Genomic DNA, 144,179 nt, shown 5'->3' on the forward strand with positions numbered 1-144,179 from the left:
AAAACATAAAAATAAATTTAAAAATGAATAAAATAAAATCAGGTGGAAAGTAAAGATTAGGAATCTAGAAACCCCGACTTGTTTAACCAACCAATAATAACCAAAACTTTTGCATTAGACGTGTCAGCAGTGCTTCAGAGTCCGTTCACAGGAAAAACTATTTTCAAATCTCGGATTCAGATTACATTTTGGAGAAAAGAAACCGGGAGCACTCACGCTTGGATTATATTTGTTCCCCGACGCCCCAAATAGGCGTGTGTGCACACACACACATACACACACGCGCGCGACCTTAGTTTAATGTAAGCAAATAAAACAATTGAAACATATCTGTTTTATTTAAAACTGGGACGAAATCGCCTGTCGCTCAAAGACTGCCTGTCACAGTCCCCATTTAGGTATGTTTTAGGAAGAAATGCAAGCCTCCGGGACATACCTCAGCACCGCGTCAAATGCACACTACCTGCTCTTTTAAATGCTTGCATTTCCATTGCTAACCCATAAAACACGTTTTTAACGTTGCGCAAAGCACAGGACACTTGAGCTCCGATGCCAGCCTCAGAGCCCCTGGTCGAATCCAGCTTCTCTTTCTTTCTCTTTCTTTCATCACGATTTGGTAAAGTCGCATAAGTGATCAAAATTAACATAAATCATTATTAGTTATTAGGATTTGCTCTAAATTACACTGTGAATCTCGCACCAGCCCCATCTGCCGCCCCTGCTCTCGCAGCAATAGATTGCAGATAAAATAAATGTCCTTACCCCATTAGAAGGTTCCTGTCTCTGTAGCCAAAAGCCAAACAAAAGCAATAAATACAGGGCTTTTCCTCTCCACTATTCAGCTGTGACTCTTTTCATCAGCTCTTCCTCTAGAAAAGCTCAATAGCTGCCTGAAAATATTGCATTTTATATCACCAAAGGGCGATTAATATTGCATTAACTGTATTTAACATTTTTTAAGCGCGAGTAATCTACAATGAGTTAGTTTCTGTTAGTAAGTACAGGGGGTATCAAAACTACTCCAAACCACTTAAGATATCTAATGAACGTATTATTTGTCTCACACGTTGTATTTTTTTTTTTAAATAATGTTAGAGTGTACCGCGCGATGTTTGAATTGGAAGAAGTGGGAGAAGCCAAGCTAATGGTCTGCTTAAAGTATTCTGACACTGTCTGGAGACAGCCAGGTCTCTGCCTTCATTAAATGTTTATTGTCAACACTTGGCGGGGGCGGAGAGTGGGAGAAAGAGACTGGCGTAAGTGAATTTTCCACGGCTGGAAATTGTCAACACTTTGTTTTATTCTGATCCACGTCTACAGAAGTTTGTATACATTATGCTGCACTGAGGCCAGGCGTTAGAGTTATCAAACAAACTTTTGTTTGTAATTCGTTTTACTTACTCTGTGCAAGAAGTCTCTTCCCCCTCCATCCCTCTTTTTTGCCAAGTCTCCTTCCAAGCTCTCGGTTAACCCCTCCCGTTTCCCTTCACCTGTTCCTATCCGCTTCCTCTTCTAAAATCGGATAGAAGTGACCTGCCGCGAGTGCCGGTGGAAAAGCGAGCGATTTTCCGCCCCACCCTAGCGTTAGCGGAGGAAAGACACGGGTCTCCACACTTCTGCTGGCCGTCTTCTCTCAGACCCGAGATTTTCAACCTTTGCTTTGAGATTTAAAATTCCACTGAATTCCCTGGACGAAAACCTAGCAGCCAGCCAGCCAGCCATCCCTTCGCCCCCGATCTAAATCCTTTCCTGATAAATTCAAATCTGTAGCTGGGCTTTGGTGGTGTTGAATCTTAGCAACAAAACAAAACCAAGATTGTAATTCCTCTCAAATCTAAAACGGGTAAACCAGTTTGGAAAGTTTGACTGCGTTTAAGGTGACTGTTGATTTAGGCAACCTGGGGATGTGGGAACTATTTTTAAACTCTGTGATATTTCGATCTGTTCCCTTTTCTCTCAGAACGTCCTCAGAGGCACTTAGGAGTGGGAGGAGACCTCCGGCAGCGCCTAATTTTGAGCCGGGGAACTGCAACGCTCTCTCCTAAGGGACTTGGATCGCTCAACGCGCATGTGCAGACTGGGCGCGCTCCCCGCGCTCTGGGTGCGCGCCAAGCCCGTCGCAGCTCCTGGTGGTCGGCACCCGCGGACTACCCCTGCGCACGCGCGCGGGACGGCTCGGGCCATTAACCCACTTGGGTACTTCTGGACCTGGCCCAATCCTGATCAGGGCCAACAGGCCTGTGGCTATCCAGCCCTCTGAGCTAAGAAGCGACCTCAGGCAACTAGAAGCCATCGGGTTGCGAATTTCCCGACAGGCGGCAGAGGGGTGCCAACAGGGCACGCCACAGTGGCTTAGCCGCAGACCCAAGAGCCGCGCACACGGTGGCGCTGGGACCCACGGGTGGGTAGGTGTTTCGGTGGGAGAGCGAGAACCTTGCATGGGTGGTCCCTTCCTGGCTGCAAATTCGACCCAATCAGCTCTGCCAACCCAACCACCCCGAAGCCCAAAAGTTATGTGGGGGAGACCAGTTAGTTGCAGACAGCAGCTACTGAGGACTCAGCAGCCCAGCGAAGTCGCCTGCTAAATAACTCCGGAGGAGCGCTCGGCAGTGAACGTGCGGACCAGTGCCCCGCCCTACGGATCCACCAGTTTTCAGCGAGGGAATCTGGGAGGGCTGTCTGTCTCCCATCAAGCTGACTTGACAACAATTACGAAAGTTTTTAATTAGCTTCTTGTTATCATTCATTTTATTAATTTCCAGAACTCTCAGGCCATGAATTATTCAGAGGGCAAGCCAACCCTAGTGAGGCGGCCGCGCGTCCCCACCGCACGTGCCCGGCTGGACTCTGGTCGCGCGGCTCGCCAGCTGCCCTGTGAGTCAGCCCCGTACTTGAAGCGGTAGTGGCGTGAAGGTTTGATCAAATATTAAATAACGTAATTATTGCGACAAGGCTTATCTCGCAGGTGGAAAAGAGGTCCCCGTGAGAATTAGATTTCGGCTGCTATTTAAAAAAAAAAAATCAATTAAGCTTGTGGTCTCCTTTGAAACAGCCTGCAAGGATTGTTGGTTCTCACGGTGGGGCTGAGACTGCGGCTGCAAGAACACCAATGACAGAACCTTGTCAATAACAATCGTAATCATCATCTTTATTATCCCTCTGGCCACCAAAGTCCTTAGAATGGGATGAAGAACGCTGGTTTTAGGCAGAATCAGAAAGTCCAATTGCAACTTTAGGGATACTGAAAGCCCCTCAAATCTGAAAGATGTTTCACGCAGGTGAGACCAAGCGAGGCCCTGTCGGTGCAGCAAGGGCCAGGGCTGAAGGACGGACAAGTGAGTCTTCCCAGCTTAGAGTGCTCTGTCCTCTCCCGGTGAGTCCCCATGTAGGACCTGGACCCAAGTAGTCTTAATATCACAAGAAAGCAAAAATCGATACCATCACGGCAGTGGGTGCCTACGGTTTATTTATGAGTATAATCGAAATTGAGAGCAATTTCAGAACACGCATTAAACAAATATCTATTCAGAAGTTAGTGGATGGATCTTGAGGACATCATTTGTTAGACCGACAGAAGAAGCAGGACCCCGTGCTTGGACTGGGGAAAAGACACAATTTAAGATGCATGGATTGCATTAATGAGACAGATGGAATTAATGCTCCTGTTTCGTGTTTCTTTTGCCTTTCCTACTCTGCCGGCTGGATTTCCGGAGAAACTGAAACAAACGGAGCTCAGTTCTCCTACTCTCTTAAACTTATTTTGAAATTATTCTTTAAAAGAACTCAGCATCAAACATTTTATTTCCACCCACTGACAGGTGTGGAAACTACTTAAGGAGAAGTTCCTTTCTACCAGAACCAGAGAACTTTGAAAGGGCAACTATCTCTGAATGGCAAGCCTTTGCATTCTCATTAGGAGGATTTTTTGTTTGTTTGCTTCTTCATTGGTTAACTGTTAAATAATAGTCTTAGTATTTCTTCCAGTGGTACACAGGTTCATTCAACAGAAAATGAAACATATATATATTTTTTGCACAGTTTCCTACTGAATAAAATAGGAAACTCTGCAAAGCATGTGTTTTCATGATGTTTTATTAACATAATAGTCTTCTTTTTACTTTGTAAGGATTTTACTTTATACAAAACAAATGCTTAGATTCTTAATGCATACATTACCAATTATCATTTAATACAAATGTATTTGCCTGCAACATTTTCATTTGGGCAGATTAAAAAAAAAAACAAAAACTTGTAAATCTTTTGTTTGTTCATTCCTGGCTCTCCAACAATGAAATCTGGTCATACTTTTCTATAAAATAATGTGATTTTCTTTACAAATGCATTTTATTAGAAACTTTGATGATATTCACGTCAATAACAACAGAAACAAATGAATCTTGATGGAAGAGATCTATTTTTAAAAATATCTCTAGTGCTTTTTTTAAACATTAACAATTGTTTAAAATTACAGTTTTTAAAATGTACTATTCTGTTTTGAACATCACTTGTTTTGTTTCACAGATTTGCCGGTGAAATTAAAAGATTTAGCTAAAATAGAATGACTTCAGAAGATATAATCCCAGATATTAAGAAGCTTTGTACATTTGGCATCTGATCTTGTCCCAGATCACCAAGAAATAGATATATTTCTGGTCACTCTGGAGCAGTAGGTGGCACACTAAATTTTCCCAATGAACAGAAGCATTAAAAGGGTATTTGGACAGATCAGTGAATGGTTTTTAAATTTATTAACCTCCAAAGAAAAGTCACTCAGTTACAACAATTTTAGAAGTGTTTTTTAGGCAAGAACAACAAATACAAACTCCAAATGCGGCTGTTCCTGAGCCTCAATTTAAATGTTTTTGAGTGCCTGGTCATTTATTACCTTCCACCGCTCTGACAGAGTAATGTAGTTTAAGAGTTTCTTCAGTTCAAAGAAAAACTTTGATAAACACAGGCAATTAATATAGAATTCATTTTATTCAGAGCACCACTTTTCACATGAATTATCTGAAAGTGAATTCTCATTCCGGGGCAGGGTGGGAGGGAGAGAAAAAAGGGGGGGGGGGGAAGAAAGAAAAATGCAAACATCATTCTCACCCTTTCTCTTCTTTTGACCTCCCTTTTGATATCCTCCCCTTCACCCCACTTTTATTTCTTTATTTATTGTTGGTTGAATTTTTTGGTTGAATTATTTGTTGAACGACTGCCAGGACTTGGCTCAATATAAACACAAAAATGCACCCAAATCATAAAACTGCTCTTCTTTCAGTTATGTTTTATTTGTAAGTGTACTAGGACACATCCCCCTGTTGTATTTTGGCGCACAAAAATGGTTCTGATAGAAGTGGGGGAAGAGGCAGGTAGGAGGAGAGCAATGACATAACCAAGGAGAAAGCTCAGCAGACATACATGGACAGTTAGATCAATCCGTGAGACATTTCAGGATTAACACTGGCAGTTTGTAACCACTGTGTGTGTGTGTGTGTGTGTGTGTGTGTGTGCATTAAATAAAATATTTACAATAATCTTCCTTTTTTCCTTTTCCTCTAAATACAAGAATATGACAAGAATGTTGTGTTTTCAGTGGAAACAGGCAGTAGACTGTGAAATCACACTATCCACAAAACGGTCTACCAGAAAGCTAGCCCAGTTTAGTGCTCAGTTTCAAATGCATAGAATGTTTGCGCTGCAAACAATGATATACAACGTAATTAAATAAATAATGCCTAACCAGAGTGAGACCTAATTGTGTTTCTTTCTGCACCTTTCAGATCATGCATGATTTCAGTATTGTTAAATGGCAGGGGTTTTTTCTTCCTTTTCTCATTTGTTCTGTAATTTTTAGTTATGGTTTAAGGATGGTAATAAACCATCTCCACATGAGATGCAAAGAGTATTTTGTACACAAAGGCATTTTACCTAACCACCTTTAACTGTCTCATTCCCCCCCCCCCAATCCATCAGCAGCTTGGAAGGTACCTTGATTATTACTATGAAATACTATACATGATTTTCTATTTGAGCAACTAATAGTGCAAATTAAAGTTCTTGCTATCCAACATTTATCCCCAGTAATAAATGACTCTTGGTTAATAGTAACAAAAAGGAAACAGTTGTTCTGCTTTCCCCCAGGAGAACATGCAGACTTTTTGGAAACAAATGAGTTGGGGGAAGACCTTTAAATCTGTTTTCCTCTCTTCTGGGATTTAGGTGAATTTCTCACAGCCAAGTCCTGCCCCAAGTGAAAGCAGAAACTTCTCAACATTTCAACGACTTCAGGTTCTCCAAGAGAGGAAGAAAGGGGACCTAGAAGAGCAAGATGAGCCTTATTCAGTGACGAAAATGGAAAACCGAAAGTATCTTTCCTAATATTTTCCACCCCCACAGTCTATTTAAATAAATAGGAGGGGGACCTCCCCCCGCAAAAAAAGCAGATAGTTTGAAATAAAGCACACTCTGAAAAATAAAAGGGCAAGCTAAAGTATCCTAAGTGTGTGTGTTGGGGGAGCTTATTTTGAAATAGTCTGTTTTCTAGATTTTAGGAACAAAAATTTAAAGAGAAAAATCTTGCTATAATTGTTTTACTTTACTAGAATAAAATATTTACTTCAGAGACCCTAAATTCTGCCTTTTAGACAGCTCAAAGACAGTAATTCTCACTTTCTAAGACTTTCACCAGATTGGGATAGACCACACCAATGTAGCCACTGTGTGGAAACTTGGATTCCACCTAAACAGCCTCTGGACCTCAACCCTCTTTGAGCTGTGCTCCCACTCTCTTCCCTGGAGTGCAGCCTTTGGAGTCTCCTTCGAACAGGGAAAATAAAGAGGATATGGACAGGCTGGAGGTGAGACTTAAAGGGAAAAATTAAACACGCAGACAGAACAACTAGTTTCCCTACCCCAAATTTCACCTTTCCTTTCTTTTGGTTTTCTTTTTTTGACTCAGTTCACGTGTGTAGGGTTGGGGCGGTGGTAATATTGGTAGTGCTCTTTTTCTCTTCCTTGGGGGTAAATGAAGCTGCAGATTATGGCTCTCGGAGTTAAATTTTTAAAGCATTTTCTTTGCTTTTGTTTTTGTTTTCTTTTATTTGTCTAATTTTTGGTGGTTGGTAGGGTTTTTTTTGTTTGTTTTTAGTTTTTTTTTTTTTTCTTTTTTGTACATAGTTCCTTGGTCCCCAGGAGATTTTGATAAGTGTCTCTGGTCAAAAACAGTCCATTTCCCAACCCTTCCCGTGTCGCCCCCCCATCCCCCAGAACCATCCTGCTTCTTAAAACTCCCCTGCTCCAGCCTCACTTTTTTTTTTTTAAACCCCATTCCCTTGCTCATCTAAATGCTCCCTCCTCCCCTGTTGTCTTCTTTCTCTACACCCAGCCCTCTTGTTTTCTAGGCTGGGGGAAGGTAAGGGCAGGGAGAGTAGAGTGGGGCCCAGGAAAGAGCAGGGAGGGACTCCCCAATTGCAAGCAGGATAACGGACACTTCAAAAGTGATGGGAAGCAGGTCAGAGGAAAGCCCCCTGAAACGCCCCCTCAGCTTCTCGTTCTGTCCCACCCGGCACCACCCAACCCCCTCAGTAAGTGGCGGAGAATTTCATCCGCTTCTGCTTCTGTCTCTGGTTGCAAAACCACACCCGCACCACGTTCTTTTTGAGGTCCAGTTTCTCAGCGATGGCTGCAATCTTCTCCGACGAGGGCCGGGGTTGTACAGCGAAGTAGGCCTCGAGGGAGCGCTTCTCTGGCGCGGCGATGGAAGTCCGCTTGCGCTTCTTCTCCCCGCCGTTGAAGAGCTCAGGCTTGTTCATTTTCTCCCGCTGGGCACCCTCGGCTTCCTCTAGCCAAGCCTGAAGGATGGGCTTGAGCGCAATCATGTTGTTGTGCGAGAGCGTGAGCGACTCGAACCTGCAGATGGTGCTCTGGCTGAGCGATCCCACGCCCGGGATCTTGAGGTTGGCCAGCGCGGAGCCCACGTCGGCCTGCGTCACGCCCAGCTTGATGCGCCTCTGCTTGAAGCGTTCAGCAAACGCTTCGAGCTCGCGCGGGTCCGTGTCCGAGTCGCAGATCGACGCCAGGCCCGCTGCGCCCACCACTGCCGCCGCTGCGGACGCTGCAGCCACCTGCCCAGCCGCTGCCGCTGCCGCTGCTGCTGCAGCGCCGTGGTGCGCGGCCGCTGCCACCAGCCCGGGGTGAGGCAGCCCGGACGGCATGTTCATGGCAGCGGCGGCTGCCGGGTGCGACAGGTGGCCCAGGCCGTGCATGTGCGGATGAGGGTGTGCTGAGCCGCCTAGGAGCCCGCCACCCGGGCCGCCGCCACCGCCCCCTGGGCCACCACCGCCGCCGCCGCCCCCGGGGCCGCCGCCACCTGGGCCACCGCCGCCCCCGGGGCCGCCACCGCCCCCGGGGCCGTCGTGGGCGCCTCCACCACCACCCGCAGCGCCCGCGCCGCCAGCTCCAGCCATGAGCGCGAGCGAAGGGGACGAGATGTGGTCCAGCAGATCTCCTGGCTCTAATGCCTGGTGGTGGTGGTGATGGTGGTGGTGGTGCGCCAGCGGCACGGTGGATGTGGACGTGCATGGCACGCTGTTCATCGTGTGGTAGGTGGCGTCCGGCTTGAAAGGGTGGCTCTTGCCCTGGGACACCGCGATGTCCACGGCCGCCAGCGCCTCGGCCCGCGCCAGCAGTGTCTCGTCCAGGCTGGCGAAGAGGTTGCTCTGCAGCTGCAGGCGACACAAACCAAACCAAAAAAACCACAAAACCAAAAAAGCAAAAACAAGACACACACACATACACACACACACACAAGCCGGAAAGCACAACAAGCAAAAGGCAAACACAAAGCAACCAAAATAACGACGGGGGTGGGAAGAGTGGAGAACGGGAAAGACGGAATGGGGGACACAAGCAGGGGAACAGACGAGAAGGGAAAGGAGCGTAAAGAGGGGTACGGAAGCAGGGAGAAAGGGTGACACAGGAGCACATTCCGGGAACGGGCGTGGGAGACGAAAAAAGGAAGGGGGGAAAGAAGAAGAAGAAATGGAAATGTAACTCGCAGCTGGGGACCAGTGTCACACACCCGGGCACGCATAGAGACCGCCTTTCTGAGGCGTGAAATTAGCAGAGAAAGTGGAGGGAAGTCGAGAGTCACGGCCCCAGAACTCCCCACTGGTCGCAGGCGCTCGATACAGAGGCAGAGGCAGACCGGAACACAACCTTAAGCACCGCTGAACAAAACGTGCCTCACAGCGGGATTTCTCTAAAAACCCCTGCCCGCGATCGCCCGCACCCGGACCTGCACACACCAGCACCCGACATGCAGAGTCTCCGAGAGGGGGAGGGGGCGGGCGCGCGGGCCGGGGCCACGGGCGCGGGGCGCTTACCGGCGGCGTGGGCAGGCAGGCCCGCCGGATGGCCTCCGAGCTGGAGTGCAGCGACGGATACTTGTGCTCAGGGAGGGTGGGATGCATGGCAAAGTGTGGCTGCTTGCTGTTCATGGACATCATCTTGACGGCTGGGCATGTAATCCACAAACACTCCGAAAGTCCGCGGGAAAGTGTGCTCGCCGGCTCCCCCGGCCTCCTTTCAGAGGCTGCAGCCGCGGTGGTAGCGGCGGCTGGCGGCGGCCGCGCCGCAGGCTGCTGCTGCTCCTGCTGCCGCCCGGCGCTCCCCAGACCGCGCAGAGCGCCGCGCGCCGGCCTCGCGGTGCCGCTTCTCCTAGAGCTCTAGCCTGGCGCGCCGACGGGATGCACTCTTCTTACACCTGAGCCCCACTTCTCGCGACCGGCCCGGGGAGCTCTCGCGAGAGCTTGCGGCCCCGCCGCGTTGACAGGCATCAGCTGTCTGTCTAGCGCGCGCTCTCCCTTTCGGCGGCGCCGTGCGTCTGCACGAGCGCGCGCTCGTCGAACCGCTATCGACGCGTGGGAGCCGCTCTTATAGTGACCACCAGCAAGGACAGCGCAGGTGATGCACCTGTAGCTGCCGGGGCATGCGCACTGCACGCCTCACCTTTCCATCGCGGGTCTGGAAAGATCAGAAAGGCCAGCTATTGTCTAAGGATAGCCACCTTTTAGGAGGAAGAGGAGATGCACGCACGCCCCTCTGTGGGTTTTTCCTCTCCCCTTGCAAGTCCTGAATATATGCGCATTACTTAGGTACACCTCTCCAGGATGCCTAACAAGCTGTTATATAATGTATACAGCTGGGCATTTGTATGTTAAATTATGCCCGCGCATTCTTCTGTACACAGGGAAAAATAACAGCACAGAAATGTGGAAGGTGCTGTCTTTTGCTGCAAGAAACTGTTTCTTTCAAGGTTTATAAATAGGTTCCTGGAGAACAGTCGCGGTGACAGACATTTGTTTGAAGCAGTCAGACGCTATTGATTTTCACATAATTTAATTTCCTCCGCATACTTTGTTGTTGTTGTTGTTGTTGTGAATATAACTGTGTCAGGCACCACCAGTGACAGCCACTTAGCCACTAGGAGCATGTGCTTTCTACTCGGAAAGGCTGTTGAAATTGTGCGTTTCTCTTATTGTTTGTCTCCTTTAACCGTGTACAAACCTACGTTTCAAACGAGCTCCTAGTGATCTGAGGCTCCTAGTAATCAAAAGGAGAAAGTAGTTAACAGGGTGTACTTGGGATCTTTTCCTCTTCTCTTTCCCCCCTTCTCTCAATCTCTCTCTCTCTCTCTCTCTCTCTCTCTCTCTCTCTCTCTCTCTCTCTCTCTCTCTCTCTCACACACACACACACACACACACACACACACTCGCACACACTCATTCACTCACATTTTATGCTGGAAACTCCTGGAAAAGAAAAGTGCTTCAGAGAAAAGGGACTACAATGTGAAAAAAAGAACTTTCTTTTCCATCCTTTTGTTTCTTTGCCTCTTATATATTTTTCTTCAATAGGAGACAGAAGAAAGCTAACGTATAGGAAAGCATGATTCAAACTATTAATTCAAATCAATCTGAAAGAAAAGACGCAATCTCTGGTGTAGCTTTTCTTCTTCTTACTGCAAAATCAAGACCTAAGAAGAATAAATCAATTAGCCAAACTGTTATACGGCCCTCATGTGGCAGGCAGATCAAGAGGAGCTGCAGTTCAGGTGTCCAAGTCCCTAGGGACACAGCACTTGCCCGAGGTGATAATAACTGCCCAGATGTTATCATATCTGCCACAAGAGAACTGGAAGCAGCAAGGGGCTACTTATGGGAAACTAGATGAGATAAATAATCTTTCAAGTCTCTCACACACCAAGGAAGTCTGTATTTCCACCAAAGAGCAGATCTCATTTCTGTAGACCTAAATTAGCATTTCTGTGGATTTTCTTTCCTTGCATAAATGCATGTACATGCATTTAGCATACCCACTCACCTATTCAGAGTCCAAGAAGAGCCCACAGAAGTCACCATGGCTTTTTCTTTCTTTTCTTTTCCGTTCTCCCACCCCCTACCTTCCTTCTAGCCCGCAAGGGAAGTAAGAAGAATGTTCACTTGCTGGTGTGAGAAGGAGCCACTGCTCCATCCATTATGCAGTCCCCTAGGAGCGTTAAATGCAACTTTATCTCAACAGGGAATGGACGATGAGCAGACGTCGCTGGAGGGAAAAAGTGAGTCCAATGGTCATAGTCACTCCAGGTGTCCAGACTTTAACCTAATCCTTCCTGACATCCGTCCTGATAGATCCCAGTACTTTCCTGTGGTGGGTGAGAAAGGGCCCCTCCCTACCCCTGACTGGGGGCTGGTTCCTGCAGCATGTTTTCCACCCCACCCCACATTCATCCCCCCACTGCCCCAACCCCACCCCTCACCCCACCCCAGAAAAGTTGGCCTTTAGGGACCCCGAAGGATGCAGGGCAGACAGAAAAGCAATGGGTTTGTGGCCAGGTGGGTCCACAGAGAGGGAGTCCCTAAATACCCCCAGGTGAACCTTGATTTACCCCTCTGACCCTGGGAGGCCTTTAGTAAACCCAGCTGAAGTATAGTCTGCCTGATGAAATCAGGAGTTCACCATCCCACTACCACTCCTTTCCTAACTCACCTCCCTCTGGACAACTGGAGTACCTTCCCACCTTTGGGTGAGGCCAGACCTATCTCCTCTTTTTGAGGGGAAATATGAGGACTGGGTACAATCCATTCTTTTCCTTCTCCCATGGATGGGAAGCCCACCTGGCCACATGTGTTTTTCCACCAAGGCAGCTGTAAAAGAGTTCTATCAAGCAATGAACGTGTTTAGGAAGGAAGAGAGGTCAGTCGGGGAAAACAAGGAAGAAAAGGCAGGGAGAGTTCAACAAGCAAGGGCTGATTGGGGTTTGTGAGAAGCTCCTTGATTGGGTCTCTTTCAAAAGGAGTTGGAGCAGTGGCTCAGTGTCCTTGAGTTTAATCCCCAGTATGACCCACCAAAATAAAGGAGCTGGAGACTGGGCAGGAGAGGTGTGCCCCAGAGATGTAAATTTTTATTCCAGCCTGTTGTTTTTCTGAGACCAATTGTTTCACCTTCCCTCATTTACCTGCGACCTTATCTTCCTCAAATTCTTGCTGAACCTTAGTCTAGGCAAGACATTAGAGATAAGAGGTATAAATTAAGAGTACCCGTCCCCCAGGAGGTGACAGTCCATGAGCATGAGGAAGCTACAGAAGAAAGGCATTTAAGGTACAAGTTAATAGATGCAATGAGAGGGAGTTGAACAGAAATGCAAAGTGATGCTTGAAAAGTTATCTTGCATATTCCTGGACCTCAACTCCACTCTAAAGAGTGAGGCACACTGGTGGGTTTTTACTTATGATGGGTAAAAGGAAAGGGTTTCCGGCCTGGACTCAGCTCACCCATATGTCACTGCTTTGTTTTCCTGGCTTGGCAACTGCTGTAACTAGTTGGCCCCTGCCTGTGCTAATGATGCCCACATGGGGTCTAAGCCTTGGCATAGATTCCTGGGCAATTTCCCCCCACCTTCTTGTTTAATGACCCACACAGATCTCCCTCCTCCCCCACACACCATCTCATAGCTTTGCATTTTATCAAGAGAGGGATAATGAATGCACAGCTATTGATTTCCAAGGAATTTCCGCCCCCAGGGACAGGGTGTCTATCATCTGGATCAGAGACACATTTCTTTCCCTCATTAATTAATTTTCTCCTCCTCTTTTGGCAGGCCTCACTTCACATTTCCTCTAGTAGCTCCCCTATCCCAAGCTCAGGAAGTGAACTCATTGGCTGTAGTGAGGAAAAGTGGGAGAGGCTCTGTGAAAGAGCCGGCACTGTACCTGTCCTGGGTGTACCAGTCCCAGGCGAGGACGAGCCTGACAGCAGCTGCCCATTTGGGCTGCCTTTCTCCTTCCAGTGGGGCGCAGGGAAAAGTTAGTGTTTGATACGACAGTGGGCTACCTCCCGCCTCTGGTGGTGAACCCTAATTTCCGGGGTTTAGGGAATGGGGTTTCGTCCGGAAAATGTCGACGTAAGTGCACGGTGGTTGTATACATACAGGTGGAGGGAGTCGGACCCCACACTTGTCAGAACCTGAGGGTCTGATCCCACCTGTTGGCCCTGCTACCTGGGTCCTGGAGGCTGAAGCCTGGCCTTTGCTCTTGGCAGACTCAGAGGGTCACGTGTTTCTTAGATATTGGCAATTTTGAAACAAGGCACTTTTCACCACTCAAGCGAGCGCCCACCGTTCAGAGGAAGCCCCAGAGCCCAGATACTGAGGACTTCAGAAGCCGCCTAGCACTGTTGGGGCAAAGGGAGGAGCAGCCCGATGGAAGGGGTTTCCGATCAAAACATTGGCCGAACTTGGGCTGTCCCGGCGACCTCCTGCAGGGACACTCTCTCGAAGTGTGAAACAGAGGAGGAACAGGTGCGGTGCTTTCTCTTCGCTTCTGCACCGCCTTCCCAGGGTCAAGCCTGGGCTGCTTTGATCGTTCGTCTCCCTCATTGCAACTCTTTGCGCATCCTGGCCCGGTAGCTCCCCCGGTGATTGCCACTGAGTTCCTCGCGGATCTCTATAGTGGCCCTCTGATCACCTCTGGCAGCCCCCAAGGCCGCTGGCGCCTACCCCACCGGGTGCCCAGCGGTGGTCTTGCCCTTCGCAGCCAACATAGCCCCTAGCTATAGACTGGAGTCGCGCTCTCAGATTGCTACCGGCTCTGAGATTTCTTGGAGGCTACTGTCCCATTTCTTTACCCCGCTCTGCCTAGCACCCGCAGCCTCTCACCTCCCCGGTTTCCCAATCCCGGGTGGGTGAGGTCTTGGGCCTCTCCGGACCTTCTCTCCTAAAGACTCCCAACTCGGCTGGCAGACTAGGCTCCAGCTGGGACCCGCAGGCGACATTCTCAACTACAGCAGTGGAAAATCCATTGTTTTCTTTCCTCTGACTCTTTTGTTTTGTTTTTTTTTTTTTTGGGGGGGGGGAACTAGGGGTCGAACCCAGGGCTTTGTGAATGCAAGGCAGACGCTTTGCCACTGAGCTACATCCCAGCCCTCCTCTGGCTCTTAAACTCAAGTGTAATTTCCATTGGGGACATTTTCCTGGATGTGGAACACCCCATCCAGAGATGTCGCTGATGACCTTGCGACCCTGAGGATACCTCTGAGTCAAGTTCATTGCCATTCATTCTCTCTGCATTACATATATAGAGATCTATATTTATAAATCTCCACCTGGTCTCTCTGTGCATATAAAACCCACCTACCTTGTGGAGGCCCTACCAGTGATGCCTGACAACTACGTCTCTGTCCTATCAGGGATCGGCCTCCCCTGCCTGCCAGTTGCCGGAAACACTTTCGCAGCTCAAGTGAACAACGTTATATCGCTTAACAAGGCCACAGGCCCCTACGATTTAGGTCCCGCGAGGAGCAAGGGCTCCCCTGCCCCATCCGCGCCGGCCCTTTCAAAACTGGAAGTGCGCGCAGATCAGAAAAGCAGCTGCCAGCCACCGCCCACCCAGGTTAAAACAAGAAGCAAATCTCTAGAACAGCCAGCCGGCCCCGTGACCCCGCGGGATCAGATGTTGATTTCCTTCTCCGAGACAGCCGCCTGTGGGTCGCTCGGACCTGGACACTTGCACGCCTTGACTGTAGGGAGCTCTATTGGAGGAAATAGAAAGCAGAGGATCCCCACCCAGTCCCGCAGGAGTGAGGTTCCGAGGACCGAGAGGCGGGCGTCGGTCGCCCTCCGCAGGCTCTCTTCTGCCTGCAGAAAGATCCTCAAGAGGGTCTGGAAGCGGCGGAGGAAACCGCGAGGCAGCGAGTCCAAGCCCGAGAGTGCGGAGCTGAGTCCTGTCGCCCGGCTCTAACGCTGGCCGGTGCCGCCGCTTGCCGCCCCTCCTCCCCGCCGCCCGCACAAATCAAAGCCCCTTGCGAGGGACTGGGAAATAGTTGCCTTGTCATGTAACACATTGCCCTGATTTATTATAAAATTTTAACGAAATCATGCATATTTTAACAGCCTTTAATCACTGCATGAAAATTTAATTCATGGACTGTAGCGCGTTTAAATAAATGAAGTGTTAATTCATTAGGATTAATTAATTTGTTAAAGGATTGTGTGCAAGGTTAAGGTGGAAAGAAAACTCTTTGTTGGCTTCGCGTCTTAATCGTCAGGTTTCCAGAGTGATAATAAAATGAAAGGAAACCGCAGAACACTCGGAAGGAGTAGGGCTGGAAAGGCACCAGCTGAGAGCACCCTCAAAAGCGCGGGAAACTCCGGCTGGAGAAGCCAGGAACGGTTTGTGCTCAGAAGTGACTGGGGAGCAGGGGGCGGAGGTTGGGGTTGGGGGAGACCATAATGGTGACGGGAATCGGGGAAGGCCGAGTTCTTTAGGGTCCGAGGGAGAAAGGGAAGCTCAGAGATAAGCTGGCGGGACAGATCCCACCTTCTTACCAAGTTGACCCCATGGGTGAGGCAAGGTTGCCCCTTCCAGCCCTCAGAGGGCCAAGCCTGGACTTAATGGACAGTTGATGGACCAGCCCCGCCACCTGCTAAGATTTTTCAGCGCCAGGGGAGTCACTGTCTCGCCATCAGGCCGCCAGTCCTGGCGACTAGGGCAAGACCCAGAGCCTCGGGGGATTATGACTGGAGGAGGAGCAAAGCCCAATTTGCAAAGCTCAGGCAGTAGCAATATGGGAAACCTCATTCAGTCAGGAACCCAGACTTTAGGATGGGGTTCCTTCAGCGCTTCTGAAACCGCTGATAAAAAGGTGCCCCCTCCTGCATAAGACAAAAGTCTTATGTGCCCAATTCTTTACTCAACTTTCAGAGACCTAGTAAGAACAGCACCTCCATGAAGCCACCAGATTTCCTCACAGTTCAAGCTCTCTGCAACGTGAACACTCTTCTATTCAACAATGTTAAGAATCAAAATGGACTAGACTTACAGGTCCCCTTCTCATAAGTCTCAGTAAATGTCTAAGTCAGATCCTTACCCTTTGTGGAAAGCCCTTACACCCACAGATTATAAACACAAAAAGCCCACCTACACACTTGGCTTAACCCAACTAATATTATTAGAGACTGTCTCCTCCTTATTAACACAGCAAATCTAAGAATCTACCTTGTTTCAAAAAGTGGACTTGGCAACTCAAAGTATTCTAGACTGTTTCAGCCACATAAAACTGAAGATCACCCTAGCCTGTGCTCTAGATGGATTCTTAAATATGCATCTTAATAAATGCTTCCTCGCTATGAGTGGGGTTCCGAGAATTAGGCAATAAATGTTCACTATGCACTCTGAGATCATTGCTTAAAAGGTTTTCTCTCTGCCAAGTATTATTAAAGGGATCAGGTTACATTGTGATAGGCAAAGGCTGTATTGCAGGACTCCCACAAATAGGAAAGACAGACCTTCTTATGAGGTTTTGGAAACTCTTCTAACAGGCCACACACCATAAACTGTTAATTTGATGCTCTCTACAAATACCATCCACAGGCACAAAAGTGGAAAAAAAAAATCTCTCGTGCAGATTATTACTTTGAATAATTGCAAACCATTCAAGTATATGGAGACAAGTTCCTGAAACATATAGTTCAAGATCAGGTGCTCTTGTTTAGTGGTACCTTTGTTTCAAACTAATGTAGATACCAAAGAGATGACAGGAAAGCCAAGCAGGTTTGAAATTAAGAGACTTGAGTCTACCATTTTCAGTTATGTTTTTTTTTTTTTTGTCAGCTGACTAAACCAACAAAAAGGACATAATTTTTAGATGTTTTTAAAATTAAAAATACTAAAGGTCATGACAACAAAACCCTAGCATCTAGTTATATTGCTATTGTCAGCAATTTAGAAAAATTAGCCTCAAAAGCTATTTTTATAAAAAGATGAAGTGATATCACTAATATACTGTTTTTCTAGCATAACTTTAGTGATATTAGCCAATAGCAAAAGAAAATTTAAATTTATAAAAATGTTAGAGTCATTGTGAATCTTTAAAAGTATATAGTTTCTATATGGACGCCAAGCCAAACGTATAGTTTCTATATGGAAGCAGAGCCAAGACCAAGGAACACAGGCCAGGCAGGAAATAAATGTCACTTGTAAAGAATACATGAACACTCTCAAAATAATTTTAAAGGTACTCTTGGGAAATTCAAACCATTCATCCTTTGTTTCCAAATATGAACTCACACACAGGAATGGAAGAGCATAAGCTCTGGAACCAGAGACCCATTTTTAAAATATGGTTCTATCCAATTTCAGCTGTGGTAACTAATCCTCAAGGAGAACTACATCTCTGTCCTATCAGGGATCGGCCTCCTATGCCTGCCAGTTGTCTTCCAGGATTTAAGAAAAAGGATTAGATGAGATATAGGGGAGTAAATATTTGGTCTCAATGTTGGCTTATGTATATATAGAAGACATATTTGAAAATCTTCGAGACTTCCTTATTTGTCATGACATTAGATTATGGTAAAGACATAAAAAATATGCATATGTTACCAAATTCAAATTCTGTACAAACAGGAACAGCATGGGCTGATGTATGAAATATTGCTTTAGGAAGGATGAAGAGCCTCTTGAAGGTAAGCAACTGGGAAGCACTCTAGACCAACAGATTAGTAAATAAGGCTACACACTTAGATTTGCAAGACACACTATCAGTATTTGGACTAAATACACATTCTTGGTTATAGACAGAGTGAAGCCCCTTTTTCTTAGTTCATTTGAGCTGTTGTAATAAAATACCTTAGATCAGCTAATTTATTAATAGAAATTTATTTTTCACAGTTCTGAGGCAGGGTAGTCCAAAGATCAAGGCCACGTGGTAGAAAGGGGCAAAAAAGCTCTTTCAGGCCTGAGTATTAACCCCATTCACAAAGGCAGAGCCCTCATGACCTAATCGCTTCCCAAAGGCCCACCTCTTATTACACTACCTTGTAGGATAGTTTTCAATACATTAATTGGGGACGGGGTAGGGGGTGGGGTGGACATACACATACACTTAGACCATACCATCCCTACATTTACTGACAAAATTTTTAGATTTCTTCATTTGAGTTCCTAATGGATAACCATATTATCAAAGATGTTTAAACTGCTAATAGCTCTGAAAGTATCCATTAGTGTTAACCTATTATATATTAGCTTTTTCTGGTTGTTACTTCTGAAATTAGAAAGCATAATTCTCCAAATCATAGAAGTGATTTTGTTATATTTTTGTGATTTCATTGAATCTTGAGTCTATTACAACAAGGATCAGCATTTTTTTCTGTAAAACAATGCAGACTGTACATATTTCAAACTTTCTAATCTATATGGTCTCTGTTGTAGCTTCTCAACTCTACCACTGTATTGCAAAAGCAGCCATAGATAGTAGGTAATCAAGTGAATATAGCTGTGTTACAGTAAGACTTTATTTTAGAAACTTTGAAATGTGAATTTCATGTAATTTTCTTGTGTCATGAAATATTAATTCTTTGGATTAAAAAAAACACTTAAAAAATTAAAATTCATTTTTTGCTTATAAGCCTTTCTAAAATCTAGTATAGACCAGATTTAGTCCATGGGCCAGAGTTGAATGACCCTGTATTATAAAAAATAATTACAAATAAATTTCCCTGGTCTTTACAGGCTAATTCAATATCAGAGACATCAAGACATACAGTGCTTATGACATTCTTTATTCAATTCACATAGAAAAGCATGCAGTATTAATGTAAAACAATAAGGTATTAATGTAAAATGTTCAGTGCACATTAGATAAACAAGTCATTAGCATACAAACCCATTTTTAAAGACATTTATAGGCATACCAAACATGTTCAGAATAATATACTTTTTCAGAGCCTAAATTAAAACTTGTGCTTAGCGCTTACCTATCCTTACCCCCTCAACTCTTCATTTAGAAAAGTTGTCCTACATACTAGCCAACTGAAACTTCTTTTTTAAAAGAAGTTTAAAGAAATATTTTTTAAGAAAATAGAGCAAGCAAAAATGCTGCCATGCATTTCCACAAAGAACAGTAACATGCAAAGAAGAACATTATCACTATGAAAATCCCTCCCCTATGATATAAGTGGATCAAGGAACTTGGTAAAGAGTGCTTCTGTACCTATACATCTGGAACAATGAAGCTGTGATGTTGAAGCTTCTTCAAACTCAACCATGCCTTCCTTCCAAATTATGCTCAATTTCTAATTTTATATAGACACAAAAAGATGAGCATATATAAGTTACCGACATAGAATGAATACTTTCATAGAGAAAATATATTCTTTCACACTAGCAGAACATTTTCACAAAAACTGGACAAAGCACAATTGTAAAAAATGCAAACATATATGCAAAATTTAACAAAAAGTAAAAGAACATTGGACTGAAGTCAGAGTGCTATTTCTTCATTAAGGCCTTGCATAAAAGATAGGCCATCACAAAACATAAATAAAGAGGAACACACAAATAACCTACACCCTAGAAAAAGCTTTAAAGAAACACTTATGAGCTAAATACTAAAAGTTTCACTTAAGAATAGAGTATTGAAGACAACTGAGCCTCATTAATAAGATACTGTATCTAACAGTTAAATAAAATTCAAGGAAACAAAACCCACCCAACCCAGATACACATAATATTCACTAAAAAGAAAACAATCAAACAAAAACTTTCTCACTACTTTCTCAGGTCCAAAAGATATCTAAATAAAAATAAAAAGACCAAAGTCTTTTTCAAAATGAAATAAGTACAGTGGATACAGGTTAAGTTACCATTCTGACCTGGCATCTGATTAAAGATCATCAATTCAAAACCGTCTAGGACTTTTATAAAGGGAAAAAAGTAACTTTAAAAAATTTTTATGTTCCTTTCAGGATAAAACCATAAATAACACCTCCCTAATCAGTCAACTTTTGGTTGCTTTAGATGGACTGGCATTGGAAAGGCTGCTCTGGATTTTTCTTTTTGTTGACTGATTCACATTTTTATTCCTCTTTTCAGGCACAAAGGAAGTAGACCAAGGAGACTGAAGGTGGTTATGAAGACTGTGCATTTCTGAAGATGTCTTAAATAATGATGACCCAAACCTTTGATCTTCAAATAGTCGATGTGAACTACTTAACAAAACACCCTGGGAAAATTCTGTCTGAAACAAACAGCTTGGGGGTTTGATATCATTAGTTCCTGGATTAGAAGTAGAATGGAGTGAAAAATCTTCATTCATTTCTTGGTCTGATGGAGAGAGGAGAAAAAAGGAAGTAGGTTTCCATTCATTTCCATTTTCTAACTGATCAGTAGTTAGAGAACTTTTGGAAAGGTTTAGCTTAGTTCTTTCTTCCAGCTTTTCAGATTCTTCAAGAAATTCATTGCCTTGAGAAGACTTTGATAACCCATCCAAATCCACGGACTTAAAACCATTATTACAAGGGCTCTTGCTATTGTCTGACTCTGACATCATTGAGTCCAACTCAGAGATTTTGTCAAGGTAAGCAGCATCCATTGATGCTTCGCTGGATGTTCTTGTCCGGTTCATTTCAAAAGAGCGAATACAATTCAGCCTCTTGGATAAACATGAGCCTGACTTCTCACTCAATTTTAAAGATATTTCTCCAACAGAATTTGCTATTGTGTTCTCCTCTGAATTTTCAAAATCCAAGCTTTGGGCATAGCTTGTGGAGCAACAATCCCAAAATCCTGTCTTTGGGGAAGTAAAACATTCTGATTTTTTTTCATTTTCATTTCTACTTGTATCATCTTCTGAAGAATCTTTATTACAAACATTTTGAGAATCACAAAAATCATCAAACACCAATTTTCTGAGATGGTTTGAGTGCTTTTTAGAACTTCCTGCTTTGACCACAGAGCTTTCTCTATTTTCTGGTGTATTTAGCTGAAGGCAACTAAGGGACAAAGGAGTACAAGGGGCTGGAAGATCATAAAGCTCTTCATCTTTAAAGGGTACACAGTCATTTGGTTTATTACTCCACTCTCCTTCCAAATAAGTATCCATACTTGTATCTGTCACATCTAACATTATTTCTACTTGTTTTTGGTACATATCTTTGTTCTTAGGACAGTTTGATTCTGTTTTGCTAGTGTTTTCCTGTCGGGCAGAACTGGTGTCAGAGATTCGGCCACTGGAGGGCTTTGCCAGGTGGACAGTAATGGAGGCAGATGAGCCAGGTTGCTTTCTGGCACTATCACCTTGATTCTTTGATGCCACATCCTCCTCACTACTTTTGCTCCCATTGCCATCTGCAGAAAGTGCTCTCTGGCAAATGGAATCCATAGTTTCCTTCTCTTCACTTGAATTTTTTAGTTGTGCAACTTGAGATTCTAGTTCCTCTATATACTTATCACTCCGTTCCAGGGCTTTCTTGAGGCGATTGGTTTCACGTTCATACTGTTCTACTTTGGACTGCAGAGCAGCAACTGTAAACCTTCCAAACCTAGAAGGAATGGAAGGATAATTAATCTCATAGTTCAAGCTGTTTTCTTTTCAAAATTTAAAAGTGCAAATTGTCCCAGCACATTCTAATTTCACATAACAATGACATTTCAAGCCACTTAGTGAATATAACAAAGCTATACCAGATATTATATCTTCAAAAATCGTTTCCCCACCTATGTACTAATAACCATATGATTATAGCAAAGATCTAAAAGGACACTGTAGTGGTAGAATCAGATTACTGGTAAGCAAGAGGCAGAAACTCACTGATGATTTCCTTTCCAAGAACTAGTTCTATCAATTCAGTTCATATATGCATGAAGAGTTATCCCCTAAAACAATGGCAAAGATTTATGATAACATTTGAACAGTGGTCCACATCTTGAAATATTTACATTCAATCATTTTCCTATTGTAGAGCAGTGTTTTACGATACATTTCTTATACAATGTCACCTTGTCAAACATAAAACACCAATTTGAAATTCAGAAACTCAGAAGTCTGAGGAGGGGTGGTTTTAAATACTTATTTGGATCCTTTCAATTACAGCCACCCTCTGTATGAAGATTTTCTGTGGCCTTTCTGAACAGTAGGCTTTAATTCATTTCAGCTTTACTTATTTTTGGCATTTTACAATTTAGGATATCAATCTCATTTCTTCCAACTCTGAAATACAAAGTCAGTCCTTATGGTTCCAAAATAGTATGCATAAAAACATTTTTACATTTTCTGATCAGGAACATTGTGGACAAAGACTAGAAAGAACATATCAAAAATTTACTCTTTTTACCTGGTATTTTTTCCCATTGTTCTGTCAAGAACAGGTACTGAGTTCAGCTCAGAAAATAACTTTTGAGCACCTACTATAGGTTAAGAGGTATATTTAAGGCGGACACACACATGAATGAAACTATTCCAACTCCAAGGAAGAGAAAATATCCAGCTTAAATTCTATCTGACCACTAAGGAAAATTCTATCTTTCAGGAAACTGCAAGAAATGAGTAAAAAAACATAAGCCCATAAAAAGTATTTTTCCTCTACCAAGATTCTTGTCAAGAGCTTCAATCAACTTTTTGATGACCTATATTGATCCACCTCTAAGAATTCAGAGATGACCGGTTTGCCGGAAGATATTTGAAAAGGTAACTTCTAAATTTTGTTTTTATCTTTGGGTTTATCTTTGTATCCCCCCTGCATTATAAAAATAATTACAATTAAGAAAATTTATTAAGTATTAAAAAAAAACTATAAAGGAACTGCACCTCCTAGAATCAACCACATATTTTAGACAGTCCATCACCATCTATAACCCCTGGCCCAATTTACTCCCAGTTTAGCAACAACATGATCCTTGCTCTCTTGTTACTAAGGGGAAAAAAGCAGAGGCAAAAGTAAATATAGAATCATAAAATCTCAGGATTAGAAAGGGCTTTAAAAGACATGATTGCTTAATATTGATCTATTCACTACAATTAACTGTGAACTCCCAGGGAGAGTGTACTCCCTCCAACTTTTAAAACACAAAGCAAAACCACGGGCATAACTAAAACAAAAACAACTACTAAAACAAGTCTCTCCATCTTAAAAGACAAAGTTTACTACTATGAGTATCTGTTTAAGTAAATGACAGTTTTTCCTCTTTGTTTAAAATGTGTTAGCCTGTAAATGTACTTGACAGGTGTAGTTTTGTGAGAGAAGTATTAAAAAGTGGACAAAGATTAAGTGTATTTCACAAAAATGTTTGTCAGTTATTGACTTTTTCTGGCATAATCAAATAACCTACATGTTTTAAAATGGAAAAAACATGTAGCATGTTTATTTAATGCAAACAGCAAAAGTGACAGCCTTACATTTGCTTACCAATATCAAATTTGTTCTTTTTTTTCAAAGTGCAGTGTTTTAATAAAGGTATCCTCATATGAAAAAAAGAAAGAAATCAAATGATTTAAAATTAAATCAAGCTATTAGATAGTAAGTCAGATGTTACCAAAAGATATAGCTGGGAACTCACAGACCTACATAAGGAATGATAAATGACAAATAAGAATATTTTTCAATAGCAATGTCTTGTTCCAGGTTTTAGCTTGGAATGTCAAACGTATTAAAACACTATTTTCCCCTACATTGTTTCTTTTCTTCTCTCTCTCTCTTTTTTTCCCCCTATGGTGTTGGGAGTAAAACTCAGGACCTTGAGCATACTAGGCAGGTGCTCCATTACTGATCCACATCACCAGCCTTATTTGTGTTTTTAAGACATAACAAAGAATTCTGAGTTTGAAATTATTGATATCCCTAACCAAATTTTTTTTTGTTACTTCAGACAGAAAGCTAAAGTGCTATGAGAACTAACAACAAAGGCCAGCAATAAAATGAACTCAAGAGGGACAAGCAAGTAGGAGTCACTGATGAAGTTAGAAATGTTTTTTCAAAGCTCACTGTCCCTAATTCTCCGAAGCTCCACTTCAACACTTTACAAGTCTATGATCAGATCTTTTTACCATGCTAATAAGAGACCCAGGCTGGTAGTCAAACTGACAGAAATATGTAATGAAAGCAATGGAATCAATCAATTAATTAATCAGTCTATGTAATTTATCTGTTTTCTAGCTCCGTAAGAGTAGAAGTTTTAAGACAGCAGGGAGTTTGACTGTCTTACATTCACTGTTAGATCCCTAGAATAATTCCAGTTACACAGCTGTCCCTTATTAAATACTTCTTCAACAAATGTTGTTCTCTTACTTTCACATACATGAGTGCCTTACATGAAGATGGTCAACACCAAAGAATAAGTAAGCCTAAATAAAGGTCCTTGGTCCTCTTTTACATAAGTATTATGAGAGTCACTATATTACTAAACCACATGTGCTTCAGACATTTGACTGTTTACTTTCTTTTATTATTGACACCAAGGAAATCACCCCAGACTAACATATACACAGTATCTGCTTTTTAATTGTAGGCTTAACATTCTATAAAGGTCCATCCAAAAAACTTCTGTTTTTACCTTAATAAAAGAATACCAGATGAGACTATTTTTTAAATATATTTATTTTATTTTTTTAATGTGGTGCTGAGAATCAAACCTAGTGCCTTGCAAATGCTAGGCAAGCACTCTACCACTGATCCAGAACTCCAGCCCCTCTCACAGACTTTGTTTTTTTGACAGTGCTGGGGATTGAACCCAAGGCCTTGTGCATGCGAGGCAAGCAATCTACCAACTGAGCTACATCCTCAGTCCCCAGATGAGACTTTTGACAACACCTGTATTAAATTTGACAAAGGGAAATTTATCACATAGAAATAACATTTAGGGATACATACATGATGTTGTACCTCCATGGAATAAAACAGTTAGGATAAAAGCTTATCTTTGAAGAGCCAGGCATGGTCACTCACCTGTAATCCCAGAGGCTCAGGAGGCTGAGGCAGGAGGATCAAGAGTGCAAAACCAGCCTCAGCAACGGTGAGGCACTAAGCAACTCAGTGAGACCCTGTCTCTAAATAAAATAAAAAAATAGGGCTGGGGAATGTGGCTCAGTGGTTGAGTACCCCTGAATTCAATGCCCAGTACATCCTCTTTCCAAAAAAGATTATCTTTGAGTTTTAAAAAATACTCATTTATTCATGTTAATTCCAGATATTTCTAGAGTACATAATATTAAATGAAACAGTGCCAAAGCAAGCCAGAGGGATGGTGCTGGGGATCAAACCCAGGGCCTTGTGCATACAAGGCAAGCACTCTACTAACTGAGCTACAACCCCAACCCAGACAGAGGGTTTTCTAAGACCATTTACCATAATGCCTTTTCCTGAGCAAGTTTCAAAATGGGGTATTTTTATAAACATTTCATTAGAGATCCAAAGGCTTTGATTTTCAAAGTAGCATGACAGCCAAAGACTTCATTATGCCACAGAAACACCGTAGAGCAGTTTGGGGAAAGCAACTGATATTGGAAGCATATTCTGCCAGAATCTACAAGTATCAAGAATTTTTTCAGCTAGCAATGTTAATGGAGGCATACATTCTGGATGAGAAACAAAGGATGAGAGTTTGTCCTTGTCCAAACAACTACAGAGGCACAAGATTGTTCCTTCCCTGCTAGAAATAAAAGAAATTACAAGTCCTACTTATTTGAACTTTGAAACACTGTAACTACAGTAAGAGCATCTCTAAAAAAATATGCTTAAGACCACATTTTTTAATAGCTCATTACATAGAGGAACAAGATATGATTAAGAGGGGTTAGGGGCTGGGGATATGGCTCAAGCAGTAGCGCGCTCGCCTGGCATGCGTGCGGCCTGGGTTCGATCCTCAGCACCACATACAAACAAAGATGTTGTGTCCGCCGAAAACTAAAAAATAAATAAATATTAAAAAAATTCTCTCTCTCACTCTCTCTTAAAAAAAAAAAAAAGAGGGGTTAGAACAAATGAAATAAAAGAGTAAATGTCAGAACTGAGCAATTTATCTGCTTTTTGACTCCCCCATTTGAACTGAAGCTCCAGGAGTGAAGGAAGTTTGATTATCATATTCATTGCTAGATACCTAGAATAATTCCAAGTATACAGCAGTCCTTTGTAAATGTCTTGAATAAATATCATTCTCATACTTTAAAGATAGAATGCTGCTATTAACTAGTTGTGAAAGTGTTGCCTCTCTGATTCTTAACCCCAGTAAATTCATGAATCCCAGTGACTGCCCAAACTACCAAACTTCAGAAAGTAAATGGTAGCATAATATTCAAATAGTTCTGCACCTTGCTCTTTTCATGAAATTAGTATATCATGGTCATTTTCCGTATTAGTTCAAAAAGAACCCTAAAGAGTTTATTCATTTATTATTACTTATTACTATTTTAATTGGTCCATTATACTTACACATAATCACAGGATTCTCTCTGATATATTCATATGTTAACAATGCATAATTTGATCTGTTTCATTCTCCAAATCCCCTTCTCTCTGCCCTCCTCCCTAGGAATCCTTCTAGACTACTGGTTTCTCTTCTATTTTCATGTCATTTTCTTTCATTCTTTTTTTACTTCCACACATGAGAGCGAGAGGGAAAAAAAGTACAATTCTTGACTTTCTGAGTCTGGCTAATGCAATGGAGTTCCAGTCAGCTCTAAACAAGAACAAAATTAGGTCATTTGCAAAAAGACCTTCTTGAGGAACAAGAGGAACACAGGAGAAGTGAACCCACTTATTCAATTTCATATCTTTTCCTTACTTGTTAGCTGAGGTAATAGTAAAGCAAAGTAAAATCAATCTTTGGATCTGAAACAGCTTTTGTGATATGATCTACCTGACAGGTTTTCAGTGCTTATACCCTTGTTTAAAATGGTTATAAAATGCACAGATTTTATTCACCCTGGTTCAGTTAATAATACCAGTCACCAAACAACTTGGGTCAATTTTTAGTTGTTACATTATATTAACTGTGAGTATTATATTAGGTAAAATCTTCACTTCTGAATTTTCAGTTCATAAAAGAGTTCAGAAATAACAGATGTGGATCATGGTCAGTAACCAATCAAAGTCTAATAACAGTTTTGGTTACTGGCATCTACTATGCAGTTAACAGCAAATAATATAGTTGTCTTCTACTGAAAACCCATATGACATTAAAAATAGACAAGCAAAAGACAGAATTGGCCAACAAGATGAAAGTGTAGCAGAGAAAAAAAAGTGTTAAAGCTGGAAGTGAAATTAGAATTGAACATAAATGTAGTTATGAAGAAACTGCTGATGGTTGTAATGTTATGACAACGATAGCCCATTGTCTCCTTAACCCATTCAAGAGATTCTAGACATGCCAGAGAAACTTAAAAGAGGCAAACTTACTGACAGAGATGAGGAAAATAGTTGTGGTAAAAGGATAAAGATGTCTAGAGGAAATGCAGACAGACAAAAACTAAAAAAAATCATATTAAGCTTGAAGAGATATTTTACTACATTGAGAGCAGAGAGGATAAAATGTTGGAAGTTGAGGGCTGGGGTTGTGGCTCAGTGGCAGAGCGCTTGCCTTGCACATGTGAATCACTGGGTTCGATCCTCAGCACCACATAAAAATAAATAAACAAAATAAAGATGCTGTATTCATCTATAACTAAAAATATTTTTTAAAAATGTTGGAAGTTAGTGCAAATGTAGGAGTGAAAATTCATCAAAGAATCCAAAAAAATGCCATCATATCATAAGTTATATATATGATGACAAGGCAGATCCTACTGAAATATTCTCTGTAAGTTTTATACAAAGAAATAACATTTTAATTCTCAATGTTACAAATTGTACTACATAAATATTAGTGCCCTACATACTAATTTTACTGTATTTTCATGTCCATATACATTTATAATTGACAGTAAGAGCTGACAGATACTATTAAAGACCATCAAACAATTGTAATTTTACCCATTAAGATCTCTTTGCATGGTTTTAGCTTGCATTAATCATTTTGCATTAACCATGCAAAGTAACACTTACTTATAACAATTGTTAATATGAATGAAAACCAATTACATTTATGTGGGCCTCAAATTTTTTTTCTTTAAAGAGTTACCAAATTACTCTAAGAAAGAATGACCCATCCATAGAGTAGATGTTATAGTACAGTTGCCTGTCTTCATAACTATAATTGTGTATCTTTTTATCATCTGATTTTCAGAGTAAGTCAATCAAGTGTCTTATTTTAAACATACAGAGAAGTAAAATTTCAGAGAAAGGAGCTTTCCATTGTTCCTTTCCCTTTCCTAAGTTATCCTCTGGAAACACAATCTCCCAATTAAGGAGATTCAATGAGTTCACAAACTCCTCTTTTTGATTACAAATAACTTGGGTGAGTAGCCTATGCCATGAGCTCATTAAGAAATGATTGAAGTGGAAACAAAATGAGAAGTTCTGGTACTAGTCTCTGCCTTGTGTGTATGTGCATAGAGTGGAGGTAAGTAGGCACATTTTATGTAAAGGGAGAACTAGGATTGTATGAAACTCAAAACCATATTTGGTGGTCGGGGAGAGGGCTCAAATGCCCTGGCATCCTTTTTATCTCATCTGCTTCGTATGAGTTGTTTGCACATTACCCATATCTATTTCATGCTAGTATATGTGTTGGCAGGGCTGGGGAGAAGCACTATCTTTTAAACTACTAGTGAAGCTCTGGGAAGTATCCCATGTATTTTGATCTGCTGCTGAGTTTTATGACTAGACAATAATTCCTCAAGAGTTTTCTCTTATAAAAATTAAGCATTCAGTTACAAAAATATTACATTCCTAGAGAATTTATTGATCATATGTTGGTTCCACAAAAATGTTACATAATGAGGCATACTGAGAGAAAACAGAAAAACATATTTCCCTCCTGGAAATTCAAGACAGAAAATTTCTGTTCCTTGGCCCATCATTCAAAAAAACAAATGAAGGGCTGTGGCTGTGGCTCAGTGGTAAAGTGCTTGCCCCATGTATATGAGGTACTGAGTTCAATCCTCAGCACCACATATAAATAAATGAATAAAATAAAGGTCCATCAACAACTAAAAGATATATTTAATAAAAAAGTGAAATTTTAGCTGGAATTTACCAAGAATAATTATAACAAATCTTTAACAGTAATATAAAGACTACTATTGACAATGATATTGACACTAAGAATAGCAGCAGCTACAATTTATTGTATATATACTTGGGGTCAAATACATTGCTATAATCTTAATGCTTATTATCCCATTTAATCAACATGTCAACTTTATAAAGCAAAACCCATTATTATTTTAAATATAAGAAATGAGAAGCTTACAAAGGTTAAAGCTCTTGTTCAAAGTTATATAATAGGTCAAGTAGCAGGAATCCAAGTCTCTTACTCTAAATGCCACCTCCAAAACCATGTGACCTTGAAATCCCTTTTTAAGTAAAATCAGCACCTATTTACACCTGATTTAACTTTGTTATCACTCCGTATCAAAAGTATCACACTTTGTATCAAGTTTTATTGAGCATGAAGTCTACTACATGCACAGTCAATAAAATAACATGTTGTACTATTTATTGGTAAATACGTTTCTACTACAAACATAGAAAACAAATAAGAAAACTGTAGGAATACATACAGATAGGTGTGTATGAGATCAATAAACATCTATCTACTATTTATGTTCTAGGCACAAACTCAAGAATATTTTGAAACTTTCACAGATCATTTATTAAAGTGGCCTTTCAGGAAAGTATAGCATTGACAGATCTCCCTGGTACATACCAACCCATATATTTTAACCAGAGATATGAAGACAATGAAACAAAACCATGAACTAAAAACAGTGTACTTAAATGTGCTAAGTATAAGAACCTGCCTGCCTATCTCAGGGCTATGGTTATAGCTCAGTGGTAAAGTACTCGCCTTGCATTTGGAAAGCACTGGGTTCGATCCTCAGCACCACATAAAAATAAAATAAAGGTATTGTGTCAATCTACAACTATTTTTTTTAAAAGAACCTGCCTATCTCATAAATAATCAGTATGTATCATTAACTATAAGAAAAAGATACTTCTCATATGAAATGTACAAAATCACAAATAAAAATTGCAAGGCCTAAACACATCATAGGTTACTTGTCTCAGGATCTAATTTGGGAGAATAAAAAAGCACAAGCTATGTTATATTGCATGTTGGTTTTATCACCAAAAAAAAGAAAGCATTTCAATATTTGTAAGAATAACAAAATGCAATTTCTTCCTTAAAGACAAAGCTGACATAAACAAGGAAAATAGAGTCAGGCCCTTGAAGTATTTCTTCCCTCCACCCTCCAAAAGTCCTGTTTAAAAAGCAAGGTAGAGTCTGTTTTCAAATGGGAAGCAGCATTTAAAAATAACAGGTCATATTAATAATACAATTTTAAATGAAAATCTTTTGTTTATTTTATTAAGCAAACCATGCATTTGTAGTTAAGGATTTGGTGTTGAAACTAGCAATCCTTAAAATAAACCATCTGAATGGTGGGTGGCAAATGTGAACTGAAAAGGAACAGACTAGTCCCATTTGTGCTAAGTCTTTAAGAAGGACTGACCTGCACACAAGGGACTTAAGAAAGAGAACTAAACTGTTGTTTCATGCTAACTACTCCTCTTCCCTGCTTCTGGGTTGACTGAGACTTGGTCTCTGTCTCTTTGGAAACTGTAACTGGTTAGTCTCTATTTCCAAGGCTTCTTTCTTTTCTTCTCTCTGCCAGCACACTGGAGAAAGCTGCCAAAAATAGGATGCCTAAATCTAAGTACTATTTTCTTCACACTGCCTGTGAGAAAGACTACTATTCATTCTGTTTGGTAAATATATTTCATTTCTATTCCATGCAGATATATCCTAATTTTCTGTCTCTCCTCCAAAAAAAGATTGGCCTTGAAGTCTGTATGACATCAATGGTATCCTAATCTTTCAACAGGACAGAATATTAAAATATTCTATTTATTATTCTTTTACATCGCTACCAGGAGTAAAGGACGTATCTTTTCCCAAAATATAATAACAAAAAATCTCAATAGTGTAAAAGAGTTTGACTATTATTGAGTAACAAAATCACACACAAAAATCCTCTGGACTGTTTGTTTATGCATTTTCCACTATCTAAATATACACATTCTATCTCATATGATGAGCAATCTGAAATAAAATAAAACAAGAAAATTGTGATGCAGCTTTCCTGTATTTATTACTCAGGTGAGTTATAGAGGACTAATGTGTGCTGAGGGAGACTATAAGGAAGGAAAACAAAAGAAACAGAAGTCATCCCTATTCTCAAACAGTTCAAAATCTGACAATCATATGCTTCATTATTGGCATGCATTGTAGGTTCCTAAAATATTTTATCAATACAATAAAGACAAGTTGACAGAAAACTGTAGTAACTGTCTATCCCCAATTAGCTGAAAATCCAGAGAAGGGCCCCTCAGGTGGCTGGGGGGCCTGAGCACAACTGGCTGTCACAGTCTGGCCCCAGGGTATCATCAGATTCATGGACAATCTACAAGTTCCCCTTCCGGGAAAACCAAAGGGCATAGCTAAATCAGTCATCAGATCAGGCTGGGGTCAAATACCAGAAATCATCGTATTTGTCAAAGTAAAATCATGAGAAACAAAAAAAGGCCAGATAGGTCAAGAAGGGGCAATAGCCAAAGTCAGACCAGTAGTGCTGATGACAGAGAAGGCTGGAGAGGCACTGGCATGTCTTGAGACACAGTTTAGAGAGAACAGACCTGTGAACTAGAACTAGGCCACAGTTTAGAGTCAGCATAGAGATAGGTAGGCCAGAAAAATCTGGTAAAGAAAAGAGACTCACACAAGACCAGATGTGTGGAGCTCTTAAATTGCCTCCTCTGTTCCCTTTTCTACTTCACAATCTCTGGTACAATTTAGAAAGAAAAACTTCAGGAAATTTCTTGTCTTCTTTATTTGGAGAAAATGCTAGGAATCTCTGATTTTTTCCTCTCTTAAAACTTTTGTATTTTAAGCTTCAAGGAAACTCAAAATCTTAACAATCTGGTTAGTTCCCTGAAAGTGCTAATACAGGCCATTAGAGTATAAGGGTTTCTTCCTTCTGCCAGGCCCCAGAGAAGGAATACACACACATAGTATATATATACACATATGTATTTTGTGTAAAAAGAAACATATGTGCATTTAAAAAATATGCCTCAGTGGCAGTGAGCTGGCAGATTACCTCGGCATGACAGTCATAAAACTGATCAGTATACAACATAAATGTTAAGACAAAGGTTATGAGAATAATCAGAAGAATAAAGTGTTCCCTCTGGAAAAATCATAGAGGGTCTCACAGATAAATGACAACTGGGCTAGATTTTAAAGGATGTTTATGAATGAAACAGGAAGAATGAAAAAAGAAAGGCACTGGAGAACACCAAAGAAAGCAAGGGAAAGGCAAGAACAAAGATAGAAAAGTACAGCATGACATGGGAAATGTAGGCCCAGTAGAAATTCATCATGGCCAGAGCAGAGAACAGAAGGGGAAAGCTAAAGAGGCAAGAAGGTTAAGTTGAAAGTGATTTAGTCAAGAGCCTTGTTTATTATACTAAGAAATTGGGCTTTAATATGCAGTCAAAGGAGGGAATCACCAAAGGTTATTTAATAGATGAGGGAGATGACCAGATTCATATTATAGAATTCAGGCAACAATAAACTACATGCTCAAGGCTCACCATGAAAAAGAAGGGTAAGCAGTCAGAGGTTATTAAGAAACGCTAGGCATGAAATAATGTAAACCTAAATTAGTGAGAATAAGAAGAAATGGATGACAAAAGCTTTAAAAGAAGTACATTACAAAGAACAAACGAAACAACCAGCTGTGGGTGAGGGAAAATGGTGGAAAAACATAAGACTGAAGTTTTTATTTCTGGGGCTTGGCAGAAGGAAGGAGTCCTTATACTCTTTACTAGATGAGTAGTAAAGTCAATAAGCAGGAAAAATAAGCAAGAAACAAATATAAGCAAGATAATAAATAATCAATAAGCAAAAAAATAAATAATTTTTTTGGGGGGAATAATGAACACAATTATTTAGAGACAGACACACACACACACACACACACACAAAATTACCTCCTCCTACCTCCATCTCCTTTATTTTATAGATTTTCTTATATAGTATTTCCTCTCAAGAATATACTATCCACATTTAACATAAAGAAAATTATGGCTCTAAGAGGATAAGTAGTATATCCAAAGTCAAATGGCCCCCTTTCACAGAACTTAGATAAGAAAAGTTGAAATACTTTTCCCCCAAATGACAGAGATAGTAGGTAGACAGAGCAATGTTCAATCCTAGGGTGTCTGGCTCCAGAGTCAGTGTTCAAAATTAACACAATCATACTTATTAACCACACCATGATTTTATTATTTTGGCATAATAATAAGACAAAGTAAGTAAGTAGAAATCCTGAAGGATAGGCTGTTTTCAATTGAATGATTAGGAAAGGTTTCTCTCAACCTGGTAACTAAAGATCTAGAAGCAGAACATGCTAAAACAAAGTGTTCTTCCTCTGTTTAGTCCAGTATGTTTTAGACACAGAAGAAGGCCAGTAGAGCTGGACAGAGATAAGCCAGGTGGGTGAGAATGAGATGAAAAAGAAAAGGCAGATATAGATTAGCTTGTCAACAGTCTAGATTTCATTTTAGGAAAATGAGCAATTTTATGCAAGAAGTTTAAATAACTTGATTTAAATTTTCCTAAAATGTGGTGAAAAAATGAATTGGGTAGAGCTAAGACAGAGTGGAAGCAGCAAAATTTGAATCCAGGCAGTCTATTTCTAGAGCTAAGCTATTTACCACTATGCTTTGTGATGAATTTAAGGCACAGGATATCTGGTGACAGTACAAAATAGAAACATGTATCTGTAGTTCAGAAGAGAAGGTACAGCCAATGATTTAGTTTTATTTTACAATTCTGATATACAGATATACAGGTAGGTGAGCACTAAGGCCATGAGAGTAGCTGAGATAGTTCAAGAAACAAATACAGCAAAAAGGGAAGAAAGCTGGTGTCATAATCTATGAAGTCTAATCTTAAAACAAATAGTACTACTGTCTCAAGAGTATCTAGAACCTTTATTATTCCTTAAAAGAAGTTAGCCCACTGATTAAGACTGGTTTAAAATGACAAACCTTGGGACTGCTATGTAGTAAAATGAGCTGGAAGCATGAAGACATTATCAAATCCAAAGATCTCACTAAAGACAAAATAACAGAATGCATAGCATTCTTAAATATATATTAATAGAAATAGAAGCCTTTAATCCAATTAAAGTAATTTTGATAAAAATTACCTGTAGAGTTTTGTACATGAAGTTTTACATACCATACTATTAAGGTGACTTAGCAGCTGAGGGCAAAAACAGCTCCTCTGCTAAAGACTCACACCTGGTGACATGGGCCAATCCCTGCCTGGAGTGGCTAGTGAAAATATAAATAAATAAATGAATAAATAAAAATGGCATAACTAATAGGGAAACCTGGGAAATAAGGTACAACATTTTCAAATGCTTTCTAAATAAATTCCTTATACCTCTTTGACCTAAAAAAAAAAAAAATCACTAACAAATGCCTAACCCCATCAAGGACAGATATATATATCCATGTTTCCTGATTCAGTCTGGGGGGCAGTAACTGAAGTCTAGGGAATATAGGAATATGAGAAATTCAATACCAAACTGTTGTCCCTTCAGTTTCTTTTCATTATTGACATTTCCTACCATGAGAAGGTGTGATACTCTTTTGACATTCCCTACAATGTTTAGAGAAGATGATGGTGGATGTAGTGAGTCCTGCTAGCTGCCATATTAAGTGGGGCGATGACGGTCACAATGGAGAGAGATGAAAATTACAGCATTTCTTCTCTGATAAATTTGAGGAGGAAGCCTCTGTTTCCTGAGCAGTAACATGATGCATGTCTACTACTGAAGAGCTATAGAGACCACTTAGTACTCCTTTCAGGCAGAATCTTTCAGATTGCTTCTTCCTCACTGAAATCTCCATGCTTCAAAGCTAGTCTTAAGTCCTGCCTTTTTGATGAAAAAGGCATCCTATTTGCCATTTTCTAAAGTCATATCACTGTCTTCTATTTGGCTTAGTATTTGTTTCATGGCTTTTTTTTTTTTTTTTGAGGGCAGGGATTGAACTCAGGGGCACTCTACCACTAAGCCTATTTTGTATTTCATTTAGAGACTGTCTGAGTTACATAGTGCCTTACTTTTGCTAAGGCTGGCTTTGAACTCTCAATTCTCCTGCCTCAGCCTCCCAAGCCACTGGGATTATAGGCTTGTGCCACCATGCCTGGCTTATTGCATGTATTTTTTATCTCTTGCTTTCATTACACTACAAGTTTCCTGGACCATATTTTGGTGGTTTTAATTTTTAATTATAAAAATTTTTAAACATTCACAGAAGTAGAGAGAACAGTATAATTAACCACCATATACTCATCTCCAACATTCAACCATGATCAAGATTTTTGCCTCATTACCCTTATACATACATCTTTTTTTCTTTTGCTAAAAGTATTCTATTGTACATTTTTTTCCAATAGGCATTTCTAAAACAAAATATGGTGCCACAGACCGAATGTTTGTATCCCTCCTCCAAATCCTATGTTATATTACATCCCTAAGATGATGGTATGTGGAGTTACGGCTTTTGCGGGGAAGAGCCATTGGGGGCCTTCAGGTCATAAGAATGAATTCCTGAAGAATGGGATTAGTGCCCTTGAAAGAGGCTCCAGGTATGTGAAAACAAAGCCAAAATATAGCCATCTATGAACCAGGTTGCTGGTCCTTATAATACCTCAATTCTGCCAGCACTTTGATCTTAGACTTCCAGGACGCTGAAAGTGTAAGAAATAAATTTCTATTGTTATGAGCCACACAGTGTGTGAGTATTTTGTTATAGCAGCCCAAATGGACTAAGATCAAAGTATATTTTCTTAAGTAGTCATGTTAACTAAACCAAATTAACACTTAATTCCTTGATACCATTCAATATCTGTTCCATAGTCAAATTTACCCAATTGCCTCAAAAATGTTTGACAATCAGTTTGTTATTAATCAGTATCCTAATAAGATGGGTTAAGATGTCTCTTCACATTTTTGGGGGGGAGGTACTAACGATTGAATCCAGGAGCCCTTAACCACGAGATATATCCCCAGCCCCTTTTGAATTTTTATTTTGAGACAGTGTTTTGCTAAGTTGCTTAGGGCCTTACTAAATCAATGAGGTTGGCCCCAAGTCCCTACTGATTTAATGAAGAAATTTACTTATTTTTTTCTATTGGATGTACCACATTGGATTGATCTGTATGTTTCTTCATTGTCTTAGGAGCTATATTTTTCTTTCACTTAGCTAATATGTACTAGGTCCAGCTCATGAGCCACAACTGTATAAAATGCAGTAGATACAACAATGAATACAATAACTATAGTCCTGTTTCAAACAGTTCAAGAAAGTAATAAAAACAAATGTTAATTACTATCAGTTGTGATATGTGCTAAGAAGGGAAAGTATATAACAATAAGAGAAATTATAGCAAGAGAACCTAACCTACTTTAGATGTCAGGAGGAGTATTTATTTTATATAGTTTAAAGCCCCTTGTACACTGTTAAGTAAAAAACAATAAGGAAAACAGTATTTCTGGGTTTGCTGGTGAGTTTTCTTCATATTATTAGCTTTGTAAACTAAAAGATATATCACCAACCCTTGAGTTTTGAACATCAGACCCTATTTCCTAAGAGTCTACATCTTCAGCCCTTTTCATTTTTTATTTTGAGACATGGTCTTGCTAAGTTGCTGAGACTGGCTTTGAACTTCTAATCCTCCTGCCTCAGTCTCCCAAGATTACAGGTATGTGCCACTGTATCTGGTCAGACAATCAATTTCTAAGAAAGAACAGATGGATGTTATTGAAACCTAGAGGCATATGCTCATTAGGCTATCTACTACACTTTCCTAATAGGGTTTTTAATTTAAAGTTGAGGAAGGAAAAATACCCAGACACATTTTAAGATTTCATATAATGGAAGGAATAACACAGAAAAGACAGTAGCAGAGGAGTTAAATGACAATCCAGACCTTCATTTTAAAGGATTATAATACAGTTTTTTAAGATATTAAAAACAATACCATCTACTTAAGACCAATATACATGTTGAAGTCCCCCTTAATTTATACTAGATTTAAGTCTACCTGTTTGGGAAATAGCATCATAGTTGTTTGAGTGTCTTGAAAAAAAAATACATTCTGCTATGGACTGTGGACTGAAGTGAATACTTCCAAAATTCATACATTGAAGTCCTAAACCCCAAAATGACTGTACTTGGGAACAGTTAAGATCAGTGTCCTTATAGGAAGATAAGAGACTAGAGTGTTTTCATTCTTCTATCCCTACTGTAGAGCATTTTTTATCCCTGTGTAGGGTATTTTTTTTTAATGGAAGCCTAAGCTGACTAACATAACTTCCTAATTTTTTTCCCTCTCTCCAGTATCTAAGTCTTAAAGATCTCTCTTCTGTAATGATTTGTAGAATACATCTGTTCAACTTGTAGGATACATTAGAGACTAAGACCATGTGTATAAAAAGTATTCCTTTATATCTAACCAAGCAGACAAGAGAAAAAATAAGGAGTTAAAGCATTTTCTAACCTGAGGGAATGGAATGGAAGAGTGATTTTTGTTTGCATTTACTCTCAAATTCTTGAAATTTCATATTCTTTTCTGTAAAACTAGGAGCTCTCCTAAGGTGAACCATATCTGGATATTTTCAGCTGTGGTCAGCTTCTCTCTGAATCCCACTAGAGTTTGGTGATGCAAAGTAAACAAGGCTATAAATCAAATGCAATGCATTTAATACCTCAATGCATTTCAAATTGATCTGGAATAGGGGTCAGCTTAAATCATTTTTTGAGGGAAACTGTTCCTTCCCATGAAGGAAGTTAAAGATGGCAAATCCGAAAGTTATAGTGGATTCAGATGTGAGGCTGCTTATTTGAGAATGGAGGCAAGGTTGCCTCAGGTGAGATTCTTCGGTTATTTATCTGGTTGAAGACATGGATATTTAAAAACACATCCTTGTGGCTGGCATTACATCTGAAATCTGGTGGGCAAATTTTCAAGAAATAAAAGCTACAAACAAATAGCTTCTGTTCCATTCAGCATGCTGTGGGAAATGGCTAATGGACAAGCATTACTATGACTGGCAAGGCGAGCTGCCAATAAATGATAGGAGCAGAGATTCAAACCACTACATAGCAACAACACTTCCTACACTTATTTCACTAATTTGTCAAAGTAGGACATTATCTGAAGTGAAAAGTAAAATGGGATTGGCAAGCACAGGGAAAGGAATTATTTAAAAGTAAAAACCTCGCTTCTTTCTCTACTGGTTAGTGATCTCTGCTTTGCGTAATTATGATTTACTTCAACTATTTTCTGTTACCACATTAGACTTTACTGAGGGTAACTTTTCCTCCTATGTAAATAAAAAGCAAAGAGTTATTTCTTGTATGGTAAACGCCCATTGTTTCCTTATTCCTGTCTTGTCCTTTTCAGAAGAAATGAAGTTCAGTCTCACAATAGGCAGGGGGTGAGGGAAGTTAGAGGTATTGAGATTCCCCAGATTGGGCAGGGGAAATGGGGGAATGGGAAGAGGGATGGGAATAGGAAAGACAGTAGAATTTTCATATATGAATACACAACCAGTGTAACTTCACATCATGTATAACCCAACCACAAGAATGGGAAGTTATACTCCATGTATGTATGATATGTCAAAATATGTTCTACTGTCATGTATCATTAAAAAGAACGAATAAAACAACAACAACAAAATATATGAAGTTCAGTGGTTGGATGAGAAGAAAGGGCACAGTTATGAGAAGCTGCGTCAGAGAAACTGCCAGACCTTTCAGGCCTTATTGTTTTCTGATTTGCCATTTTTTTGCCCTAGAAAAGAACCACAAATACTATCTGCTATCTTTCTACTCAATCTTCAACTCTTAACTCCTCTAACTCCAATAATTTTAACAGACTGTTAAGCAGGTCAATATGTGCAATCTTATGTCTTCTAAAATGGGATAAAAACTATTCCATTATAAAGGAAAAATAAATTCACATTTATTAGCTTCAAATCAGTCCAAAATTTCAAGAAAAATGCCATATATTCTATTTCACATAAGCATTTTTGTGTAATGATCAAGAGTATAGACTCTGGGGATAGACCACTTGAGTTCAAATGCTCACTAGCTGCACAGATTTAAATTAATCTCTATATCTCTATTCTCTCATCTGTAAATACAAAATAATAATAGTTCTACATTATATTCTGTTGTACCTGGTAAGGAGAATATACTATATGAACACTTACTATTACTAGGATTATTTCAGAAAACAACTGAAGGGCATTACTTTAATCTCATTATTTATTAGTACTATTAAACAGTTATCTGTAAAATCAAGTGAAAGCTCAAATAAAATAAGTGTTCTATTATTAATCAGATAAGAATAAAAGGTAAGTATAAAATCCTTTCTTCAAAATTAGCCTTAACAAAATTAACCTTAACTTAGATTTTACTAACAAAAGCATGCACTTGAGTTTTGGAAGCAAGACATTCTTAAAGAGAGTAGAGTGAAAACCATGTACTATCATATAAGACTAGTCTGAAAGACTGACATAATCTGAAATATTGCTCTCTGAACAAAATACATACTTCTGGGGTGATCTGTTGTCAACTTCCGCCTTCAGTCGCAAATTCTCCCTCACCAGGCCACCGTTTTCCAACTTCAATTTTTTATTTGCCTTAAAAAAAAAAGAGTTGAAAATAACTATGCACAAGCTAAAACAAAAGTTTCTTGTAAAATTTATGACATGAGCCATCTGTATTTTTTAGAGCAATAATATCAGAAAACTGAATACTAGAACATGGTCTTTGGAAACTGAAAATTACCACTGAGAATAACATCTGAAATGGTGAACACAACTAAGCATTTTTAATACATATTCCCAAGCACTCTGCCCATCTACTATCCAGGAAAATAAACAAAACTATATTTTAGCTAGATTAAAGTCATTAAGGAACTATACTAATGGCAAAAATGTGTTTTTTTCTTTTTTGCATAACTGAACATTCTAAGCAAAGTAACATTGCAACACATGCAAGTTTTGCAAACAAATGCTGAAGAGTTAATTCTTGAGCTATGAGACTGATTTCTTCATTGCTACTTAAACACATTTTTCTAGGGATAAATAAAATATGATTGAACTATTTGCTTGCTTTCTTCAAAAAGGCTTTACCAATTCTCTGGCTGACAACTTCTGAGATCCTTTTTAAAAAATGGGTCAATATTTTCTGATTCCATGAATTCTAGACCTTGATTAAAAAGAAAAAAAAACCCTCCCAAGTATGATTTCTTTTCTTGAATTATAAAATACCTAAAAATTACCTAAGAAGACAATAATTACTAGAAAAATCTAGAGGTTCAATATTGACTATGAACAGCCTGAAAAATAGTGCTCTTAATTTCAGAATCTTCTTAAAGCCACTTCCTTTAAATTCCTTAGTCATTGCCTTTGTGTATTCCAAACAAAAATAAGATTGCCTAGACTAGCAACCAAACTCAAATTCACATGGCAAGGGAAATTCTCTGCCTAGAACATTTATATTCACAATTAATGGATCACAAGAACAAAATTAAATCAAGAAGTCTTAAAAACATATTTCAAAAATTTTACCTATGCTTTTGATTACTTTCCAAAACTTCTGTATTACCTACCCATCTATATACAAATGTGCATTTGAATGTGCATTCTCACGAAAGAAGTAGGGCAAAAGACATTTTGGGGGTATAAAACCTAATACCCTTACTTAAAGTCATCCAGGTTCCTTTTGAGATCTGAGCACTTGCTTATCTTCATGACTACACGCCAACCAGGACTGTGGAGGGTTAATTCTTTAAGTGACTGATAAACACCATTATTGCCCCTCTGAAGATATAAGAAAAGCCATTTACTTCCTCATACATATAGACAATGAATTAAGCTTTCAAGTATAGCACACCATAAGGGGAGGCACTTAGTGAATGCTTTCTGATGATGACTACAGCTTAAATTAGAAACTCATTTGATTTTCTTTCCTCATATCCAAATCCCCATACTGTATCACTATCATTGTTTCAAGGTCTCTCACCAATTCTGCAATTCTCTTAATATTTCTCATTATGGACAGGCTAGGATTTTCAATTATCAGAGAGTAATGAAGACTAATAATGCAGCTAACTATTCTGCATTATCAACACTGGTTGGGTAATGATACTGCTCTCATAATTCAAAACTTATGCAGTTCAGGAAACATCAAGAAAAAAGTCCACTTTGCTCATTCTATGTAGTATTTTATTTTGACTCTTTTATATTCCATATTTGATCTGTAGTATTTTATAATTTTACATTTTTGTCTCTGCACTCCATATTTTCTTATTCATTTTGCTCTGGAGATCCTCCTGCCTCAGTCTCCTGAGTTGCTGGAGCAGGCATGAACCACTGTGCCCAGATGATTTATGAATTTTTTAAAAACAACCCCCACACCATTCTGAGCTCAGAGTAGTTCCCAATCAGAGATTCATGCTCTAAGAAGCATTTGTTGCAAAATTTAAAAATTATGAAAGAGATCCTACAGATCACACTGATGGCTCAAGAAAAGGTATGGAAGCTAAAGGAAAAATTGCAGATTGAAATATATAATTTCTCAGCTTATAATTCCTCTTGTCTTTTTTTCTCTTTTTATTTTATTTTTTTTATGGCAGCTTGAATTGAACCCAGGAGCACTTAAACACTGAGCCATATCCATGGCCATTTTATTTTTTATTTTGAGACAGGGTCTCACTAAATTGCTTAGGTTCTTGCTAATTTGCCGAGGCTGGTTTTGAACTTGCAATCCTCCTGCCTCAGCCTACAGAGTCGCTGGGATTTCAGGCATGCACCACCACACCTGGCTTCCTCTTGTCTTCTAACAATCCAACATAACTAAGGTTGGCCAAAAACACACAAAGAAACTATATATATCCCCTAAACTTGCAAAAAAAAATCAGTGCAATTATATTTGTTGTTTATTTTTTTATCTGTAGCACTAAGTTTCCTTTTTCCTCTTATCTTGACCTTTTCTCAGCCCAAACAGCATTTATTTTATATGTGGAAGATGGCTTACACTTAGTTGCAGATGATTCTCTGCTAACAGGATATGCTAGTAATTCTTTAAAATATCATATAGCCTCCATCAATTACTGTACAGGTAGTACTCAGTAATTCAACACAACACTAGTATTTTAAGTGAATGCAGATAGCTGAATGGGTGGTTGGAGACCTGAGTATAACAAAATTTCCATTTAGCACAACCAGACTCCAGGGCAGATAAATCTTTTTTTTAAATATATATTTGTAGTTGTAGTTGGATACAATATCTTTATTTTATTTTTATGTGGTGCTGAGGATTGAACCCAGGGCCCCACACATGCTAGGCAAGTGCTCTACCGCTGAGCCACAATCCCAGCCCGGATAAATCTTAAGTGTAGTTAAAGGCTGGTCGTTGGTCAAGAAAGCACTACCACACCTGACTATCACAGATAGTGCTGATGACAGGGAGAGTCTCTCCCTTCCTAGATTGGAAAATCCTAGAAGTTTACCCTTTTCACTTATGTTCTCTCTACTTTGTTGAGTGGGTGGGAAAATAATTGAAAAAAGAATGAATCACAATCTTCTTTTTCATGGAGTACTCTAAAGGAGCTCCTCACAGGTCTCTTATAATTTATATTCATCCTTTAACCATCTATTGATAATCAGGGAATCATGGTGCTAGAAAAGAGATGGTCAAAACCTTTCCTTTTATGGGCAACAAATTGGGTATGCTTTTGTTTTCATGCACATAAGGCATAAGCTTAAGCAAACCACAAAGAGGGGAAAATAGAAATATATCCTTTAAATTGATGTTACTCTTCCAGAAGATGCAGTTTCATATAGAAGCATTACAGAGTCTCCACTTACAGTCACAAATGGAACCACCTGATATTTCTTGGCAACTAATGATATTTAATGAGAAAAAGTCTTCCTATTGCATATAAATGCTTATCCAGCGATTCTGTCTTGCTCAAGTCACCTAGTGATAAGTCAAGGTAATATTGCTATTTATACTTTTGAAGGCACTTAAAATATTAAAGAATTTTGAAAACCACCTAACTTACCTCTTTTAATTTATCCACATCATCTTTTACTTTTTCATAGATTTCATTAGCTGTTCTAAGTTTTTTCTTCCATTCTGCTACAGTTTCTGAATCAATTTTACTTGGATTATCTGCAACTGGATGTTTATCTTCATTTTGGCTGCCCTGCATCAAGGTTAAAGGATCCAGAATAGTCTTGATCTGTGATTCCAAGCTGAGATTTTTACTTTTAAGCTCTTCTACCTCTTTCTGCAAACAATCTATTTCATCCTGAAAAAGCAACACATAGTCGTTAGGCAGAAATAGGAACTAAACACGAAGAGATGCTAAACTAAAGCCAACATACTTCTGGATTTTATATTCAGATATCTGTAGATACGCAGATTCTTAAGATACATCATAATAGCTTTGTAGGAAGACGGTTACATATGGTTTAAATTCTCAAAATGTATCATGATTCAATACAATTTGACATTTATGTACTTGTACTTTAATTCAATAATAGTTCCGGTTTTAAAAAAGAAAAATGTTAACTTTTATTTAAGATGTTATGCAGAAAATAAGAAAAGACACATGAATTTAAATAGGGAAGCAGATTTCATTTCAGAAGAAAAATCCGAGGCATATTTAATTTGCTTTAATGAGGCTAATTAAGTATAGATCAAGGTGATTGATTAGGGGTTTTGTTTAATGTTTATATTTTTGCTTCTACATTTGAAGTAGGAATAATATCATATAGCCTTCCATTTTTCATTTCAGAATAATACCTGTAGTTAACTTTCAGCTTTTCTAGTTTTCTTCAATTACTACTATGACTATTGCCAAGAATTAGTTTTCTGACTCTGAAACTGCTTGGTATCTTAACTGCAGTCACTAAATATTTGGATTAGAAAACTTCTTTTCTGTGATGCCATTTATTCATCCATAATAAACATGTCACCTTAAAATGAGGTTGTTAAAAATTCTGTTGTTAGAAAATAAGTTCCAAGTTGCCCCATATGCTGCTGCTATAATTTGAATGTCCTCTCCCAAACTCATGCTGAGATTTAATTGATATTGTGACACTACTAAAAGGTGGGTTGTTAAAAGGTGGGTTGCTAAAAGGTGATTAGGCCATTAGACACTACTTTCATGAATGGAATAATGCTGTTATTATAGGAGTGGGTTAGTAATTGAGAGAGTAGATTCTGATAAAAAGGGATGAATTCAAGTACCCTTCCCACTCTTCCTCTTGTCCTCTCTTGCTCCTTCTGTTTTCCACTATGGGACCATGCACCACAAAGGCCCTCACCAGATGCTGATACTGTGCTCCAGGAATTCCCAGCCTTAAGAATCATGACCAAAGAAATTTCTGTTCATTATAAATTACTCAGTCTCAGGTAATATCAGCAAAACACAGACTAAGACAGTCAGCGATCTCTCAAAAGTTACTCTAGTTAGTATTTTCATATGATAAATATAAATTTGTAAAAATGTAAAGTGTGTAAGAATTAAGAGTTACCATAGTACTAGTTACTATTTTAAATTGTAATAAATTTCTTTGCCTAATTTAATGTTAATTAATAAACAAATATAAATATAGGCATTTATATGTTCATGTATGTGTAAAAACATGGAGTCAGGCATGCTCTCATTGCATCATGACAGCAATGGAAAATGAATATCTAAATAAATATTTATTTATGCCCCATTACTTAAAAAAAAAAAAATTGAGGCAGCTGTGATAGTTTAACTTAAAGATATTTTGTGTCAAGCCCAGCAGGAGCTTATAGCTATAATCCCAGTGACTCAGGAGGCTGAAGCAGGAGGATCTCAAGTTTGAGGCCAGCCTAGGCAAGCAAGTTAGTGAGATACTATTGCAAAATAAAAAATAAAAAGCACTGGGGATGCAGCTCCGTGGTCAAGCACCCCTAGGTTCAATCCCCAAACCCCAGTAACAAACCAAACCAAACCAAAACCAAAAAAAAAACTCAACAGGTATCAAAAGAGATTAATAATATCTCCCCCTCTTTAGTCAACATAAACAACAAGTTGACTTAATGCCTACTACTCAAAAGTATGTGTATTTCTGACTGGAGTGAGAGCAAATCTTAAAGTAGTTTTAATTTGCATTTCTCTACTTATTAGAAATGTTGAACATTTTTTCATATTTTTGTTAATTAATTATATATCTTCTTCTGAGAAGTGTCTGTCTGTTCAGTTCCTTAGTCTATTTATTGATTGGGTCATTTGTTTGTCTGGTATTAAGTATTTTGAGTTATTTATATATCCTAGAGATTAGTGCTCTATCTAATGTACATATGGTAAAAATTTGCTCCCATTCTGTAGCCTCTCTCTTCACCTCACTGATTGTTTATTTTGCTGAGAAGAAGCTTTTTAGTTTGAATCCACCTCATTTATTGATTCTTTATTTTATTTCTTGTGCTTTAGTAGTCTTGTTAAAGAAATCGGGGCCTAATCTGACATGACAAAGATTTGGGCCTACTTTTTCTTCTATTAGGTGCAGGGTCTCTGGTCTAATTACTAGGTCCTTGATCCACTTTGAGTTGAGTTTTGTGCGGGGGGAGAGATAGGAGCTTAATTTCATTTTGTTATATATGAATTTCAATTTTTCCCAGCATCATTTGTTAAAGAGGCTATCTTTTCACCAATATATGTTTTTGGCACCTTTGTCTAATAAGAGATAACTGTATTTATGTGGGTTTGTCTCTGTGTCCTCTATTCTCTGCCATTGATCTGTAAGTCTATTTTGGTGCCAATACCATGCCATTTTTGTTACTATTGCTCTACAGTATAGTTTAAGGTTTGGTAATAGCAGTTATCAAAAATACAAGCAACAATAAGTGTTGGCAAGGATGTGGGGGAAAAGGCACATTCTTACATTGCTGGTGGGACTGCAAATTGGTGTAACCAATATGAAAAGCAGTATGGGGATTCCTCAGAAAACTTGAAATGGAACCACCATTTGACCCAGCTATTCCACTCCTTAGTCTATACCCAAAGGACTTAAAAATAGCATACTACAGTGACACAGCCACATTAATGTTTATAGCAGCACAATTCACAATAGCTAAACTGTGGCATCAACCTAGATGCCCTTATATAGATGAATGGATAAAGAAACTGTGGTATATATACACAATGGAATAATACTCAGCATTAAAAGAGAATAAACAATGGCATTTGCAGATAAATGGATGGATTTGAAGAATATAATGCTAATGGAAACTAGCCATTCGCAAAAAAACAAAGGCCAAATGTTTTCTCTGATATGTGGATGATGATCACATAGGGGTTGGGGGAAAGAGAGGAACTTTGGATAGGGCAAAGGGGAGGAAGGGGAAGGGAGGGGGCAAGCGGGTAGGAAAGATGGTGGAATGAGGTAGACATCATTACCCTAAGTATGGATATGAAGACATGAATGTCTTCATGTACAACTTGAAGAATACTTCATGTACAACCAGAGAAATGAAAATTTGTGCTCCATTTGTGTAGTATGAATTGAAATGCATTCTGCTGTCATGTATAATTAGAACAAATAAATAAATATTTTAAAAAATCCAGGAAAAGCGACACTATATCTTCTATGCCCCTCCCCACCAACCACCACCTTCCGCTACACACACACCCCATATACTGTTTTAGTCCATTTGGAATGATGAATAAAATATAAAAATATCAGACTGGGTAGTTTATTAAAAAAATTATTTTCACTGTTTTGGAGGCTGAGAAGTTTAGGATCAAAGCACAGGCACATTCACTATTAAATGAGAGCCCATTTCCTTGTTCAAATATTATGGTTTGGATATGGGATGTCCCCCAAAAGCTCCTATGCAAATGCATGACATGAAATGATTAGATTATGTGTGTTGTGACAAAATTGGTTGATAGGCCTGTTTGATGGATTCATAATTTGAATGTATTACTGGGTGGTAACTGTGGTTGGCTGGAGGAAGTGAAGTGAATCATTGGGATGTGTTTTGAGGTTTTTCTATTTTGCTACTGCCTCCTCATGCTGGTTGTCTGTTTCGTGGCTGCCATGAGCCAAGGAGCTCTCCTTTCTAGGTGCTTCTGCCATATTTAGCCTCAACGTGGGCCCAGAGCAAGGGAGGCAGTCAACCATGAAATGAACCTGTGAAACCATGAGCCAAAATAACCTTTTCCTGCTCTTAAAAAAAAAAAAAAAAGACTACGTGTACTTTGTTAGCAAAGAATTTCTTTGGAAATTCTCCACTACTGTGGTAAATCAGAATGCTCATTCACCTTTACACAAGAATCAGAAAATAACATTTCACACTAAAATTTCTGTGCTAATAGTTGCCATAAAGCATGGTGATAAAAATTGGTTGAGCTTGTAATCATCAGTGAATTTATAGGCAAAAATAAATGTTAATTGTGGATTCAGGAGGACTTTCAAATGATGGTTTCTTTTTCTCCCAACTTCTTAAGGGAAACAGAGGTTTTAATTTTAACTTGTCTAAAGAGGTATAAATTTTAAATTAAAAAATGGTGGGGGAATGCTTTCTGCTTTCATATCTTCCTTTCCCCTGGAATCCTTTTCTTCTCCTTTCTTCCCTTACTTGGTACTTACATAAAAGTTAAAAAAATATTTTTTTATATCTTCCTTATTTAAAATAGAAAAGGGAAAAAGAAAAAGAATTTGCCAAACAAGTTATTATTACTATTATTTTTTCGGGATTGAACTCAGGACACTTAACCACTAAGCCCCATCCTTCACTCTTTTTATTTTTTTGAGACAGGGTCTCGCTAAATTGCTTAGGGCCTCACTAAGTTGCTGAGGCTGGTTTTAAATTTGCAATCTTCCTGCCTCAGCCTCCTAAGCCACTGAGATACAGGCGTGCACCACTTCGCCTGGCTAAATAAAATATATTTTTCTAACTGGAATTCAAAAGAACGGTTCACTGGATATTTATTCTAAGAAGTCTGAGGACTGAGGTAGTTCAATTTTACTTCAAATTCACTGCTGACATAATTTTAAAATCCAATTAATGTTTACCTCATATTCTTTATGGAGTAATTCAAGTCTAGTTTTCCGAAGGTGCTTCCTGACTGTATGAGTTAGCATAGGTTCACTTTCACTTGTTCCTCCTATAAGGGAAAAAAAAAAAAGAAAAAGTCCTTTTTTAAAAAATTCTGATTTTGGCAAAATGAAAATGAACCTTTTTCTTATTTTATATAGTTCACCAGTTTAATATCTACATTTTCTCTTTCACACCAATTTTGGGCTGCCATCTAGGCCTATTCTCTATCTTAATTCTGGGAAAAACAAATAATCAAATAACACCATAATAAATGCCTTCAGTAAAATATCATATTGTGTTTGTTTATCTATATGTCATACTAGAAAAAACTCAGTAGGGAAAAGGACCATGTGTTATTAATTTTCACATTTGGACTACTGAAAACCTGAAAGCTAGACAACTGTTAAATAATAATAAAACCAATTACTATACTTTGTCAACGATTAAATATATGTATGTATAAATAATTATAACCAAGGTATTCAAACATGCTTGGTTACTGGTAACACAACTGAAAAAATTAATGCATATTTTTCACTGATTCTAATAATGTACTTACAATGGATTATGAGTCATAGCATTAATTATATGCATGACTTGTTAGAAATATATACAATATGAATTCTCAAGAGTTTTTCATTTCTACTGTGGTTACCTTCCTTGCTTTTTAGTGTCATGATAGTGAAGGCATTTTACAGATGTTCTTTTTCAAGACATCTATCAAATCAATGATGGATCAACTATTTTACTTGAGAAAATTTACAGAATATCACTGAGATATGAATGAATGAAGGAAGGAGGAGGCCTGTGTAGAAAAGCTGAGAGTTAAAAACATTCAGATTATTTTAATTATCAAAACTCATATTCTGGGTCTGTAGTTCAGTGGCAGAGCACTTCCCTAGCATGTGTGAGGCACTGGATTGGATCCTTAGCACTACATAAAAATGAAAAAAATGAAGGCATTCTGTCTGTCTACAACTACAAAAAAATTTAAAAAACACAACTTATATTTTGTAAGAAAAGACCTGATTCCTCAGTGAAGTTCAGTAGGTAAATACATAGAGAAGGAAAAATTTAACCCCACAAAATGCAACACAGCATAGAATTAGTCATCTGCCATGTTTTATAAGGTAGGAAAGAAATCTTGGAGCCAACTTTGATTCTTTCTTTGGATCTTTATTGCCAAAGTCCTACCAGTTCTTCTTTTGCTGTCCAGCATATATATCTTCCTTTCCATTTTCACTGTAAAAATCTTATTTAAAGTCAATTTTCCCTAACTTAGGACTATTACAATGACTTAAGCTTTCTGAAAAATGCTTTCTATATGTGGATAATTATAGATTGACTTTAAATGTTTCCTAAAGCAAACAAAAATTATTTTAATTTTTATAATTTAAAAGAAATAACATATATGGGGGAAAAAACTACCAAACACCAAAAGGCCCTTTAAATTATTTCTTTCTCTTCTCTCTCACACTCTCTCTTTTTCTCTTTCTCTCTACCTTCTCCTTTCTTCCTATTTTAATGGGGACTGAACTCAGGGGTGTTTTGCCCTCTTCTCCCTTCTTCCCACCCATAGAGCAGGTCCCTGATTTAGCTGTCATTTGAGTTCCTCTACACTAGTCTCAATTTACCTTTTCAATCTTATTTCACTAGTCAGATCCAAACTAAATTACTGATCATTTCCCAAAACAGGCTTATTATTCTATATTGTTCATGTCACTGCATGAAATGCTCTCCTATGCCTCACTTAATTTTTACTAGTTGAAATTTTACACATCCTTTAATGTCCAACTACTTCATGAAGCCTTCTTCAATGTTGCTAACTGAATGTTCCTGCCAAAACTCTTCAGGCCTTATATTATTTTTTGGACCTTAGCATCTGCTTTGCTGCTTTAAATGATTAATATTTTGGTCCACATGCACAGTCTTTACTGATAAATCCCATGAAGCTCCAAGAGTTATTTCTCCTAGCATCTCTCATAGTGCTTTGTGCCCTTCAGTTGCTCCACATATACATTATACAAATTACTAATTAATCTAGTATGATGTTGGCTAAATAACACCATTGAAAACTATTCCAATATACATAACTATCCCAAATATACATAACTTGGAAAACATTTCAAATTTATTCCTCGGTGTATAAAATAGGTCCTTACCGATAATCTCCTTACAAGGATTTTCAGGAGTAATAGGGACTCGGCAAGCTGGACACTGGCTATTATTCTTCAACCACAAATCAATACAAATAGAACAAAACACATGGTTGTTGATGCAAATGACAGGCTGGCGTACCTTTGAAAAAAGAGACACTACTTTTAGTATAGGCAACAGTCATAACTAGATTCCTAATATAGTTTAGTGCAGAGCAAACAAATTGCTTCTTTAGAGTACAGAACAGTGAGTGTTTAGCAGGGAATATCTAGGACTTCAAAATGCTGATTATCTTGACCATATCATTTATTATATATGCATAACAGATGCTAGCTAAAATAGTTGGTTATAGCAGCTGAAATTCTTGACATATTTATGAGATGCATTATTCTATACTTAACCACATTCATGGTAAAACAAAAAAAAAAATTGAATATTTTTGTTTTTTGGTTCCACTAAGGTTAGGACATTTTTTCCTCAGACTATTTTATTTTACACGTGTATTTACACGAAATACTCAAAATTCTGAGTCCATTTAAATGTGGACAAATAACAATACCTTACATTTACATAGTCATATTTTATGAAGGGCTTCCACATGTACATTCTGTCTCTTACAAACCACAGCTGTATGAACTAAATATAGTAAATATATGTTACAAGTAAGGAAGACAAAGTATGAAGAAATTAGGTAGCTTGTGCTGAGTTACTGGAGTGTTTTGAATGTTGCAGTTTTGTCAAAGGAAAAAGAGAAAAGAAGAGTATATTCTTGCAATAGATGGCTGCTTTTTGTGTGCCACTTCCTTTTCTCTAGTAATGAACTGTATATAGCCTTATACACGATGGAGTAGGGCATTCTAAACCAACTCGGGTCCAGAATGCTACCTGTTCTAGAACCATTTTCTTACTCAAATAAACTTTGTTAACTCAAATAAACTTTTTTTTTTTTTTTTAAAAATCAGTGATCTTTGAGCATCATTTTGCTCACTTTTTTTTTAAGAGAGAGAGAGAAGAGAGAGAGAATTTTTTAATATTTATTTTTCAGTTTTCGGTGGACACAACATCTTTATTTTATGTGGTGCTGAGGATGGAACCCAGGGCCCCTGCGTTATCGCTTGAGCCAAATTCCTTTTTTAACTTTACTTATATCAGATTTTTCTTTACCAGTCTCATTCATCCCTAAATTGCTGGTACCTATAAGTTAGATAAGTACTTAGTAGGTACTAAATAAAGATTGGTTTAATTGATTTGTTTAATGAATTAATTACTATTAAGGCAGTAATTTTATTAGTTGATGAACTCACCACAAGGGAATCATGACTTAATATTTTTCAAATAGCATAATTTAACAATAAAAACAAAAACAGCACAGAAAGACTTAGGCTTTCATTTGATCAACATGATATTTCCACTACAGGATTCAAAATATTCTGCAGCCATTTTCAATATTTTCCTGTTCTAATAATTAGAATGCCAGTAATAAGGTCTTCTGCACCGGGGAGGAGACTAGAAGATCAAGGGAAAACAGAATTAGAGGGAGAATGAAGATAGAGTGTTACCACAAACCACTTTCCTTGTGCCGCTGTGTCTGCCCTAAAAGACTACTGAGTATTCATTTGGAATGGGTTTACACAGCCAAAACAAAATCACAGGCAGGCAGGTAATCATTTTAGACTCATTGCAAAGATCTGTCTGGTTTCAATCTGGCTTTCCAAACACTTTGCTACTCCCTTGATTATAAACACTAATCCAAGAAAACTAAATAGAGAAGATTATTAAAGATGAATTTAAACTTGCTCTTGGAGAAATCTAACTAATTCATTCAATTCAAAGGGTTTGACAAGATTCCTTTAAAAACAACAAACAAACAAACAAACCATGAAGTACCATGTCTAAAACTCTTGTTTGGAAAATGCTCCTAGCAGCAGCCACGCATAAAATCTGTGAGGCATTCTCTGGTTAATATGAAGTGTCTGGCAAATCTGAACTTTGGTTGCATTTTTTTTCCTTAAAAATTCAGGTGATTTTAAAGTCTAAATTATAATGTGTTCATGCATGTTTTAATTTCATTTGCATATCATGAAATTTTCTGGAAGTACAAAAGCCCAAACTAAATACCAGGAAGGTAATGTCATATCTACTCTGTCACCCTTCCTGGACCTATAATATTCCTAGTAGTACCTATAATATTCTTAGTAGTACCCTATAATATTCTTAGTAGTACCCTATAATATTCCTAGTAGTACCTTATTCCCCCCAAATTACGAAGCTCAGTTAAGGAAGAAAGAGTTATCTCCTTGAACTGGTAGCTACTTTTATAATGGTGACTTAATTTATTTTTATGTCATAAACTCATCTAAAAATGGATGAAATCCAATGTTTAAGATATAAAATTACACATTATAAAAAGGGCTTTAAAATGCTACTCCCTATGAGAAATATGTTTAAAAGCAATCAGTATTTTACATGTATTTGTTCCCCTCAAAAATTTCAGTGGCTCACCAATCTTAAAAATGGTTTTATGCTCCTCAGTGGTTGGTGTTATCATTTACTAAGGTTCCAAAGATGAAGGAGCAAATTTCACACATGGTAAAAATCAAGAATTTGGTTTCAGTCATGTGAAATTTGTGATGCCAACCCCATACATTAGTGCATAAGTCTCAGCTGGGTGTGATGATGCATGCCTGTAATCCCAGAAGCTCAGGAGGCTGAGGCAGGAGGATCAAGAGTTCAAAGCCACCTTAGCAATGGTGAGGCACTAAGTAACTCAGTGAGACCCTGTCTCTAAATAAAATACAAAATATGGCTGAGAATGTGGCTCAGTGGTCGAATGCCCCTGAGTTCAATCCCCTGTACACCCCCCACCCTGAAAAAAAAATTAAGTACATAAGTCTAGTCTTGCCTTGGTAAGTTTTGAGAGTCAATGGTATAAAAGATAATGGCATTTAAAGTCACTGGAGCAGGTGCCCAATATGGACAAAACAGCAGGGATGGGGGACATTTCACTAACTAGTGAAAAAAGAGGAATAAGGAGCAAAAGAAACTGGGAGAAGGGGGCCCTGTCATATCAGAAAACAGTATCATAAAAGTTAAGAGAAGAATGTGTTAAGAGGGAGACAGTGTCCAAATATGTAAAATGTTGATGAGATATTGAGTTTGATGTGAACTGAGATGAGACTATAGGATTTAACTGCATGGAAGTCACTGTGATCTGTTACTAAAAAGCCCTGTTTCAGCAACTGGTGGGGATGGAAATCTGGATGTTGAGAGACAATGATAAGATGAATATAGACAATTCTTTCATATTCTGATGCAAAGGAGAGAGCAAACTAATTCATTAGACCACAGCCAGGAAAGCCAAAGGGAATGATACAGTAAAAAGGGAATATCAGTAGTGAAGGGGAGGAGTCTTGCAGTGGAGACAGAAAAATTTCTGTGTAAAGGAGAATGGAATTCAAAGCACAAGAGGAGATTTTGTCTTTTTAGGAGTGAGCTACTGTCTTCCTTTTTAACAGAAGGGAAAGCAGGAAGTGTGAGAACAAATAGTAAGAGACTAAAGATCTGTTAATGGGAAAGACAAGGGAATTTATTCATATTCCAACTGTCCCAGTTGCTTATATTTTGTCATTAAATGTGAAGTGAGGATATCGGCTGAAAGTGAGAAGGGAGATGGGATATAGATTTGAAAAAAAAAAGAGAATAAAGCAGTTACTTTGAAAATGAGAAAGTTTATTAGAGACATGTAGCAGGACTTCTTTACATTGTTGAGTTCCTATTTAAGGTCTGTGGTTTTGAATGCAAAGTAAGACTAATTAGCACAGGTGTTTATTTTTCTTAGCAATATTTAGCTACTTAGTTCAGGCAGGAAATTAGATAATTAGTTCAGTTTACCCAGAGTTGAGATTTTGCCGAGGAGAAACGGAGAGAAAAAGGACTAATAATAATAGATGACCACAAATAATAAGTGAAATGAGTACTTAAGTGGTAATGATGATAGTGAAAAGTGATAGAGTCAATGGATACATTTCAATAAAGCTGGAGTAATGCTGGAGAGTATAATGGAAACAGAATCAGAGAGTAAAATGCATACAGTCAAGATACTGAGGTGGCACAATTACTTTTCCTAACATTTTTCCCAGGCCATCTTATCTGATATTCATGCATGCCTGCCCCTCCCCCTCCCTCCCCTCCCCCCCCTCTTGTTTTTCTTAATCTCATGTGCCACATGGCATTAATAACAGCTTTATGTAACAACTCAACTTCTCTATAACTGGACCTTGATAAGAAACAGAGCTTAGGCTTCTACAAACAAACCTGGAGACAACTCCAGCTCTCTCATTTACTGAGTTATGCTACCTTGGGTAAGCACTTTTATTATTCTGAGCATCAATTTTTGCCTCTGAAAATTAGGTACCCTTTTCATTTAGGTGTGGTTTAAAAATAAATAATGGATGGTAGCCCAGATACTTTCACATAGCAATCCCTCCTCCCTGAATACAGACAAAATAGCAAGTCTATTAACTATATAACTCAGGAGCCAAATCATTATGAGGATCCTACAGCTTCCTCCACCATTACATGTTCAAAATAAACCTTGATCTCCTCCACACACTCTTCTTCCTGCACCTGCACTACTTCCTAAGTTGATGGCATCACCACTTTTTTACTTGTGCTAAAAAAGAGCTGCCTTTTACTAACCTCTTTTCCCTATCCTCATTATCCAATTTGTCACCAAATTCTATATTATATATTAGGTGTAAGAAGTTATACATTCTTAAGTTTCATCAATATTTTATGTACCACTAAGAGAAAAGAATGAAAAACATTGCCGATTACAATTACAAGATACAATCACTCACTTGTAAGATGCAACTAGATTTCAGATATGTTAGAATAAGGGGAAAATGTACACCTCAGAATAGCCGTTGCATGGCAAATTTATACCCAAACGTTCTTCACCCCAATAATGAGTTTAGGTTCTCATTCTTTTATACTTGATCTATTACAATGATCTTCTCCCACAAATGTTCACATCTGTCCACTTTTCACACTGATTCCAGAGCTACCTTTCTAAGTATAAATCAATAGCTTTCACTGCTCTCTAGCAAGATAGCAATGAGTTTTCCCTACTTATAATATTAAGTATAGCATATGAAGAATATATCTAGTTCTTAAAAAGGCATTTCCCTTGATCTGCCATTTCAGTATTTGATACAAGGTACATTTCAACAACACAGATCTACTTGATGTTCACAAAAATAGACAGTAGAGGCGCCTATTTATGGAGCTCTCCTTTTTTAGCTTGTTATGTCTTATTGGCCTCTCCATCCTCCCGAGAAAACCAAAATAAAATCCCTCTCACTTTTTAAATATAAATCAAATGATAACTCCTCTGCAAAGCCTTCACTAATGATTTTTAGGATTAACCATAACTACAGTTTAGAAAAGTGTCCCCCAAAAGGTCTATATGTTAAAAGTTTGGTCACCAGTCTGGAAATATTGGAAGGTGCTAAAACCTTTAAGAAGTAGGCACTAGGGGGAATTAGAACACTTGAATGGGACCTGAAGGAGAAACTGGGACCCCAGACCCTTCTTCTCTCTCTGCTTCCCAGCTGTTATGAGGAGCGCAGCTTGCTCCACTAAGCACAACATACAATATGTTGCCTTGCCCAAGCAACACAGCCAACCAACCATGAACAGAAACTTCCATAACTATACACCAAAATAAACCCTCCCTCCTTTTAAGCAGATTATCTCACATATTTTTGTTACAGTAATGGAAAGCAGACTAACACATAAAGTCAGTACCAAATGTGGGTTCATTGCTGTGATTATATATGTTGATGATGTGGTTCAGAAATCTTTGGAACTGCTTTGTATAAGGAGTTTGGAAAAGTTTGAAGGAGCAGGCTAGAAAAAGCATAGAAAGCTGTAAGTGGAGCTTACTGTGAGATTCAGAAGACCAGAATGCTGATAGAAATGTACAAGAACTGTGATAGTAAAGGTTCTGCTTATGAGCTTTCAGAGAGAAATAAAAACTTTATTAGGAATTGGACTAAAGGCTACTTTTTTTTACTTTGTAGCAAAGAATTTGGCTATACTGTGTATGTACAGACTTTGTAGGAGGTGGAGTTTAAAGATGATGGTGTAGACGTGCTCAATGGTTCATGCCTGTAATCCCAGCGGCTTCAGAGGCTAAGGCAAGAGGATCACAACTTCAAAGCCAACCTCAATGTAATTCATCACATAACAGACTTAAAGATAAGACTCTCATGATCATCTCAATACATGCAGAAAAAGCATTCAACAAAATACAGCAGCCCTTCATGTTCAAAACACTAGAAAAACTAGGGATAACAGGAACATATCTCAACATTGTAAAAGCTATCTATGCTAGGCCCCACCACAACATCATTCTAAATGGAGAAAAAGTGAAAGCATTCCCTCTAAAAACTGGAACAAGACAGTGATGCCCTCTTTCACCACTTCTATTTAACATAGTTCTTGAAACTCTAGCCAGAGCAATTAGACAGATGAAAGAAATTAAAAGGATACAGATAGGAAAGAAGAGCTCAAACTATCACTATCTGCTGATGACATGATTCTACACCTAGAGGATCCCCCCCCAAAAAAAAAAAATGCCACCAAAAACTTCTAGAACTAATAAATAAATTCAGCAAAATAGCAGGATATAAAACCAATACCCATAAGTCAAAGGCATTTATGTACATCAGTGACAAATCCTCTGAAAGAGAAACTAGGAAAACCACCCCATTTACAATAGCCTCAAAAAAATGTAAATACTTTGGAGTCAATGCAAGAGTGAAAGACCTCTACAATAAAAAACTATAGAACGGTAAAGAAAGAAATTAAAGAAGATCTTAGAAGATAGAAAGATCTCCCTTGTTCTTTGATAGACAGAATTAATATTGTCAAAATGACCATACTACCAAAAGATTTTGATTTAATGCAATCCCAATGACATTCCTCATAGAAACAGAAAAAACAGTCATGAAATTCACCTGGAAAAATAAGAGACCCAGAATAGGCAAAGCAATCCTTAGCAGGAAGAGTGAAGTGGGTAGCATCACTATAACAGACCTTAAGCTATACTACAGAGCAATAGTAACAAAAACAGCATGGTATTAGCACCAAAATAGACCTATAGATCAATGGTACAGAATAGAGAACACAGAGACAAACCCACATAAATACAGTTATCTCATATTAGACAAAGGCGTCAAAAACATATATTGAAGAAAATATAGCCTCTTCAACAAATGGTGCTGGGAAAACTGGAAATCCATATATAGTAAAATGAAATTAAGTACCTATCTCTCCCCTGCACAAAACTCAACTCAATGTGGATCAAGGACCTAGGAATCAGACCCAGACCCTGCACCTAAGAGAAGAAAAAGTAGGCCCAAATCTTTATCATGTTACATTAGGCCCTAATTTCCTTAACAAGACTACTAAAGCGCAAGAAATAAAATAAAGAATCAAAAAACGAGGTGGGTTCAAACTAAAAGCTTCTTCTCAGCAAAAGGAACAATGGGTGAGGTGAATAGAGAGCCTACAGAATGGGAGCAAATTTTTACCACATGCATGTCAGAAAGAGCACTAATCTCTAGCATATATAAAGAACTCAAAAATCTTAACACCAAAAAAAAAAAAACCCAAATAACTCAATCAATAAACGGGCCAAGAAACTGAACAGACACTTCTCAGAAGTTGATATATAATCAATCGACAAACATATTAAAAAATAGTCAATCTCTAGCAATTAGAGAAATGCAAATCAAACTACTCTAAGATTTAATCTCACTCCAGTCAGAATGATAGCTATTAAGAGTACAAACAATAAGTGTTGGCGAGGATGTGAGGGGAAAGGCATACTCATACATTGCTGGTAGGACTGCAAACTAGTGCAGCCAATATGGAGAACAGTATGGGGATTCCTCAGAAAACTTTGAATGGAACCACCATTTGATCCAGCTATCCCACACCGTGGTCTAAACCCAAAGGACGTAAAAATACTATAGGGGCTGGGGTTGTGGCTCAGTGGCAGAGCACTTGCCTAGCAACGTGTGAGGCACTGGCTTCAATCCTCAGCACCACATATAAATAAATAAATAAATAATAAAGGTACATCAACATGTAAAAAATATTAAAAAAAAAAACACAGCATACTACAGTGACAGAGCCACATCAATGTTTATAGCAGCACAATTCACAGTAGCTAAGTTGTGGAACCAACCTAGATGCCTTTCAGTAGATGAATGGATAAAGAAACTGTGGTATATACACATAATGGAATATTACTCAGCACTAAAAAGGAATAAAATAATGGCATTTTCAGGTAAATGGACGGAGTTGGAGAATACTATGCTAAGTGAAGTATCCCTATCCCATAAAGCCAAAGGCCAAATGTTTTCTCTGATACGTGGATGCTAATCCATAATGGGGATGGAGGGGGGAGCATGAAAGGAATGGAGGAACTTTAGATAGGGCAAGGGGGGGAGAGAAAGGGAGGGGGCAAGGGAGTAGGAAAGATGGTGGAATGAGGTGGACATCATTAACTTAAGTATGGGTATGAAGACACAAATGGTGTGACTCTACTTTGTGAATAACCAGAGATGTGAAAAATTGTGTTCTATATGTGTACTATGTATTAAAATGCAATCTGCTGCCATGAATAACAAATTAGAATAAATACAATTTTTTTAAAAAGCCAGCATCAGCAAAAAAGCAAGATGCTAAGCAACTCAGTAAGACCCTGTCTCTAAGTAAAATACAAAATAGGGCTGAGGATGTGACTCAGTGGACGAATGCCCCTGAGTTCAAACCCCAGTAACCCCCACCCCCCAAAAGTTGATGGTCTAGTTTATTTGGCAGAGGAAATTTTTAAGGCAGTACAGCATTCAGGTGGCAGCATAGGTGTTACCATCTGCTTTTAGACAAATATCGTGAGAATCAAGAGGAAAGAACAGAACCGAAGAATTAGGAAGATGTAGTTTGCCAAGAAAAGGAGCACTTTTAAAAGTGCTGCCAAGTAAGGTACAGTTGCTAAAAGATAAGCACCATTAAAAAGTAGTCCAGTATTTCACACTGAGAATATGAAAGATACCATGAAGGCATCTCAGGCATCAGCAAGATGCCACCCATCCTGGGCTAAAAGGCATAAATGTGCAAACTTGTTTCAACGACTCTAAGAGGGTTAGGGTGCCCTGCTCACACAGAGCCACCTACAGAATTGTTTTACCAGAATTTGTTTCCCCCTTTTCAGCTGTCAAGGCACTCTGAGACTACTGCAGCTGTGTTTGAAGCAGTAACAGGTCCTAGCATCACCCAAATGATACTAATTTTTTAGGTATGCAGAATTTAAGAGTAAGCGTGTCTGTAGAGGCTTCCACAAAGATTTCAAAGGAAAGCCTAGGAAACCAGGCAGTGTTTTAGCCCCCTACATGTAGGACCTGAAAGGGAGATCTGTGAAGCTGCAATACCGATCCTGGAAAATTAAAGATGCCAGGAACAAGAAATACCTGCCCAGGAAAGCTACAGGCAGTGAGCAGAACCAGCCCAAGAGAATGATTATATGGGCTGCACCCAGCAAGGTCATAAGAACTGGGCTGCACAAGCCTTTTGGAGCTCATACTCTACCATAGTGTGCCAGAATGTCAGACGTGGACAATTAGGACTTAATGTGAAATATGGAGCATTAGAACTTAACTCTACTAGGTTTTGTGTCGCTTTAATCAAATCCTTCCTTTCTATGACCCTATTCCTTGCTTTTGGAATGGTAGTGTTCCCCATGCCATTGTATCTTGGAAGTATGCAATCTTTAATTTTTTTTTTTCTTTACAGGGGCTCATAGATGAGTCTGCCTTGAGCCTAGGAGGAGACTTTGGATTTGAAAGGTTTGGAACATTTAAGCAATGCTGTAACAGTTAAGATTCTAGAGACTCTTAGAGATAGGTTGAATGCATTTTACACTGAGGCAGACATGCACCTTGGGAACCAGGGGTGGAATGCTACAGTTTGGATCATGCATAGCTCCCAAATACCCACATATTAAAGGCTTAGTCCCAAGCCTATGGTGCTACTGGGAGGTAGCAGAACCTATAGGAGGTGAGATGCAGTGAAAGGAAGTTAGTTCAGTAAGATAATGCCCTTGAAAGGGATATTGGGACCCCAGCTCTTCCTCCTTCTCTCTTTGCTTACTGGATGCCATGGGGTTAGCAACTTCCTCTATCATAAGCTTCTCTCATGATGTACTGTGCTGCCTGCCATAGGTTCAAAGCAACGAGGCCAGTCATAGACTGAAATCTCTAGAACTGTAGGAGCAAAATAAGCTTTTCTTACTTATAAGTTTATTATTTCAGGTATTTTGTCACAGTAACAGAAAGAAGCTAATATAACTGTGTCTAATAGGGTACTCGCTAACTTACTTAATGTTTACTTCTTTCTGCATTGTGCCTTGCTTAGAAAATTGTTTATATTCTGCCTTCCCCACTAGATTTCAGACTCCTCGGGGACAGTGGCAATGTGCTACTCTATCTACATGGAGCATCTGGTACAATGCTTTGAAAACTGTAAGACTAATAAAAGTGAATTATGATGTACTAAAATGAAAAGCTAAGATAATATTCCCAAAAAGTATCCCAAGAAGCAAAAAAATCAATGGCCACTGATAAACTGTGCAAAGAGAAGGGAGTTTAATTTCTCCATTTAACATGCTAAAATGATACAGAACAACCACAGACAAGACTAGTTGGCTCTGTATACTATAGGCCATTAAAATGTCACTCATAAGATAATCATTTGCACTGTTGGATACCTAGTATTATCACTGTCATTGTGCTGGATTTTTGAAACAGTTTACTAGTTGATTTCCTTGCATGGGGTATTTATCATATGATGATTTCTAAACAATGGTATAAATTTAGCTTAGAACTGAAAAAAAGCATAATGAACTATTAAAACAAGTTACTAGTCATTTGTTTGACTGTAGCTTGCATAGCAAAATACAAAGAATGTATCCCTCCCTTAATTCTCCTCCAATAAAATACTCTCAATTGAAATAATCATTATATCCATTCAATTTACTCTTAAATGGTTTCTGTGGGAAAAAATGGCACTGTTAGGAAATAAAAATGCAAGATCACATTTCATTTTATTTATACCTGCATGCAAGTGACATATATAATCCCAAATTCATCTAGAGAAAGCATGTTGAAATGATATTTTAAGGTAATGTTTCATAAGACTGGTGAGAAAGAAGAAGAGGAAGAGTTAAAACAGCAAGGTATAAAACGTGGACTATTCACACGGAAGTGGACCAGAGGGTGCTGTCCTTGGTGCAAAAAAATAAATAAATAAATAAAAAATTAACCCTATAATCTGTTTTCTTATTATGTCATTTTATTTTTTATATGAATATTTTCCATCTTAAGAGAGATTATGACCAAAACCTTTCTTAGAACATCAAATATACTTGGAGAAGTCACAACTAAAGTTGTTGTCGATTAATATCCATGTCATCCTAGGCTCAGCTACTAGGAATTATACAGTTATTTAGGACAGGCTTTCTCATCTTGGGCACCACTGACTAAAAAATTTTTTGTTGTAGGAGGAAGTCCTGTATATATTGTAGGATGTTTAGATAGCAGAATCCCTGGGTTTCACCAAGTAGATACCAGTAGCAGCCTCCTATGAACAATAAGAAATGTCTTCAGACATTAACAAATGTCAGAGATAGGTCAAAATCTCCCTCCACCCTACTGAGAATTATTGGTCAAGGATATCCAAATCAATCTTCCTAACAAGTTAATGGGGTTGTAAACTGAGACTCAAAGAAATAATGATTCATGTTATGATGACAGATCCTGAATTTGCATTAAGCGTTATTCCATTTTAAAATCACATACTCTTTTTAGTTAAAAAACAGTTCTTCCTTCCTTGCAGCAAGGTTCACAAACAATAATCTGAGAATAAAAAATAGGGGATATGTGCCTGAAAGAAGAGACTGTGCACTAATAAGAGATGATAAGAGTAAAGGAATTGTAGATCAGCTTGATCAACTAGTCTGGCAATTATACTTAATATCAATTCCTCTGCCCCTTTGGCATCCTTGCTAGGGAGGAGAGTCAACCTAATCTCCCGAAATACTATTGTTCTTGTCACATCTTGTTTCCCTAACAAAGACCTAGAATGATAAGGCTGTGGTGTAGCAATGACTATGGTAGGGGCCCCACTACTTTAACCTTGAGAATTTGGAAACTTCAAAATAAAATTCCTGCATTGTTCTTGCTATGTTGTAAGAAACCTCTGGGTCTGAGCCAGAATTTATATTCTAGAACTTTAAAACCACATGAAATAAGTCAGTTAATAATATGTACTTATTGAGGTCCTCATTCCTACCTACCCTCTTTCCCCTTTCCTATCTTTATTCCTAACAGAAATGCTTCATAGATAAACTGGAATCCTATTAATAAATACATCAGCTGTTATATACCAACCCTGATAATTATTGGGCTCTATCAACACTTTTTGAGTTTATCTTTTTATTATACTATAAGTATCTAAAAACAATATTATCAAATGACTATATTCTTCAAACTTAATTTGGAAAAGAGAAAAAAGTGTAGAACTTGTATTCCAGATGGCAAATTACTTGTGACAATAATACACAAGGTTCATAAACCCACTCTTTGGAGCTTTGAGGTAATTAGGATTCAAACATGGGCTCAATGTACTAAGGTGGATGAATGACTTACTCGCCAATCAGCAATCCCCAGTGAACAATGATAAATGAATTTTTGCAACCCAAAGTGAAGACTCCAAGTTGCATTAGATTCTTGTCCCTAGTCCTATCTTTTAAAAAATTTAAATCAACAATATGGGTGAAGAGCAAAGCATGCAGTCCTTGATGAAACAGGATCCTTTTGATAGTATTCCTAGCAAAAAAGTCCACACTATTATTGGACACTGTGAGAAGCTGGAACCCCTTCATTGTAGGTAAGTCAGTTTCATTTCTGATTACTTCAGTCAAAAAATTTGCCCTTCACATTAAGCAGAACTTTTAATACTATGGAGCTAGACCAAAATAGATTTCTTTCCAAATGAAAAATTATTTATTTAGTACCCCAGAAATATTATATGTGTGGAAGAATGGGTAGCACAAACAGATTGGATTAGAATAGTCAACAGTCACATGGAACCAGTTAAAATCCCTGTATGTACTATGGCAATTTCCAGAAGTGCAATGGATTCAAAAAGCAACTGGAAGGAATAGTCACTGGAAAAGAATGATTTTTCTCAGTTTGAGGGCCTGTTTCAATGCCCAGAATAAAAGTTAATAGTTACTGAATATTACTATGAACCAGATTTTATAACAGCATTTATGTTTGATTTTATCCTTCCCAAAACATAAGGATGAGAGTTGATACTATTACCATTCCCATTTTAAAGATAAGGAAACTGAGGCCAGAGAGTAATTTTTACAAGACCATATAACCGTAAGTGGCAGAACCTAGATTAGAACCCAACTAGTCTGAAGAACTCAGTCACTCAGGCCCACACCTTTCTGCTTCCGTAACAGAAAATATGCCTGTTTACAAATTGCTAATCCTTTAATTTTTATTATCTGATTCTTATTTTAGAATAAAACTAACCACTACTGGGTGGGAGTGGGGGAAAACCCATCTAAAGTGTTTGGTGGCATGGATGAGGTCAGGTGTTTTTGTATTCTACTGAAGACATAAGTTCCACTACTAGAGATTCTAAGCTTTTGCTTCCTTATTAAAAAAAAAAAAAAAAAAAAGAGAGAGAGAGAGAGAGAAAACCAACCCTCATCTATCTCATAGCATTAGTGTGAGAAGTAAACAAAATAAATATATTCAAAAGCATTCCATAATCTGCAAAGTACTATTCTATTTGTTATCAATTTGGTTAAACACAAAAAGCATAGATTTGGTAAGTGTAAACCAGGCAATTCAATGTAATTTTAAAAGTCAGCTTACTAACAGAAACTAGGTATAGCATGTACAATGAAGACCAAAAGAAAGTCACCTCCCTATATTTTTCTGTCAGTTTTAAGACTACCATTGGAAATTCATTCAGAATTTAACAGGTACTTCTGGGAAATTTATCAGAAATCAAATATACAGCAAATAGAAAAATCACTTCCTCCTTTCACCAGCCTGGCAAGCTGGCAGTGGTGGCAAATGCCAGCTCAAACACCATCCGTGCCCAGGTCATCCTAGATTTCTCTAATCAGAATCGATCAAGCCATCCATTATGTCCTCTCACAGCACGTCTGCTGCTTCTCTGGCATTTCTTTTGGACCGGTATCAAGAGTTATCAGTTGCTTCCAATCCTGACTTCCTTCTACTTCCTGAACTCAGCACAGTGAACCTCAAACTAGTACTGGCTGGCACTCAAATCTTTGCTTCATTAAGTTTGCAGAGTCAATTCTAAGCCTGGGGGTGTAGTCTGTCTACACTGTGGGGAGAAATTCAACCCAGACACGCTACAGACATCAAAAACCATTCAGGGTGGGAAAAAAAAAAAAAACAAAAACAAAAAACTCATTGTATCAGTATCTTCCCCCTTCTTGATCCACGAGATTTAAAAAAAAAAAAAAAAAAAAAAAAAAAAAAAAAAGGTTCTTTAAAAATCCGAATGGGATGCAAAAACGAAAAAGAGAGGGGAGACCCAGGCCTGAGAACATTCAAAACTCCGTTTCTAATTCGTAAGTACCTTCTCCCACAGTTTCACAAATACATTAGGCACCTACTGCATGACAAAGAGAGAGGATTCTATCTGGCCAAGGATCCCCTAGAGGAGTTAAAGGCCATCCCTCTTATTTTAAATACCACCCAGGGACATCAACTATTTACTTTTCATATTCTGACCCCGGAGCAAAGACCAACCTGGAGGCCAGAATAAGAAAAGGACCTTAAAATGGACCACATTCTCCAAATAGCACAGCAGGCCCCGGAGCACAGACACTCCGGTTGTACAGGGGTCTCAGAAACCTGAGGTGAGGCTACGAGGAAATGTGCTTTCACGGGTCATTCTCCACTCGGGGTTGCAAAAGGGGCTAAAATGCCACAGCGGAGCAATTCCGCTGCGGCCCCTCCGAGGCCGGCGTCGGCCCCAGTGAGGCCTCCGGCGGTGGCCACAAGCGCGGTGCAGCCTCACTGCCTGGCCCCGGGACGCTGTCATCCCCTTTACAAGGCTTCCAGAGGAACCCACTCATCACCGCATGCTCCGCTGGGCCCCGGGACACGGCCTCCCGCCGCGTGAGGAGAACGCGGGTGAGCGTCTTCTCCCAGCGCGGCGCCTCACGCCCCATCCCCGCCCGGCATCGAGACCGCTCTCGGCGCCGGAGGGCACTTCATACCCAACCGCGTTTCGTAGCTGTGCCCGGAATCAACCTTTACCTTCCCCAAGCAAATGTGGCACGTGATGGGCAGAGTGAGAGACAATGTAACGTTCTGCACGGTCTGAGCCATGGCAGCGTTCAGAATCCCGCCAACACGGAAGTCCCGCCGACAGCGGCTCCTCACCACCACCAAGGACGCGCGAGGCCGGCTACGGCGGCCCGGCAGGGCCTGCCCGGGAGAGGAAACGAAAACGCGCTTTCGCCCGGGCTTTTTCCGTTTCATTAAAAGGTAAAGAAAAACTTCCCCCAGTTCAGGTGCTGCAAGATTCCTAAGAATGAGAAGAAAAAGTGTGTTTCTACACGTATCGACGATCTTGAAAGTTTAAGGGCAAGTGTAATAGTAGAAGGCAGTATGGATTAGCGATTTTAACTCCCCAGATTTTTTCCCCAGAGAGTTTTATGGGGATGGGGGAAATTGCTTGAAGATGAAACCCCTCACAATAAACTGGACGCAGTCGAGAGACTCGAATAAAAAAAAAGACGTTATCTATACATTTTAAGTTTCCCGAACAACTTTTCCACCCCTTTCAGTTCCTTTTCCATTCTGAAGTGATACCATGTGCTTGCTTCCAATTTGCTTTAAAAACAGTAATTTTTCTCCTTATCTTCTGTATCCAGAAATAATCTGGATACGTTAATCTCAGCTCTCCTTGAAGACAAGACTCTCACTGTTGACCCTTCTGTGATTTCTTTTTTTTTTTTTTTTTAAATATTTATTTATTTTTTTAGTTCTCAGCGGACACAACATCTTTGTTGGTATGTGGTGCTGAGGATCGAACCCGGGCCGCACGCATGCCAGGCCAGCGCGCTACTGCTTGAGCCACATCCCCAGCCCCCCCTTCTGTGATTTCTACCAAAAGTAGTTTTAAGGATTCCATCCAGGAGCCTCATTCACATCCATAAGTGAGAAAGCTGCAAATGGTGTGAGCTATGATCTTGTGCAATGCATTTTAACTCTTTCAAGTGCATCCTTGGATGTGAAGTGTACCACCTTCTTGTGGAACTCCATGGAAGAATTTCTGTGGTTATAAATTAGCATTTCCCAACTGTAAAAAAGAAAAAAAAACTTAAAAGTTTCTCAATGAATCTTAAATTTTAACATATTTGGAATTTAACTGTACCTGATTTAAGTGAAGAAGAGCTGATGTGATGTATTATGCAAACAAATATAATCTGTGAGTTGGGAGATTTAGAAACTTTTTTTTTTTTTACAGATGCCTTTATTTTATTTGTTTATTTGTATGTGGTGCTGAGGATCAAACTGAGTGCCTCACTCATGCTAGGCAAGTGCTCTGCCACTGAGCTACAGCCCCAGCCCTAGAAACAATATTAAAGGAACATATTTTATTAATCTTTCTGAAAAGGAGACAATACATAGCAAAAACCAGCCTCGGGGTTAAGAGTAAGGATTTATGGACCTAGACAACTGAAATAGAAATCTCTGCCCTCAACAACTTCCTGTGATCTTAGGCAACTTATTTAATCTTTGCCTCTTAGTGTTTTACGTGTGTGTGTGTGTGTGTGTGTGTGTGTGTGTGTGTTTTAAATGAGGGCAATTTATGCTTAGTATGATGTGTATAAAAAGGGCCAGGCAATAGTGCAATGGGAACAGATAGTAGTTCACTTGAAGAATCCCAAATCTATCTCAAAATGGCTTACAAGTGGCAGTGAGAGTTCTTTCAAATAGTTTAGCAACTTTATTCTCTAACAGTCAGAGACCATAATATGCTTGCAATTGGAGAGCTGAACAAAATAATCATACTGATTCTGTTTAATGTAAACTTTTTCAGAATGTCCGGCATAAGTCATCCAATTTGTTGATTTCCTTAAAAAGTCATATTTATATGAAGTCCAGAATTCTCCTGTTCTGCCAATTTATCTTTCAAGTCTCTGGCTATGAAGCTCCAGATCATCACCTACTGTCATTCTGGTTTCATCTTTTCCCATCTTAATGTTTTCTTTTGCCTAGGCTTGTTAACATGATATTTCAGGGCCTCCTTCTACAGCTTCTGAATGGGACATAGGAGTAAGAATGTTCAGCCTCTGACATCCATCCTTGGAAACAATATATCAGAAAGACACATTGAAGACACTTATTTTTAAAAAGACTTTTTCTTCACTTACCAGGCAAGTTAATTTCTTATATATTATCCCTGTGATTGGTGTCAATATCTAGTAACAAAGATCAATTTAACACATTATTGCTTCCATTTTAAGTAGAAAATTAAAACCTAGACTATTTCCAACATCTTCTTTCACATTTATTACTGTTATCATAGTTTATCATAGTGCTGTTTTAGTGCTCTGACCATACAACTATTTCTATGCTGATCACATTCTATTATAGTTGATTATGTGTTTACCACCACAACAGACTATGTTTCTCCAGGCTAGGGATTACATCTAATTTATCCAGTATCTAGTACTAAGTGAATATTCCACAAACAGCCTTAGCCATCGCCTACTTTTTTTATAAGCCCAAGCTGTTTTATGTTAAACATGTTTACTTGTTTTTACCTCAAAAGAGAAGACCATGTTACTCTTGAGAATTATAAAAATAATAGACTAATTTTTTAAAAAATTAAGATTTTAAAAATATATCAAATATTAAGCAAAATTTCCTTTATTCTTTTGCCACATCTCTCTAAATCTTTGTGGTGTTCACTATTAACATTCTAGCACATGTCCTGGCAAACATTTTAGTTAATATGTTACTATATGCATTAGCACAAACATAATCATACTGCAACATAGACACTTTGTATATTTATGCTTTGTGGATAGATACCAACACACACACACACACACACACACACACACACACACACATACACACACAAATAATATTGCTAGCAATACATGTTGATCAGGACTCTCTCAAGGTCCAGATTGATTCCAGGTTATTTTCTTTTTTTAATATTTATTTTTTAGTTGTAGTTGGACATAATACCTTTATTTATTCATTTTTATGTGGTGCTGAGGATCAAACCCAGTGCCTCACACGTGCTAGGCGAATGCTCTACCGCTGAGCCACAACCCCGGCCCCATTCCAAGTCATTTTCTGGGCTTTGCTTTTAATAATGCAAGTGAGTCAAGATCAAGAACTATCTCTTCTCTCTATTTTATGAAGGGGATTTCCTAGTTTTTTGATAAATCATGTTCTAAATAGACATTGTTTAGCTCAAATAGTGTGATGATGCTATAATTACTCTAAAAGGAAGGTAAAGATCACATGGCTCATTGACTTTCTGCTTGATTTCTATTTCCCCTTCTTAACAGCCTCATATGAGAAATCCTGTGACTGGAGGAATTCAGTTACCTATGACATCCAGAATAGGCTAAGGCCTCCTAAACTATTTTTTATACATCTGTAGATCTACAGAGGCTTTGGGGGGGTCATCATGAAGTCCCTCTTTTTATATATGAGGAAATTGAGGCAAGGATAAGGTAAACCACTGGATAATAGTTAGAAGTGAAGTTAAATCCTAGATCACACTTGATGGATTCTCTCAGATTGTTGGCCCAATGCCTTCATGTAAGTGCAAGATGTATTATTATTAATAAAGTAGTTCAGTAATAAAAAGTCAGTCATAATTGAATTTCTTTGCTAAGAAAACCATCAACTAGCTGTGGAACACCTTTTACCCCTTGTTTAAATCAGATTCATTTTAATGATAAATTATTTAAAAGCAAGTTTAAAAAAAATATAAAATCTTAAGTGCTATTAAAAATTGATTAGGAATGCATTATTCTTTCATTGACCCAGTTCAGATTGTTTTTTAATTTTTTTGGTCAAAGCTAATAAATTTGAGTAGATGTTTCAGACAGACGTTTTGTAATCATTTGGTCATCAGTCAATTAATCACAACTTCATAAATATTGATTTCAAATTACATTTATTTTTCATTCCTGAATGACAATTTTTTGTTTGTTTTAAATTTATACACCCCCCACATGGATTGTGGTTAAAACTGAGAAAACTCATAAAAATTGCATTAAAAATTTATGAGAGGTGCTAGCCCAGTTGCACAGACGTCAGGTGTGGTACCATCCTCTCAAAAACTTGGGAATCCTGAGTTAAAATATACCAAGATGGTGGTAGCAAAGATGTTTTACTACAGTAGAAAAACTTGGGTTTCTTGTGCATAGTAGCTTTTGTTTTTATTTATTTTTAGAATATATGTTACCTGTTATCCATGTTCATTGCAAAACAATTCACTCTTTTAATGCATGTTTATTAAGTGTTAAGAAACAACTCACTCAAAGTTCTACTTAATGGAGTTTACATTCCAATGGGTAAGTCACACTGCCCTAGCTTGAAACTAAACCTGTCTTCTCAAGTAGCAATAGAGAGTTTAATATTAAACCTGCACATCAAGTTGAAATGTAATCACAAGATAGTTATTGTGGAATAAATAAATGTAATTTGTTATTTATTTCTTCATCCCACAACATTTAAATACTTTTTATGTGCCACACATCACTCAAAGGGCTGGGTATATAGATGTGAATCAAACAAACAATATCCCTGCCTTAATTTATTCATTCTACAAATATTTTAATGACTAACAGTAATGTGCCAGCCACTCTACTATTAATGAGCCACTTTAGAAACGGAATAACAGAATCCAACTATTCTATTTCATCCAAAAATTGCCAATTTTTACAGTAATTTTTGTTCTGGATGCTCTTGTTATTGGTTCACCCCAGCCATTGTGACATAGCAAGTTATAATTTTAAATATATGAAAATGTTGCAAGTTGGGCAATAGTTTTAAATTAAGTCATCTTTAAGAGAATAGGTTAGTTCCACCCAAGGCTAAGTGTTACTTCACAAATGTTTGTTGAATACTAGAGAGTAAATGAAGAGGGCTGGGGATATAGTTCATTTGGTAGAGTGCTTCCCTTGCAGGCACAAGGCCTTGGGTTCAATCCCCAGCAACACACACACACACACACACACACACACACACACACACACGAATAAGTGAAGAAAATACTATCTCCAGAAAGATTGTAACACAACCACCAGGGCAGAGAGGTTATAGGACTTGACAAAATAACAGAACAGAGAATTCAACTTAAAGATTCTGACTGCTTTTGATTTTAAGTTGCCCATAGGAGAACATGTGTTTCCTTTTTGCACTCATTTTAGGTGTGAGCAAAATCTCCAAGGGATGCTCCTCCATAGGAACTCAAAGCCAGGGCCCTTTAAGTAAAACTAATGTTTCTATACTATTTACCAATGGTCCATAAATAATTGCATTTTGTTTGAGGGTACCTACCCCACAATGGCATCCTGAACTTGGTCATGGTGTCCTTATCAGCTGGCCAGGACTTGTCAGGATGTTTTTTCTGAAAATAGGGCCCAACACCTCTTTTACACACTCAGTGTTCTCAGTTATTGTTTAAGCAATCATTTATTTTAAGTGTTATTTATGATATGACTTCATTTTCCTAGATCAGAATCTCTTTCAACTCTGGCTTCACTTTCTTTGTCCCCTCCCACCATTCATTTTGGCCACTGCATATACATTTGATACGTGGTAATCTCAACAACAAATGCTTTGGACATCAAGGTAGATAGAAGATAATTCTGTGACTGCAGCTTACCTGCCTGTGTGATGGAGGGCAAACCACTGCACCTCTGTGGATATCAGACCTCTCATCTGCATGTTAGGAGGATCAGGCAAAATGACCTCAGAAGAGGTTGCTTAAATAATGTCTAAAATGTTATCTAATTATAGTATAAAATAGCTATCAAATACAGAACTTCCATATATGGTTCTAGGGCAGCATAAGTGGTTGCTGCATTCCCAGGGACCAGGGACCAGTTAGCCACCTAGGAGATCCATGAAATGGACAGAGGCACCTGGAGAAGCTGTGAACTGTGCCATAGAGCTTCACAGGTGGTATTATTTTGATGAACTTAGTTTGCTTTGGGTTTTGCTCCAAGCCTTAAAAGGCTAGAAAATGGAATGTACCAGGGAAATCAGTACTCATCAGATTCACTTGAATCAGACTCATCTATATGATAAACACGAAGAAGAATGCAAATTCATGAATTCACAAAGAGGGAATTTTGTGATTGTTATCTTTCACTGGGCAACCATTACTTTGAAGCAATGTAAAGTGGAGAGTCTGGAGGGTTGTGGCTCCTTGGCCATGTGAATGCTAGAGAGAGATCTCTGAAAAAGCTTCTCTCTGCTCTTCTTAGTCAGGATCTCTGTTGGAGAGAGTTTGTTGCATGTTTGCTGTGGGCTTCTGTGCCTAGGTGTCTCCCCATCTTCTCATTTTCCTCTTTTGGTGGCCTTTTTGCTTTTGAGATATGCCATTATTAACTAATAATATTGCCAATCTCTGCTCTTATGGGCCTCAGAAATTACCTATATTCATCCAGTAGATATGTTATATATATAAGTTTAACATGGTTTCTTTGTTGAAAGGCAATGAAGAGAAGTTTTTTTTTTGTTGTTGTTGTTTTGTTTTGTTTCATTTTGTTTTGTTTTTTCTTTTTTTTTTCAGCTTTGGGGATCCATCCCAGACCTCAAGCACATTAGGCCAGTACCTCTACCTCTGCACTACATCCTCAACTTGTAGGACAAACTCCTTCTCAGCTACAGCTATAAAAAGGAACTTTCATAGGTCAATAGGCTGGTACTCATTTTTCTTTATTTTTTAAAGATTCTCAATGTGTTTTTAAGAATAAAAGAAAATGCCAATAAGTATCGTTTGTTTTTTTGCTGATTGTAATGTACAACAGATTTCTTTTTCTTGCTCTACTGGGAATTGAATGCAGGGGCACTCTAGCTCAGCCTTTTAATTTAATTAAATTAATTAATTTATTTGAGACAAATTCTTGCTAAGTTCCCCAGGCTGGCTTCAAACTTGCAATCCTCCTGCCTCAGCCTCAAGAATAGCCACTATGCCGGGCTTACTATATAAGTTCAGATTGAATACTAGATTTTTCCTTTTCCTCTCATTGGTGTGTCTCTACACTGAAGTATTTATATTCTTTTTGAGATAGCAGTTAAAAGGAAAAATTTGGTTATTTTAATAAATATGATATTTGAGCCAAGTGAAATCTAGTATTCCCTTACCTATTCACTCTAAACAAGATGGTATTTTTACCAACCCAAAAGTCATTTGACCAACACTTGCCTTTCTTCAATTTTCTCCTCTCCTTAGCTTTCTATCAAAGCATAAGGTTAAACATACGTTTTCAAGAACTAGCCTGAACCTCATTATGCTAGCTTTGCAAAAACTGAGAGGAAGTAAAAATCTGACTCTTATTGTAATTTATTTCCTAGACACATTAACTCTGCCAAAGCTGCAAAAAGTAGTCCAGTGAAAATAGTGAGAGGTTCAGCCTGGCAGATATTTCTGCAATGCCTACTATGCTTCCCTTACAATGATCCTAATAAGGGGATGTCTTGCCATACTTTCTGTTTTATAATTCAGAAAACTGAGGTTCAGAGAGGAAGCAGAGAATGCATAGCTATAAGTGCCATTAATGGAATTTCTGACTTGTATTCCAGTGGCTGGTCAGTCAACAATCCTTTGTCAAAGATGCACTATGTTACAGAAATCATTTTTTACGCCTGGATATGACATGATGTCTGCCTTCCAGAACTTGAGTCACTCAATATAAAACTTAATGAAATATATTAGGATAGTATAGCCATAACAGCTACCACCTAGGGAGAAGTTACTTTGGGATAGGCATGAAATCTGCACAGTGGTATGGGGACACTAAGGATTAAGTCTCTTTCAGGGTAGGGATCAAGTAAGTTTTTCCATCTCTGGAAAAGGATGATCAGGATATTCAGTAGCAACCAAGGATAGCAAGGCTCTTAAAACCTAGAGAAACTGGCTGGGTGAAACAGTATCTTTTGTCCATCATCAAGATGCATTCAAAGGGAAAGAAATTTGGGACTATATCCAGACTTCTAGCAACAACAAAGGGGGCAGGTATGGAACATAGGCAATTACTGAATTTATGGATTCACTCAAGAGTCAGTATTGTGATGCATGATCTCACTTTCATGAAATCTAAAAATGTTAAATTCAAAGAGTAGAGAATAGAATGGTATTTACCATGGCTGGAGGTGAGGCAATGTTGGCTGAAGGGTGTATCACTTCAGATGGAAGGAATGAGTTTTTGTCATCTATTTCAAAGCATGGTGATTACAGTTAATAACAAGGTAATATGGTAATGTGCATTTTCAAATGTTTAAGAGAGTAGATTTTACACATTTACATTGTGACAAAACACATATGAGGTTATGGATATGTTAATTAGCTTGATTTAATCATTCCAGAGTGTATACATATATCAAACATAATATTGTTTCCCACCATATATACAATTATTTTTTGCCAACTTAAAAATTAATAATAAAAGATTCAGTATTGTGGCCTTCAGTTGAGTACTCATTGCCTGAAAGAATTAACATTTTCCATACTGTTAGGTTGATATTTATCATAAGTAACTAAGTTGTGGGAAAAGCTGATTGAATTAAATCCACTTCTTTTTGTTTTAAAAATTTATTTTAGGAAAACAGATCATGACATACATATTGAGTAATATGCAAATCTTTCAATAAAGGAGATTATTTTCTTTTGATTTAAACCTATACCAAAAGGATTAATGAGATAGGAAAGCTCAGTTTAAGAGTGTTTATGTGGATATGAGAACCTAATGAAGTAGATAAATAATAGGCAGGTAAACACCAGAAGATACATTCTAGTTGAATGATAACAGACTACAATTAAAAATAGTACTTTTCTGCAGTGCCGGAGATGAAATCCAGGTGTAAGGCATGCTGGGTAAGCTCCCTACCAATAAGTTAAACTCCACCCCCTAAATAAATTTTGAATTTGTTGATGTTTATATAGCTGCCATTATTTTGTCATCTTTATCATTATTTAATCATGGATCTTTAAGGAATAAAACATCATGTAAAAATAATTTTTTTAGAAGTAAAAAGAACAAGCTTCTAGGATTTAAATAAAGGATTGCTGAATAGAAAATTTGAAAATTTTAAACTGCCTAGAGCTTTGTTTTTTGGTGGGAAGTGGGGTAGTGGGAATTGAACTCAGGGGCACTCAACCACTGAGCCATATCCCCTAGACCCCTATTTTGTAATTTATTTAGAGACAGGGTCTCACTGAGTTGCTTAGTGCCTCACTTTTTCTGAGGCTGGCTTTGAACTCGCAATCCTCCTGCCTTAGCCTCCAGAGCCACTGGGATTAACCCTGTTTTAAACTGGTAAAAATGTCTTATTTAGGATTTGTTGTGTTCTTAGTGGCAGGGGGAGGAGACAATGTTTTAGAAAAGAAATACAAGGCAGGAGATGCCCCAGGATCAAAGACAATAGTATTGTTACTTATATTTTATTGTATTATTTGAATATTGGTTATCCCTCTGTGTTATACATTGCTGTTCTAACTTAAATATTTAAATACCTGTATCACAATTTTCAATGCATAAATATTAATTAAAAAATGACTTAACATGTACATTTGATTTCATAAGTGGTTTTCAGCTATGGATATAAATGTTACATTTATAGAGCATCCCTTCAATATAAAGGAACTGTTACCTAGATTCCTATGAATGCCTTATTAGTATGTTTGCTGCTATATTAAAATTTTTGTAGAAAAAATATGGTTTTAAAAAATGTGCATATGATATTGGTGTATGGCATCAGGGAGTTCTTTTTGTTTAGTCATTACATGTTCTAAACTTCAGTGGTAACTCTTGCTTTCACAGGTACCTTTGTGCAGTCAATGTTCATCAGAATGTACTTTTTAATTGTTTCTAAAGTTGCAGTTCCTACTAACCAAGATTAGGTGTTTAGGTTAGAGAATTCATCCTTTTGTGCCTTCTCTCCATTCAGTCCCAATTCAAAGAAATGACTATAGATTTGTTACAGTAATAATGGCCAGTTTACTGAAAATTACTTGCTGAATTCCAGTCTTTATAATGAACTCTAAGTGATACTTTTCTTAATTCACAGGACCTTCCTGTGAGATTGTTACCATTCATTCAACAAATATATTTGAACATATACTATGTGCCAAGCACTGATCTAACTTTGAGTAAACAGAAATGAACACAATAGATAAAAAATCCCCACCTTCTTAAACGTTACATTCTGGTGGAAACTCATAGAGGTTCTGAGCCATTGCCTAGGATAGTACAGATATTGTAGGACAGGGCATACAACATGTGCTCCTAATTACTGCTCTTCAAATGAGATTTTTTTTTCAGTCAGGCAGTTTCTAAATTATTTTGTACTTCCAGTCAAAATGTCATAGAATCCATTTGGGTCAGCAGGTATTTTTAGTGTCTATTATAAATTGTTTAATGGAAATTACACAAGACTAAGTCAGGCACTATATCTCCTACACTAGTGTTTAGAGACCATATATACCAGAAGATATACCTGGCCATTCCCAATCTTCTCTGGCCTGAAGGGTACTATACAAGTCACTGAGTATGACACAGACTATATCGATGTTTATAACAGTTCAACTCACAATAGCCAAGCTATGGAAACACCCTAGGTGTCCTTCAACAGATAAATGGATAAAGAAAATGTGGTGTATATATATACCCATGGAATATTACTCAGCTATAAAGAATGAAATAATGGCATTTGCTGGTAAATGGATGGAACTGGAGAATATCATGCTAAGTGAAATAAGCCAGTCTCTACCCACCCCCTGAAAAAAAAAAGCGGAATATTTTCTCTAATTTGTGGATGCTAACCCAAAACAAGGGAGGTAGTAGAAGAGAATAATAAAAGTCCATTGGATTAGACAAAGGGAAATGAAGGGAAAGGAGGGGGGAGGGGAGAATTAATTGGACATAACTTTACTAGCTTTCTATTTGAATACATGACTAGGGTAACTCCACATCATGTACAACCCCAAGAGTGGAATCTTAACTAGAATAAGCTATGTTCTATGTATGTATAATTCACCAAACTACGTTCTACTGTTATGTATAACTAAAAAGAAAAAAAATAGAACAAATTTTAAAAAAAGAGTCACTGAGCTACTTTAACTTCATGTGGTTTTATGTACCTAACATCATTAGTTGCAATGTATAAAATATATGTGGTTATGAAAGTATGTGCAGATACTGACTTTACCTTGTGTGAGACATGGTGGTTGTTAAGGCATTTTCAACACACTGTCTGAAAGTGTCATTGGCTAATCAATGACTCTATGAATAGATTGGGAAGATCAAGAGGATGCTCTCATGTCAGTTTTACATGTGAGGAGACTAAGGCTAAGCATGATACAGAACTAACAAATATTAGGACAAAAACTGTAGTTCTTCCATTCACTCAAATTCTAGTCCAGCTGCCTCTGTTCAGAGAATACTACTGAGCTTGAAAGAACTGTTAAGTTTTTACTATATTTAAGACACTATGAGGGAAGATGATTGAATATGGACTTCACCTTACCCTTATAGTTCTTATAGCACTGCCAGGGCAAGGGATACTTACTTATACATAAATAACTCCTTAAAAAGGAATAAGGCAATTAAGAGTCTTAAGAGAATTAAAATATGTGGCAATGGGAATTGGAAAGTGGGAAGGTTAAGGGTGCGTTAAAAAAGACTATAGAGAAAACATCATTTGAGCTGGTCAGATATAGACATATGGGGGGGCAAAGGTGTTATTGGTGGAGGTAATAGCATTTGCTAAATTATGAAAATAGCAAAGCATTAAAAAGACAATCCATGGTTCATTTTAGTCAGAGCATAAACTGGAAAAAGGCCCACAGTAGAAAGACCGAGGAAAGAGGTGGATGTTAGCAGTGGAGGTCTCCTACTTTGTTTTTAGACTTTGCTTTGTGAGCTCTTGGGAGCCAATGAAAATTTCTGATCAAGGGAGTATTAGTGTCAAAAAAAAAAAAAAAACAAAACAAAACCCAAAACTAACTTATTGGTAGTTGGTGGTGTATAAAATAGATGGGACTATGGAATAAAAAGGCAGATTACTATATGTGATATATTTAATAAAATCAAATGAAGGTGTATAGCGGTAAGTGTGATGATAAGTCAGGCATAAAAGAGATGGACCTTGTAGGCTAGAATACTGAAAATTTTCCTGGAGCAGGAATGATGGTCTAGGCTTAGAAGAATGGTCAGATTAACTGAGAGGAGGTCTTCTTGGATGAAGATAAGGGTAAAGATGAGTGAGATGATATCACTCATTTCTATCAGGACTCTAGCCATTTTAGAAATAAAAAAAGAGATATGCCTTTTAAATAGCAAAGTGAGAAAACAGGAGAGTCCACTGAGTGAGTACACAAGTTCACAAAGCTCTGGAATCAGCCCAGGAGATAGAGAGAATGGCCAGATATATCTTCTGGTATTACCTAATCTGAGGGTGAGTTCAGGTCAAGGGGAAGGCCTTGGACCATTCTGGGGTTTATAAAAGTATAACTCCAATCCAATGAGACGAACAGACTCTGTGGTACTTCCAACAGCACTTAAGCCATCATCAGTAGATTTGTAGAGGATGGATGGAAGAAAACAGACCAGGTGGCTGGACAAACCACATACTCTCAGCCTGAAGCAATGTAGCTCTGCTATAAACAGCTGGGAAACAGCTTCACCTGACAACCCCTGCTGGCATACTGCTCTAGGTGACAGACACACTCAGTGCCTGGAGAAGTGATACAGAATCTTCAAGGCTCCACACTGGAATATTGGGCCTTACATACCAGACTTTAGACAGACATGAGAAAACAGGCCCCTTTCAGCTAGTTGATTGATAGTAATTCAGTCTCCCACCCAGGAAAAACCACCAACAGATAGGTTATCCTTCTTAGTTCCCAAAGGAGATTAGGAGGCTCCATTTCTAATTTCTTCAGTCTTATGCCCCATTGTTATCTACACAGCAAATCTCCCATAATTGGCAGACTTTATTAGTGTGTTTATGTTTTAAGAAAAATCATCAAAGTGTCGTCAAGAGTGGTTTATCATTTTGCATTTCCACTAGCAGTGTATGGGAATTCCATATGCCCCATATTCTTATTAATAATTGGTAAAGTCAGCCTTTCATGTATTTAGCCATTATAATAGATACATAATGGTATCTATTATTATATTAATTTGAATTTCCCTAAAGGATCTTTTCATATGCTCTTTGCCATCTATATATCTTCTTTGGTGAAGTGTTTTAAATCTTGCTTGCCTATTTGAAGTTGATTGTCTTCTTTTTCACTTATAAGGGTTGTTTATACATTCTCAACACAAGTCCTTTGCTATAGATATGTTTTGTGAATATTTTCTCTTAGTTTTTTGTCTATCTTTTCATTTTTATAATCATTTATTTTGAAGAGTAAAAATATTTAATTTTGATGAAGTTGTTTCTTTCTTCTTCTTATCTCTTTGATGTTTCAAGCCTAGGAGTCAGCCCCACCTTAGCTAATGTTAGATTAGAGCCACATCACATTGTTTCCCAGTTTAATTCAGGCATTCCCCTCTCTATGTGTTTGCTTCTATGACAAAGAATTGAGACCCAAGGTGAAGCATCAAGTAAACTAGAGGTTTTATGGCTGTTATCATCAGGTCTTAAGTTCACCCAAGAAATGACATTCAGCCTATGACAATGGATTTTGAGACAGTTTCTCTTTTGTTTAATGGATGGAGATTCCTTGAAATGAATATCTTCGAATCCCTGTATTCCTTATAAAATATGAGTTATGAAAGAAGCCAGGCAATATTTGAGTTTGAGCCATGTGAAATGAGATAGGAGATTCCCTTTGAGAACTCCTGAGAGGATATTGAAGTATTGAATATGCCTGATCCTTTTTGGGTCATCACCCAAATTTTCATAGTTCACAAGTTTGTGCTTTGATTAATCATTTCATCCATTCATTTGCAGAAAAAGTAAAGGCAAGTCTAATCTTCAGCCAGATGTTTAAAATATTCTCTAAAAATTGTATCTTGTGTTCCTCTAAAATTTGTTTCTAAAAATGTGTCCCTATGTAAGAATCATCTAAATAAAAGTAGAGATTTGTTTCCAACTCGGTATGTGCTAAATTTCTAGACTGAAGATATTCATATGATTCTTATGTAAACCCCAATTTGAGAACCATAGGCAGAAATTTCTTTCCATATATATATATATATATATTTTTTTTTTTTTTCAGTTTTATAATATAGTTTCTGATCTCTTTCCTGGAGGAAGGGGTAATAGGAAGGCAAAGTGTATATTCAGTGCAATGCCTTTTATAATGAAAATTTTGTTCTTCTAAAGAAAATGCAAGAAAAAAGGAAGAGATTACTGCACTTGCCTCTGGAAAAGAAAGAGTTAACTTGCAGGATGCTAACTAGCTGGACTGGATTATTACCTGCTCTAGGCAGGAATGTACCTAAGTCTATTGGCTGCAGGCAACAGAGTCCCTAAGGGGTGTGGGGCAGAAACATCTGTGGTCAGAGGCATTATTTACTGCCTGCTCATTTTTTTGAAGTCAGGAATGGAGGAGAATGGCACAAGTCATTTCCTAGAGGTTTGACATTTGCACAGGTATAATATATGATAAAAAATGGCTTTTAAATTTTTTCCAACAAAATAAAATCCTTCCAATAATTGTTTATGGTGAGAATTATGTAAGAACAATGCTAAAATATGTGGTGTTTATCATAAAATGCAAAATATTCCAGGAAAATGCAATATTTCAATATTTCCTTCATTTACTATTAAGACCATCTAAAAACCATCATAATTTCATTTGCTATTAAGACCAACTAAAACCAACAGAATTTCTGGCCATGTTAGGAATCTGCTGTCTTTTCCCACTTCCTTATCACTGTAGAAGTATTTACCCCTATTATAAGATTCTATTCAATTATTTAAGATAGACTTAAATACTGAACACTGACTGACCACACCAAACCACTTCACTCTCATCCTCCAGCTTAATGGTTTTTCGCATCTTGCTACTATCTTCTTTCTTTCACTGATTTCATCAAGATTGTCTCCTGATCTCTCTCACAATGACAGGCAAAGTAGAATAGATGCATTGGTCCTCAATGCAGTAATGTTCAGAGGTGGGGATTTGAGGAAATGATTGGCTCATCATGGCTCTAACCTCATCAGTGGGTCAATCCATTGATGGATTCATAATTGAATAAACTGTTGGGAAACTGCAAGACGGTAGGGCATGGTTAGAGGAAGTAAGTCGGGGGTTTGTGCCCTGAGAGGATATATCTTGTTCCCAGCCCCATCTTCTTCCTCTCTTTGTCTGTCTCTCTCTCTCTCTTTCTCCTTTCTGGCTGCCATGAGGTAAGTATCTTTCTTCTCTCATGCCCCTCTGTTATAATGTTCTGCCTCACCACAGGCCCAGGAACAACAGAGACAAGTAACCATGGACTGAAACCTCTGAAACCATGAACCAAAATTAATCTTTCCCTCTTTAAGTTGAGTTTCTCTGATATTTGTTAGAGGGATGAAAAGCTGTCTACCACAGTGAGCATCTACATGGCCAGGACACAGCTCTTTGTATTCCTATTTCATAATCAGTATTTGTAGAACTAATGTTTAGGAAGAACTTTCTTATAAAATAACATACTCCACTCCTAACTCATAGCGTTTTGTTTTTCTTGTTTTCAAAAATTTTATGTGCTTTAAAAAACTCTAGTGTCAGTAGAGTGAACCACTTAGAACTGGATGCATACCTCATGTTGTAAATCTCCAAATTTTTGCCTAAGCTGTTTCCTCTGTCTGCAATGTGCTTTCCATCTTTCTTTAGTTGGTCAATTTCAACTCATTTTTCAAGTTCCAACTCAGAGTTACCTCCTCCAGGAGTTGTCATCCCACTTCTATATGTCCAAAGCATCCTGCGCACGTCTCTATTTTAGCCCTTATCATACAGTGTCGATGTGTATGTATGTGTCTCCCTTGTTAAATTACACACTCATCCAGGTCAGAACTGTGTCATGGTTTGACTGTTATTTCTCAATCTATTGCTTACTCATTCTCTATCTTGCAGAGTCTGATATAATATCACAGAAATTCAATAAGTGTGGTTCTAAACTGGCAGTGATTTTGTTCCCCAGGGTCATTTGGTAATGCCTGGAAATATTTTTGGTTGTTACAACTGGGAAAGAGCAGAGATTGTTACTGACATTTGAAGAGTAGAGGTGAGGGATGTTGCATTTTATAATGTTCAGGACCATGCTCCTGTCATTCCCTGGGTACACAGTCCAAACTATCAGTGATGTTAAGCTGAGAAATCCTGGATTCAATTGTGATGTATAAAAGCTTTATTTTCAATAGGCTGGAAATTTTAGAGGCACTTTTCCTATCTCTATATTATTTGTTTTTCAGAAAGACTTTTAGATAGACCTTAAAGTTGGGAATGAACTTGTAATAACAGCTACTTCAGATATGCTGGTGAAACAGCTTGGTTTCTAAGTGTGATCAATGTTGGAAATTAGAAGTTAAAAGCTTTTGTTCATGCAGGGTTCTGTAGGTTTACTAAAAACCTCTCTCCACAACTCTATGAATTACTTTCAGGTGAATTTAAAAAGAGCAGATCTTTGTATGTGAAAGATCAATCCCACAGGGATTTGGAATAGCTTCTCCTGGTCATTTATGAACTGAACTGGGGAACTTTGTGAATTTTATGTACTAAATGTAGCCATACTCCCACATAAAACTGCAGGGGGAACTGTACTTACACAGGAGAGACTCTGGTATGTAACTGCACGAAAACACAGCTTTCAAATGACTTCAACTCACCTACTTAGACCAAAGAGGCTGTCAGTTAATTTAACAAACTATCCCTGTTCCCTGATCTTTGGGCCATAAAAATTGTTCATCTGCTCAGTCACAGGCCATTTAATTTTGGATGCATCGTTGCCAGTTGGTTACAGTAATTAGCATTCCCTGTATTGTGGCAGCTTCCCCGAAGCTATGCTAAGTAGGGTTGCACTTTTGTGTAGAAACATAAGCTGGGTTGTGCAAATGAGCCTGGCCACCCATCTTAGAGACAGAAGCCCTAACTGCCGTCTTCTTGGCTCGGGGTGCCTTCCAGGCCCACCTGCAGATCTTATTTACTGATTATTAATGACAGAAACTGTAGGCAGCTGTGAAAGGCACAGCATGGCAACTCAAAGCTGCAACTCAAAACTGTCCTCTGTGGGACTGTAATTTTCTTGAATGACACCTGACTTCATTTTAATTTCTTTCTTTGCTCCAAATGCACTTGTGCTGGAGAAATGCAATAGAAATTCAATGAGCTCCATGTTTAATAGGCAGACTTGCAACATTTGTTGGTGCATCTGTTAGTTTCCTGGCAGAAGTGGTGCATTTGGAGAGGAAATATACGTTTGTGTTTGTTCCAGAGTTGGCACAGGACTTGTAAGGCGATGATTCAGCAGAGCCCCTGGAGAGATACCAAAGAACAAGGTTACCTGGTGGTTCACTAGTTGCCAGTCTTTGGAGAACATATAGTATATGGGTTTAAAAATCAAATTTAATTGAAAAAATGTTCATCCTCACACAGCACTCATGTTTATGCTTGGGAGATCAGATTTTAATTTCAATTTAGAAGAATATGGCATTCTGTATAAAAGTCTGGAAATGAATTGGTCTCATTCGGAATGAAAAGTGGTTTTGGTTATTTGAAATACCCACATCTGCATTTTAGTTTGTACATCTGCAGTTTTGGTTTCCTGGGAAACCACCATGCAAGTTTGTAAGACGGGTTTACCACATTTTGCTTTATCTCCAGGGTAGTTTTATTTCTTTTTCCAATACACAGAGAGTATTATTTCATCAATGGAATCTATTTTTGCATGGGTAATTTTCAGATTAATAGGACAAACACCTTGAATGTAATTAAAATAGGTTATGTTGTTTTCTTTTATTTGACTGATGCTAATGCAAATATGGGGCTTTAGCTCACATTAGTTGCCTTCCTGTCTTTTACTGCAAGGCTGAACTGTTCCAATGACTAAAAGCATCTTAAGTTGAAATTTTTTGAGGTGAGGAACTTATAAATTTTATGATGGATTAGCCATTTTGCTGTCCTATTTAATCATCATATTCTCTAAGCACAGTGAACTCTGTTAATTAAAAAATGATCTACAAAGTCTGGGTACAATTAATCTTTATTTGCATATGTTTTGAGGTAAAATAAAGTAAACATTACAAATAAGGAGAAGAGCCACTTTCAATATTTGGTGAATGTGCAAGCAGCAGGTGATTATGATTGACAAGATGAAGAAAAGGAACAAGCTCATTACTGTTGTTGCTTTACTATTTTACTTTATATTTATTAATAGACATCTACAAAGAATCATTTTCATAAGAACCCAATAAGAACAGTGAATGTTAGGGAAGGAGGGAAAAAAGGGAGAAAAATGGGCTCAAGTCTAGTAATTTCTCATATCATTTGTTACCAAACAAGAAGAATAAAAGTAGGGGAAAAAGTGGCAATGTGTAACAGAATAGTCACAGCAGGAGAAGCAGGGAGCAAAAAGACTTCAGGACCCCATTTGAGAAATTCCTTTACACCACATCACAAGAGCTAAAGCCAGAGAAGAGTGGGACAAGCTCTCATTGTCTGTGATTTGTTTTGTTACAGTAGGTACCTTTTAAAACCATATCAGGGTAGAAAAGCTAAGGTCTGTTTTCAGCTGCCTGCTACTACTATTCATTTTTTTTAAGGTAACAAAAAATAGTCTTGCTGTTGATAGGGGAGGAGAAAAGAATGTAAATACTTGTCTAAGAGTACTGTGGTGAATGGCCTTTGGAAGGCTTTATTGACAAGCTCAACCTCAATTATAAATGAAGGGAAAGGCAAAGTGTTTGTTAAGGTGGCCTCTTTATTGGGGTCTCCCAGCAGGTTGTTCTGGTCAATGTCCAGAATGAATCAAGAAAGTGAGGAATTCAGAGTCACTAAATCCTGTGCTCCATTTTACCCTCCTCAATGGCTGCAGAAGGTGGGGGATAAGACTCTCCGGAGAGTTGGTGATTTCTTAGATGATTGCAAGAAACTCTTATTTTGGTCAAGAAGATTTTTTTTTCCTAGGGGAATCAGTGGGATAGGAAGAAATAAAACTCTTAAGTTTTCTTTGAATGGAACAAATACACTAATTTTGTTCAGCTTCATTTGTTGTCTGTAACAATTCACACCTCCAATAGTGTCTCAGCGAACTGTATCAAAAGTGGGGAGAAAAATAAAATGATGGTAATAATCATAAAATCATATTATGTAAGAATTGAAAGGAATATTTAACATCATCTAACACAGAAAGTAAATTAATAAGAAATGAGTTTCTTCACAGGAAACATATTGGACAGGGGGAGAAAGAGGAGATGAGAATAGGAAAAACAGTAGAATGAATCAAACAAACTTTCCTATGTTTATATGTAAATATATGACCAGTGTAACTTCATATCTTGTACAACCACAAAAATGGCCTCCATGTATATATGATAGGTCAAAATACAGTCTACTGTCATATATAAATAAAAAAACAATTTTTTTAAATTTTAAAAATTAAAAAATAGAAATCCTCCCCAAAAGAAGCCATCTTAGCCTTTGTTCTATTCATGTTTCAGACGTAATGTTGTATTGTGTTATTTGTGAAGAGCCCTGCCTTACCTGAGATAAGGCTCTATTTCTCACCTTATTCCATGTTAGAATGGCTCTAAAATAGACCTGACTTAAGCTCATTTAAAGTTGTATTCAAAAGACCAATTTTTGTTGTAAAGATTACTGTGATCTCAAAATAAACAGGGGATATAATACATAACTAAATAAAGGTCTAACATTAAAAAAAATAAAAAAAGAAACGACTAAGAGTATCCAGGCTGCCTTTCAATTCCTTGTATGATTCTTGTTCTGTATTGCTATTGACTCCAAAGAAATGAAGAAATGATTGTAAGATCACTGGATCTGGTTTAAAGAATTCTCTGAAGTTAATATCTAACACTGTAATTCAGATGGGGCCAGAGTGGGATCTAAATCTGTGCCATCTTCTCATGAAGATGATATTCGATTCTGAAAGTTATCATTGAGAAGTCAATCAATTTTCTAATCATTCTGGATATAGTAAACCCCTTATCTGTGGTTATGATTTCTGCTACCTGCAGAAAATATGACCATATGTCTTAAGAAAGATAGAGACTGCAGTTACACAACTTTTATTACAGTGCATCATTATAATTGTTCTACTTTCTTATTGTTGTTAATCTTTTAGGGTGCTTAATTTATAAATTAAACTTTATCATATGTATGTATGTGTAGGAAGAACATTGTGTGTGTGTGTATATATATATATATATATATATATATATATATATATATATATATAATGGATTGATACTTAGTTTCAGACTTAGTTTCCGGCATCCACTAGGGGCTTGGAATATATTCCCCATAAATAAGGTGGGACTAGTCTTTATTCATATCTAGTACACAGTAGATTTGGAGTGGAGGTGGAGAGGTGTTTATTATTATTGAATACATTTGCATGCTCCTAGTAGTACTTTGATGCAAATTTAAGGGAGTAGTTAGCCAAAGGAAAAGGAAGGAAGGAAGGAAGGAAGGAAGGAAGGAAGGAAGGAAGGAAGGAAGGAAGGAAGGAAGGAAGGAAGGAAGGAAGGAAGGATTAATTCTGCGACAGTTCTGTTTTGCTGACTGGATTAAAATACACCGTTTTTTTTTTGTTGTTGTTGTTGGTTGTTTGTTTTTGGTCAGCTCTAGTGATGCCAACAGATCAAGAGATAACTACCAAGAAGGAAAACTTTCTACTGATAATTTCTTAGAATCAGGAAATGCCACAAACAGGACCACGTGAGCAGCACTCTGTCAGCAAGGAGGCCGAAAGAGGGGAAGACATGATCATAAACTTCTATTGTGGTTTCTGGGAGAAAGGTAAAGTTGGATAAGCTAAACACCTTGGAATTCCTAGGTTGAATAATTTGGGGGCCATAGTTTGTTGGTTAGTTTCAGGGCCATAGTTTCTTGGTTAGTTTTACAGTACCTGCCCCTCAGGTAATTAAGGGCAGGAGGAATACAGGTTTAATGTGTGAGAATGAACTAAAGAAAATGGATGGGAGTATGCTCTTTGGATTTGTTGGATTGAGTATAAAAGATGTGTTAGTCGGTGAATTGTCTGCCATTTCTAGGAGTTAGCTAACCCTGGGAGAGCCAATCTCTTGCCTGATCTTTAAGGCCTTCAAGATATCAGAGCATCATGAAATATGAAAAATGAGAAACACAGCTAATATACTGCTTGAATCATGCAGTGCTCACTGGTGGGGCTGAACTACAATTAAAGGTGAGGTTTTGACATTGAAAGGATGTTGATCTTTCACTCAGAGAAAGTGGTACCTTGATAACAGATGGGAGCTTATTTTAAATGTTTAGCCAAATAACACTAGAGGGACCATGATAATCATCACAATTATTTATTGATTCATTGCTCTGTGCCAGGTACTCTGCTATGCACTTTGCATATATTTTCTGACAACTTCATAATGTAGGTACTATTACTCCATTGTAATATGAAAGAACAAAAGCCTAGAGAGGTTTAACAACTTATCTATGTATGGGTACTTCACACACACACACACACACACACACACACACACACACACACGAATACCAAGGATTTCAATCCATTCCTGACCACAGAGGTAAAGGTGTGTGCTCTTAACCTTCATATCCAGACTTTGAGATTTCTGAGAGCAGTAAAGAAGAAATAAAAACAAAGATAAAGACACTAATGGAGGGCTGTTGCATTTTAGTTTTGCTAAGATTCTTTAATAAAGGAGCAATATTAATATCCTATTCCAATGAAAGAAAGAACATTTAAAAAATAGGAAAGAGTAAGAAAGATGTCAGAAAACAAGACAACATGTTCTATGGAAATAAAGACAGTTTTATGAAAATTTATTACAGTGCCCTTAGTTTTCATCTTGCACTGGGAATGGTCTCAGACAGACATGGCTTTAGAATTGGTGTTATACAGCACAGAAGTACTGAATGGTGTTGAAGAGACCTGTGGCCTGTATCAGACTGTACAGAAGCCCATCTCACTGTGTGAAGTTAGACATGAGGTTAGAACAGCAGATGAGAGCTATACAGCTATTTCTAGAAACACCATTTTCAGAAGCCCAGAGGGGGAAAAAGAGCCCCAACAGGGAGTTAAAGGAAAATAGGAGGAGAAAGGGATGAATTTGGTATCTCATCTGAGTGAAAAGCAACAAGAAAAATGGTTTGTTCATAAGATAAAATTTAGCAAAGCTGATGAGGAAAAAGGTGAGGGATGATAGAATAAGGACGTGAGAATATGACTGGTGACCAATGTTCTATATCCTCATTAAGGACAAAAAGGGGACATTGGCTAAAATAGCAGCAGGAAGGTAATAAATCAGACATAAAGAGCGCATGATGACGATTAGGCCTCTGAAATATTGGAGTTAAGAGTAAGAAGGCCATTCTGACTCCTTAGCTCCATTAATTCTTTGCTGTTGACCAATATGAATGATGGAATTCATTTTTCTGTTCCTTTCCTTGCTATTTAGAGCTGAAGTCAAGTTCTAGGACAGTTTTTTTCCCCCTACTTGACACCTTGCATTTTTACTCCGATAAACTATTTTTTAAATTTCGCTTTTAGAGCTATCTACAAGATTGAAACAAGGAACTTTCTTTTTTAAATTTGAAAAGACAAATATTGGAGAGGGAGATATCATACCTAGGTCTCAATTTGGCCTTTAAAATGACAAAAGTACACATAGACTAATTCTAATCTACCTATGGTTGTAATATTATGTCAGGAAATGAATAACTCAGCAATTCAGGGAATGTCTTTGGGATGAGGTGAATTTGAGCTTTATGACAAGAGCCCAGCCAACTCAAACATGGTGTGTCTGGCACTCAGGAGGCCTGAGTTCTTGTTTTTGCTTTTCCTCTATTAATACTTTTAGGAATGTTTTTTTATATATATGTTTACACTTATTATCCATGGCAAATTGTCATTATTGTAAGTGTTAGGCTTCTTGGATAAAAACTTTACTAACACCCTAGCACATTTGGTAGCATGGAACTATCAGATACTTAATCTTTATCCTTATGGCAACCTGGCAAGGGAGACACCATCTCCCCCGTTTTTACAGATGAGGAATCTAAAATCCAGAGAGGTTAAATGACTTGCCCATTGCCGCATTATGGGAAGATGAGATTAAAATCCAAAGGTGTCTAGTTTTAAATCCTGTGCTGATCTTCAATACAAATACTTCTCCAAATGGTATATGTATATGGACTACCAGTGTGTTAAGCTACATGCACTGGTTTGGTAGGCCAGGAGATGGTCTCATATTCTGAACTTCTAATGTGCTCCTAGATATGCCCAGGCTGTTGATCTCTGGAATACACTTGAGTAGCAAGGTCAGTGACTCTTATTAATATCTATGGTAGGAGTCCTAAATTGCTTTCTTCTTGAATATAGGGGAAAGTGTTTGGTTTTTCACATGAAGTATGTTTTTGTAAAATCCCTTTCTCAGGTTATAGAAGTTCTATTCATAGTCTGTTGAGAATTTTTATCATGAAGAGATGTTGAATTTTGTTAAATACTTTTTCTTCATTAATAAATATAAGCATGTGTTTTTAATTGTTAGCACAGAAATTAGTTGATTTTCAGACATTGAACTAACTTGAGTAATAATTTTAACACTAAGATTTATTTTGTGTTTAATTTCTATACATGTTGTGTGTGTTTTTGTAGGACATTCAGAAAATTTAAAAAAATGTAAATAAAAAATCACCCCAAATGTTATACCCAGTGGTATTGCCAATATGTTGATCAATTTCCACATAGTTTTTTCTTTCTTTCTTTCTTTCTTTCTTTCTTTCTTTCTTTCTTTCTTTCTTTCTTTCTTTCTTTCTTTCTTTCTTCCTTCCTTCCTTCCTTCCTTCCTTCCTTCCTTCCTTCCTTCCTTTCTATCTGTACTCAGCATTGAATTGCTGAGGCTCTATCCTGAGCTATATCCATAGCCCCACCCCCACCTTTTAAAATAAAAGTTTGAGATAGGTCTTGCTAAACTAATGAGGCTGGCCTTGAACTTGTGGTCTTCCTATCTTAGCCTCCCTAATAGCTGGGATTATAGCATACACCTATAATAATATTTACAATCAGAGTACTTTCCAACTTTCTTTCATACAAAGGATTTGCTGTCTTTTTTGAAGGGCATTATGATGAAGTGGGTGAAAACAAAGATCTGAAAATCTTTGCTTAGCATGGGGTATCAACAGTGAAGAAGGCTATACATATATAGAGATAAGAGGCATATGAGAACCTTCTGTACTTTCTGCTCAATTTTTCTATAAACTTAAATATGGGCTAAAAACTTAAGTTCTCTAGTCAAAAATTAACAAAGAATCCTGAAAATATGGGTTTGACTCCTGGCTACAACACTTTTTAAATCTTTGATCTTGTATAAGTTTCCTAAACTTTCTGTATCACGGGTTTTGTTTCAAATGAAGGTGGGCTTGTAAAGTTACCCACCTAATAGAGTATTTTGGAGAGTTAAATACCCATTATATTTTTATTGTATACATAATGTTTTTATGTAAATATATAAATACTTTTATGAATATATATTGTGTATGTACAGTATTTCAAACAGGTACATGGCACATAATAAATCATCATCATTGACATGAAACATGATTGCTCTCTCCTTATTGTTCTTAACCCAACTTCTTTGGAAATTTCCCCCAGTTACCAGCATAAACTGTCACTCAAGAGTAGTATGAATTTTTGTTCTAAAAATACTTTCTATATTTTAATACAGATTAAATACTGGATAGATATTTTAGTATTAAATTAAGAGAGGCTATCCTGGTCTGATAAGCAAATGTCACTTAAAAACCTGCCTCTAATCTTGTAATTTGGGGAAAAGGAATATGTTCATATATTGGTACAATAATAATTCAAAAAGTACTCTGATTGACGTGTCAGCACCTAATTCATACCTTTCCATTTATGATTACTCTCAGTAGCATTTTATTAGGTTCTACATAAAGTTTTGATGTAATAGATCTATGAGGTTAAACGTCTATCTAATATCAAAATAAGTATTTGTGTATTTTATGTATAGAAGTACAGAATCAATGATACACCAGTGCCAGATTTAGTGGCTACCAGTTATAATTCAGTGTCTTCTTTAACTTCATGCAAATGTACATTTACATCATTTGCATACCTCATTATAGATCCTTCTGCAAAGGTTCTACTGAGATTAGAAGTAGTGACTTAGGTTATTGACAAAGGGGATTTAATATCTCATGGCCTGAATTACCATTTGGTCTAAAGCCTTGATGCATAAAATTGGGTCTGAACATCAGCAGCATGAGTATCACCAGGCAGCTTGTCATAACTGAACAGTTTCAGAACTCTACTAAGACCTACTGAATCAAATCTGCATTTTTGACAAGAACTGGGATGATTCATATACACATTTCATTTTGAGAATCACTGGCCTAGTGCAAAGAGGCTCTTGAACTTTTTTATAAAATTGAATCATCCAGTAAGTGTTTACCCAGACTGTGCCCCATAGCAAGGAAACTCCAATCTCTGAAGGCAGAAACCAAGGCCTCAACATTTTTGAGAAGTCTCCAAATGATGCCAAACATGCAGCCAACACTGAGAACCAATGACTTGTTGAACCAATGGCCAACCAAGAGATCATCAAAAAGGGCTTCTTCTGTTTTAAACCTTCAGTTTCAAGTTGGGGTTTGTGAGCCAGAGCAATGTGTCTATTTTACCTGGAAGCCAGCAAGGCTAGAGAAAGTTCTTTATAGAAGGTAAAAACCAGCTCCCACAGAAGTTCATGCATCAGGTGGGTGCTCTACTGGGGGACTCTCCACTTAATGCATGATTATAGCTTTCATTTAACAAAAGATAAATGTAGATAACATGAGTTAACCTGAGTTAGCCCTGGTCCAAGGAGACTCTTTGAAGAGGACATTACAAGCACCTTTCTCTTTTTTTTTTTTTTTTGCATTTATTTTATTTTTTTTATTGTTGGTCATTCAAAACATTACATAGTTCTTAATATATCATATTTCACAGTTTGATTCAAGTGGGTTATGAACTCCCAATTTTACCCCGTATACAGATTGCTGTATCACATCAGTTACCCTTCCATTGATTGACATATTGCCTTTCTAGTGTCTGATGTATTCTGCTGTCTGTCCTATTCTCTACTATCCCCCCTCCCCTCCCCTCCCCTCCCCTCCTCTTTTCTCTCTCTACCCCTTCTACTGTAAATCATTTCTTCCATTTGTATTATCTTGTCTTATCCCTCCTTTCCTCTTACATGTCATTTTGTATAACCCTGAGGATCGCCTTCCATTACCATGCGATTTCCCTTCTCACTTCCTTTCCCTCCCACCTCTCAACCCTGTTAATGTAAATCTTCGTCTCAAGCTCTTCGTCCCTACCCTGTCCTTGTTTACTCCCCTTATATCAAAGGAGTCATTTGGTATTTGTTTTTTAAAGATTGACTAGCTTCACTTAGCATAATCTGCTCTAATGCCATCCACTTCCCTCCAAATTCTATGATTTTGTCATTTTTTAATGCAGAGTAATACTCCATTGTGTATAAATGCCACATTTTTTTATCCATTCATCTATTGAAGGGCATCTAGGCTGATTCCACAATCTTGCTATCGTGAATTGTGCTGCTATGAACATCGATGTAGCAGTGTCCCTGTAGCATGCTCTTATTAGGTCTTTGGGGAATAGACCGAGAAGGGGAATAGCTGGGTCAAATGGTGGTTCCATTCCCAGCTTTCCAAGAAATCTCCATACTGCTTTCCAAATTGGCTGCACCAATTTGCAGTCCCACCAGCAATGAACAAGAGTGCCCTTTTCCCCGCATCCTCTCCAGCACTTATTGTTGTTTGACTTCCTAATGGCTGCCAATCTTACTGGAGTGAGATGGTATCTTAGGGTGGTTTTGATTTGCATTTCTCTGACTGCTAGCGATGGTGAGCATTTTTTCATGTACTTATTGATTGATTGTATGTCCTCCTCTGAGAAGTGTCTGTTCAGGTCCTTGGCCCATTTATTGATTGGGTTATTTGTTATCTTATTGTCTAATTTTTTGAGTTCTTTATATATTCTGGTTATTAGGGCTCTATCTGAAGTGTGTGGAGTAAAGATTTGTTCCCAGGATGTAGGCTCCCTGTTTATCTCTCTTATTGTTTCTTTTGCTGAGAAAAAACTTTTTAGTTTGAGTAAGTCCCATTTGTTGATTCTAGTTGTTAACTCTTGCGCTATGGGTGTCCTATTGAGGAATTTGGAGCCTGATCCCACAGTATGTAGATCATAGCCAACTTTTTCTTCTATCAGATGCCGTGTCTCTGATTTAATATCAAGCTCCTTGATCCATTTTGAGTTAACTTTTGTGCATGGCAAGAGATAGGGATTCAGATTCATTTTGATGCAGATGGATTTCCAGTTTTCCCAGCACCATTTGTTGAAGATGCTATCCTTCCTCCATTGCATGCTTTTAGCCCCTTTATCAAATATAAGATAGTTGTAGTTTTGTGGATTGGTTACTGTGTCCTCTATTCTGTACCATTGGTCCACCCGCCTGTTTTGGTACCAGTACCATGCTGTTTTTGTTACTATTGCTCTGTAGTATAGTTTGAAGTCTGGTATTGCTATACCGCCTGATTCACACTTCCTGCTTAGTATTGTTTTTGCTATTCTGGGTCTTTTATTATTCCATATGAATTTCATGATTCTTTTATCTATTTCTACAAGAAATGCTGTTGGGATTTTGATTGGCATTGCATTGAACTTATAGAGAACTTTTGGTAATATCGCCATTTTGATGATGTTAGTTCTGCCTATCCATGAGCAGGGTATATTTTTCCATCTTCTAAGGTCTTCTTCTATATCTTTCTTTAAGGTTCTGTAATTTTCATTGTATAAATCTTTCACCTCTTTTGTTAGGTTGATTCCCAAGTATTTTATTTTTTTGGGGGATATTGTGAATGGAGTAGTTGTCCTCATTTCCGTTTCAGAGGGTTTGTCACTGATATACAGGAATGCCTTTGATTTATGCGTGTTGATCTTATATCCTGCCACTTTGGTGAATTCATTTATTAGCTCTAATAGCTTCTTTGTAGACCCTTTTGGGTCTGCTAGGTATAGAATCATATCATCTGCAAATAGTGATAATTTAAGTTCTTCTTTTCCTATTTTTATGCCTTTAATTTCTTTCGTCTGTCTAATTGCTCTGGCCAGTGTTTCGAGGACTATGTTGAACAGAAGTGGTGAGAGACGGCATCCCTGTCTTGTACCAGATCTTAGAGGGAATGCCTTCAATTTTTCTCCATTCAGAATGATGCTGGCCTGTGGCTTATCATAGATTGCTTTTACAATGTTGAGGTATGATCCTGTTATCCCTAATTTTTCTAGAGTTTTGAACATAAAGGGATGCTGTACTTTGTCGAATGCTTGTTCTGCATCTATTGAGATGATCATGTGGTTCTTATTTTTAAGTCTATAGATGTGGTGAATAACATTAATTGATTTCCGTATATTGAACCAGCCTTGCATCCCATGGATGAATCCTACTTGATCATGGTGTATAATTTTTTTGATATGTATTTGAATCCGATTTGCCAGAATTTTATTGAGGATTTTTGCATCAAGGTTCATTAGAGATATTGGTCTGTAGTTTTCTTTCTTTGAAGTGTCTTTGTCTGGTTTCGGAATCAGGGTGATGTTGGCTTCGTAGAATGAATTTGGAAGTTCTCCCTCTTTTTCTATTTCCTGAAATAGCTTGAAAAGTATTGGTGTTAGTTCATCTTTAAAGGTTTTATAAAACTCTGCTGTATACCCATCCGGTCCTGGGCTTTTCTTAGTTGGTAATCTCTTGATGGTTTCTTCTATTTCCTCTATTGTTATTGGTCTGTTTAGGTTGTCTATATCCTCCTGACTCAATCTGGGCAGATCATAAGACTTAAGGAATTTATCTATGCCTTCACTATCTTCTATTTTATTGGAGTATAAGGATTCAAAATAATTTCTAATTATCTTCTGTATTTCTGAAGTGTCTGTTGTGATATTGCCTTTTTCATCCCGTATGCTAGTAATTTGGGTTCTCTCTCTTCTTCTCTTCGTTAGCATGGCTAAGGGTCTGTCAATTTTATTTATTTTTTCAAAGAACCAACTTTTAGTTTTGTCGATTTTTTCAATTGTTTCTTTTGTTTCAATTTCATTAATTTCAGCTCTAATTTTAATTATTTCTTGCCTTCTACTTCTTTTGCTATTGTTTTGCTCTTCTTTTTCTAGGATTTTGAGATGAAGTATGAGATCATTTATTTGTTGGTTTTTTCTTTTTTTGAGGAATGAACTCCAAGCAATGAATTTTCCTCTTAGAACTGCTTTCAATCTGTCCCATAGATTCTGATATGTTGTGTCTGTGTTTTCATTTGACTCTAGGAAGTTTTTAATTTCCTCCTTGATGTCTTCTAAAACCCATTGATCATTCAGCAACCTATTGTTCATTCTCCGAGTGATGCTTGATTTTTCCTTCCTTCTTTTATCATTGATTTTCAGTTTTATTCCATTATGATCAGATAAGATGCATGGTATTATCTCTACCCCTTTATATTGTCTAAGAGTTGCCCTGTGACATAATATATGGTCTATTTTTGAGAAGGTTCCATGTGCTGCTGAGAAAAAAGTGTAACTACTTGATGTTGGGTGGTATAGTCTATATATGTCAATTAAGTCTAGGTTGTTGATTGTGTTGTTGAGTTCTATAGTTTCCTTATTTAACTTTTGTTTGGTAGATCTGTCGAGTGGTGAGAGAGGTGAGTTGAAGTCTCCCATGATTATTGTAGTGGTGGTCTATTAGACTCTTGAACTTGAGAAGAGTTTGCTTGATGAACACAGCTACACCATTATTTGGGGCATATATATTTATGATTGTTATGTCTTGTTGGTGTATGGTTCCCTTGAGCAGTATGAAGTGTCCTTCTTTATCCCTTTTGATTAACTTTGGCTTGAAATCTATTTTATTGGATATGAGTATGGACACTCCTGCTTGTTTCCACAGTCCATATGAGTGGTATGATTTTTCCCAACCTTTCACCTTCAGTCTATGAATATCTTTTCCTATCAGATGCATCTCCTGTAGGCAGCATATTGTTGGGTCTTGTTTTGTGATCCATTCTACTAGCCTGTGTCTCTTAATTGGTGAGTTTAAGCCATTAACATTTAGGGTTATTATTGAGATATGGTTTGTTCTTCTATCCATATTTGTTTATTGATGTTACTAAACCTGATTTGTTATCCTCTTTGACTACTTTCCCCCCTTTACTGTCCTACCTCTCATTGTTGGTTTTCAATGTTATTTTCCATTTCCTCTTCCTGTAATGTTGTGCCAAGGATTTTTTGAAGAGATGGTTTTCTAGCTGCGAATTCTTTTTAACTTTTGTTTATCGTGGAAGGTTTTAATTTCATCTTCTATCCTGAAGCTTAATTTCGCCGGATACACGATTCTTGGTTGGAACCCATTTTCTTTCAGTGTTTGAAATATGTTATTCCAGGATCTTCTAGCTTTCAGAGTCTGTGTTGAGAGATCAGCTGTTATCCTGATTGGTTTACCCCTAAATGTAATCTGCTTTCTTTCTCTTGCAGCTTTTAAAATTCTCTCCTTATTCTGTATGTTGGACATCTTCATTATAATGTGTCTAGGTGTGGATCTCTTATGATTTTGCACATTCAGCGTCCTGTAGGCTTCTAGGATTTGGGATTCTGTCTCATTCTTCAAGTCTGGGAAGTTTTCTCCTATTATTTCACTGAATAGACTGTTTATTCCTTTGGTATGGAGCTCTGTGCCTTCCTGTATCCCAATGACTCTTAAATTTGGTCTTTTGATATTGTCCCATAATTCTTGGATGTTCTGCTCATGGTTTCTTAGCAGACTTGCTGAGCTGTCTATGTTCTTTTCCAGTTGAAATACTTTGTCTTCATTGTCTGATGTTCTCTCTTCTAGGTGATCTACTCTGCTGGTAGTATTCTCAATTGAGTTTTTAAGTTGGTTTATTGTTTCCTGCATTTCTAGGATTTCTATTTTTTTGTTTTTTATTACCTCTATCTCCCTGTGAAATTGATCTTTTACTTCCTGGATTTGTTTGTCAATGTGGTCTTTCATAATCTGATTTTGCTGTCTCATGTCTTCCTTGAGACTCCAGATCATCTGAAGCATGTATATCCTGACCTCTCTATCTGACATTCCATCTGTTGCACCTATTACCTCTTCTAAAGTTGAGTTGACCTGCATTGCCTGTGGTCCTTTCTTTCCTTGTCTTTTCATACTGCTGGCGTTTCTTTCTGCTTGGTGAAACTGTTGTGTTTTTGAAATTTTCCCTCTATTTATTTATATTGCTCTTGTATGGTTGAAAGATCACCTTGCAGGGCAGGTAGTGGCTGTGATCCTCCTCCAATTTGTGTGATCCGTCTGTTACGCTGGCAGGCCCTAGGTCTGCTCTGCTGGTTGGTCAAAGGTCCGCCTACCCAGCAGGCACAAGGGGCACCTCTGTCACTCCGCAGGTTGCTGGACAAGCACCTTTCTTAAATGTTGTTATCATTTCCCTCCTCTACCTGATAGCATTACTGCTCTGTTTCTTGGTTCTTCTGCCTGGTAGAATCTTCATGCTAGTTTACTAACAAAGCTCAAGGTCTGTGGGTCTTGGATCAGCACTAGGTTGTGGGGCCACATCCCAAAGACCATCAGTGGCACTGTTTTGAGAAAGACTATGCTCACAAAGTTCCCTAAGTTAATTTTGTTTTTACTGCTGGAGATCTTTCCTCATTTGCATTGACTCTCAATGACCTACCTTCAGACAAATACCAGCCTGCAGTCAGAGGTCGGATCTAAAATAAAATTGTCCACAATTTTACAAATGACATGAGTTTTGTAGATATATAACAGCATCTCCAGGCTTGTGTACCTGAATCAACCAGGCTGCAGGTGGGAGACTGGCCTAAGTTAACAGGTAGAAGAGGTTACATTAATGATAACAGAGCTACTATTCAAAGCCTTGTAGACTTTCTGTCTAAAATTTCGCTTGTTCATTTCATTAGTGTGATTATAGCCTTTTCATTTTTTTCTTTCATATACTCACTCGTGACTTAGTTTATTAACACATGCCCTTTGCAACAGGGGTGGCTGACTTGAGGTGAGAGAGAAACAGCAGGAGAATATGAACTTGCAAAGGTTCAGCTTTCATGGCAGCCTTACAGCTTGAAAACAGACATGGAAAAAATAGAGTATCACAAATAAGCAAAGTTATTGTTGATTTGAGTTTTTGCAAATAATTGCCTGAATGCAGGCAATGCCTAATGTAGAAAAATGTTCTTGAGAGTTTTGGGAATGAAGGAGAGATACCTGAGAAACATACATTTAAGAAAAATAACTGTTTAGCATGCATATTGTCTACTTTTTCTTCTGTATTTCAATGTATGCAAATGTAGTTTATATTATAACAGTAATCTAATGGCAGGTCTGAAGGAAGCCAAATATAGGTAGCACTTCTATGCTCTTTTGATTTGAAGTTATGGTTAGAATACCATGAGTGTATCATATGGTGGCAGTGTACAAATAGTGCAGGGAAAGAATATTGATTTTTTTACACCCATTTTAAAGTAGAGGAAAGGGTTGTATTCCAAATGATGTGATTAGACAAACTATTAACATCATAAAGCTCTCTATAAGATTTGCTTTTTATGTGTTTCAGACAAAAAATCAATATTGAATTCCATTGTTAGTCTAACTGTATGCTTGTATGTTTGGGCATTAAGACATAAAGGCAAGAGGGAGAACTCTTGATCTATAAAACCAACTCAAAATTGTTTTTTCTAGAATCATTAAAATTTATTTCAACAGAAGCCATAAAAATCTGCTTCCCCTTAAATTTATCATCAATCCTTTTTTGTAGATCTACAGTTGTAATTGTAGGGTAGAAATTCAGCTTACTTGGAGATAGTGATTAAAATTCATATATTAACAATTTTGTTAAGATATTTCAATGTAGTCATTCAAAATTATTGAGTGTTCATTGTATTTAGAATTCTTTGAGTTGTGGAATTTTATGATTCTTTAAGGAATCATAAAAGTTATAGAAATCTTGATCCCTACCCTGAACTGAAAAGAGATGGCCCTCCTATCTTTGGTCTTTTCTCTCCACCAAATATTTGATTATTTGCATATTATCTCAAATAATTTGTACAAAAAGTTCCATAGCCAGATATCACTATCCCTGTTTACAAATAGGCAAACTGAACATCACAAATGACAGTCATTCAGTATCATGTAGCTTATTGGAAGCTAAATCAGGCTTCAAACTCATATCAAAACCTTGCCTTTTCCATTAAAAACAAATAAACAAAAAACTACATTTAGAATTTTTGCATGATTATAGCTTTTACAGAACAAAAGATAAATGTAGATAACATGAGTTAACCTGAGTTAGCACTGGTCCAAGGAGACTCTTTGAAGAGGGCAATACAAAGCACCTTTCTTAAATGTTATTATCATTTCCCTCCTCTCCCCAATAGCATTACTGCTCTGTTGCTTGGGTCTTCTGCCTGGTAGAATCTTCATGCTAATTTACTAACAAAGCTCAAGGATAGCCATTTTCCTGAAATTATAAATATGAAAAATCAGTTTGTATTTCTGGCAGTCCCTAGGTATCCACGTTTTCAAATTTCTATTATAATTATAAAAATGTAGACTTTAAAAGCAGAAAATATCTAATAAGAAATAGATTATTCACTTTTAAGGGGAAATGGTTTATCACTGAACTAACTCACACCTATAACAGTGATACCCTGGTATAGTCCATTCCTTTCTTCCTAAGATACATCAACAACTTTGATGGGTCTTGGTTGCTATTATGTGGATTTTTTGAAAATATCAGCAAATCAAATTTTGGGTGATAATTCTTAATAGTGACTGCATTTACAGACAAGAAAGAAAAGCAAGAACCCCCAGGGACTGATGAAATTCACTTGGGTAAGAAATTCCCAGGGAGTGACTTCTTCCATGGCATGCATATTTGTTTCAAAATGCCACTGCTGTTTCAGACTGGCTATTTGCAGTGGACCAGAATTTTGTTTACTAATGTTAGTGGTAATGTTAGTGGTAATGTTGTCAGCATGAATGCTGTGCTACTTTCCTGTATTCTTGTAGTATTTGTTTCCTGTTAAATTAAGTAATCCCATCTTTGGCTTATATGAAATATTGAGTTTATTAAGGCAAGCTTTCTGTCCCTATTTAGGGCATGGTCTCCTGCTGGGCAGGAACGAGTGGATTCTGAAGAAACTGACAGTTCGCCTCCTATAGAATGATTTGGGGGTCTCTAAGCTCTTTGGCTGATTATCTACAACAACTAATCCATAAATCAATACTGATATGATGATCTCAGAATGGCTTTATTGTATTTTACATATTAAAACATAACTTTCTGATTTTTTTCTTTGAAAAATAATATGCACATTTGTCCTTTTTGAATTTATGGCATGGATCCTAAGAGCAAAAATTATTTAAAAAATTCAATATTGTGTGATCACCTTTGAGTCAAATGAGAAATAAGTAATAAAGATTAAGCATATATTGCTTAGAAGGATGCTAGTTTGATGTGGTACAATAGAAAGCACTATGTTAGCTGCTTTTAGTGAAAAGTGGCCCGTGAAACAGAGAAATCTTAAATATCAAAGTGTACTTCTTAAAGAAAAGGTGTATTTCTTTGGAGCCAGACCACTAAAACAAGAGCTGGAGAATATAGATTCCCCATTTGTGATTCAGTTACTGTCTAATCATCAAACAAGTCATTAAGACCTTGAGCCATGTTCAATGGGAATGCTTACTTCATAAGTGTGGGATTAAGCCAAGTTTAAGAAATTCCAGCTTATAATAATGTCCTGGCATGTTTAATTTCCCAAGGTTTAATTATATCTGATAGATAGATTTCACATCTACCTTTGAAATTACTGGTAACATTAGACCTGTGGTTTGATTGACAGCTTTTTTGTTGTTTGCTTTTAAGACTTCAATTTTTTTTTTTAGACCATGGAAATGTATCATTTTTACTACCTGCTTACAGTTTGCAATGGTATTAATGGTGATACTCCTTTTAGCTTCTCATTTTAAATTTTGGCAGAAGGCTACCATATCTCCTCATCTGAACTTTCTCTGATTTATTGTTCAAATTTTGTGCTTTATGCTTTCTTTTCATGTTGGGGCATTCCCTATACTATTATACTCATTGAGAAAATATATTTCTTTGTCAGTGTTTTCTTTTAGAGGACTAAGTCCCTGTAAAGGACATATATAACTTAAATAGCTTTTATTTTATATTTAAAATATTTCTAATATCAGACTGAAAATGAGAAACTGGAAGCAAACCTGTTTCAGAAAGGACAAGAAAACAATAAATGGAAAACACAGGAGGAGAGAGGAGATAAGGTAAAGAAACTTTTGAAGTCTTTATCCTCTCTTTATACATCAGGACCTGGTATCTTTGAGGTCACTCTCCAGTCCAGGTGAACCATGAAGAATCTCTGCTGTTTGTTTTTTTTTTGTTGTTTTTTTTTTAATAGTCCACACGGTAAGTGGATGTACTCAGCAGCTGCACGTGTGACAAAGGTGGCATTCAACAACATGTGTCCATGAGGCATGTCATGTCTGGCTGGCCTCTGTTCTGCTATTTGGGCATCTACAGTCTTCCTTTTCAGGTTTTGGAGAATGATAGGAACAGGACAGATGGAAAACTATTTCTGAACAAGTTCTTTCTCTGGGTTTCACCAATCTTGGAATATTGAGGAAGGGAAGAGTGTATCTACAACAGTGCTTGGCACAAGAAATGTTTTTTTGAGTGAGTGAATAAATAACTGCTGTGAGATGAACATGGAGTGATCCAAATCCAATTGGAGTTATTGAGAAGAAGCAGTCCTAAATCTTCTTGTAAATGGATCCATAGACTGACCCTGGAAATCCTAGAGTCCTATAGCATTTCATGGCCTGATGCAGGGGGTCATATACAGATTTCTTTCAATCTTGCCTCACAATCACATTTAAAAAAAATAGTTTTGAATGAACATGCTATAAATATGAGCAGATGTTAAGTGCTCATTTCTCATTGAGATTTTAATTTGTACTTCCCTATGGAAAAAAATTAAAATTCAATCATGTTGAAACTATTTTTATATGTTTATTTGCCATCTATATTTTTGTTGTTGTTTTTAATATGTTTGTTCATGTCTTTTGCCCATTTTATAGTCGGATTGCTTGATTTTCTGTTGTTGAGTTTTTGAGAGTTCCTTATATATTCTTGATATTAGTTCTTTCAGGATTTCTTTTGGTTTACAAATACCTTCTTCCAGTTTGCTGCTTATCTTATATCCTCTTAACAGGATCTTTCACAGAGCAAAAGCTTTAAGTTTTGATGAGGTGCAATTTACTTTTTAGGAATTTGGTTTGTTGTCAAGTTGCTTAACCCTAGACTCTAAGGATATATATATATATGTAGTTATAGTTATATAAGGTTTTATAGTATTTTCTCTAAAGTTTTGTAGTTTTGCATTTATTTTTGTGTTAGAGGGCTAGGTCTGGTTGAGAGTTTTGGGTGGGGTTTCCATGTCTTGTTCTAATATCATTTGTTGAAAAGGCTATCATTCATTGAGTTGCTTTTACATCTTATACTAAAGTCAGTTAGGCATGTTTGTGGTCATATATTTCTAAGTTCTTTATTCTGTTTCATCAACCAATACATCTATCCCTCCATCAATACTCATCTTGATTCTGGTGTCTGTATGCCATAATATTAAACAGAGTGATTGCTTCCATTTTATTTTTAGTTTCCAAGAATGTATTGGATATTTTAACATCTGTGCCTTTTCATATGTTTTATAATAAGTTTCTCAATGTCTATAAAAACATACACAAAATCTCTTTGCTGGGATTTTGAAAGGAATTTCATTAAACTTATGGATCAGTTTGGGGAGAATCGACATCTTTCTTATGCTGAGTCTTTCAATCCATGGACATCTGTTTCTATATTTAAATCTCCTTTGGTTCTGTTAGCATTTGGGAATTTTCAGCATATACATTGTGCCTATGTTTTGCTAAGTTTAAACTTATACATTTTCTTTTTTGGAATGATTATATGAATGAGAACTTTAAAAAATGTTTTTATTAGTGCATTAAACATAATAGTTGGGTTCATTTTGACATAATCATAAATGCATGAAGTTTAATTTGCTCCATTTCAGTTCCCAGTGTCTCCCTGCTACTTTCCTTTCCCATTCTTCCTATTCCCCCTTCTCTACTTTACTGGTCTTCCCTCTATTTATTTTATTATTTAAAAATTTTTTTTTGTAGTTATAGATGGACAGAATGCCTTTATTTGGTTTACTTTTATATGGTGCTAAGGATCGAAGCCAATCCTTCACACGTGCTAGGCAAGCACTCTGCAACTGAGCTACATACGGCCCCAGCTCTTTTCTTATTTTTTAAGTCAATGCTTTATAGGTATATAGGTAGAATTCACAGTGGTATATTTATTCATGTACATAGCATAATTCTGTCAAATTCATTCTGCATTTCCTCCTTTTTCTCTGTTTCTCCTAGTTCCTCATCAATTTCCTTTTCTACTTCACTAATGTTTTCCTCTATATTTATGAAAAACTTTTTCCTCCCTTACTTTCTTCTAGTTTTCTCATGTAAGAGAAAACTGAATTTGGCTTATTTCACTTAGCATAATGCTATCCAGTTTCATCCATTTACTGACAATTGCCATAATTTCATTCTTATTTATGGCTGAGTAAAACTCCATTGTGTATACCACATTTTCCTAATCTGACAAATAAGAAGAACTTTTAATGAAGTTAGCTTGTTTTTACCTAACCATTGTATTTTGTGTTTGTTGGGTGGGTAAGACAGATAGCTTGTGTTTTGATTTGTAGGATGTCAGACTAAGAGGAACAATTTCTCAGTCTGATGAAGAGGACTGGACATCTTCCAGAATTCTTGGACAATAAGATAAATTTAATACCTGAATGAATTTTTTGGATGGTGTCTCTTGAGTGCATATGATTTCTATATGTGAAGGTACACGTGGATCTCTGGGTGGCCAAAGACGTGAATTAGGGTAGACATTGTCTTCTACCATTCTATCATTCCTTTTTTTACACAATAATAGAAATTTTAGTCACAAGATCACGCAATTAATTAATGTTTCGTTTTCCAGCCTAGGTGTGGACCTGTGGTTAAGCTCTGGTGAATAGGATAAAAATGAATATGATGTATGAAATTTTGGAATAGTATCCTTAAGGAAAGAAGTATTTTCTTCATGTGCCTCCTTCCTTTTTTCCTGTTGTCTGGATTGTGAATGCAAGGATGAGCCTTGATTCATGGAAATGAAAGCAACCCTCTAGGATTTTGGCATGACAAAATAGAAGGAGCTGGGGCCCCTTTGTAAGTCAGCTTTGCATTGCTGTGACCAAAATTCTTGACAAGAACAACTGAGAGGAATTTTGTTTTGTTTTGTTTTGTTTTTGCTCATGGTTTCAGAGATTTAGTCCACAGTTGATTGACTGCATTGCTCTGGACTCAAAGTAAGGAAGAACCTCATAGTGGAAGGGTGTGGTGGAGGAAGGTTGGTCGTTAACATTTGAGCAAGAGTACAAGGTTCTTAAAACTGACAAATTGCTTCTAGAAAGTTTTACTAATGTATATGTTCACAAACACTGTTGGAAAATGTATATTTTCTGCTCCCATTACCAAGATAATTAACATTTTAAAAAGTTTTTGCTATTCAGATATGTGAAAATAAAATTTTATTTTAATTTCAATTTGTATTTTTGAATGACTAATAAGATTGAATCTTTTTTCTCATATTTATAGATGCATGAAATTCCAGTTATATGAATTGGCTATTAATATTCATTTTTCATATTACTGTTGATTCTTAGATAATATTTTCATTTTTCCAATTTGTATAAACTCTTTATATCTTGATAATATTCATTCTTTATAAAATTGGGGGGCTGGGGATGTGGCTCAAGCGGTAGCGTGCTCACCTGGCATGCGTGTGGCCCCGGATTCGATCCTCAGCCCCACATACAAACAAAGATGTTGTGTCCGCCGAAAAACTAAAAAATAAATATTAATATTCTCTCTCTCTCTCTCTCTCTCTCTTTAAAAAAAATTGGAGCATGCTTCTCTAACTTGTACTATGCCTTTTAACATAATGTTATTTTTGATAAAGAGAAGTTCTAAACATAAAATTATTCAACATATACCTGTTTTTTTCTAAGTTCTTTCATTACTCTAGGGATCAGAGAGTATTTCTTCCTTCAGAAATAAAATAATCCTTTACATTTTTTATATTTCAAAATGGCTTTATTTTTGACATTGTTTCCTGAAAGAAACTTAAAATGTATTTCTGTATATGGCTTAAGGACTTAAAGGAATTGATTCTTTCTAAATACACATTTAGTTTTCTCAGTGACATAACTGGAATATTTTATTCTGTACTGTTTGAGGGTTCTTGCTTTATCACATCTTGAATACATTTGGGCCCCTACTACTGTAGGTTGGGTGGCTTCAACAACACATATCTATTTTTTACAGTTCTAGAGACTAGAAGTCCAGGCTCAGGGTGCCAGCATGGTCAGGTTCTAGTGAGGGACCTCTTCCAGTTTGTAGACTGCTGACTTCTCATCATGTCCTCATGGGGCACAAAGAGGGAGCAAGGAAGCAAACTCCTATGATTCCTATAAGGACACCAATCCCTTCATAAGGGTTCTACCCTTATGACCTCCTCTTAGGGATCTCCCAATGACCCCACCTCCTAATAGTATCATTTTGAGGATAATTTTTCAACATACAAATTATGGAGAGACATAAACATTCAGCCTATAACACCACATACTAAATTTTATGTGATTTATCTATATTGATTAATTCATTATTCCTAACTGGTGGCTATAATTTTTACTGGTCCCTTAAAATAAAAAACAAAAAATCTGTGTAAATATAAAAGGGCTAATGGATGACAGAATAATCCTCTATATTTCCATTGCTCTACTTTTCCATAACTCTGTTAATAATGATTAAAATTTTCTGTATTTGTATTCATGTAAAGTAATTTTAGCTTTATAATATTTTATCATAACTGGTAGAGCAGCTTTCACAACAACTTTTTTTCTGATAGTTCCTTGCCTATTTTTACTTATTTATTATTTAAATGAATTTTAAGACCATTTCATGAAATTTTTCAAAAATTTACTGAGAATCTTCTTAAAATTTTTCCGACTCATAAAATAATTTGCAAAGATTCAATATTTCCAACCAGGAAAACACATCTTCTCTCATTTTCATAATTTTCTTAACATTTCTCCATAGACTCTCATTGTTTTTCATTCACAAGGATTTCCAACATTTTGAGTTGGGTTATGTTTTGGTATTTAGTGATTATTTAAAGTTTTGATATCATTTCTTCTCCAAAGTGATCATTGTCAATGTACTTTTGCATGTTTATTCTTACATTAAATTTGAACTACTTAGTTTGGAATATCTTACATTAAATTTGAACTACTTAGTTTGGAATAACTAGACACTCTACCCAAATTATACAATGAGGTAGAAAACTGAGATTAGCACCCATGTCTTTTTACTGAAGGTATATTTTATACTGAAGGTAATCTCTATATTACATTCTGTCATTTGGCAAAGGGCTTAAAATCCACTGATAAGACCCAGAATACAAAGCGTAGTGCCAAATGCTATTTTTTTTTTTTTGCATTCAAGGCATAACAAAAAAAAATCAAGTCTAAGACACATACTCTTCATTAAGAAACAATACAAGATCAGCTCAATTATTTTGTAATAATTGCTTGGAGGACCTCTGCGAGCTGAACGACTGAATGCAGGGGGAGTTTTCACTAGATTTCCGTTTTGTGTTTGCCCAGTCAGCCTCTTTTTTTGGCTGCTGCAGTTTTTACTGCTCATGCTTATTTTTGTTCTGGCTTCGAGATGCCTGTGGCTGTGTATTCACCAATGTTAAATAAACAGTCTACATCCTCCAGCTGGATGCCCTGCTTTTTGAGAAATGTCTGTGGTTTTATTGCAACAAGTACTAATGAAACTTGGTCCAATTACATAAACTTATTAAATATTATATGAATAACGTTGCCACCACCACTGATGGATGTTGTGATTCACTCCTGATTCAACTGACAATAAATAGTCATTCCCCCAGACAGATAAGCTTTTGCAGATGGCTACCTCTGCTCCTCAGCTGGCTGCTGTTCCCTCAGAAAGCTGACTTGGCTCCACAGCCGTGGAAACTACAGTATAACCAGGATGCTGATGAAGAGCAAGCCTGAAGCAGGGCAGAAAGGGAATCATTTGTCACAGGATAAAATGTCTTTCCATCTGCAGGTGTAGGGAGGAGATGCAGGATAATATCAGGAGCAAAGTTCATATGTCAGTTTTATTATTTTTTTTTAAACAAATGCACTAGAACTTATATAGCCAAGAGTTGTATTCTTGGAAGATCATCAGTCATCTTAGTAGCATCTACATGATTTTTTTTTTAACTTTCTTGATGAATTTCTTTCAGAACACACTTTGATTATGTAATGTCACATCTTTTCCATGGAGCCTCATCTTGGTTCCTTTTAGAGCAAATTTGATTTCTAGAAATTTGAAATTAAATCTACTGGGTTGAATAAGACCATTTTATGAAATTTTTCTAAAATTTACTGAGAATCTTCTTAAACAAAAAGAGATACCTGCATTTTTGACGATGATGGTGATGTGATTCCAAAGTGATAAAATTAATTTTTATTTAGATTCTGAACTGGCTTTCATGACTGAGGCATTAAGCACAATGGAAACCCCATTGGTTTAGAGGTTTAAAATTCCTGATAACTTGTTTTTTTTAAGGTCAAAACTCAATTGTAAAAATATATTCAAGGTTGCCTAGTTAAATGCCAATCGTATTATTTGAATTTGTCTTTCATGTCTTGTCAGGAAATTGTGGGATTATCCAGGGCCTCACTATGTCCCTCTACTGCCAAATTCAGATTGCCTCTCATGTAATTTGTTCCCTGTCCAAGGGTCCTGACAAAACCCATTAATAACATGGCCTTGCTCAGTCCCTGATGGAAGAGACAATCTCAGAATATTAGAATGATTGATAAATTGCTTGGCCAGCTAGGCATTTGAGTGTTTTTCTTTTTTGGAAATTTCAGCCATTTTATTTCTTACTTTGTGATAGTTTGATGAAATCCAAATTTAAATTTAGTCTCTTTGTTTTCATCACAAAGCACTTGGAACTTTCAAAGTGAATTTGATACAATGTTAAAACGTTTACTCAGCTCCACATTTTTTTTTAAGCAGTCTGGATGCTTAGATTATGAAACAATTATTCATTAATGATGATGGTAGAAACAAGAGCAGCCTTAAAAAGAGGAAGAAGAGGTAGACTCAAGGAAGGTAAAGAAAAAGAATTGTGAAAGAACCAGCAGAAAAGAAGTTGTGACCTCATGCTGAAGGTTTGCTACATGCCATATGCTGAACTTTGTACATTTCCTGGATTGTCTCATTTGATTCTTCTAATTACTGTACTAGCTATTTTCCACCCCTCTTCATGGATTAGGAAACCAAAGCATCATGTTCAAAATCACATAGTAAGAAGGAATAGAACTTAGCTTTAAACCCATGATTTTCTAACTACAAAGCCCATATTCTTTTTCTTAGGCTCTACTTAATCCATACATTGACCAAGGACAGTAAAAGATAGGTTGGACATTATGGCAAAGGAAAAAAAAACCAGTCTTTTTATTTTCTTTCCTTAAACTCTTAGAGCTAATTTAAAACTTGGCTAAAGATATAGAAGTGATATGAAACAACAATATAATAATAGCTGGGTTTGGGCCTCTGAAAAAGTCAATTAATGGAAAAAAAAATGATGGAATTGGCCTGCCTCCTACTCTCATGGAGTGAGTACCCTTATTAAAGAATAACAACATTTTAAGTTATCATTTCGTGTAATCCAGAATTGTGAGGGGAGGTTATCTTTATGCAACATTACAATACTTTGATGTTTCCTTTCACTATGCCATTTTGGCTTCCTGTTATCAATATTTGCTATATTGTCTATCTCCCTCTGAGAGCTTCCTTCCAGATCAAAAAGAGATAGAGTAGCATGGATTATTACAGTATGTGCATCGCCCCTTCTCTGAGGCAGAAATATTTGCTTTTCTACTGTGAGGTCACTGGGAGACTAGCTCTGCACATAGAATTTCAAATATAGCCTTTGTACTCCATTTCTCCTGGCTCATTTACATATTCTCGCTGTATCACCTGTTTGCTTTGAGAGAACATATATTCAAGTATAACAGAAGTTTGCTGTTGCCCAGTGATGGTGCCTGAGGTATTTACAGTAGATGGAGAAGGATTTCTTATAAAATGTGTTCCTTTTCTTTTTTTACTGAAACGGATTTTGTAAACCAAGAGAAATTCTTGTTTGTTTGCTTTGCTTCACTTGATTCTTTGTTTTGCATCATCTCTTGTAATAATATTGTTTCTCTTTTTCTGTTCTTCCCACCCTTTGGGGGGGAAGCTTATTTTGTACTGTCTTGTCATACTTTATTGTTAAATTGCTTGTTTAATTGTGGATCTCCCCAACCAGACTGTAAACTCTGTCTTGTTCAGTACTGTCCGTTCAGCACAGAGTCAAGGGCTTGACACTCATCAACTAGCTGTAGAATGAATGTTAATTGAGTGGTTGGCTTGCTTCAGTGATTTCTTTACAGGATTACTAATAATTTCTCCTCAATGTTTCTTATGAACATGTGATATTTTTGCAATATAATAATCTAACTACTTAAAAACATTTTGCAAAGAATTTGCAAGAATAATAAGATACGTAATAAGATACATGAAGAATTTGGGGCAGGAAAGGAGCTCGCACATACACAAACATAGTCATTGGCTTCTCTTTTTTATTTTCCCCTGGTCTCAGAGAGTTTGAATCGTCTCCAGCTTGAATTTCCCTCTGCAGCTGCTCGCCCATGGGGACTCTGCAAGCTTCCAAAGCTGCATCCACGAAGGCTGCAGAGAGATTTTTGCCCACAGGGAAACCGAGGGGTAGTGCTGAATTTGGCTGCCAGGACCACTAGAACTTATTTAGATTTTAGCATTATAAACCAGACACTGCATGCAAACACAGAAAAATGAGAATTTAAGAGAAAGGATCAGTATAAAAGAAAACCTACTTTTCTCCTTTTGAACAAAGATGGATCATATTGAAGCTAAGTTTCTTTGTATGTTCAACTTTATTAACTTTTTATTTAGTTTTCTCTTTATATATTTCTATCTTTATTACAAGTCCCTCCTCCCTCATTTTTTGGTGGAAAAGTTTGCAGAAAACATAAAAATATGATTTGTTATAATTTTTTCTTCTTGCTCAGAAGTAATTATCTATCTATCTACCTACCTACTTATAATAAAAGACTTATATAGATGAGTTAGCATAATTTAAATCAAGTCCATTCTTCAAAGAACTATAATATGGGTCCAGAATTATAATATGGACCTTTTAAATTCAATTCAACACATTTATTGACCACTTTTTCTATGGGTAATGAAACATGAATATGTGATCCATATAAATACAATAAATATTTAAATGAAACTAAAAATGAGAGCATTTGTTCAAGCTGTACACACACAAAAATGAACACAACAAAATTGTAATCAGTGTATCTTTAAAACATTTTAAATAGAAAATTGAAACTATTTCACGGGAATCTCCCTTTTCTTTTTCTTCTTCTCTTATTTAGTGCTTATTAATTGTTATCTTCCTTTCAAAGTTTCTGGGCTGAGTCCATGAGTTGCCAACCCTGTGGGCCTGAAATACTTGGAAAGCAACTAGGATCTTAAAATTTCAAATAGAGTTTGGACCATTCATTTCCTTAGGCAAATGATTGCTCTTTTGTTGCCAAATCCACTTGTGATCTTTTGCATCTAGGATTATTCATATAAGAAGTCCTCAGGATTTTTTTTAATTAAAAAAAATTCCTGATGTATTATGATATTAACTTCCTGAAGATTTCTTGGGAGAGCCATCAGAAATAAAAGTAATAAGAAAGGTTAGACTTTCTCCATCTAAAAGACAACAAAGCAAACATTTGTTATTCTGAGAAAATGGAAGAAAGCTACAAATAGGAAAACTTTTGCTAATTATTATTACTTAGCATTTATGATTTCCATTTATTTGAGATATTTCAGGGGTAAAATAATCCAAAAGTTTAATAAGTGGAAAGTAGTGTCTTTGTAGAGATGCACAAATGGCTATCACGAGTTTCCAGGAATGTATCCATAATATGGTTCAATTAGTTGGCCTGTGCTTTAAGATTGTCTTATTCTATGCTTTTGTCTATCATTGCTAGGTTTACTTGGGTCAGATCAAACAGAAATATAAATTCTTGGCTCTGTTAGGACAGGACCATCCCTGGCTAAATAGAGTGGGAACTCAACAGACAAAGAAGTAACACTGGCCACACAATGATGCCTTTGTGGCTGAACTGAGAATAAATTGGTTGGAAGAGAATAACTGTAGTAATAAGATGTAAGAGCAAAGCTAGTTTAATGTGAAGAAATTAACCAGGGAAGAAGGAACTGCTTCTTCTATATTGTAATTGGAAGTCCATTGGATTTTTATTAGAAAACATTAGTTGAAAAATTCTTTAGTTTGTGGTTCAGAATCAGTCTGAGACATGAAGCACAGGGCTGAAAAGTTTTGATGGTGAGACCAAGATCTGAATTCCAGACCTGGATGGGGCATCATTGCAAAAGGCAGTTGGCAGCACTTGAGCATAAGGGCCTACTAGGCAGATTTCCAAAAACTTAGGGAGTGCTGCAAGAGATTTGGGAGGCTGAGGTAAATGCCTTGTTTAGAAACTATTGACTTAGACAAGCAATTTTTGTTGTGCATTTTAGACTCTGCAAACTTTAGAACGTATCCCAATTTTAACACATGTATTATATGCTCCTCTGATTGAATAAGTAACATTTTAATTTGGCTTAGGCTTTTAAAAAATTGGTTTGGCAATATATGTGATCATAGGCTAAAACTGAATCATTCTTTTAAAATAGCACCTTGAAAACATGTCATGTAAAACTAAAACAAAATCAGGTAGTTCTAACAACTGAATGTTGACTTTTAGAGATGGTTTTGACACCCAGTTCTATTTCTTTTTTTAATATTTTTGTTGCACTTAAAGATTTGCTTACTTTAGAATTCTAAGCAGCCCTAGCCCCAAGCAAACTTCACCTTCTAGATCTCTTCCTAACCATCTTGTTTTGTGCAGGAGACTTCTGGAGCATGTAAACAAATGTCCCTCCTTCATAGTTCCTAACCAATAGGCTTAGGGCTAGGTACACAGGAAATTCCAGTTTTCTTACCTTTTCTAACATACTGTTTTTAATGTAGAAATTGAAGTTATATTTTCCTTCTGCTAATCCAGAGTTATCCCTGGAAACTCATTTTTTATTCATATGCTAAACACACATTGATTGATCATGTGCAATGAGAGAAGCAATTTGATTGGCACAGGGTATACAAATATGAAACATCCTTTCTGTGCTCCTGGAACTCATTGTCAAGTGGGGGATGTAGACAATAAGTCAGGAGTCATAGTTCAATATGGTAAGTACTAGGCCAGATGTGTGCATTATGAACAGAAGAAAGAGTTCTATAATTTAGCCGAGGGAGGGAGATTAGACAAGAAGTCATGATGAAACCAGCTCTTAAAGGATAAGGAAATTAAAGGAAGGTGGAAAAGCCTGGGAAGGTATCTTAGGTCAGTAGTAGAGCACTGGCAAAGGAGCAGAGGTGAAGGGCTGGAGGGAGACTCTCTACACAGGGAAGCACAGTGGGGCAGGTGGTGCCTGAGATAGGTAAGAAAGTAGTCATCATTGTCATTCCAGTGTGGACTTTAAATGCTAAGGGGATTTGTAGGTGAGCACTGTAGCATTTTAAGCACATGAGTGAGGAGATATTTGCATTTTTAAAAGGATATTCAGTTAACTTTGTTTAGTATGTGTTGGTTGGAGCAGGGAAAGTTCTTTGAGAAGATTAGCAAGGAGATAAGCAGTAATTCAGCTGAGAGAGCCAAAGTACTTTCAATGAGCTGGAAATAAAGAGGTAGGTACAAGCATTTTTTAGAAAGAAGATGTCATTGGATTTGGTGGCTGATGCTACTATGGCAAGAGGATTTGAGATATGATAGTATTAAGATTTGTTTTGAGGTTTCTGGTTTGAGTAATTCAGCCACTAAGATAAGAATATATATATATATATATATATATATATATATATATATATGTAAAGACTTGGAGAACAAAATTGTGAAAATGCTGGATTTGAAGTTCAGGAGTTGTCCAGGAGGCAATTTACATAGAACATAGAAAAGACATGTGAGCTGGAAAAAGATGGGAGTCCTCAACAGAGAGGAGCCAGTCATAGAACCTTGAAAGGCTGAGGAAACTTAAGAGCAGGAAATACCATGTGGCTACTGGGGTACCTATTATATGATAATTCACTAGGAATGCAGCTTAAATTGCTAACCCCCTCAGAATAACAATCAAACAAACCAAAACTTTTAGCTGGTATTTAAATTTATTCTATTGTTAATTATGTTTACATGTCTTTACTCTATTTTTTGTTATTCTCACAATGAGGTGTCAGCTGATCTGTACTTTCCTGTTAATAATAGAACTATATCACTGAATTAGCTTAATGGCTCTCTTCATTGCTAACCAACATTGACTTTTAAAATTTACTTATGTTTAAAAATTATCATTGTGTCTTTTATTCATTGTCTGATGTAAGTTTTTTTTCTGCCCCTGTTAAAATGTGAGCATTTGCCACTGTTTATTGCAGCATTTTTCATATTAATAACAAACTCAAAGTCCATCAACTGGTAAATGGAGAAAGAAAATGTGGGAGATATGCACATTTATATATACACATACAGATGTATGTATATACATTATGGTTTAGATATGAAGTGTCCCTCAAAAGTTCATATATGAGACAATGAAAAAAAGTTTTTGGAAGTGAAATAATTGGGTTATGAGAGCATTAACCTAATCAGTGCATTAATCGAGTTGAATGGATTAACTGTATATAACTGTAAGCAGGTAGGGTGTAGCTGGAGGAGATGGGTCACAGGAGGCATGCAAATGTATATGTTTTGTCCCTGGTGAGCACAGCTCTCTCTGCTTTCTGATTGTCATGTCCTAAGCTGTTTTCCTCTGCCATGCCCTTCCACCTTGATGTTCTGCCTTACCTTAAGCTGAGACCAATGGAATTCACCTTTTGTCAATGGAGGCCTCTGAAACTTTAAGTGCCAAGTAAACTTTTCCTCCTCTACTTTGTTTGTGACAGGTCTTTTGATCACAGCAGTGAAAAAAACCAACTAAAACAATATATAATGGAAATATATATGTATATAATGAAAATATGTGTAGTTACAAATATATATGTATGTACATACATATATATGTATATAGAAACATATATATAATTAAGATATGTACATACAAATATATATAACAGAAATGCATATATAAATGGAAATATATATATATATATATATATATATATATATATATATATATGTATATATATGATAGAAAATTGTTCTGCCTCAAAAAGAAAGAATGTTATCATTTGCTTACATGGAAGAATCTGGATGATATTATGGTAAGTGAAGCATGTTAGACACAGAAAGTTAAAATTTTATGTTCTCAACATGTGGAATCTAAAGTAGTAAAACTTACAGAAGGGGCTGGGGTTGTGGCTCAGAGGTAGAGCGCTCGCCTAGCATGTGTGAGGCGCTGGGTTTGATCCTCAGCACCACATAAATATAAAATAAAGATCTTGTGTCCACCTATAACTAAAAAATAAATATTTTAAAAAACTTATAGAAGCAGAAAAGTAGAATGGTGGTGTTTGGGGGCCAGAGAAAATGGGAGATATTTGTTAAAGTTTACAAAGTTAAAGGGTTCCAAGTTTCAGTGACATAGGGTGAATGAATTCTGGGGATCTAATGTACAACACTGACAGTAGTTAATTCTGTATTGTACTGAAAATTATGAAGATATAGATCCTAAGTGTTCTCACCACACACAAAGAAGAAAATGGTGGCCATTTCACAATGTGTACACAATATATATCTCAAAACATCAAATTGTCACTTTAAATACCCACCATTTTTGACAGTTATATCTCAGTAAAGCTGATAAAAAAAAAAAAAAGAAATGTGAGCATTGGAATGTAACAAAGATCCAGGTTGATGCTCAAGGTAATTGATGACTTTGTTTCCAGCAAGAAATGTCGGATGAGTGCTTGTATTTTTCATTTCCTTCTTACATTTGCAGGATCCAGGGATTCAATGGTATAGGCCTTTGAAGCACTGGAGAATGCCAGGACCTTCAATTGTACCAGAAAGGAGAGGAGACAATGAGAGCACATGGAATAGTTTTGGGGTGAGAAGAGCCCTTGCATTCAGCTGGAGGTGAAGGCAGAACATGAGACTACAACTTTCTCCCATTGTGCTGTTTTTTTTTTTTGTTTGTTTGTTTTTTTTGCTTTGCTTTCTTTACATTCTTCTACAACTTTAGACAGTACTTGGGTCAACCACTTTTGATGCCAGTGCTTTGCTTCTGTTTCTTATTGTTACTTGCTTTTTTTTTTTCCCTACAGAGCCCCCATCCTGTCTCTAGTGACACATTTTCCTGGTTCTGTGAAATATGCTGTGTCCCTTTGACTCACGCAGCATTATGCTGCAGGGTTTCACCTCTCCAGGCCGTGTCTACATAAGTGCCACATCTGAATTGCTATTGGCGGGTGGCCCACTCCAAAAATTAAAGATGCAGACCAAAGGGCCTTGAGCTTCCTTCAAGATCACTTTCAGAAGAATGGTATTTGTTTGCTTTCTTAGATGAAAATGATCCAGCGCAAGTCTCCATTTAGTAAGGCAAAGGCTTTGGTTAAATTTCTCTACTTATAATAAATGGTTTGCATGAGCAGTTGTCTCTAGAAACTTGCCTTGTTTTCTCATAGGATCAAAGGTGGTCATCTCCAGGAATGAGAAGTTTAGGAAGTATCAACCCAGATGCTGCCAGATGGTGTATGCCTAACCTAATTGCACTGCTTTTCAGCCATGCAAAGGGTACTGGGTTGTCTCTTTCATTCTTGGCTACTTTGCTCCCAGGGAAGAGAGAAGATTTTTTTTTTCCTAATCTTGTCTTTTGATCCTAATATTTATCTGAGTCAATTCAACATAATAGGTGGAGCATCTAGTGTGTTTAAGATACTATGCCATGTGCCAGAGATAATAACCAAAAAGGATGGCTTTTCCTGTTTTAGAGGGGCTTACCATTTCATGAAGGATGTAGCTATTTATATATATGTTGAAAGGGTGAACATTTTGAGTCTTTGCTTTGCCTTTTTATTGGATTCATTCTGGGAGCCTGTTCAGTGTTACCCAGTGGAAAGTACTAGTTCATTTCACATTTTCATTGCAGGGAGACCTCTCTGGTCACTTTTTCTAAAATTGCATCCTCCTGTCCCTTTTCCCAGCTAAACTTGTCTTTTTATAATTTATCATTGTCTAACACAGCATATATTGTAGTTATTGTACTATTATTTGTCTTTTCCTATGGTTTGAAGTCAAGCTTTGCTCATCCCTATATCCCTAGAGTCTCAGTAAATATTTGTTGAATGAATGAATGATTACATGCATGCACTCATTCTTTCTGCAAATACCTTGCACTTGGTATGAGATGGTGAATAGAATTCCCTAAATTACTAAACAAAACTAAATAAGGTGATACTGACCTCATGTAGTTTATATTTGCTGGGAGAAATTGACATTAATTAGTCACATAAACATACAATTACAAATCCTATTTATATATTCTGTCAACATCTAAGTAGTCAACATATAAGTAGTCAACATCTACCCATGACTCACCATGACACTGTGACCTTCAACTTGTCTAAATCTGTCTTTTAACCTGCAAGGTAGAAAGATTTAGCATCACCAGATTTGTGAATACAGTAAAACTGAACACTTTTTGGCCATGTTTAAGAATAATATAATACTATACTGCCCTCTTCCAGTCTGTCTAGTATCTGAAAAATTAATTTGACAAGAAAAGCTAACATCCTACATTTGTAATGGCATCTTCTTACCTGTCTAGAGTATTTATCCAGTAGGATACTGACCAAATTAACGTGTTTAGAATGTGTGTGACTGCAGATTTATTTTGAGTTAATTTGTTTTCAGAGTAATCTCTTATTTCAACAAATGAAGTTTGAGAACTTTCAGTGCTTTAACAATGGTGTCCAATTTTTTAATATTAATTTTGAATATTCCAAGCCTGTTGTGCTTTATTGGTTTTTAAGTAAAATACAAGCCAATCTGAACTTGTTTTAGTTTCACATGTTATGCATGTGTTTTGTTTAAAGAAGCATTTTTTTTACATTAATTTGGCCTTATTATTTTAAAGGTGAATATCACTTCTCTAATTTAAGATTGAGTTTTTAGGGGCAGATACAATATTAACTTTGTGTGATTGTTTAAAAAGTATGTCAATCAGCAACTGCTCATGTTCCTCTTACATTCATTTGCCAAGTGGTATAATGTTTGTTTGAAAGTTTCATCCATGACTAACCTCAGTACCGTCACACTGCTCCATTTTGTCCAATCCTTACAATAAGCAATCTTCCAAGTGCTAGTTGGTAAATAAAGTTGTCATATATATTGACAGTAATACCTAAACTATCATGGCCCACAGTCCCGCCTCCTTTACCCAAATTTTAGGATTGCAGAATTAGCGTAGCACATTTTTTTTTTAAAGATCTAAATACATACCAGCTGCAGTCTTTTAAAGTCTCATATCATTTTGTTAGCACAATGCCTGCCTACGTGAGCAAAAACATGGGAACTGCATCCTAATGCCGTTGACAAGATTTTTTATTTTCATGATTACTTCTCTGCCTTTTTTTATTTTGCCTGCAGGCAAAGGTTGGCATACATGTCAAGAGAATGTTCTCCAGCTGGGGCCTGCAGTACAGAGAATTGTATATACCAGAGGGCTCATGGGACTCTAGGCAGATTATTATGGTAATATTGGAGGCTGTTGTCCTCTCCCTCCCACAGCTGGGCCGCCTCTCTCATTGTAAGTATTGAAGCAATATGTTTTGCAAATTATACGTTGGGAACAACAGGGACCCAGTAAAGTGAGGAAAAAGAGAAACATTGCAAAATGTTGCCTTTAATATTATATTTTTCTTGTTCATCAAGCAAAATAAATTAAAGCTTTAATTTTTTTAAATTAAATGAGGATCATATATTGAAAAAAGAGCTATAAGAGTAAAAACTTAATATTGATTTTATTGAGTGAGAGTTTTAAGAAAATATCGTTACAGAGAAATTAGACAGTAGCCTGATTCAAGAGAATCATGGTAAGATTACATAATAGCCTTTATTATGGATTTCAAAAATCCTTTTGAGTCCAATGAAGCTGGGTTAGCAAAAATTGCACAAAAAATATCATTTTAATTAGTGCTAATGTGATCTCGTCATGGTCCAGCTGTTTCACGAAGGATGAAAATGCGTGTTACTTTATTAGTAATGCGTCTTAGAAAAAAATGTCACTTTGGATTTCAAACATTTGTTATTAAAGTACATTTTAACAGAATAGCAGAACAACATGATTGATTTAGCCAAATGAGGCATTAGTGAAATTCAAGCAAAAAGGCTTAAAAGCCTTTTTAATTGAGGAAGAAATGTTTTCCTTCTGCCTGGTCTTCTTTCTGGAAACATTAATAACAAAACGAGAGTTATCTTTCTATTTTAGATTTTGAAAACATATCATGTAAGAAAGAGTCAAAATGTCAAGAATGCACAAATTATCACTCTTCCCTTATAGAGCACAAAGTTTCCTCCCCAAATCAAAGTTGTAGGCTAATTTTAACAAATGCTGCACTGCTTCAATTCTCAGTAATGAATTTAAATTTATTCATTAGCAAACATTTTCATGACTCTCTCGACAGAATCTCCCCAATTCGTTCTTTTGGATACAGCTTTCTTTATTTTAGCCAGTTTTAACTTCTTCAACTCAGATATGAAATCTTACAACCTTAGAAAGAGTACTACATTCTGATTTAACAACTTAGGAGCAAGGCTCAAATCCTTTCCTGAAATTCTTATTTGGTCTAGCAAGATTGAGTCTTCTCACATGAGACAATAACATTAAGTACAGCGCATTTATTTGTAATACATCTTCTATTCCTTTGCCACAAACCTATAAAACAGCTCACCATGAGCAATCCTGTGCCAGACTAATATATTTATCTACTCTATTTATTTGATATCATGCCAATATATTTTAGCTTGCTATTGATAGGGATGTTCACATACAATTTACTCCCCTCAGCTAGATATTCATTTAGGAGGAATTTAGTAAATAGAAGCCTTGTAGGAAGTGGCATTGAGCATAAATGCCAGCCTCTATGATCTTTTACTGAGTTATAGCTATCATTTGGAAGCAGTAGTAGAAAGGGGGAGAAAGCAAGCAATTTTCTATTGTTTTTTCAGCATTGTTTCTCATTATTCCAATCATTGTCTCAGTGTTTAGTAAAAAAGAACAGAAGTACTCAACTTGATTGATGCTCTCAGGGAACTTATTTGTCTGTTTCATGTCTCCACTGTGAGCCGGGCACAGTGGCGCACGCCTGTAATCCCAGTGGCTTGAGAGGCTGAGACAGGAGAATTTTGAGTTCAGAGCTGGCCTCAGCAACAGCGAGATGCTAAGCAACTCAGTGAGATCCTGTCTCTAATATAATACAAAAAATAGAGTTGGGGATGTGGCTTAGTGGTCAAATACCCCTGAGTTCAATACCCGGTATCAAAAACAACAACAAAAAAAGGGACTCCACTATGAGATGTAGAGCAGCTCTGTTTTATTGTACTTTTAACTCTTCTTGTGACATGGACTCAAACAAGTCTTTTCCTTTGAAAGTCTCCAAGGCTAAACAGAAGGCAACTTTTAATTTTATAAATAAGACCTTTTCTCAAAGATTCATTCCTGTGAGAAACTTACTTGGAAAGACAATTTTCTAAGAAACCCATTGAAGCTGTTAAGTAACTAGTCATTTTGAATAGAGGCCAAGAAAATACATGAATTTTCTGCTCATAATATCACATTATAGGAAGTGGTGGCAATTGATATGGAGGGTTCTTGGGATTTTATTGGTGAGAGAATGTAGACACACTGAAGCCATGAGAAAGGAGTAGAGACTTGCTCCCCAATGTCTTCGAGTTGTGCTTATTCTCCTATTGCAACACCCAGCATGTACTCCACTGATCATAAGTGGGTGAAATAATATTCTACATTAGATATACTCTTCTTATTTTACTTTGAATTTTAAGTAACATTGAAACAGGCTTTTTGGGATTGGCTGACTTCACTTAGCATTATCTTCTCCAACGCCATCCATGTACCTGCAAATGCCATGGTTTTGTTCTTTTTTAATGCCGAGTAAAATTCCATTGTGTATATATGCTACATTTTTTTTATCCATTCATCCACTGAAGGACATCTAGGTTGGCTCCACAATTTAGCTATTGTGAATTGTGCTGCTATAAACATTGATGTGATATAAGGAAGTTGACTCATAGTGGGATACTCATAGTGGGATTGGGAGGGAGAGCTTGGGAAGAATAGATGAATTCTAGATAGGAAAGAGGGGTGGGAGAGAAAGGGAGGGGGCAGGGGATTAGCAAGGCTGGTGGAATGTGATGGACATCATTATACAAAGTACATGTATGAAGACTTGAATTGGGTGTCAACATACTTTATATACAAACAGAGACACAAAAATTGTGGTATATATGTGTATTAAGAATTGTAATGCAAAAAAAAAAAAAGAATAGTGTTACCTTAGATTAGGTAGAGGGAAGTGAAAGGAGGGGAAGCCAGGGGATGTGTGGATAAGGAAGATAGTAGAATGAAACAGATATTATTACTTTATATATGTATGTGACTGTATGACCAATGTGATTCCACAGTATGTACACTCAGAAAAATGAGAAATTATATCCCATCTATGTATGATATATCAAAGTATATAAGTGCATTCTACTGTCATGTATAACTAATTAAAACAAATAAAAAACACAAACAAAAAACAAACAAACAAAAGAAACATGCTTTTTGGTGATTTTTTTAATGTATTAGAAATACAGGTATGTGTCTGCTTGCCAGTGTTTTAGCTAACTTTTCATTGCCATAGCCAAAATACCTGACAAGAACAACTTAGAGAAGACAAGGTTAATTTAGGGCTCATGGTTTCAGTGGTCACAGTCCATAGATAGCTGACTCTATTGCTCTGGGCCCAAGGTGAGGCAGCATATCATGGAGGGAGGGCTCAGGAGAGGAAAGCTGCTCAGATCATGGTGGAGTCAGGAAAGAGAGAGAGAAAGTGGGGAGGGAGGGAAAGAGGGAAAGAGAGAAAGGTAAAGGGCCACTGGGAAGATGCACCCTTTCAGAATATGCCCCTAGTGACCCACGTCCTCCAACCAAGCCCCACCTGCCTACAGTTACTATCCAGTCATTCAGTTCATTCAAACTAGGATGGACTGCTTAAGTTACAGTTTCATAATCCAATCATTTCACCTTTGAATATTTTTGCATTAACAGGAACTTTTGGGAGACACCTCATATCCAAACTATAACATCTGTCTACTACTCTGTACCTACTAGGAGCAAAGAAAACAAGGACCAGCAATGGCTACAGAATATTTCCTCTCTTTCCTTCATTGCTTAGAGATACATATGAATAAAGATAGGTCTGGACTGAACTTTGGATTTCCGTTATACTGATGACAGGAACTCCATAATTCCAAGGCAATATTCAGAGCTTAGATGACAGTAAAGGGGGTCATAGTAGCTCTCGGTACTAACAAAGGGATCTAGTAACTTCATGGCCACCCCCAAAATACCTGGTGGCTTTTAGGAATAACATTTAGGGGATACTCACAAATTTCAGTATGTTCATGTTTATCTTTATTGAATGACTATGTACAAAAAGGTGGTATTGTAGGGATTCAGATGGAGTTGAAGTTATAGTTTCTGCCCTCAGAACAGCTTACACTTTTGTTAAGAAGACAAATATTCATGAAGGACAAAGTGCAAGCTAAAATTGCAGGGTTCTGAGTGATACAAATATCAAGAATTGCAGGACAACAGAATGATCATCATGAACAGAGATATTCATCTCATAATTTAGAAGGCAACTTAGTCATGTTGTTTAATGGGCACATTCTCCAAGAATATTATTTCTGTAGTAATATTGTAACAAGTGAAGATGGGCTGAAGACTGATTTTCCAGGCCTATGAAATAACAAACAACTCACTTGTATTGGCTTTCTTGGAGAGAGAGAGAGAGAGAGAGAGAGAGAGAGAGAGAGAGAGAGAGAGAGAGAAAGAGAGCAAGCGCATGCAATGTTCAAAATGTGTTTTCCTGAGCATACTTACTAAAAGTGCACCTCACCATAATTTTTTGTGTCAGAATCTCTGTAAGTAGAGCTTAGAGAATCTGCATTTTTAAATAATATCTCTAGGGATATTTATGTACAGTAAAGTTTGCAGTCTACCAGTAAAGAATTATCACAATGCAAACAGATTTTGCATTTAATTTAAGAGAAAATAAGATGAGCCAATAGGCAATCAAATATAGAAATATCAGATTAGGCTAGAGATCTAGCTCAGTGTAAAGAGCTTGGCTAGCACTGGATTTAATCCAAGAAAATAAAGAAAGGAGAGAGAGAGAGAGAGAGAGAGAGAGAGAGAGAGAGAGAGAGAGAGAGAGAGAGAGAGAGCGCACACACACACACACACACACACACACACACACACACAAGCAAGCACCTATGACATTCAGGCTAATATACTCAAAGCATTATAGCATTATTAGATTCCAGGTATAGTACTAGGCTCTTTTATACCTATTGTTCTTTTTAGTTTTCATAATATGGCTAGAGGTTTAGGGGTTTTATGTTGTCATTTATGCAGATGGGCAAACAAACTCAAAGATGTTTATGACCATGTGGTGATCACCCAGGAATTAAGTGACATAGGTAAGATTGCCCCAGTTTCTCTCTGCTGCCCAGTGGGATCTTCATGTAGCTTCCTTATTAAGCAGCTGTAAGACCTCAGAGAATCAAGTTCTTTTTCCCATTAACATATGGAGTATCTAATCAGGGAGAAAACTCTATCAATGTTAACATTGCACAATACCCTCAAATTCCTCCTTAGGCACTGGCATTGTTACTGTAGCTGTGTGAAGGTTGAGCAGATGTGTGTCAACAGATACAGGTAGAGAAAGTTTATACCATGTTGAAGACATTGAAACTGTACATTTAGTTTATGAAACTATGGGAAACCTGAAGAGTAGCATAAGGATTGCAGTAGGGTTTGTGCATGAGGGATGATGTCAATACCACCCCTTCAACCTTTCCAGATTCTACCAATAAAGCATTAATTTGCAATACAGCATCTGGATAGGGACAGCAGCTCTGGAATCAAATTACCTGAGTATAGATCTGCCTTCTGTCATTAAGAGATTTGTGATATCAGGTGAGTTGTTTATATTGCCTGAATCTTAGTTTCCCCATCTGTAAAATGGGAATAACAGTGGAGACATCCTTGCAGGGTTGTTATGAAGATTAAACAAGAACTTTCAGGAAGAACTCTTTGGACAATGCATAGCACACGTTAGCATGTTCCATAAATGTTTGAGTGTTCAACAAAAGTGAAGCTCAGTGGCTCAACACAGTGGGCCCTCAGGGTGCTGGTTGAGTAGAAGGCTCTACCAGTCTTATGTAGGAGGATCATTTCAATCGTTTTAGTGCCTGAGCGTGGATTGCCCCATCTGACTGGTACCTCTTTTCTTGGTCTTCACCCACCCTCTCACCTTGTGCTTGTGTTTTGCTTTAGGACACCCACATGCTAGGCCCACCACTTTGTCTTCTGCTTTTTGGTTGTGTTTGCCACTCCACGCCCCCACTCCATCCCCCACTCCCCCATCCCATCTCTCCTCCCTCCCCCACCCCACCTTGCACCCAGGCACACTGCTTTTCTCTTGAAAGGGAAGGGGTCCTCCTTTAACTGGCAATCTTTCAAAACAAAGATGATTTTGACTAATTCAGCTTAAGTAATTAAATCAGCAGTAACTTGGAGGCAAAATTCATGGTCAAACAGTTAATTTTTTTCCTTTTGAAAACTGGAAACTTGAGAAAAGTTGCTCAGGATTTGGGTGTTCATCAGAATTCACCAGAGGAGGCTTCTCAAACTACCCTGATTCCTAACACTTCTGACTTCTTCCCCCCTCCCTATCTCCACCTTTGCAGAGAACCAGCACTTAAAAAATAACATGTAGAAATGATGGGATGTGTGTATATATACATGCATTTTTAAAATAGTTCCAATTCTTCCCATAAATTCTTGAAAAATGATGAAATAATTTTTAAAACAGCTCTGAGTTTAGCTTTGTGTCACTGGCTATTGCTATGTCAGGAAGAATTAGGACTAGACTATCTTAACACTTAGAATTATGTTTTGAAGTTGGTAACCAATATTTAATATATTTGGGTTATTTTTTTTTCTGTGACTACTATGGTTAAAGGAAAAAAAAATGGTGTTTTGTTCTTCTACCTTCATGGCAATTCTGGGTATAGTCAGCATGGGATAAAATAAAGAAGATTTCTAACTGCTCCAGCATTCTGTTTATATGTGCTCTATGGAAAGGTTTCTTGAGGGTCTTTTATTTGCTGATTCTTTATCAATTTTATTTCTTTATGTATTATGTGGCACATTTTATTTCTTTATGTATTATTATTGTTTATTTCTCTATCACTACTCAAGACAGTATTGCATTTTTATTTGTTAGATTTTCTTTCTTCTCTCTTGTCTAGCATGAGGCACATCAAAATTTAAATATTTATGGTCGGGACCATTTTAAGAGGTATTTTTCTTTTCCTTCTAACCACTTCTAATAGGAGACATTATAACAGAACAATATGAGAAAGTTAAGATAATATTTGTCTTTATTGGTGTTTTCATGCTGTTTTAGAGTTGATTTATATCATTATTTAATGCCAAAATGTGAGACCTGATGAAATAATAATGCAAAATGCTCTATGCTTGCGTGGTTTTTATTGTGTCAATTTGTATTGAAAATACATAAAATATTTAAAAAATAATAATGCAAAAATTAATTAGGTCTGATGAACACTGGGGTTTCCATCCTGACAGTCTTGAATAACTGTGTTTTGGTTCTGAGGAGAGCACACCATTGATTTGGAAGAAATGAAGACTTGGGTGAAGAAAGACTAAAATATCAACTGTCACCCTGGCCCCCAAGTGTTTTAATTTGCTTCAAGAACCCCACAGAGGTCTTATGGGTTGTCAAAGTAGTTGTTAGTAGTTAAAGATTCATCAATGAATATTCATTGCAGGCAATTTACCAAGTGGTTTTCACCTGCATCATCCAATAGAATCTCCACCCAACTCTGAAGGTGAAACTGACCCTCACCTTGAAGTGACTGACCATGAACCCCACTTCTAATTAATAGCAGAGCTGAGCCAGTTTCCACATTACAAAATGTCTCCTTCCACTGGGTAACAGGGTCTCACATTAATGCGTTCTGCAAAGTGGTGTCTCTGCGCTCATTGACAGATGATCAGATCAAGCTGGGTGAGGTTGGGAATCTGACCCAATGCCTCACAGTCTGTGGTAGCAGGATTGGAATTGAGCCATGCCTGATCCAATGATTTGCATTAAATCTCCATACTGCCTCAGTGTCCAATACTGGCTCTGTAAAAAACCCTCAGGATGTTTTTACCCATGTTTAATTCTTCCAGTCAGCCATTACATGCCAACATTTTTCAGATCAACAGTTAAGAATTATTAAAGGCATGTGAGATAGCTCCTCTCTTTTCATATGGGTTAAAAAGGACCCAGACTTGGGATATTTTGTAAATTTATTTTTGCCTATTAAAGATGCTAGAGAAGTTTTACAAGATCTACAGAGCAAGGCATGTATGTTAGTGAGCATTTGTGATGGTAGGCTGTCTTAGCTAAGGCAAAAGAAAGAGACTTAGGTTATGAAGGAAGAATGCAAATTAGTAATTACCACCATTTATCCTGTTTCTGCAGGGTACAGTCTAGGGATGATGAAAAGATAAATGAAGAATGCAAGAAAAAAATTCTCGTCATTGCGATATTTGTAATATAGCTGAGTAGACCAAATCTACATGTGTGTTAACTATATGTGTCCTGAACCGCAAGAGAAATCCTGCTCTTGATTTGGACACTTCATACTGGCCATCTCCTTGGTAAAACTGTAGCTCCATGACTACATCAAACATCTAGAATTGGGGAATTTTAAATAACCAGAAAATGCTTCCAGCCAAAATAAAATAACAGGGATCAGATTCACTCTCCCACCTGAAGCCAAATAAACCAGATTAAACATTTGAGACAACAAGGAACAGTGATCCCTGAGAAACAGGAAACAAATTAGGTGAGCTCTATGATTGCTCCAGCTAGCTTTACAGAGAGGTTTTCCAGGCCATGACTCAGAAAAGAGGAACCCTTGTTTTAACTGGCAAATTCCCTTGAATTGAGGGGACAGAGCTGAGTATGGGAAGATCAAGACCACTGGAGTTCACCCATAAAGTACTTGAGGAAGCACCCCAGAGATCTGCAGAGTCCTCCCTGAGTATTCCGCTGAGGGCTGACCTTGCAATGAGAAGAAACTACAACAACTAAGGAAACGACCTCTAAAAGGATTAGAAAGAAAAATGACTAGAACCCACACAAGGCTCAGAATAGTGCCTCTTCCCACTAGTCAGACTGGAGGACATTATATATTATGGAACCTTGGGCATATTATTCAGAAAGGATTTACCTTGGTGGTGGGAATAATTAGCTCACACTAAACAAAGCTCTGATACCAACTTAAAAAATATTAAAAGCAAGACCTGAAAAGGCCAGACTATTTGCAGGGGTCTTAACTGTGTTCCAGAGAACAAAGCTCAAGAGTATTTTGTATTTATTGGAAGACAAAATATGCAGCATCCTACTAAGGAAAATTCATGATGTCTGGCATCCAGTCAAAGGGCACAGGCATGCAAAGGAACAGAAAAATATTACCATTAATGAGAAGAAAAACCAATAAATCAACACCAACCAGAACTCACACAAATGTTAGACTAACAGACAAGGATGCTAAAATAATTTCTATAACTATATTTCATATGTTCAAAAAGTAAAGTGGGGACATAGAATATATTTTTAAAAGATTCAAATTGAGCTTTTGGAGATGAAAACTACAACATATAAAATTTAAAAAGTACTGGAGTGGATTAATAACAGATTAATCATTGCAAAAAAAGATTAATAAGGCCATAAAATAAAAAATTATAAAAAGTGGAAAATTAATTTTAAGAAAAGAGTATTAGGGACCTAGAGACAAGTTGCAGTGGTCTAATCTATATGCAACTGCAATTTCTAAACGAGAAAAGGAGTGGGATGTAAGAAGTTCTGGAAGAGATAGGGCCAATTTTTTCCCCAAAATTTGTTATAAACTATAAACCTCACAAATCTGTTAAGCTCAAGATACAAATCCCAAGCATAAGAAACGTGAAGAAAATCACACCAAGATACATTATAATCAAGTTGCTTTAAAACATAGAACAAATAGTGTTAAAGAAAAACTCGAAAATTCACCTAGAGAACAGTTCTGTGACATATAGAAAAAGAAAGATCAAAATTGCGACATGGTTTTCTTGAGAAATAAAGCAAATAAGGAGACTATGGAGTCACATCTTTAAATTTCTGGAAAGAAAACTTTGTCCACCTAGAATTCGATACCCAGTGAAAATTACTTTTAGGATAGAAAAGCTTTTTCAGACATGAAAGCACTGAAAGAAATCATCACCAAGAGGCTTCTACTACAAGAAATGTTAAAAGAGGTTCTTCATGTGGAAGAAAACCAATACCAGATGAACTGACAGGGTAGAAAGAAGAGAAATGGAAATACTCTTATAAAAGTGCTTTTTAACTGCATTATGCACCATAGTTCTTATACCAGTGCTGCAAAGAAGAAACTGAACCTCACAGTGTAATGATTAACCATAGGCCACATAGCTAGTTGATAGAACAATAATCAGTGAATTAGAAAACAGAAAAAGCAATAAAGAAAACCAGTGAAACTAAATCTGTATCTTAATAAGATCAATGGAGTCAACAAACCTGTAAAAGAAAAAGAAATGTATAACTAATAGCAGAAATGATAACAAGTACATCACTATAGATGCCACAGATATTAAAAAGACAAAGGAATAATTAAGAATAATTTTAGTCTAATCTACAACTTGGAGAAAATGGACTTAATTTTTACAGACTATTAAATCTTACTTATTTAGATAACCTGAATAGCCCTATATATACTCAAGAAATTGAATTTGTTCACATGATGCCATTGGTGAATTCTACCAAACATCAGGTTCACATGATGCCGTTGGTGAATTCTACATTTAACGTAGAAATAATATCATCAGATGAATTGATACAATATGCAAGGTAATACATGGATCTCAAAATAATTTTGCTAGTGAAAGAAGCTTAACAGAGTTCATGTGGTCTGATTCCATGTAGTACCTATACTGTACAATTCCAGTGTTTTTAACTTTAGAAATTTCAAACATGCAGTAATAGAAATTAGTTCAGTGGTTGCTTGGTGAGAAGAGGATTGCAGGATTATATCAGGGCATAAAGAATCAGGTATAACTAACTTGACTGTAGTTATGGTTGCATGGTTATATCAAACACCCAATTTAAAACTTAAAATATGTACACTCTGTTGTATACCAGTTATATGTCCCCCAAAATAAAACAAAATGGAAGGATAAGTCTAAAAAGTAACAAAGAGGGCTGGGGATATGGCTCAAGCGGTAGCGCGCTTGCTTAGCATGCACGCTGCGCTGGGTTCGATCCTCAGCACCATATAAAAATAAAGATGTTGTGTCCGCCAAAAACTAAAAAATAAATATTAAAAAATTCTCTCTCTCTCTTTCTCTCTCTCAAAATTTTTTTTTCCAAATTACAAAGAGTAATTTGAAAAAAAAAATCATGAAAATTACATGATCAGCATAACTCTACAAAGTAAAAATACATTCTTGTTTCTCCTCTGGAACATCTTCTTCCTTCTTCAGATTCCTTTTTGCTTTGCTTTTCATTTACAAAATTTCTTTAATGATCTCCAGTGTCCTGGTTTTGTATGAGGGCCTCTAGATATGTGATATTTGCCTTTTCTTTAATTTCTGCTTTTGGGATTCTTGTTGATAATGATTATTCCCTCTTTCACTTCTAGAAATGGATTAAACCTGGCCAAGATTTGCTTTTCTCTCTCTCTTTTATCCTTTTTATTTCATCTCTTTTTAAAAAAAATTTAAGATGCACAGATTGTTGAAAAAGTCACCAGTGAAATATTTATATTATGAACTTCTAGATTTTTAGTCACATCCAAATGTTTGAGTGTATGTATTATATAGGGTGTATTCAATATATACTCATTATTAAAGTCATTGATCATATTAATTAGCAGATGGAGGTCAAGAACTCTACATACATTTCCTTAGGGGAAGAAAGACCAATGAGAAAGCATGTAGAAATATAGATTGGTTTGAGAAAGCTTTAAAGGTATGCAGGAAAATAAATATTATAGTTTTTTATCAAAGTGAAAAGTATAATATAAAGAGATTATTCTCAAACATGGTTACATTTTTAAATAGATTAGAAGACTTTTAAAACACACCTTCACATGACTTTTTAAAACACTTTCCCATGACATGGGCCCCAACCATGCCAATAGACTCAGCATCTTTGGGAAATGGGTCTTTGTGTTAGTATTTTAAAAAATTTCCCTAGACAATTCTAATCGCTGTCACAAGAACTGTGGGCATAGTGCTAAGATCCTGAGTGTTAGAATAGAAAGACTGTCCTCTGCCACCCACGACCTTGGGTGCTGTATTACAGCTAATGCTTGACTTTGACGGCACATTGGAGTCATCTGATGCTTGGGTACTACCTCAAAGATTCTTATTTCAGTTGTCTGTGGAACAGCCTGGGCATGGAGCTATTTTAAGTATGTTCTGGTAATTCTAATGTGCAGTCAACTTTATGAACCACTGTTCTAAGATGGGCTTCCTTGTCTAATATGGGGAAAATACTTTGTACTTTTGTTTTTTGATCATGATTTAATTAAATAATATGTGAATCATTAATAGAGCTGTTAGGCTTATGGTAAACAGTTAATAAATAGTAGTCATGACTTTCAGCTCTGGGTTAGGGAGATCTATACAAGCGCACTCCAAAATCAGGAAAGTTTTGCCAAACTGCAAAAAGTAAGAGCTCATCTATACTTTAGAAAGTCTAAACTCACAAAGCACTGTATGATGGGATATTTTAAAAGCAGAATAGGGGGCTAAGGTATAATGAGGTTTTGCTACAGTTTCAGAATAAATGTTATTCCCTTTGAAGAAAATATTTATCTTCTGAGAAAAGTATTGGCTTGAGATGCTATGAATATGAGGACTGAGGACTCTGGTGGACTTGTATTCAATCGCCGCTTCGTTTAGGAGGTGGTTGAAATGGGATAGTTGGTGAGGAAAAACTCAAGTTTTAAAAAAAATAAGTCCTTCTGTTGGTGAATGATTTAAATTTGGCTATCGATAGCGATGTTATTCTATTGTAAAGCAAAGGTCACTAAAAGCTAGGAAGATAAATGGTGTCTCATAAGCCCCCAAACTTGAGCACATAAATAAAAGCCAGTGCCAAGTCTCCCCGGGACTGACTCAGGTTGGCTGCTCTCAAAGTGCTGCAGTATACATAGCCATATGCTATTAGTCATGGACTATTATTGTCATCCTTTATGGACCCAGGCCTTTAGACCACCAAATAAGTTCCTTTCCCTCCACGTCGGTCACCTCTGCCTTTCCTACAGGCAAAGTCCTATCTTCTCCAGGAATGGATATGGTGACACTCCCGAGATCAACATCTCCCTTCAACGAGGTCCTACCGTTTCCACTACCTCTTTCCATTCAGCTATGAATCCATCAATGAAAGGATCCACGGATGAGGTCAGAGCCCTCATGATCCAGTCACTCCCCCCAAACCCTACCTCAGAACATTACTGCATTGGGGACCAAACCTTCAACACAAAAGGCACTGGGGGACAGTCCAGATCATACCATCCCAGGTAACTAATGAGAAAACGGAGGATTCGAGATAGTAAATAATTTGGCCCAGAGTGCATAACTAGTAAGTGGAGTACTGTTGTTTATACCTGGATCTGATTTCAAAGCTCATGTTTTTTGTTTCCTAGTGTTATCACACTCTGAATTTTTCCTCACCAAGCAGCATAACTTCAGTTCTTTTTTGACGCTCTTATGAATTCTAATGCTGCTTAGTTAAAATCACCCCAATTATGGCTACTATAACCAGTTCAATTGAGATAACCTCTTTTATTCTAGTTCTCTGAGTACATTAATTAGAACTTATCAAAAATACTTTTTGGCTTGGGGATGAATTCATATATATTCAATAATATATGAAACTGACATAGAAATGTTACTAACATTTCTATATCAGTTTCATATATTAACTTCTGTCTCAAGAAGAGGGATTGCTCCATTGTCCTTCAAAGAGCTTGCTAAAGATTTTGCAACAAATATGTGTCCGTTACCTTGAAAGCAATCTGTTTTGGTAAATCTCAAGCCACTTTCTAAATCCAGTCAAATATATCAGCATAACTGGAGGTTCCATGAATGTGTAGTATTTGAAGGAATTTATATTCCAGTGGTAACGAGAACATGTTGAAAACCAGAGCAATAATAATTTTATTTCTTTCTTTTAAATTGAATTGTTTAAGTTATGTATGTGTAGTACAGTGCTAGATATTTCTATTTGAATTTCTCCAATGGAAAACCTGAACCACCAAGGAGCTAGATGGCCTGTCTCAGTCTCCTGGTGGGAGTAGAAACGAAATCCCTATTGCTGAGGCCTCTCTCTCTCTCTGGCAAGCTGTGGGCGAAGCTGATACCTGAATGTTTCTCTTTGTGAGTGAGATCTAGGGGGAAATAGTGAAATTTTCATTTATATGAGGTTTATTGAGGACGATAGACTTTTTGGGGATTTCCTCAAGTTTGATAATTAAGGAAAAGACATAGTGAATTAGGTAAATGTTGAAATGAACTGTCACACTCTAAACTTACAGTTAAGCGACCAGGTTTTCTTTGTTATGATACCCTAATCTAGTTATGCTATATGGACATGTATTTCAGGTTATTCTCAGAATAAGGCATCAGGGAGCAATTTAACAAGGATTCACTGAGGCTCATGCTGTGTTGGATTTAGTTTGAAAAATACAGGAAATATCTTGAATCCCATGGAACTTTCAGTCAAGGAGGAGTGAGGATAAGAAGATAGCAATAATCAAGTAAACCATTAAGTAAAGATGTGCTGTAAAGAAAATAAAGTAGGAAAATGAACTGAAGGATGATTAGGGACTAACAGACAGAATGATCAGGGAAGTTCTTATTTAGAGACACATTGTGAGCTAAAACCTGAGGGGAGAAAGGAATCAACTTTAAAAATTTAGGGGGACTCTTCTGTGCAGTCAGAGCAGTAAGTGCAAAGGACATGTGGCAGGAATAAACTTAGCAAGTACAGAGAAAAAGGCCAGTATTCCTGGAGCAGGGTAAGAGAGAGGAGGATAGTAGAAGAAAATGAAAGTGGCTCCTTACTGAAGGCAATAGGAGGATTTCAACTCTATGAGTGAAGTAAAGAATGGAGTTCAGTGTAGGAGTGTTTTGTTTTGAGAAAAGTTATGTTTTGAGATCATCACCATGTCTTGTATGATGAGAATAGACTATAGAGGATCAAGAGTATATCATGGTCACTTAGGAAACTACTAAAATAACCCAGGAGAGAGAGAGAGAGAGAGAGAGAGAGAGAGAGAGAGAGAGAGAGAGAGAGAGAGAGAGAGAGAATTTGGCAACTGTGTTGGCTTGGATAATTTGGCAACTCTGTTAAGATATGCTCAGAGTCTGGATATGTTGTAATAATATTTCTCTGTGAGATAGAGTCAAGAAGAATTCCAAGGTTTCTGGCTTGAATAATTGAAAGTTTTCTGCTGCACTTAACCAAAAATTTGGAAGGCTGCACATGTAGCAGTTTTGGGTATGGACTGGGAGATGAGTTTTGGGCATGTAAAGCAAGAGGTGTCCAAGTGGGGAAGTTAGGTCAACCATTGGATGTGAAGTCTGGAGTTCACAGAGAGATCTGTCCAAGAGACATTTAGACATTGATAGCATATAGGCTTATTTAAACCTATGTGGGATTCACTGAGATCTCCCAGGGAGTGCTAGGTCCTGGAGGTGGGATGGAGGACAGATACATAGAGTCATCTAAGGCTTGCTCTCCAAGATGGGTCCATAAAGTTTCCAGGAGTCTGTGGATTATGAGAGCCTTCTTTCTTCCAGGTTGTTTTGGTCTGTTTTCTATCTTTCTTCACCATCTGGTTTTAGATGACAGTGTTAAATGACAATATTCAGTGAATCTTCGTGGATAATTAACACCAGGATAAAGAAATAATTTTAAGTGATTGGAATCCATCTATGAATTTTGAGGAATCTCCCAAACTGAGTTTGACATGCATAATATCGAATGAAGCCAAATGGTCTCTTCTACTATAATGTTGATATAACTTTTTTAAATTAGAAAAATCTAAGAGTAAAGATAACTCTGCCATAACAAGACTTGTTTGACATTGGTTTATCGGCCTTTTCAATGATGGAGTTCTCTAGTCTAAATTTTGCTTGGACTTGGAAGATGGTAAACACACAGAAATTTTTTTTTAAAATTTTAGTTGTAGATGAATACAATATCTTTATTTATTTTTTATGTGGTATTGAGAATTGGATCCAGTGCCTCACATGTGCTAAGCAAGCGCTCCACCACTGAGCCACAACCCCAGCCCCTAACACAGAGAAAATTTTTAACTTAAAGAGCTAGACATTTCTATTTATTTAAAAATTGTGCTTTCATAATGTGTTATCATTATGGATAAATACAAATTAAAAATTAGAGACTTAAATCTTCTTGGAAAATGTGGGAGTGATATCTCTCTCCTTTTTCTTTTGAGAATTTACTTTAGAAAACTTATAATACTTCAGATTTTCTTCTGTCTTTGAACTGTATATAAATTCTTTTGAAGACTAGATTGGTATTTGGCCAGCTTTATGACTCAGGAATGTCTATTTTAAGGACCTGGGAGCCATCTGTCTGAAATGGAAACATCAAGAGAGATAGTGCCCCTCCTCTAGTTTCTGCAGAAAGGTACAAGGCTACCTTGAGGGGTAGGGAGTTTGCCTGTTATGGAGATGAGAAACATACTTATTTTTCTGGATAAAGCCAACTAGCTAACACAGATGGTCACCTTAATTACTAGTATAGATAGAATGAGCAATATATGAGAAATTGTGTTGTCAAGACATCTTATTTGAGGACTAACTAGTTATTATCTTGAAAACATATAAGTAATCATGTTTGGTTATATAAAAGAGTGAGTTTTTTTTCTATCTTTGCAGAGTAGCTGATTGCCTGTGATGAACTTATTTAATGATTATTCAATACTAAACCTTTTTTTTTCTCTACTATCTTTGTAGATTTCTGAAGTAGGAGTTCTTTTTTTTAGTTTTACATTTTCCTAATATTAATTTCTAATAATTTAAATTATCAGAAATTACTGGCATGTTTTAGTGCTCTAAAGTCTTCTTTCAAAAATTCATGGGTAATTAATTTTGTTGGATATTTTAAATGGCTTGTTGCTCCCAAAGCAAGAATTGACTTTAAAGACCCCAAAAGGAATCTTCCCCCACAGCCTCAATGCCAAGCAAGGAGCATCAAGAATTTGTCTCAGGTGTTTTATCTTTTTACAGACTATAGATATGTACAGTTGATAACTGAGGATTTCTAGCCAATAACCATACAGTTAACACCACCTTACAAATTGAAAAAGAAATGTTAGGAACATCTTCAAATGCCTTTAAACACCACCAGCAAAGTGCACAGACTGAGGAGAATATGAGATTGCCTTTTTTCATTTTAAAAATGTTTGGAAATATCTACAACTTTGATACAGTTTCAGGGTGCTCTTGATACCTGGGGATACTTCATGTAAACCACTAATGATTTCTAGAGCACTTTGAGAGACTACAATATGGTCATGATAAATTTTGTAATTGAACTTAATGAGAGTAACAGACACATTTCAAATAAGATATGTCAATCATACTGCTCCCCTACTCTAAGGTATTCACAAGGAAAAGGATAAACAGTTTTTATTCCTCCTCCTCCTCCTCTTCTTTGTCTTCCTCTTCCACCTTTTTCTGGGCAAATTTATCAGGACCCTTTGCACCATCAAACTTTCCTTTGGACTTATAGGCAAAAACGTCCTTCTCGTATTTCTCCTTCAGCTTTACAGACTCAGTGACATATGGCTGCTTTTCGCTGTCACTTAAGTTATTTCACTTATCACCCACCTTTTTTTACCACATCTCCAATGGAGATACCAGGATTTGTGGACTTGATCTTGGGGAGGAATTCTAAACAGAACACAAAGAATTCAGACAGTGATCTTTTGGGGGCATTAAGGTCCTTTCTCTTCTTGCATACCTTACCTTCTCCATATTCCTTCATTTCCTGATCATAGTGTACTTTATCCACCTTTGCCATTTCCCCAAATTTAGATTTCTCTTTCCCAGACATTGTCTTTCACCTCTCTAGGGCACTTTGTGGAAAATTCTGCAAAATTGACAGAGACTTCTGGATTTTTCTTCCTATGTTCTTCTCTGCAAGTCTGCAGAGATAAGGTATAAGCAGACATCTTGCCCTTTGGTTTCTTGGGGTCAACTTTAGCCATCCTGATTGTATGGTTCACTAGTCAGTAGTGCAGGGCATGATGTATGTGCAATCATGACATTCTTGACATAATTAATTTTTATTTTGTATTTATTTTTAAATATTTTTATTAGTGCCTTATAGTTACATATAATAAAACTATAATGTAAAATATTCATTTTGACATCATCATGCATGCATGGAATATAATTTACTCCATATCAGTCCTCATTACTTCCAATTTTTATTCTTCTGAAATGTTATACTCACTTTCTAAAGATAATCCCTAAGAGATGTAAGGTCCTATTAAACTTACTGTTGGTGTATATATTTGCTTGCTCATGCCATAACAAAATACCACAGATTGAATAAATGACAGAAATTTATTTTCTCATGATTCTGAAAGCTAGAAGTCCAAGATCAAGGTGTCCACAGAGTTATTTTCTTTTTGGCTTATAGCTGGCTGTCTTCTCCCTCTGTCTTTATGGGTCTTTCCTCTGCACTTGCCTGTGTCTTACTTTCCTCTTCTTACAAGGACTCTAGTCTTGTTGGATCAGAGCCCACCCTAATAGCCTTGCTTTAATTCAATTACATCTTTAAAGACCCCAGCTCCAAATGGGGTTATATTCTTTGGTACAGAGGGTTAGGACTTCAGCTTATAAATTTTTGACAAACACAGTTCAGCTCATAACAATGTATATATTCAAACTGTTATTCAAATATGTGCAAAGGTAGTTTTATCAAAATGTTCTGGAGACCTGAATGTGACTTTCATTTAACATGGTTTTTAGAAGATAAGCATTAAACATTCCACTTGTCTTAGTCACTAGAACTAGAATCTTTGAGTTTTTACCCTATATTTTGGTTTTTGTTTGTTTCTAAGAATTTAGAGTTTTTTTTTAAATAGCAAAATAGATTGCTGATGTATTCCTTCAAAGAAAAAATAAAATGTTTAACAAATAAAAATATTGAAAAAAAGAAAAAATAAAGTGTTTTATGAAAAAATGTACCCTAAATCTTAAAATGTACCCAGGTAATCTAAAACATGCCTCCAAGATTTTTTTGCAGCCTCAAATTAGCATAGTAAGTTACCTTTGAAATATGGCAGAATAAAATGTCTTTATTGTAAATTCCACCTGAAATCACATGCATGTGAAGCCCCCAAATGGTACTTAGGGCAACTAATTAAAACTCATACGTATGGGGGAAAACATAACAGATGTATACATTTTCTGACCTTTGCATATAATTGCATTCATTAGGAAATCAGCGCTTATCCCCCAAGCACATTTTGGTGCCCCACAAAGTGACTTGCCACCAGGCCTGAGCCTTGAAGAAAGGAGAAGAAAGATGAAGAAATGTTAAAAGGTGGACATATTTTCTCCTTAGACATTATATTTGTCTCCTTCTATTAGATTTATTTTTGGCACTCAGAAGAGCACATCCATATGGGGAACATTTTAAAATTGCTTGTGAAGAGCAGGCACATATCCAAGAGGAAATGTAACCTTGCCTTCATCTGGCATATTGGATCAATGCACTGTAAAAGATCATGTTCAGTTACCTCATTTTTTTTGAATTAGAATTAATGGCTCATTAGTCTTGATCATATCAATATTATAACACCACTTACATTTGATAGAAAAGGGAAAGAGGCTGATGGAGTGCACTTATTCTCTTTTGCTCTTAGTGAATAGACTGTGTGCCAGCCTCAGGGAAAACCAGCAAGATCACAGAGGTGGCCCTTTTCAAATAGGCTCCATTTAGGGCAAATATGGACTCTTTGGTATGAGGCTCTTGAAAGAAGAGTTAAAAGGTTCTAAAGGTTTGGGTCACTTGGGACATATATCAGTGTCTACCCCTACTTTAGGCAGCTGGCCAGAGTGGTGGAACCAGACACCCTCAGCATTTCTTTGGCCACATGTTGGGCCATATGTTGGAAACTGAAAAAATAGACATTAAGAATCTCCTGGACATCTCTTCCATGAGAAATTCCATCTACAAAGGATCATATGTTTATACAAGGCTCAGAGAAAGATATGAGTTGAATTTTTTAAAAAATAAAAATAAAAAATATTGCCAGGTACACTATGATATTATTTAAAACTTTCCCCCTTTTCCAGGTTCTTAAATTGTGCCCCCAAAGAACTAGTAACCAAATTGGCTCTAAGATCAAAGCAAAGCAAAGAGAAACAAAAACTATGGAAGGAAATGCTAGACCAGGAGTCAGGAACTCTAGCTCCAGCTTGACTTTTCCACTAACTAGCCATGTGACTATGGGTAGTGGGAATTGTTACTTGTCTGTATCTATTTTCTGTGGGAGCTGTCTTTCTTCCCCCACATACACATCTTACTGGTCTGTTAACCTACAGAACCTTAGTATCTTAGCTGGCTGACCACAGTGATTGTCTTAAGGATGAATGTATGATCTTCATGCCAATTTAGGCCAATTAAGGTCTTCCATGGGATTTTTTTCTGGAATAATCAGGAAACAGGCTCTAGGATTATGAAATGAAATGATAATCTCATCTGGTAGCTCCTGGCCTCCCTCTTTTCCATTCAAAAGCTGACCCAGAAGAAGTCAGGCCTGAGAAACATCCAGAGAGAAGCAGAGCTGGGTGACAAATATATATTTTTAATTTTTTTTTGTAATTGTAGATGGACAGAATGCCTTTACTTTATTTATTTATTTTTATGTGGTGCTGAGGATCAAACCCAGTGCCTCCTGCATGCTAGGCAAGCACTCTACCACTGAGCTACAGCCCCAGACCTGAGTGACAAATATTTAAAGACCTAGATCCCAACAGGCCTTGAGTTGGCCATTCCCAGAGGCCCATTTGTTGCTGGACAATATTTCCCTTAGTTTCAGCTGTAACTTTGCCCCTTGGAACCTGACTACTACAATTCCTACATTTAGATTTGTCACTCCAAGTCTCTCTCATTTGCAAAGGAACCATCCATTTAGTACATTCCTGAGCTTCTTTCCATATCTGAACTTTTAAAACCTTTAAATCTAAATATTTTGGCATGTTTTATGTAAAATTTTATTGCAATAATATTTATCCTCAAACAGATAATAAAACTCAGAAATCTCAAAAAAATTTTTTCAATTATTTGGAACTTTATCTGTGAGGTTAAATTTATCTTTGTATTAACAAATGAAGTGTTTGATGAAAAAATTGATAGTATAAACAGGATCACAGACTAGCATTTAAAATCCTTTTAAAAATACAAACAGCTTTTAGAAGAGAGGGGAGATGATAAAATCTAACATCTATTCATTATAGTATGTCTAAGTATTAAATGTAGCTATTACATCTATATAAAGCAATAAAACTAAATATTTTTCTGAAAACATAATTAATAATTAAGACTAGGCAATCCCTCCAGTTATTTCAATTCCCTGTACCAATCAATGGAAGTTCCATTGCACAAATATCCTTGACAAAATCAAAACTCAGTGGAATGTCTTCATTCTGGAAAAGAAATAGAATTTGAATAGAGGACACAAAATTTGCCTTGAGAATGAACAGTGAAGAACTCAGGATATTGGTAAAAATTAACCAGTATGATTTAAAAAATAAATGAATGTCCTACGTTCAGACTTCTTTCTTTGGTTTACTTAAACTGAGGCAGGAAAAAGAATGAATTAAGAACTGAATACTAGGTGTTCTTTTTTGTCCTAACCTTCAGGATGCCCACAAAATGTCCTTTTTGACAGCTTTGAAACATGACATCACTCCATAAAAACAAGCTCAAAAGAATTGTACCAGTGGGCAATTGTAGCACTCTAACATTATTTACTGGCACATTTTAGCATCCCTTCTTGATACGGGAGTGTGGATTATAAAACTTGAGGAAAACAATAATCAGAGTGGGAGAACTAGTCTTGAGTAAGCTGTACAGTTGGAAAACTCAGAGCTTTTGATGATGTTATTGGAGTCGCCTTATGTTCTTCTGAAGGGAACAGCTCTCTGTGAGGAGGGGCCTAGTCCCCCACTCTCTCTCTGTTCCCTGGAGTACCTACTTTCATGTTCACAATGTTGGAGACTTGTTGTGGTGTCTTGTGAGTGCTTTAGCTGAGGTTTTAGAGAATGGCCTTGCTTTAGTTGTGGGGTCTCTAATGTATTGTCAGGAGCCAGAGGGGGAAAAAAAACGATAATCTATTTTCTAATGTAGAAGTGACTTAGGAAATCCCTGATGGGAAGGCTTATCTCTTGACTATTTTTGAAAGTGTTTTCCAGTGCTAATTTATGAGTAGATTCTGTGGTTTGAGTGCCTCTACAGGAGACATCAGAGATGAAGCATCTGAGGAGTGAATGGATATTTGTGCATTATCAACTTTGTGCGGCTCCAAGGAGGCAGATAAAAAATAAAGGTGACCACGTTCAATTCCTAACAACATATCTGGCAAACGTTCTTTTCGTAAGCAGTGAATGAATTCATCCAACAAGCACTGGTGAATTCTCTGTGGGATTTATAGCCTTGTGTAGGTTAATAGTTCTTAAACTTTGGGGTGCCAAAGAATCATCTGGGGAATTTATTAAATTACCAATTCTAAATGCAATCCTCAGAAAGACTGATCCAGCTAATTTGAGATAGTGTTTAAGAATCTGATTTCCACTTGAGGGGCTCACAAACACACTTGTTCTCCCTAACACTGCCATTTTAGGCAGAAAAGCTCAGTCACAATGCCCAGGAAGGCTCAGTTACCTGCAAAGTTAAAATGCATGATGGCAAAAGCCCCCAGATCAGACAGTGCTGCTGAGATACACAGCCAGGCGGATTGTCAAGTACTTGGGCTAGACTTAGACATGAAAGAGTTTCATGAAGGATTTTAACAGTAACTGGCATTTTTTTTTAAAGAGAGAGTGAGAGAGGAGAGAGAGAGAGAGAGAGAGAGAGAGAGAGAGAGAGAGAGAGAGAGAGAGAGAGAATTTTTAATATTTATTTTTTAGTTCTCGGCGGACACAACATCTTTGTTGGTATGTGGTGCTGAGGATCGAACCCGGGCCGCACGCATGCCAGGCAGGCGCGCTACCACTTGAGCCACATCCCCAGCCCAGTAACTGGCATTTTAAAGTAAGTTAACCATGATCTAACCATTCCATTCTTTTTGTTTTTTCCACATGAGGAAAATGAGAGGCAGGACAAAGAGGTTAAATAACTGGCCTATGGTTACTCAGCTGAGTTGAATGCAAGGACTGGAGACAGAATCTTGTACCTTTGTGTCTAAGACACCTGACCTTATAAGCAGCCCTTGAAAAGTTTGCTCTGGATGCAATGGAGGAAGATACAAAAAGAAGTATTCTGTTAAAGTGACAGGGGAAAACATTAATGAAAGTAGCTAAATAAACATATTGTTTCTACATTTGGGTTGGTAAAGCAGAGGAGATGTGTCAAACATTTTCAGGGCTATACAGATAATGAGCCATATTAAAGGAGAGGATCTTCCAGGATTCTATGTAGATTTTCATCACTGAGTTAAATGTATATAAATAATATCATATTAACTAATAATTATTGAATGCAATTAGCTTTTTATATGAATAAATTCAATCTTCTCAAATAAAACAAAAGACCCTACAGGACACCAAATACTATCCCTAATTAAAAAATGAGAAAACCAAATCACAAATGGATTAAGAAATTTGCCAAAGTTTGCACAGGTAGTAAATGGTGAAGTGTGGATGCAAATGAAAAAGCTGTTGTTGCTGGGTATTGTGGTGCACACCTGTAATCACAGTGACTAGGGAGGCCGAGGTAGGAGGATTGCAAGTTCAGGCCATAAGCAATTTAGCAGGACCTTGTCTCAAAAATAAAGAGGGCTGATGATTTGACTCAATAGGAAAGCACACATGGGTTCATTCCCCAATACAAAACAAACAAACAAAAAACAAACACAAACTAGCTGCTTTCTCAGCCCTTGCTAAACCAACATTCCATAAAGAGACTTATAAACTTGCACATGACGGCTCCAAGCTTAGAAAAATAGTCAAATTACTGGTTGATAGGATCAGGATTTTGAAAAGGTCCTGAGAGATTAAAATTAATGATGTAACTTAATAAGGATAAATGTGAAATCCCATTTAGGCTAAGAAATCACCTGTGTACACGTAAGGAGGCCATCAAGACCTGGCTTAAATACAGTCCATATGAAAAAAACTCAAGGTTTTCAGCTGACTTTACACACATGAAATATAATTTCAAGTGGTGGCCAAAAATCTTAATCAATTTTAGGCATAAGCCACAATGTAGATTTGTGTCCCACTGAATTTTAAATATGTTAGGTCACAAGGAGAGCTAATTGTAAAACAAATAATTTTTTTCAAGTCTGCAGACCAGCAAGTTGTGTTTAGAGGTGGAAGTCTTTTTTGTAGTAAAGTGGAGATCTGCAGTTTTAGGCTGTCAAATATCTATACTCCCTCCTCCCCTTCCCCTCTTTCCTCCCTCTCTTTCACTTCTTTTCAGTACCTTCTTTTCTTTTATGCATCTGCATACTCTCACATCATTCTCTGTGGGCCAGTTTCAGCACCCATTCTGTGTTCTGACCAAAGGGGAAGTCCATAACCCACACTGGACAATACTCTATCTTTGGGTGATTTTCATCTATTCATGAGAAAATATGTTTGGAGCAGAAACATTCTTATGCTGGCATCTTCAGGAGAGTGCCTGAGTGTGCCTTACCAAGATTTCTGTACATTGTCATGCTTCCTGTATTTTTAAAATTATTTTTTGAGACTGACAGCTCAATTTCAGGTACTTCTGCCTGGATCTTTCTTTCTGATCAATCAGCCCTTCTATTCAGATGACATCATCATTCAGGGCAAATCCTACAAATAGTAGTTTTTACTTCTCTTCCTTCTCATTATTATCATGTTCCCTTCACTATCCTGCTTTTCTTTAGAGAGGGGCTGGATTCCAAACTTTGTGAAAAATTGAATATAAATATGGCAAGTAATTTCTTCTTAGCAAATTTAGTGTAGTGTAATTGTGTTTCTGCACTATTTTAGGTCCAGGAGGTCATGTGTCTGGCACTAGACAGGTGGAGTCAGTGAGAAAAGTATCACGCACATGCAAATAGAGGAAAGAAAAAACTATCAAGGTAGACTTAGGAATTTAGGCAGGCAGAAAATAAACACCTAATTGAAAAGAAAAAAAAACATGGAAAAAGTTACACCTTATAATATTACAAGAAGAATAATTGTGTGTTTATGTGTTGTAGTCTATCACCTTTATAGGTTTTCTTTCCTGCTGGTGTGAACTATCTATCCATAGTAGATATCATGACCTGTGTTTTCTAGACAAATATACAGAGGGCTGGACATTTTGATTTGCTCCAAGCTCTAAAACTGTGATTAACATGGGTAAATGACCCAGAGGTATTCGTTAATCTTACATCTAAACCCCTTCCCTTGCTTTTCTGGTTTGAATCTCTGATAAAATTATTTTGGAAAACTCTCAGCTTTCTGTTTCCTTTCCTTCTTTGAGCATGCACTATGCCTTTCATTTTCTTTAGAACCAATTGCAAAACTCATCTTCACTCATGAGAAAAATGCTCCAAACTGTTTACATTCTTCCTCTGATGCTTGTTTTCCAAACAATGTCTCCCAGGCCAGGTTTGCTATTCCTACAGATTTACAAGTGGAAAACCAAAGATTTCACAAACAGCACCTTTAGTCATTCACAAAGATCCCTT

General features: G+C 37.2%; 2 protein-coding genes, 1 long non-coding RNA gene and 1 pseudogene across 3 annotated transcripts; 1 reads left to right on the forward strand and 3 right to left on the reverse strand.

Moving 5' to 3' along the window:
- Positions 1–7,574: 7,574 nt before the first annotated feature.
- Pou4f1 (POU class 4 homeobox 1) lies at positions 7,575–9,500 on the reverse strand. Its single transcript, XM_026400266.2, has 2 exons — positions 9,378–9,500; positions 7,575–8,717 (listed from the first exon to the last, which is right to left on the reverse strand). Exons 1-2 carry the CDS (start codon positions 9,498–9,500, stop codon positions 7,575–7,577), a joined length of 1,266 nt encoding a protein of 421 aa, XP_026256051.1.
- Positions 9,501–19,281: 9,781 nt separating this feature from the next.
- Obi1 (ORC ubiquitin ligase 1) lies at positions 19,282–66,370 on the reverse strand. Its single transcript, XM_026400262.2, has 6 exons — positions 66,274–66,370; positions 50,833–50,968; positions 48,646–48,737; positions 43,650–43,898; positions 40,130–40,218; positions 19,282–21,871 (listed from the first exon to the last, which is right to left on the reverse strand). Exons 1-6 carry the CDS (start codon positions 66,343–66,345, stop codon positions 20,329–20,331), a joined length of 2,181 nt encoding a protein of 726 aa, XP_026256047.1. The 5' UTR covers positions 66,346–66,370; the 3' UTR covers positions 19,282–20,328.
- A 63-nt stretch (positions 66,371–66,433) lies between these two features.
- On the forward strand, positions 66,434–72,999 carry LOC144250333 (uncharacterized). Its single transcript, XR_013342452.1, has 3 exons — positions 66,434–66,504; positions 68,245–68,402; positions 72,800–72,999. It is a non-coding gene; the product is annotated as an uncharacterized LOC144250333 (long non-coding RNA).
- A 62,922-nt stretch (positions 73,000–135,921) lies between these two features.
- LOC113190772 (high mobility group protein B3 pseudogene) lies at positions 135,922–136,508 on the reverse strand (annotated as a pseudogene).
- Positions 136,509–144,179: the final 7,671 nt, after the last annotated feature.

Source organism: Urocitellus parryii, chromosome 2 (assembly GCF_045843805.1).
Source record: "Urocitellus parryii isolate mUroPar1 chromosome 2, mUroPar1.hap1, whole genome shotgun sequence".
NCBI classification, from domain to species: domain Eukaryota; kingdom Metazoa; phylum Chordata; class Mammalia; order Rodentia; family Sciuridae; genus Urocitellus; species Urocitellus parryii.

Bases quoted from the DNA above. Each gene is read 5' to 3' on its own strand.
- Pou4f1 (XM_026400266.2), bottom strand. From the start codon at position 9,500: ATGATGTCCATGAACAGCAAGCAGCCACACTTTGCCATGCATCCCACC. The intron at 8,718-9,377 runs GTAAGCGCCCCG...TGTCGCCTGCAG, and splicing joins CCTGCCTGCCCACGCCGCCG to CTGCAGAGCAACCTCTTCGC.
- Obi1 (XM_026400262.2), bottom strand. From the start codon at position 66,345: ATGGCTCAGACCGTGCAGAACGTTACATTGTCTCTCACTCTGCCCATC. The intron at 48,738-50,832 runs GTAAGGACCTAT...TTTCCCTTATAG, and splicing joins TCCTTGTAAGGAGATTATCG to GAGGAACAAGTGAAAGTGAA. The intron at 21,872-40,129 runs GTATGTATTTTG...CATTCCTTCTAG, and splicing joins GACAACAGATCACCCCAGAA to GTTTGGAAGGTTTACAGTTG.